The sequence below is a fragment of the Arvicola amphibius genome, chromosome 3 (assembly GCF_903992535.2).
Source record: "Arvicola amphibius chromosome 3, mArvAmp1.2, whole genome shotgun sequence".
Taxonomy (NCBI): Eukaryota; Metazoa; Chordata; class Mammalia; order Rodentia; family Cricetidae; genus Arvicola; species Arvicola amphibius.
Genome location: NC_052049.1, coordinates 188,133,908 through 188,261,437, shown reverse-complemented (window position 1 = coordinate 188,261,437; position 127,530 = coordinate 188,133,908). Strand labels below are relative to the sequence as shown.

At 42.8% G+C, this 127,530-nt stretch overlaps 3 protein-coding genes across 7 annotated transcripts; 1 reads left to right on the top strand and 2 right to left on the bottom strand.

Moving 5' to 3' along the window:
• Positions 1-10,431: 10,431 nt before the first annotated feature.
• On the top strand, positions 10,432-10,890 carry C3H3orf86 (chromosome 3 C3orf86 homolog). The gene has a single exon (XM_038321450.1). It carries the CDS (start codon positions 10,432-10,434, stop codon positions 10,888-10,890), a length of 459 nt encoding a protein of 152 aa, XP_038177378.1.
• Positions 10,891-13,845: 2,955 nt separating this feature from the next.
• Tcaim (T cell activation inhibitor, mitochondrial) lies at positions 13,846-44,628 on the bottom strand. 4 transcript variants are annotated; one of them, XM_038322674.2, is made up of 12 exons: positions 44,506-44,628; positions 43,509-43,601; positions 41,266-41,335; positions 39,618-39,753; positions 35,457-35,613; positions 26,776-27,028; positions 24,664-24,786; positions 23,606-23,703; positions 22,976-23,067; positions 17,803-18,035; positions 16,409-16,540; positions 13,846-15,338 (listed from the first exon to the last, which is right to left on the bottom strand). In XM_038322674.2, exons 3-12 carry the CDS (start codon positions 41,322-41,324, stop codon positions 15,098-15,100), a joined length of 1,524 nt encoding a protein of 507 aa, XP_038178602.1. In that variant the 5' UTR covers positions 41,325-41,335; positions 43,509-43,601; positions 44,506-44,628; the 3' UTR covers positions 13,846-15,097. The 4 variants fall into 4 exon arrangements, with proteins under 4 accessions (XP_038178602.1, XP_038178603.1, XP_038178604.1 ...); XM_038322675.2 differs by lacking the exon at positions 44,506-44,628 and adding an exon at positions 44,227-44,488; XM_038322676.2 differs by lacking the exon at positions 39,618-39,753.
• Positions 44,629-47,466: 2,838 nt separating this feature from the next.
• Positions 47,467-123,074, bottom strand: Topaz1 (testis and ovary specific TOPAZ 1). Of its 2 annotated transcripts, none has more exons than XM_042054804.1 (20): positions 122,858-123,074; positions 119,783-122,195; positions 106,934-106,998; positions 105,822-105,946; positions 99,215-99,276; positions 94,342-94,481; positions 92,069-92,151; positions 91,150-91,275; positions 90,439-90,502; positions 88,538-88,689; positions 88,262-88,354; positions 84,222-84,337; positions 80,824-80,890; positions 79,462-79,636; positions 78,539-78,639; positions 72,813-72,978; positions 72,150-72,314; positions 51,120-51,323; positions 49,738-49,921; positions 47,467-47,686 (listed from the first exon to the last, which is right to left on the bottom strand). In XM_042054804.1, the coding sequence occupies exons 1-20, from the start codon at positions 123,072-123,074 to the stop codon at positions 47,467-47,469; spliced, it is 4,938 nt and encodes a 1,645-aa protein (XP_041910738.1). The 2 variants fall into 2 exon arrangements, with proteins under 2 accessions (XP_041910738.1, XP_038180185.1); XM_038324257.1 differs by having other exon boundaries at positions 94,342-94,498; positions 99,223-99,276.
• Between the last annotated feature and the right edge of the window lie 4,456 nt (positions 123,075-127,530).

The following is a 127,530-nucleotide window of genomic DNA, read 5'->3' as shown; positions in this document are numbered from 1 at the left end:
TATAAGGATTTCCCCAAAATTAAATAAACGGCATTCGGCTGATCTCCTTTTGAATGACCCAGGTCTCTTTGTGTGTTCTTTCAATCTCCAGGCCCTTGCCCGACTCGCATACGGTACAGTGGCACGTGAACTGTACCGAGGGGGTAACACAGAATCGGGTGTTACAATTGGAGGTCCCGCTGGGATCATCAGCAACTTCATTCAGAAGCCCATCTGTGAGATCAGGAAGTAGGGATCCCTGAGAGGTCGCCCTCGGAAGGCTGGCCAGCAGGTAAGAAATTGAGTGGTGAGGTTGTATTGGTTATGGGTGCAAGTAATTCTGTTCCAGTGTTAAGGGGCCGGTTAACAGGCCAGTTGTTAAGTCTTTTGGAGAAACCAGGCACCAGTATTAAAGTTGAGACAGCACAAGAGATCGTTAAGACGGTTTTAGAGTTTAGTCCCTGGTTTCTACATGCAAGGGGTTTTAATATTACTGATTGGGAGCAGGTAAAGGCTGACCTTCAAAATGCACTGAAAGAGCGAGGGCCAGAAGAATTCCCCATAGCAATATTTTCGCTATGGCGCTTAGTCAGAGATGCTCTTCTCAGTGATGATGTAAAAGTAAAAGAGCAATTAGAGAATTTGAACAAAACCCTTGAGGAGATTCAGGAAGTAGAATCTGTGACTTCTATTAAGAGTTTTGAGGAACAGGAAGTTAAGGGTATTAGAAGGGATATTGAAGAGGAAAAAGAAATTTTAGAAAAGGAGATCGCACTGATAAAAAAGAAATTAGAAAAAGAGGAAAGGAAGGAGGCAAACAGAGATGTTCTCCATGAGACCTCCACCACAAAAAACATTCCTTGACACTTCAAATCCTTGTTCTAGTGCTTCAGCCCCTATAGACTTGGAGGCGGAAATCCAAGAGATCCAAAATAGATTAAATAATCTAAGTAGAGAGAGACAGATTTATTCTGCTGTGGAAATTATTGATCCGCAAGAACAGAGGGTCAGGCAGCATAACCCCCTGGCCTTTAAGGATATTAAGCAGTTAAAAGAAGCAGTTATGGACTATTGAGCTCATGCTCCTTTCACTATAGCTTTATTGGAATCCTTTGCAGAACTCAACCTTACACCCAGTGACTGGATGCAGCTTTGCAGGGCTTGTCTTTCGGGGGGGAGATTATTTGTTATGGAGAGGTGAAATGCAGGAAAATTGCAAAAAGACTGCAGGGAATAATGCCGATGCGGGTTTCCCCCAGCATAACCTTGACATGTTAACTGGTGAAGGACAGTATGCTGGTTTAGCAGCACAGATTGCATATGATCCTGCGATTTATGCTCAGAGCTGCCGCAGCTGTTAAAGCTTGGAAAACTTTACCTAACAAAGGAGCAGGAGATCATCTTTCTAAGACCCTTCAAGGATCTTCAGAACCTTATTCTGAGTTTATTGACCGCCTGCTACAGGTGGGAAGTAGCATTTTTGGGGATGTGGACTCAGCTCTGCGGGTCATAAAGCAATTGGCCTATGAAAATGCTAATAGATTTTTGTCAAGAGGTTTTACGCCCCCATAGAAATGGAGATTTAAATGATTTTTTATGACTCACGTGATGGGTAGGGTAATTGTTTCTGCCCTTAAGGAAGGTCAAGGCGGAGCTAGGTCAAGGAATTGTTTTCAATGCGGAAGGTCAGGACACACCAAAAGGAACTGCCCTGTGGGTAAGGGGGCAGTTAATCAGCCCAGGAAATAAGCCAGGTGTAGTGGCACATGCTTTCAATCCCAACACTTTGGAGGCAGAGACCTACAGACCTCTGTGAGTTCAAGGCCAGCCTGGTCTACAGAGTGAGTTCCTGGAACAGCTAAAGGCAGGATGCATAGTAACATCCACTTCTCCCTGGAATACTCTTATCTTTGTTATTAAGAAAAAGTCTAGTAAATGGAGGTTGCTGTAAGATCTTAGAGCAAGAAATGAGCCGGGCGGTGGTGGCGCACGCCTTAAATCCCAGCACTCGGGAGGCAGAGGCAGGCGGATCTCTGTGAGTTGGAGACCAGCCTGGTCTACAAGAGCTAGATCCAGGACAGGTTCCAAAGCCGCAGAGAAACCCTGTCTCGAAAAAAAAAAAAAAAAAGAAATGATTATGGACATTCTGCAGGGAAATCCAGACCCAACCTCCTTTCATGAGTTGACACCTCAGGCAAGACAATGTATTACTTTAATTGAGGAAAAGGTTGCCTCTGCTCATACTCATTATATTGACTATAGTCAGCTGCTGCTATTGATAATTTTTCCCTCTCAGCATAGTCCTACTGGAGTTTTTTGGCAGCAAGGACCCATCCTGTGGGTACATGAACATGTGTCACCTGTAAAAATTGTTATCTCGTACCCATTAGCGGTGCTACGTGTTATTCAGAAAGGGTATGAACTTAGTTTACAAACCTTTGGAATGTTACCTGATAAGGTTATTACACCATATACCCAGCCAGAAATAACTTGGTTGCAAAATTTTGCTGAAGATTAGACCTTGTTTGTATGCACTAATCCCTGCAAGTTTGATAATCATTATCCTTCTGATAAGTTGGCCACCTTTTTCAAAAATCATCCGGTATGTTTCCCTAAAGTTATTTCTTTGCAGCCTCTGGCAGGGGCTCAGAATGTGTTTACTGATGGGTCTTCCACCGGGAGAGCTGTGGTAGCCTCCCCTCCTGATTTTGATATTCAGCCTGTTGATACTAAATCTGCTCAGGTAGCTGAATTGATTGCTGTACAAATGGCCTTAGAGAAATATGCTGATATTCCATTTAACCTTTTTACTGACAGTCAGTATATAAGCAAAATTCTTGCACCTTTGGAAACTGCAACTTATATTGCCTCTGTATCTCGAGTCAAGATGCAGTTATTGGCTATTCAAACTTTGCTTTGGGCCCTATCTGTTCCCATTTACATAGGGCATTTGCGGGCTCATACTGACCTCCCTGGTCCCTTGAGCGAGGGGAATGCATTGGCTGATCAGCTTACCCGCCAAATATGTGTGGTTAGTCTAGAATCTTATGAAGCCGCGGAAAAAGCTCATAATCGTTTTCATCTCAATTCTGGGTCGTTAAGATTTCATTTTAAGATATCTTGAGAGCAAGCCACTGATATTGTTAAAAAATGTTCTCTGTATACAGAACTTTTAACTGTTTCCCATTTGGGAGTTAATCCTCGTGGGCTTGCTCCTAATAATTTATGGCAAATGGATGTCACCCATGTTCCTTCTTTTGGGCGTTTGCAATATGTTTACGTAACCGTGGATACATATTCTCATCTTATTTTTGCCTCAGCTCATACAGGAGAAAAATTACGAGATGTTAGAAGTAACTGTCTCCAGGCTTTTGCCTACATGGGAGTTCCTACACCAGCACTGGCTTTGCTAAATGTTGCTAAATTTTGCTCTGAGTTCTCCATTTCTCATAAAACGGGAATGCCTTATAATCCTCAAGGACAAGCTATAGTGGAACAAGCGCATCGTACACTCAAAGCCTATTTGCGTAAAACAAAAAAGGGGAATATGGTTCCACCCCCAGAAGCCATTTGTCTTTTATTTTATGTATTTTAAATTTTTTGACTGTTGATGCTCAATCTCATACCGCTGCTGACTGGCATTGGCGGCCAGATTCTTCCAGAATGCCTCATGTTAAATGGAAGAATCTAGCAGATGGCACCTGGTATGGTCCAGATCCTGTATTGGTGTGGGGAAGAGGGGCAGTTTGTGTTTTCTCACAAGATGCTGATAATCCAGTATGGGTACCTGAGCGTTTGGTGCGTGCTGTGGATTTTCCCGTCCAGAAGCTTGAAGACAGGACAGAGCCAAGAGATCAAGTAGACACTGGCTTGTCAACTGAAGAGTTGCTGGGATCCTGAGGAGCTGGCTGTGGTGGTCCGAGTGCTAAGGACTTATCTACCCATTCCATGATAATGCAGCCGTTGCTGTGGCTGCCAGAGTGGCTAGAGCTGCTGGATTTTCCATTAGTCAGTCAGTTGCTTCTACTTGCACAATGGATACCCTTTCAGGACAGGTTTCAAATGCCTTGGCCATTCAAATTGAGCTAAATTTACAAATGAATATTGCAGTTAATTTTGCTATTGGTTGTGGTTAAAGTCCACTGCTAGATTACAGTAAAGACTTATTGCTGTTATTCATGGACCCTGGAGTATACAATTTACAAATTGGCTCTTGAGATTATTCTAGTTTACTATACCAGGGTTCCTTTCACCAGCGCTGAGACCTTACTTAAAGGACTCCAATTTGGGCAGACTCATGAAGGATTGAGCAGGCACAGTCTCTTAAGGAATGCTTATATGTGCTGGAGCATCATCTTCATGGTTTCATGGTGCCAGAGCCAAAGGCATGCTCAGGTCAATGTTGCCACATGGCAAGTCCTCTTAGCTATTGCCCCAGAGAATCTTTCAGCACAAATCTGGCTGAACTCGGTGATGGGTGACTAGTGAGCCAATGACGGGAAAGGTTTTTGGGGGGCTGCCCCAACCTAAGACAGGAAATGTGTTTTGACCTGGATATTTTCCCATGACAGGTAAGGGGTATTGCCTGATGTCCAATGCCACCCAAGACAGACCTAGTCATATAATTTATATAAAAGGGGGACCTGTAGGAACCCCGGGTCTACCCTTGTTCCTGGGGCTCATCTTGAGGACAGGTTCTGGTCAGCTAACTAAGCATCCTGTTTGTTCCTGTACTCCCTCTACCCCGCCTGGTGATTAGCTGTAGGGCATTGTTGACTCCATTGTTGGTATGGTAATTTCCCACCTGCCTGGGCAGAAATCCTTGTGCAGCACCTAGGTGTGGTAATTTCCCACCTGCCTGGGGGGAAATCCTAAGGATTTCCCCAAAATTAAATAAAGGGCATTCGGCTGATCTCCTTCCGAATGACCCAGGTCTCTCTGTGTGTTCTTTCAGTCTCCAGGCCCTTGCCCGACTGGCGTACAGTGGCGCGTGAACTGTACCTGAACCGAGGGGGTAACACAGAATCGGGTGTTATACTCTTTCATGAAGCAGGAACTCCAAAGGACCATCTCCCCTTTGGGCAAGTTCATCAGTCATTTCTCTGAGGGTCCTGCATATCCAGCAGTCCAGGCAAGAGCAGTTTCTCATCCAAATGACTAGCAAACTCCATGAGGAGCCTCTTTGATGCCCATCTTCCTCTTAAAGTAGATTGCCAGGAACAGATGTGTCTCACTGTCATGAAAAGTCTTAAGTTCTTAAAACATTTTAAATACCATATTCTGAAGGTCTTTGAAAGATTCAAAGAATACCTATCTAACTGAAATATATCTCTATCAAGAGCATAAATATACATATAACAAAACTGGCCTTAAATTTGTATCAATAAACCAAAATCCATACCAATACAAATCTCTATAGCATATCCCCCTTTAAATGTAAACCAACATTTATAAACAATATTTGGAAATATGGGTGTAGTTCTCTAGACTACTTTCTGCTGATTGGGGGTGCTGTTAATCATGTCTTCCAGAGTGTATCGTGTGTGGTAGGTTAATCTCAGTCAGCAGTTGGGTGAAGTAATTTTTTGGAGGGTGTTCATAGCGACCTTTCAAGGGATTTTAGTGCATTAAACCATGTTAGTCTGGAAACAATGCACAGGTTCTCATCCTCTGTGGAAACAAAGAAGAACCCTTTTTAAAAAGCTACATATCCATACACACAAATTTGGAAGTCATGATACCTTTAGAACATATATGCTGGTTTAGCTTAGCAGCCCATACAATGAACTGTCTCTCTGTACTTAGCTCCTTCCCAGTCAAAAAATTCAAAGAAGACACAATAATATACATAATCCAGACTCTCTGTGTATAGTCCACTTTTACGTGGCTTATTTATCTTTACTCTGTTACTTTTTAATATTTATAATCTATGATTGTCTGTACCGTCTCTTTAAAGACTTTGTTTTATTTTTTATAAACAATTTACTTTTTTTAAAACTCTCTATACTCTTTTTCTTCTCTCTCCCAAGCCTTCATACATTTTTAAAACACACTGTGTCTCATTTAGAGGTCTTTATCATCTGAATGTGTCTTCATTGTGTATCTGTAATTATTTTCTCACCAGAAGTGCTTCTTAAAATGCTAAGCCCTTCTTATGAACTTAAGCGGCACCATTGCTAGGGGAAATATGGCACTGCTTGCTTGCTCTGCCCAGTCCAACATGGCAGGGCGAAGGTCTGTTTAGCACGAGCCATGCTCACAGCCCCGTTCTCAGGCACACAGCAGGTCTATACTGCCATTAAACAAGTTGCAGCACTCTTGTTCACAAACCCTATTTTATGCTCAGCCTCCTGAAATAGCCCGAGGTCACACCGACAGCACAGCCCAGAAAGCATTCAAAAGGGCGCACCTTTTTTCCCTACTACCACTGAGTCAGGAAAACCTCTCTCTCTCTCTCTCTCTCTCTCTCTCTCTCTCTCTCTCTCTCTCTCTCTCTCTCTCAGAAAACCTCTCTTAAAGAAGCCACAGTGTGCTGCCTGCAAGCAAAGCCCATTTGGGAAAATAATGTGGCCAAACTTTGTATTTTGGTGTCTAGAATTCCTTTGCAAGCCCTAGTGGTGTGAGACAATTGTCTATATTCTGTCAATTATGTTTTAAATAAATGCTGATTGACCAGTAGCCAGGCAGGAAGTATAGGAGGGACAACCAGACAGGAAGTAGAGGCAGGTCAATGAGAACAGGAGAATTCTGGGAAGAGGGAAGCTCCCTCTGAAGTCCTAACCCAATCATAGAAAAAGCAGGATGTGACTGCCCTGCTGAAAAAGGTATTGAGTCATGTGGCTAACACAGATAAGAATAATGGGCCAATATAAGTTATAAGAGTTAATAAGAAGTCTGAGCTAATGGGCCAATCAGTTTATAACTAATGTAGGCCTCTGTGTGATTTCTTTGGGACTTAATGACTATGGGAACCGGTCAGGACAGAAAACCCAACAACAAGCTCTCTCAGGTTTTGAGTGGATTTCAGTTGGCCACATTGGGTGCCAATTTGTTGCAGGAGGCCGCTTGTTGGTTCCCAGATGCTCAGCTCTGAAATAATCACACAGAAACTATATTATTTAAGTCACTGCACGGCCCATTAGCTCTAGCTTCTTATTGGCTAGCTCTTAAATCTTAGTTTAACCCATTTCCATTAATCTGTGTATTACCATGTGACAGTGGCTTACCGGCAAAGTTTTCAGCATCTGTCTCTAGTGGTGCTACATGGCTTCTCTCTGACTCAGCCTTCTTCCTCCCAACATTGTTTACTTTTCCCCGCCTACCTCTATTTCCTGTGTAGGCCCAAGAGAGTTTCTTTATTAACCAATGGTATTCACATCATACAGGGGAAATCCCACATCCGATTTGGCCCACCCCAGGTTAGAGGCAGTTTGCTGAAGATATGAGGTGCAGCTCAGCTGAGGAAGAGTAGGTGGATGAGAACAAGTGAGCTGGGTCTTGTTCCAATGAAGACAAGACAGGAGGCAAGTAGGGCGTGGGTCTGTGCTGAATGTACGCTAATCTGCCATATTCTTGCTTGGCTACATGTTTATTTTCTGGAAGAGAAGCCATGTGTTGGACTACCAGAAAGCAAGGGTTATAGAAAGCAAAGACAATGTCAGGATCACCTCCGGGGATGGGGAACACCTGGTACAGTAATAGAGACTCTGAGAGCAGCGGCCTGTGTTCCCCACGAGGAATCAGGCCTGGCCAGGATGGAATGCATTACGTAACAAAGACCAGGTTGCTAGGAACACCCAGCTTCTAATATTATCCCTACTCTGTGAACCTACCTGCGCAGACTCGGCCACCCCATAACCTTCCAGCAGGTGAGCTTCACAAACAGGACTTCTTTTGGGTCAGTCCTGTGGGCCTGGGAGGTTGGGGTGGAGCAGACGGCAGGGTTCCTTGGCCTGTGCAAGCAGAGCCTCACAAAGAACCCAGGAGTCAGAATGCTGCTGGTTGGCCTGGGTAACACACGGAGCAGAACATGGTAAAGTTCCTAAAGACCATTCTAAAGAAAGCAAAACACCGCAGGCTCTCCTCAAAGAGTCTCCTCGCCTTGCACCTGCTCTGGGGCAGCATTCATGTCCTTCCTGAGCTTCCTGTTGCTACTCTAACAGTTGCTGATTTATTTATTGTCACTGTGGGTCTTGAACTCCTGATCCTCCTGCCTCCACCTGGTCCTCCTTCACTTTATCGATAGCTGTCTCCTTCTCATGGTTTCTATTTAGCCCCTTCCAGGTTCAAGTTAGCAACAGCCAGTCAAATCCTCTTGTTTATATACTATTATGTGGAGCCCAGCAGAGAAGACCATTCAGTTAATAGCCAACTGAAGGTCTAGATTTCAGCTGGCTGGGACTATACTCAGGTATCTGGGACCCAAGTGTAGCTCTAGTGTTCAGAGTAAGGGGTTTTTAAAATCACATCCTGTTATTTTGCTTGGCAGCTGCAGGGGCAAGTTTTGCACAGGCAAGCAGTTTAACGAAAAGCTAAGATAAGCAGTTAGCTGGGGGCATTTCTGCACAAACAGGCAGTTTAACAGAAGACAAGATCAATTAGATGGGGTATCTTGACCTCAGGTTCCTAAAACAGAGTTGGGTAATTTTCCACAGGACTTTCCATCAAGGAGATAAAATTCTACTTAAAACCTAAACTGGCCTCAGCGGATGGAGGGACCACTGCCTTGCCCTGTCCCCAGGCTTCCGCACACCTGCTTCTGCATCTCTGAATTGGAGCAAAACCGCTCTTTTAGGACTCAGATGTTGAGACTGAGTCACCTAGATAATGCATGGAGATCAACACTTTGTAAGGTCCAAAATAAAATTATGCTTGGAAGGCCTTCTGCCATGTAAGGAACATAGGCACAGGTTCCAAGTGCATGGCCGATTTTGATGTACCACTCTGCTGATCATACAGGATCATGTCTTAGAAAACCTAGCAAAAGCAATTTGACTGGTGGTGGTAGCTGGTGGTGGTGTCTTACTGGGGTAACCCTGAACTCACTATATTGTTCAGGCTGGCCTCAACTCCAACCTCAGCTCCTAGAATTCTTGGATTATAGGTGTCGAGTTATCCCATGCTACTCTGTTTTCTCTCCTTATTTTTCATGCCAAACTGTTTCAAGTTTTATAGCCATTTAGTCATTGTTGCTTTTCTTACAAAATGAACTTAAGGAATGGTGACCAGCCTGCTCAAAGAATACAACAGTATTACCTTCCACCGAGATTGTTAGCATACTACATAGATATCTGAACTGGGTCAGGAAAACAGATAAAATATGCTTAGTTAGTGAAATTACCTGGCGCAAGTGAGAAGGAAACACGGAACATGCAACAAACCCACTTAGGAGTTTATTAGAAAGGGCGTGCACAGGCCTGGGGAAGTCAGTGTGCAGAGAGGGGAAGATGGCACGCCCATCTTTTAAAAGCTGCCTAGCGCATGGACCCGGGGTTGACGAGGCTACGCCATACACAGATGACAGGGCTCACACAGGCGCGCAAGGGCTCAGCTGAGTCATACCTGGATGATGTAATCCACACCACACGTGGGTGATACGGGGGCCCTTTAACATCCCCAGGGGCCATTAGGCACTTCTGCCTGAGGGTTTGTCTGCACCTGCATGGCCCCTAGAACACGGATGTATCAGCCTTATTGCGACTGAAATCATCAGTTAGTATCCAGTTGCCCTTCCTTATTCTTGAGATTGACAGACACCAGGATGCCCAGTGGAACGCAGTCAGCAGGTACTCAAATCGCTAATATAAAACAGGATAGTAGTTATACACGCAATGTATTCCCATCTTCTCCCATACTTAAAACCTTTCCTAAATCGTCATGTAATGTATGCCTTGGAACGGTTGCTCTACTGAATTGCTCAGGGAGTAACAACAAGAAAACGTCCGTGTTCAGTACATCCATACGTCTTAGTTAGGTTTCTGTTGCTGTGTGATAAACACCATGACCGAAAGCAGTATGGGGAGGGAAGGATTGATTTCAGTTTGTAAAGCTCGGGTCACCCTCTATCGCTGTGGGAAGTCAGTGCGGAAACTCAAGGCAGAGAGAGACCTTGAAGTGGTGAGCTTAAGCAGAGGCCACGCAGGATCATTGCTCCCTGGCTTGCTCAGTTTGTTTTCTCTTACACCCCAGACTCCTTTCCCATCAATCATTAATCAAGAAAATGAATCTGGGCATGGTGGTACACACTCTTAATCCCAGCACTTGGAAGAGACAGACAGATCTGAGAGTTGGAAGCCACAGTCTGGCATACACAGTGAGTTCCAGGACAGCCAAGGATACATAGTGAGGCCTGTCTTCAGGACAAAAAACAAAACAAAAAACTGGAAAAGACTATTTAAAAATTAAGAGCAGCTTTCACCTGTGCCTCCTGATCCCGCTTTCTCCGTTTTAGATATGTCTAGGAGTCAGCTTGAACAGGAGAAGAAACCACTAGATTCTTTTGTCTGGGTAAATGAAATTACTGGAGAAGTCACGCTCCCTCCAGGGGAGGAGACCACACTTGCAGCCTCTGGAGAGAAGCATCCGGTGATGTCAGGGTCTTCGCCTGGGGGCACGCAGTGCGTGCCGGTTGCTGCACACAGACCAGCCTCCCCAGGGACCCCCGAGGCTGACCCCAGGGCAGGAAACGTCTTTCTACCAGACTCTGCCGTGCCCCGCATGTTGTGCCCGCCAGGAGGCGCTCTGCCTGTGCAGCAGCAGCAGCAGCACCACCACCACCACCACCACCACCACCGCCACCTGGGAGCATCCCCTTCACTGACCGTGATGCCTCCAGCCAGCCCTTCTCCGCCCTGGGCTCTGCCCGGTAAGCTGAGGAACGCCCTGACTGGAAACAACCGGTTTTCCTTTTGAGCTAGCAGCGTCCCTCGAGAGCAGCTGGCAGCAATCTGTGAAGATCCCATCAGACCCACCCCAGAAGCACAGGTTTAACTGGAACCCGCAAAAAAAAAAAAAAAAACGCTTTCAGACCCAATACAAACTTTTCTGAGACTTTTACAGACTGCCTCCTATGACTCCCATTACTTCCTCTGCTGTCTTGACATTTTGAGGGTGAATACCGCAGTTCTGGTGATGGAGTTGTCTGTGGGGCAGAAGTAGCTTCAAGTGGGATCTACTGACCCGTCACAACCAGGCCACACTCGCTTTTATGGGCAGCACTTGGAATGGAAAAGCCTGTTTTCGGGTTAGCACCTAACAAACTTCACGCCTGTGCCTATGGTGTCCCGACTGTCTTGCCGGCTCCAGCCTAGGGCAGGTCCCTATGTCAGAGTTCCTTGAAAAGCGGCCCCGAGTTTGTTCCAGGCTCCATGAGGGCCCAAGTGGGGCCAAAGGGTGTTGTGTGGGTCCTGAACACTCAGGGGGAACAGCCTCAGTCAAGTGTGGTGTGACATGGTGAGTGGAGGACCCATGCAGAGCCGGACAGAGGTTAAGGCTTAACGCCCTTCTGCTTCTGGAGAGCCACAGAGGGGCTGGATGGCAGCCATCCTGAGCAGGGAAGGTAGCACGGTGGTGGGGATGGGGTGCTGTAGATGGACTCAAGTTGTTATGGTTTGACTCTGGAACGCCCCCCACATGGCACCGAATCTTTAGTGGGTGGGATCTAACTAGAAGCAGTAGCTCACTAGGGGCAGAACTCTGAAGGCAAAAGATCCAAAACCCTGCTTCTGGTTCTCTCTTTGCTTCCTGGTTTGTCCTGATGTCCCAGCCACCGTGGACAGAAGCCCTGTGAAATCACAGGCCAAACATAAATCTGTCCCTCTTTATATTGTTTCTGTCAGCTGTCACGGTCACAGGCTGCAAAAGTAACAATAGGTCCGAGGCTGCGATGTTGCGGGAATCTGAAGGGACAAGCAGTCTGAGTAGGCAGAGGGACCAGGGAAGGAAATGTGGAGATCCGGGGTCAGCAGCTAGAGTAGGGTAGCCAGCTGTCACCTCAGTCTCTTTTATCATACTCCCTGTGTAGACCAGACTGACTACCTGCCTCTGCTGCCCAAGTGCTGAGACTTCCAGCTTTTACAAATGTTCTAATTTAATGTGCATGGGTGTACACACACACACACACACACACACACACACACCCCACACTTGTGCTTCATCTCACAAGGGCAAGAAGAGGGTGGTAGATCCTCTGGAACCGGATTTAGAGCTAAACAGCCATGTAGGTGCTGTTTAAACACTGTCTCTGCAGCCTCGGCATGCTTCTCTTGAACAAGCCTTCCTGCACCTCTTGCCATGAAGATCCTGGACAAGGAGAAGTGTTGTGAGGACTGGGATCTGGCCTGGTTCTTCTGCTGCTTCCAGATAGATGCCTGTTGTCACTGCTTGCTGCTAGCGGTTGAGGGTTACAAAGCCTGTCAAGGAGCAGCCCTAGGAAAGCAAAAGGATCCCAGCCAAATGACCGGCAGCAAGCCCAGCGACTTGACGCAGGACCACTCATCCCCACTGGCCCAGGATGGCTTCAGCTGACTGCAGATATAACCTTTATAAAGCCAGGAAAGCATCTTCTGGGGAGGGTCAGCTCTTCCTATTCTCTCTCCTGACAAGGACACCGAGGGCACGCTCCAGTCTGTATAGTGGCCTGTGAAGACATTAGGGCCTTGGAGAGATGAGGGACCTTTTTTCTTGAGTCCTGACTGGACGCAGCTGTGTTTCTCAAGGCGCCAACACAGAACGGCAACACTTCTCCAAAGGAAACAAGTAGTTTACGTAGAGGCAAAAGGCCGAAAATATAAGCTGAATCCCCACCCTTTAATAACTGAACTACAACCATTTGGAGCCCCTCGTGCCCATAATGGTTTACATAAAAGGCCAGACTCAAGAGAAACAACACTGTTACACTGATTACTTGAGAGATTCGTTTGTCCCCACAACAGAAACACCTAACTCCCTCTTGACAGCTACAGGAGATTCCTAGGGCTAGGGAGAGAGCTCTGTGGGAAGGCACCTCGCCACCACGTCTGCACTTGACGTGGATCCCTAGGGTACACATGGTAGGAGAGCATCAGCTCTTAAAAGGTGTCCTCTCACTTGGACATACATGCGGTAGTGTGCGTGTGCATGTGCACTTTCACACACACAAAGTAAAAGGGTGTTTCGGCTGGAGGTGTAGCTCAGTAGAACACTTGCTCTAACAGGTACAAGGTCCCAAGCTCAATCTCCAGCACAACACCAAAAAGGGGTGGTATTTGTACCAACCGATAAAGCTGGGTGTCAGAGAAACTTCAGTCAGCCCAGTTACTAGGTAGGCAAGGAGCAACCATCAGGGTGCAGGTGGCATACATGAAATCAAACCCTGCCAGGCTGTGGGCAAGCAGGGTCCCTGCAGAGATAGGTGTTGATTGTCAGTGTGGAGGGAGCCTAAGGAAGCTGACTGCCAGGCAGGCCAGGGTTGCGTCTTCCACATTGACCCAAACAGCATGGTGCTGGGAAGCACAGGCTGTCCTCCCTCCTGCAATGTGCTTCCAGGTCCCCTACAGACCACGCCCACCACCGCTAGGCCTCTACTGCAAGAACCTCTGGCTCCAGTGGTGACCTGGCCTTCATTTCATGTGCCCGCTTCTCAAAGCCTCCTCTCTCTCACTAACTCAGAGGCTCCTTAGGGGTTCCTTTCTGGAACAAAGGGAGAAAGAGGGGCTTTGGCAGCCCTGAAGTTGAGGGGCTTGCCATGGCTCTCCTTGTGTGGGCAAGCTCGGTTGTGATCAGAGCTCAGATTTTGTGGGGGACCTGCTTTCTCTGTGGTGGGGGAGATGAAGTCCACAGGGTCCCTTTTCCAACAACTCCTCGTCATGGAAACAAGGGGAACAGCTATGTGGCCAACAAGGTATTGTTTATTATGTAACAATTAGTTCAAAAACAAATCCAACACACATTACAGAAGATTCTGTGTTAGTTGATGTTAGAAGTGGCACAATCCAAACAATTTTCCAATAAACTAGCATATCTTTGAGGACTCCCCAACCCAGACAGGGCTTCTCTGTGTAACAGCTCTGGTTGTCCTGGAACTCACTTTGTAGACCAGACTGGCCTTGAAGTCACAGAGATCCGCCTGCCTCTGCCTCCCGAATGCTGGGATTAAAGGCACGTGCCACCAAACCCAACTTGAGGACTCTTTCTTAGGGAGAGTATTTACAGCAACATTTGTCAAAAGCAATAGTAGCACAGCCGATCCTTTAAAAGCCAGTTCTTATCTTGAACATACATCTGAACTGTTTATAAAAATCCCAAACACGAAAAACTGACTTTAGTGTCTCCTTTGTTGTAATGCCTGGGGGAAGTTCCCTAGGATGTCCCAGGGAAAAGTGTGGTGTGGAATGCAGGGTGGCCTTCTCTGGGTAGAGAATGGGCCTCCACAGCGTGGGGGACACCGGAGACCAGAACAGGCAGCTGCTTTACCTGGGCCAGAGCTGAAGAGATGAAGACAGCTTTTTCCTGGTACTTGGGATGGAACCCAGGGCCTATGCCTACCAAGAACAAGCTCTACCAATACTTTAATTGGTAGAAGGTGTCATGTATTTAAATTCTCTGTCACTGATGTTTTAATAAGCTACTATCAGACAATGTTAATGGCATATATTCAATAGTTTTTAAAAAATCTTTCTCAAACAAAATGTGGTTATTTGATTTTTGCTCCTCACCAACCATCTGTCTGAACACAGTGTCCATTACCGGCTGCCAAGTGTGTTTGTGTCTGTGCGATGTAACCATGAAGACACGTGTTGAGCTGTCTGCATGTAAACATGTGTTCCAGTACCAAAGAGCCACACCGAACGAGACCAATTTGTGCACATGCACACTCACTCCTATAAAAATATATGACTCTTACAGAACTCTCTTTAACATAAGTTTTTCTTCTAAGCATCTCTTTGCCTAACCATCAGCATTGCAAGACTAGGGGACAAACCATTTGGAAACAAGCTTCTTAGCATAAAGTCACTACAGAGAAAACTCCGCTTTAATGCAGCACTTGGAACTCTGTCCTGATGTGAATACTAACATCAAACTGAATCTACATAAACCCAACAGTTTCTCGTTCCTCCAGAAAATAAGACAGGTGTCTCTGTTACTTCATGGCTTCTCCTTTCTTCCAGTTCCATGGGATGCACAGGTCTCCATCCTGCATGACGGAGTAAAAATGCGACACGCAGAGGTGCATCCCGTGCAGATAAGGCAGCGACAGCTGCAGGAGTCTCCGACAGCAGTCCACCATCTGTCTGCTGGAAATGCTGGGCTCTTTGTAAAACTTCTCCAGAGAAAATTTCTTTGTGGAAGCTTGTATCAATTCATTTTCAATAACTTTTAACCTATTAAATAAAAAATTGTCATGAGATATTACTAAAGATAAAATATAAATATAAATAACATATAAAGATGTTCTTAAATGTTGGGGTGACAAAATAGTGCCATGCAAGGCAGTCATTTGAAAAGACATGCCAAGAGTACCCTGTGCCCATTACTGGCTGATTTATTTCTACATAAATCTCTAAAAGCATATTTAATCAATCTTTTTAGCATCAGTGAGGTAAAGACAATACACAATTTATTCCTAATTTTCAAAGATTTATTGTTTTTACTGTGTATGGTGTTTTGTCTGCACAGGTGTCTGTGCACCACCGGTATGCTTGGTGCCCTTGGAAACCAGAACAGGGTGTTGAACTCCTGGAACTGGGGTTACAAATGGTTGTAAGGCACCATGTGGGTGGGTGCTGGGAATTGAACCTGGGTCCTCTGCAAGAGCAGCCAGTGCTCTCAACAGCCGAGTCATCTCTCCAGCCCAATGGAGCGTGGTTTAAAAAGCTTTCATACACCTTCCCTAGCCACTGCTGGTGTCGAAATGAAGAGAAAACTGGGAGAATAAACCCTGACTTGGATGCTGCCATCAGGCCGTGCCCTGCCCTGAGCTGCTTCTCCCTCCCTGCTCACTATCTGGATCTGGTGTCCATTTGTCTGTCCATTCCTTTGTATGGACCCACTCCTACAACGGACTCAACTCTACAGCTTCAAACCTGTAAGAGGAAACCACAGGTTGTCAAGTGACTCCGAGTTATAACAATACAGACACAGGACTACTTGTGAACGAGATACACTTTAAAATTTAAATATAGTAGGGCTGGAGAGATGACTCAGCAGTTATGGGCGCTTGTGATTCTCACAGAGACGCAAGCTCAGACGTCAGTACCACATGGTGGTTCACAGCTGCCCACAACTCCATCTTCAGGGGGCCCAAGATCATCGTTGTTCCCTGCTGATCTGGTCTGTGCCGACAGATACGGCAGCTACACGTGAATAAAATAACTAAAATGCAGACGACGCTTCCTGCCGTCTGTTTAGACGTCAGGCCTCACACCTCCTGAAGCAGACGTACAGTACTTACTCCTCCCTTCTTGTTATGTTTTCTCTTGCCTGCTGGGCTCGGCTTCTCATAAACGACTGGAGGCTTGCCGGATCGGAGAGGGCAGGGATGTTAAAATGCCCGAGTTCGTGCAAGCTTGGCTCGTACCTGTCGCTGAAACGAAGTGTGTATTAAGGGACACATCACCACTTCCACACCAATGCCTTTTATCAAGTGACTGAGGACAGTCATGAGGACGACCACATTCAATCACAGCAACGCTGATGATGACGTGCTGGTCCTGACATGGCACGACCCTCCTCAAGGATTGCATTTAAGCACAAAGAAAAGTGCAGGTAATGCGCTTGCGCGCGCACACACACACACACACACACACACACACACACACACACACACACACACACTTTAGCTACTGACTTTACATCACGACTGAGTGATTTACTTTGCTGATCAGTGGCGATGTTTTCAGAATCCACTCTCAGTCTCTCGGTTTGGTTTTGGACGCATGCAGAACAGGGCTATGAATACAATTCTTTTCACAAGTAGTGACTTTTTTGTTTTGTTTTTGAGACAGGGTTGCATTGTTTATCTAAGGCTGGCCTTGAATTTACAGTGATCCTCCTGCTTCTGCTTTAAGTGTACCAAATGCCTGGCCTCCATTTTGGAAATTATGTGTGTGAATGTGTATATATGTACAGACACACACATATATATGTGTCTGTGTCTGTCTGTCTCTGCATGTGAATGCAGTGCCTGAAGAGGTCAAAGGCATGGATCCACTGGCTGTAAGCTACCTGACATGGGCCCTGGGAACTGAACTTGAATCTTCTACCAAAAGAGTATCTGCTTTTAACTCCTAAACCATTTCTCCAGCCACTCATTTCCACTATTATTATTATTTTATTAAATTTATAAGAACCATACAATGAAACAAAACCAGCTCAATGTACTGTTGGGAAATATTATTTTCAGGTGTGTGACTTTTGTTTATGCTGTATTTGTTTAACTCACTGAAGCTGTGATTCTTTGCCTGTCTAAAACACCTGAGGGTCTAATAAAGAGCAGAATGGCCAATAGAGAGGCAGGAGAAAGGTTAGGTGGGGCTGGCAGGCAAAGAGAATAAATAGTAGGAGAAATGAGGAAGAGAAGGAGCAACAAAAGGAGTCAAGGGGTCAGCCAGTCACAGAGTAAGAAGGAAAATAAGATATATAGAAGTAAGAAAAGAAAAAAGCACAGAGGAAGAAGGTAGATGGGATAATTTAAGAAAAGTTGGCTAGAAACAAGCCAAGCTAAGGCCAGGCATTAATAAGTAAAATAAGCATCTGTGTGTGAGCCCCAAAAGCCAAAAGAATAAAACATCGCACGCATGACCATGTTCTGATATGCACACACCCCACCCAGTTCCGGATGTTTACCTGCTGAGGATCATCTCTAAGCCGCTCAGACTTTGTGGGTGGGCAGGTGCCCTGCTTTTCAGTAGCTGACTGTGGAACACATCAAGGAGGCAGTAGTACTCATCAAGGGTCAGTGCTGGCTGTAACTCTTCGATATAAACCACTTGTATGCCCCCTAGAAGATTGCTTATCTGGTCTTCAAGGGCTGACATTCTCCTCTGAAGGTCAAAATAACTTGGCAAGCTTTCAAAAAGCTATAGTATTTGGAAAAAAAGACATTTAATTTTATGTTGCTATAATTTTAGGAGTCCAATAAATGAGGAAGTTATAAAAATTATTTTTGTAGATGGAATAGTCAAGTAAAATACAATATAAAAAGGATACTATAATCCTGGAAATACTAATATTCAAAACAAACTATCAGTCTAGTGGTTTTAGACTGAACTGAGAAGAGATTTCAGAAAAAGAAAAAACCCAAGTAACATTCAACGCTAGGTACTAACATTTAAAGACTCACATAGGACTCTTAAGCTAGGTTACAATGATTCAATGTACATTTGCTCATCCCAACTCTTAAGTATTCCCTAAAAACTTTTTAAAATTTATTTCACACACCAACCACAGTTTCTTCTCCCTCTTCTCCTCCCATCCCCTACCCCCTACCTCTGTTCTACCCTGCCCCCAATCTATCTCCATTCAGAAGGGGTAAAGGTCTCCCTTGGAAGTCAACAAAGTATGGCATACCAAGCTGAGGCAGGACCAAGCTCCCCGTGCCCCTTGCATCAAGCCTGGGCAAGGTATTACACCATAGGGAATAGCTTCCAAAGAGCTGCTACATCTACGGCTGTCCCGCCTGTGTGACAAAATGCCTCTCAGGTGGAGGCCATTTCAAAATGAGGGGCTCCTGCTTCCCGGAGCTTGGCCCCCCCCCCCCCGGCGGCTCCCTGGCAGTTTGCTTGAGTTGTGGTGTCTGATCAGCCTCAATGACCTCGTTCACTTTGTTTCTGGTGATGGTTCTTTGCATTGGCTCTGCTATTTTCTTTCTCTGTCCTATTTTTCTCTTGCAAAACACTTAATCTGTTCAAGGAACCAGGAAACATTCCCAACGGCTCCTTGAATACGAAGGAACTGATGCGTCAGTCCCCTCCCTTAATCCAGGCCATTAATGTTATGATTAAGACTCCAGCTCGCTCTCTGGGGGAATTTATGGATCCCCTAGAACAGAAAGAGCTCATGATAATAGAAGATGGGTAAATTATGAAGGAAAACATATGGAGTGACATGAGTTACCATCTATGGAGAGGCTAGCCAGAATGAGAAACCCCTGGTGCATTTTAGATAGGAAAGGCAGGCAGGCTATTCTTGACAATATGAAGCCAGCCATTCAATATTGGAGCAAGCCCTGGGGGTGGAATCCCGAAGAATAGGTTTGGGTTACCTTGAGGGCATATATGAATTAGGGCCATGAGAAAGTTAGCAGTTGGTTAATGTTGTGAGACGAATGTCAAAGAAAAGCTCTGCCCACCTGGCCCTAACCACAAGACATGCTGAAAACAATCAACTGCCTGTAATCATTTTTTTCATGTAAGCTTTTGTGTCTGCCAACTTCCTTCTGTAATCTCATAAAAGTAATGCTTGAATTTTAGTAAATTTGCAGCAGATTCAAACCTCATTAGGGTTGTGTCTGTCTGTCATTCGCCGAATCCCGGGTTCTCCTTAGCCTTCACCCCTGTTCTCCCTCGGTCTTCGATCTCCAAGAGAGTCGGTCTGTGGCAAAGAGCCAGCTCATGTGTCAGGGACAGGGCCTGGTCCTACTGCTAGGGGTCCCATAAGAAACCAAGCTACACAACTGTCACCCAGATGCAGAGGGCCTAGGTCAGTCTAGAGTCCATGAGCTCCCACTAGCTTGAGTCACCTGTCTCTGTGGGTTTCCCCTTCATAATCTTGACTCCCACCCCTTGCTCAAAAAAAAAAAATCCCTCCTCCCTTTCCTCAGTTGGACTCTGGGAGCTTGGCCCAGTGCTTGGCTGTGGATCTCCACATCTGCTTCTATCGGTCACTGGGTGAAGGCTCTCTATGATGACAGCTAGGCCGTCACCAATCTGATTGCAGGTATTCCCTAAAAATTTACTTTTAGTCAACAAATTTCAAATTCATTTGACAGACACAGAACGCATCACGGAACACTTACTGTCTGTGCAAGCAATGAGTACACATGCAGGTGTAAGGGTTTGTCTGTTTGCTAGAGCTCAGTCGAGGGGCAAGAAAATAAAGCAAGAGTGTGTCACTTCAAGTGTCAGATGCAGCTGGCAGGTCAGAGCGAGGTCTAGACAATGGCCGCCAAGACTTCTGATCTGACAGAAAGTATAAAAGGATTTGGAAACAGCAGATGAATGGAATGCTTTGGGGGAAAAAGGCCATGTCCAAAACCAACAGGAAGCTGTGTGTGGCTGGCGCATGGTGTGTCCTGGTGAGTGGGAGGGGCTGGCACATGGTACATGTACTGGTGAGTGGGAGGGGCTGGCGCATGGCATGTGTGCTGGTGAGTGGGAGGGGCTGGGATCAGGGAGGATTTTAAGGACTTTGGTTTTTTGTAGAAATCTGGGATTTGCAGTGTTAACATGACTAGAAGACTTTAGCCAAGCTATAATGGTGCACATCTTTAACCCTAGAACTTAGGAGTCAGAGGCAGGGGGTTCTCTGTGAGTTCAAGGCCAGCCTGGGGCTACAGAGCGAGTTCCAGGACGGCCAGGGCTACACAGAAAAAGACCAAAGAGAAAGAAGGAAGGAAGGAAGGAAGGAAGGAAGGGAAGGAAGGAAGGAAGGAAAGAAGAAAGGAGGGAGGGAAGGAAGGAAGGAAAGAAGGAAGGAAGGGGACTGGAAGGCATCAGGTAGCCTATAATGAAGATAATAACTAGTTTTTATAGACCATCCATCATCTACTTACTACATTTTGTAAAAATTCTACTCCCTGACTCTCCTCTTCTTGGGTTGTATATGAAGTGTAAGCACATTCAGGAGCTTTGAGAACTGTGGGTTCATATGGCGTGTGCTGGGTTCTGTAAGCGTGAGTCTATGACAGTGCAGACACGGTGCAGTTACACAGCAGCTGTTAATTCCATCTGGACTCTGGCAATCCTTGCGCGTTTTGTTGTATGTTGCCTTTTCACATGTGCAGACCATGTGAAATCACTACTCTGCACAGAACAGAGCTCCCCCCAGGATCTGCCGCATGCCCTTTTAGTGGTCAGATTGCTGATCCCCATGTCTAGGCAGCCACAGACCTGCTCTGACTGCTTCCTGTTATCTTGTGACTTCAAGAATGGTACAGACATGGGAGCTATACAGACTAAAACCTTCAGATACCGACCTTCCTACCTAGGCCGCTGCACACATCAGAGGTTCCTGCCCATTTCTGAACAGGACTTATACTGACGTACATTAGACTTCCTCCACTCCTGGCTATTATGAGTATCTGTGTATAGATTTCTACGTGATGATAACTTCACTTTCCACTATAAATGCCCAGGAATGACTTGCTGGGTCACCTGCCAGAACGTTCAGCTCTTTAAGATGCTGGGCTCCTAGTGTGGAGCTCTGCACATCTGGGTCCTTGTCAGGAGCGAGCCAGGTCTCCACGTCCTCATCCTCACGTGGTCATGCACTCTGTCCACTCAGCAGCTCTGCCCAGCGTGGGGCTGGAACCCAGCATCTAACAGGCGGCAAGCTCTCCAGCTCTCCGCCCCGCCCCAGCTCTGAGCTCTGTCATCTGGAGACTCTCTTCATGTCTGTGGCACGTATTCTACTTGGTTTGGCATTTCTTTTTTAACTGCTGAGTGTTAAGAGTTCTTATATACTTTAGATACAAAATACCTATTAAATATGTGGCTTGAAATAATAATAACAATAATTAGGGTTTTTTTAAGCCAGGGTTTCATTCACTGTGTAACCCTGGTTGTCCTGGAACTTACTCTATAGACCAGGCTAGCTTAGTGCTAGGATCAAAGGTGTGTGCCACTAAGCCTGGCTAACTACATGTGTTTGCGTGTTTTGTCTACATGTGTATCTCTATACCATGTTAGTGTCTGGTACCACTGGATCCCCTGGGACGGCAGCTACAGATGGCTGTGAGCGGCCATGTGGGGGCTGGGACTCAAACTTGGATCCTCTAGTATTCTATTTGAATAAATCCTTCAGTAAAGATGACATGAAGATGAAGATGGCAAATAAAAACATGAAAAGGTGATCACCATCATTTATTATTTAATGCAAACTAAACTTAAGACACCACCACATACCTACTAGAGTAACAATCATAATTGAAAATATGATTATCTCTTTTGGTATGATCAAAGGATATGATCCAGCAATTCTATCTAGGAATTTATCCATGAGGTGAAAAATGCATTTCCCATGTTTGTATCAACCAGGCACAGTGGTGTACACCTGTAATCCTAAGACAAGTTTCAGTCTGGTTTGATTTATATTGTAAGTTCTAGTTCAGCCAGGGCTACATAATGAGACTCTTTCAAACAAACAAATACCCCAAAGCCCCCAAAACAAAAAAAAAAAACCAAACCAAACTAAATAAAAATGTTCACATTAGGGGCTGGAGAGACAGCTTAGTGGTTAAGGGCGCTTACTCTTGCACAGGAGCTGGGTTTGACTCCCAGCGCTCACACGGTGTTCACAACTATCTGGAACCCCAGCTTCAGGGGATCCTGTGCCCTATTCTGACCTCCTTGGGAACTGGGCACACACATGGTTCACAGACATACACATATGCAGACAAAACACTTACATATAAAATAAATAAATCTAAGAATAAAATTTAGCAATGAAACACGCTCACCTCAGCTTTGTTTGAGTTTAAAACTAACACGAGGGCCTGTGAGCCGGAGGCTGAGCCCAGGCCTGCTCGAGTGTGACGGTCTGAACGCAATCCCTGGGCCCAGGCGGGAAAAACAACTACCGTTCAACCTCTGGCCTCTGTGCAGACATGCAGACATACACACAAGATAAATAAGTGCAAAAGAAAGCTATCTGCACACTGAAGTACTCGTTATGTGGTATTACTGGACTGAACTCTAGAGCTACGCTGTCCAGTGCTGCAGTTTGCTGACGTCATACTCTCGTCTGAAATGAAAGCGTGGGGCAAGTCAGAGAGGCCTGCTTGCTCCGGGCTCCTCCTTACTCTCGTCCAGTGATGGTGGACATCCATGGTTCCCAGCATCACGTGGCCCAGCGCACTCATGCCGGAGCGGTCTGTGAACACGATGGTGCATCCTGACGAGAAAACAGACTGTGGTCATGGCCCAGCGGACTCGTCCTGTAACACGGTGCAAACCATCCTGGAACCCAGCGTATGCACTCGGGATTAAATCTAGTACATCCTAGAAGCCTATTTTATGTTTCTCCTTTATTCAAAGGAACAGATTTAAACATTTGTTTTATTCTACTTTTTTCTTTGATAGGGTTTCTCTGTGTAACCCTGGCTGTCCTCAAACTTACAAAGATCTGCCTGCTTCTGCCTCCTGAGTACTGGAATTAAAGGCATGTGCTACCACCATCCACGGATTTAAACATCTAACTCTGATAAAGTCTCTTAGTTTTGTGCTACAATTTACAGATGTGTACCACAGATTTTCTAAAAGAGAGTGGACAGTCGGGCAGTGATAGCACACACCTTTATTCCCAGCACTCGGGAGATAGAGGCAGGGAGATCTGAGTTCTTCAGAGTGAGTTCCAGAACAGCCAGGACTATGCAGAGAAACCCTGTTTTGATAAAAACAAACAAACAAACAAGAGAGTAGACAATAGTTACCTTTTGCATTCTGAAGTGGTTCCAAATTCTGCTGCGCAAGGCGGCTGAGACTGTGCAGCTGGCTGCAGCGATGGGCAACACCCCAGCCCCTTTGCCACCTAGGCCAACAGACACAGCCACGTTAACAGCAGCACAGAGGGGATGGGCAGGCTCTCACCCCAACCGACTCTTGACAAGGTCAACAGCCTCTTCCTGGAGCACAGAGAATCATGTTTCAAATGATCTTATGTTTCTACGATGTTCTCCTCTCTCTCTCTCTCTCTCTCTCTCTCTCTCTCTCTCTCTCTCTCTCTCTCTCTCTCTCTCTCTCTCTCTCTTCACTGTAGCTTTGAGCCTGTCCTGGAACTCGCTCTATATACCAGGCTGGTCTCCAACTCTTAGAGATCCACCTGCCTCTGCCTCCCGAGTGCTGAGACTAAAGACGTGCACCACCACCGCCTGGCGTGTATGTGTGTGTGTGTGTGTGTGTGTGTGTGTGTGTGTGTGTATTGAGACAAGGTCTCATTAGTTTCAGGCTAGTCTGAAACTTGCTTTACAGCCAAAGATGACCGTCATTGTCTGGTCATTCTGCCTCTACCTCCATAACTGTGTGATCGCAGGTGCGCACCACCAAATCCAGCTTTTGTGGTGTTGGGGATGAAACCCAGGGCCCAGTGTGTCCTAAGCAAGCACTTCATTAACTGAGCCAATTCATTCCTGCACATCTGACTGTGTGTGGCCTCCGTGGGCTCACGTCTGAACTGGTGCTCACCACTTGGCGCAATTACTTCAGGAAGATTAAGAGGCGTGGCCTTGTTGGAGGAGGTGCCACTGGGGACAGGCTTCGAGGTTCCTAGTGAGCCCCTCTCTCTGCCTCATGGCTGTCTCACCATCTAAGCTCTCGGCTACTGCTCCAGCACCATGCCTGTCTGTCTGCCATGCTCCCCACCATGACGGTCAGGGACTCGCCCTCTGAAACTGTAAGCAAGTCCCAATTAGATGTTTCCTTTTGTGAACTGCTTGGTCATGATATCTTTTTGCAGGACCAGGACAGTAAGACAGCCAGGATACTTTATTACCTGATATCTGAAAGTTGCAGAAGGTCAGACAGCTCCCTCTTCAGACGATCCAGCTCCTTCCGAAGAGGCAAGCTGTTCTTCAGCTTTTTCACGGCACTCTGCCCATTGCTCCCTAGCCAGGACCTAGACCGAAACCAGAGACAACACACGGGGTGGGGATGGAGGCCAGCGGCACAGCACACGCCAGAGCAAGTGAGGCCCTAGTTCCATCCCTAGGACCGCAAACAAAAATAAAACAAACTAACTAGAAGTCCTAAACACACACGTTAAAGCACTCCACTGTTAACCTGAATTTTCAGTCTGACCTTTACTTCTGTTTTTTTTTTAATATTTATTTATTTATTATGTATACAATATTCTGTCTGTGTGTATGCCTGCAGGCCAGAAGAGGGCACCAGACCCCATTACAGATGGTTGTGAGCCACCATGTGGCTGCTGGGAATTGAACTCAGGACCTTTGGAAGAGCAGGCAATGCTCTTAACCTCTGAGTCATCTCTCCAGCCCACTTCTGTTTTTTTTTTTAATGATTTAACTTTATTTTATGTGCACTGGTGTGAGGGTGTCAGGTCCCCTGGAACTGGAGTTACAGACAGTTGTGAGCTGCCATGTGGGTGCTGGGAATTGAACCTGGGTCCTCTGGAAGAGCAGCCATGCTCTTCCCTGCTGAGCCTTCTCTCCAGCCCCCAGATCTTTACTTCTAAGGAGCCCACTTCAAGAGGCTGCCACCCTTGCTGAGCCATGTTCAATTATGGCAGCTTCTTTTCAGTATTACAAAAATTAAATCAGATCATGCCTATTCCTATGTTTAGAGATGAAACAATCAGGAAGAATGTGAAGAGTCTTCTAAGCCTTTAACTGTTTACTGGAGAACATTAATTAATTAACAATAACATTACTGCTGGCTGCAGGAGCTCATTACTTTGCACACAACACCTGAGGGCAGAACTGAGAACCATGAAGCTCACGGTGAGCATACGTGGGTCACGCACGGCTGAGACACACACTGTGTGGATGTGTCCTGGGAGATGAAAACCTGCCTTGTGGATTCCAAAATGGCAGAACCTTTCATTTTAATCAGTCTTTGATTTTAATACAAGGTTGCAGTACCCTGTGCTCTCAAAGCCAACTCCTCATCTCTCTGCCTAATCCATCTGCGGGCTAGACCTACACACATATATAGAGAGAGAGAGAGAGAGAGAGAGAGAGAGAGAGAGAGAGAGAGAGAGAGAGAGTCTCATTACACAGCCCTGGCTGGCCTCAGAACTCAAGTATGTAGACCCAGTTGGTCTTGACCTCACACAGATCCTCCGGCCCCTGCTTCCCAAATGCTGAGATGAAAGGAAAGGCACTGCACATCCTACTCATATCGAGTTTTTATAATTTAAAAACATTCTTTTACAATTGTCCATTTAAGATATTTTATAAAGCTATCTCCCCCCCTCCTCTCTCTCTCTCTCTCTCTCTCTCTCTCTCTCTCTCTCTCTAATCTATCCATCTGTGTGTCTGTCTGTCTGTTTACTCTGAGACAGAGATTCATTATATATCCCAGAGTGGTCTGCCTTCATCTCTTCGCGGTCCTGACTGCCCTCCAAAGGCAGGGACGAGCCACGTGTCACTACAGCTGGTGTGCCTTTCTGTAAGTAATTTTTATTAAAGTCAGTTACCTTTGAACCCTCCATATAGACTGGCAATGCCTAACATGCAAATAATTGATTTAAAAAACTTAAATCTTGGGGCTGGTGACTCAGAAGTTAGGAGCTCTCAATGCTCTTCCAGGGGATCCGATTTAATTCCCAGCACTCACAGGGCAGCTCACAACTGTCTGTAACTCCAGTTCCAGAGGATCTAACACCTTCACACGAATGCACATAAAATAGTTAAATAACTTATTAAAAAAATAAAACAAAACAAAAAACTTAAATCTTTTGCATGTAGCTGGTATTAAACAATAACAAAATGGAAGTATTTTTGCAACTTTAAGCAAGACACATGAAATATCTTTTCTCATGGTTTCTGTATTAAATATATTACTAAAATTTCTTTTCCTATTAAACCAGAACACATTTAAACATAAACTACATGAGGCTGTTTAAATAAAACCTTTGACTTACATTAGGGTTGTTTCCACTCTTGAGACGTGTTCGAGGTCTTCGTCAGGGTCCTTGAACCCAGTGAAGGAATAGTAGGACTTATGCCATTTGATGGGTCTGTCAGGCATCCCTGTAACTTCCTGGAGAGGCTGGGAATGCACGTTAGTGTTCAAGCTTTGGACGTGTTCAACAGACAAACTGCAGGAGTTGAGAATATACAATACTGTGCTTAGCAGATCGCTGGTGTGCAAAGTAAATCTGACTGCTCGAAATCCTAGAGAATATAATTCCCCAAACAATTAATACAGATGATTACTTGTTTTACCTTAGAATAATTTTTCATGAAACAATTATAGAGTTAAAATCTTTAAAAACATTTTATTAGCCATTAAAAATCACCACCCCGGCAAATGGAAACCACTCCCTCTTCCAAGCTCCACAGCAGTATTCCCATCTTGGTGATTCCTTTCTGGTTTGTCACCAGTGAGGACCCTCACCCTAGCTGGGAAGGGATGGAGACGGTTTTCAGCGCTGCCATGAACCTTGCTACTGAAGAGAGGGAAGTGCTTCCATGTCCATCACAGGGGACACGGGGACGCCTGCATTGGCAGTGCCTGCTAAGGGAAGGCCCAAGCTACATCTACCTAGTGGTGGTCACAGAAGCTCATCTTTTTAAATTGATTTTGTGTGTGTGTGTGTGTGTGTGTGTGTGTGCCTGTGTGTAAGTACTCCTGGTGCACAGGGAGGCCCGAAGAAGGTGTACGATCCCCTTGGAACTGGAGTTACAGACTGCTGTAATTGCCATGGGGATTCTTGGAATTGAACAGAGGTCCTCTGGAAGAGCAGCCAGTGCTCTTAATCACTGAACCATCTCTCCAGGTCCAACCCCCAATTTTTAAAAGTAGTTTGAAAATTACACAAGGGTGTTGGAAATACAGTTAAGTTAGTTCAGTGGCAGAGTTCTTGCCTAGAACACACAAGTCCTTAGGTTTGGTTCATAGCCCTGACAAAAAAAATAAAATTCTATTAAGTATCATTATTATTTTAGGCAAGGTCTCACTTTGTAGCCCTGGCTGGCCTCAAACTCACAGATATATGCTTGCCTCTGCCTCCTGAGTACTGGCTTATCACTTTGGCTACAAATACCTTATAAGCACATGCTCATTGTAAAGTTTCATACACACACACACGACTAAAAGTCTATTAGGAGGCATTTAGTCTTACGCCTTTACTAGATAGAACCACTGTCCACACACACACACACACACACACACACACACACACACGACTAAACATCTATTAGGAGGCATTTAGTCTTACGCCTTTACTAGATAGAACCACTGTCAACACACACACACACACACACACACGACTAAACGTCTATTAGGAGGCATTTAGTCTCACGCCTTTAGTAGATATAACCACTGTCAACAGCTGGCACATAGTCTCTGAACAACACGTATTAACAATGTAGCTAATCATGCACATGTGGATATTCACAATTGAAATAATTAAAGCTAAGCTGGGCGTGGGGTACAGGAGAGGTAGAGGCAGATGGATTGGGGTTTTAAGGTTATCCTTGGCTATATATAGTGAGTTTGAGGCCTGCCTGGGCTAAGAAACTTCTCCTCAAAAGAATAAAACCTACCCCATCCCTTCCCTCAAACAAATCCATCATCCCCACCACCAACACCACCACTACAAAAACATTTAAATAAAACTTAAGGGGCAGGAGAGATGGCTCAGTGGTTAAGAGCACTGACTACTCTTCCAGAGAACTCAGGTTCAATTTCCAGATCCATATAGCAACTAACAATTATCTTTAACTCCAAGATCTGACACCCTCACACAGACATATATGCAGGAAAAAACCAATAAAAATAAAATAAAAATAAATAATTAAAAAATAAAAAAAACCAAAACTTAAAATTCAGTTCCTTGATTACATGAGCAACCTTTCAAATACTCAGCAGCCACATGGCTGGCGTTTGCTACACTTGGGAGTACATCTGTGGTATAAATACATCCTTTTCTTATACAAATTCTCTTGGACAGAGCTGTTCTAAATCTTTTCCATATGCTTCTCTGAACTATATATGACATAAATGCTTATGTTATAAGGTGTATGTTTCTAAAAACACGCACATACCCATTTTAAATTGTTCCTTTTAGTGCAGATGGTATCGTTATGGATCTATTATCCATATGTGAACCTTTTTTCTCTTAACTTGGTGACCTTTTGATGGACCAGGCTGACTCCATTTTAAGATTAGAAGTTATCTTGTTACAAGGTTAAAATAAGTTCATTTCTGTTTTCTGTAAAACTTGGATTTGACTGTGTCTTGACCCATTTTCTGGAATTTGGCATGCTCCACATCCTATCCTCTGAAATTTTCACCCTAATAAGATGTTCTACCAAATAATTTTGAAATAGTCAACAACCTCCCACATAACCTAAAATCTCCCAGTCCTTAGAAAGCCCCAAGCCTTACAGTTCTGAGACTATAGTCTGTGGGGACTGCAGACCCTCAGACCCTGAACTTTCTATGACTCCTTGCCTGAAGGAGTAAACTTGTTTTCCTGTGCTGCAGGGGCAGTCTGAGCCTGATGCAGATTCTGTGAATCGACTCTTACAATTAGCAGGTAGGACTTTCCCTGATGTTGATGCCACCATGCCAGTTACCAAACAACTAGCTTACAAGTATTGTCAGGAGGCTATCCGTCCCCACCCGCATCGAGGAGGTTATCAGACTGGGTAAGGACACTGACCACGCCCATCGGGGCTGTGATGGCCGCTGCTCTGGAGTGTCACTGTCTTGGGGCGCGGCCCAGGTCCTGCTTTAACTGTGGACAAGCTGGGTATTTAAAAAAGAAAAACAATGTCCCAACTGCCCCAAGGCCTGATGGGGGCAGGGGAAGGAAAAGAGGGGGAGGGAAAAAGGAAAAAGCCCCATTTGGATTCCTGAACGGCTTGGATGTCCTATGAATGGTTCTCCTGACCATCAGCCATGGCCAAGAGGTAGGTTGGGCCCTGGTCAGGAATCTGCCAGTGCTGATGCCAGTGGGCCTGATAGTCCCGTATGGCTGTACTTCCTTTCCACTGAGTGGACTATGGGACAGCCAGCCATTCCCGTTAACTGGGATACAACAATGTTACTGGTATGTGGAAACTATCTGGCAATCTGTGTTTTCAGAAAACAAGTAATTTATTTCTGCTGGATTTCCCTTCTCCTTGTATTATTATTAGCAATGCCTCTATAGCTAATTTTGCCCTTAATTCCACCAATTCTGCTATTGGTATGTAATACTCACAAGGCCACCTCTTGTGTGGCTCCAGCCACTAAATGTTGGCCCGGTCCTACGGTTTATAAATTTGTAGTACCCCATTATGGCCAGAGCACATTACCAATACTCCATATACTTTGAATAATCCATTATGGTCGTGGGGACTGTGGCCACCTTACAAGAACACTAGCAAGGATTCTCAGGAGTTTCATTTCCGGAATCCAGCCCAATATGGTGTAGTGCCTACCTTCATGGGATGGTGTCTGTGTGGGTCCCACGCCTGGTTAAATTTTGGACCCTTGGCTGTGTAGGATTCTACCTTGTTTAATGGCACAGCAAAATGGAATGCCACAAATATCTTTGAAGATACCTTGCAGTTAAACCAGAGCCAAAATAAGACTTTTCATGCAACTGTCTGTATGTCAGGGCCATTTTTCTTTCTTTTAACTAACGATACCTCGAATGATTCTGCCTTAACTGTTCTCAAGTTTCCTGCCATTTAAGCAGCTGTTGGGCGAGCAAGACGACTGTGGCTGTGTCCGGGTCCCAGGCGTGGTTCCTGTCCCAGTGAGTCAGCTGGTGCTGAGCCATCCCTGCTACTGTGACCACTGAGGCCTCCACCGCGGCGGCTATTGCTAGCACTGTTGATTCCTTAACTGTAACCCAAAATTTCCTTAATGAGCATCCTCGCCAGGGCATTGTACAACTTAACCTACAGACCGCCCTTTTACAAGAGCAGTTAGATTTCTTGTGGGATTTGCATATGGTTAGTTGCTCCTCTTCCTTCCAGCATATTTGTGCCACGCCCGGGCCAGTCAAGAACCTTAGTGCTACTGTTGGCCAGTTGAGTTCCTTCCACTTCCATAGATTCTCTAACTAAGGGCATTCTTTACAGATGAGGCTTGCTGAAAAGCCGTTGTGGGACTGTAGCCCTAGGAACTCTTGTAGCTGTAGGGTTTTCACTGCTCTGCCTCTATAACAGGCATCATCATCATCATCATCATCATCATCAGCAGCAGCAGCAGCAGCAGCAGCCATGTAATATCACTACTAAGCAACTGATGCTTGCCCAAGTAAGCGGGCTTCCTCTAAGCTTGGTATGGGTCAACAGGCTACGGGAAGGCCAGTGATCTAGAGACGGGCAAGATGGGAGCCTGTTACAATTGACCTTACATGCTGAAGCAAGTGTTCTTGATGATGGGTAAGATGTGAATTTGTGCTTCTGCAACTCAAGACAGACCTGGTCTAATTATATAAAAAAGGGGGAGCTGCTGGGAACTGCAGACCCTTAGACCCTTGCCTGAAGGAATAAACAACTTGTTTTCCTATGTTTGCAGCTGCTCTGAGCATGAGACTCTCATGAGTTCCTAAATAACAAGGGTGGGCTTGTTTTTGGTGGGCTTGCAGCTGAAAAATCCCAAGAGCTAGGGCATGGCCATTAGTCAAGGAGAGCCATATAAGCCGCCCTGGAACACAATAAAATTGGCGTTCTTGTGTCTCTCTGTGTTTTTTAGTCCCCAGACCCTTGCCCGACTGTGGTTCCAGGTGGTGCAGGCACCACAAAACCCTACTTTTTCCTATGTTCAAAGCCATTTTATCAAACCCTGCTTTAGGGAAATAGCCTTGCCTGACAGAAAATAAATAATTTAGTCAAATTAAGCTTGCTTAATTTGGGTTTCACATTTGGGTTGGTGGTCTTTACTCTCATTCAGTGGGATTAATATCTTCCACACTGGCATGTATAAATGAGCCTATTCTTTTCAGCAGCTACATGCCAAAGTCAACTTAATAACCACAGCATGACATATTTATCACTTCCAATACTGATGGAATTGAAGTAATTTTCAGAATTCCGTGTGAGACTGAAATGTGCTTGCTCCGTTTGCTTGCCTGCCTTCCTTCTTCTCTGTTGTGCGTGTCCATGTGTGCACCTTCACGTGTGTACATGGGCATGCTTGTGGAGGTGGATGTCCCCTCAGGGTTCTACTGGAACTGTCCACCTTATTTTGAAGGATCTGGGTGGTCTCTCAGGTGAAGCTGGTTGGCCAGTGGGCTTCAGGAATCCTCCTGTTCCCCAGTGCTGGGATTATAAGGCGTGCTATCACAGTCAGCTTGTTAGTTTGTTTTATGAGGTGCTGGAGATTCAGCTCAGGTCCGTACTCTCGTATGGTAAGCACTCTGTTGATACCACCCAACCCTCCTGAGATGTGATTGCTCCTCAGAGTCAGAGCTTAACTCATTCTTGCAGATATACTCTGCTTGGCTAGGCTTCCCCTTCACACACATTCACAATAAACAATATTATAAAGCTAGAAAGCTTTTCTTAATAGGATCATTTGATGGTAAGGTGAGGATTACTGGCAGAAGAAAAGAAAAATTCAAACATTTTCCTTGAAGGCAGGAAGTAGTCCAACTAAAATAGCTGAGTTGGTAGCTTCATAGGCACACACCCAACACTTAGGATGCAGAAGCTGGGGGACTCTCTATGAGAGAGTCAACTTTTGTCTATATAGCAAGTTCCAGGCCAGCCAGGGCAATACAGTGAGACTCTGGCTTTATAAAGCAGAGCTGGGGAGAGAGCTGGAGAGAGAGATGGTTCTGCATCTGCTCTTGCAGAGGACATGGGTTCGATTCCCAGCACCCATACGGTGTCTTACAAGAACCTGCAATTCCAGGTCCAGGGGATCTGATGCCCTCTTCTAATCTTGGGCAGCAAGCATGAGTGTGATACATAGACATGCATGCATGCAAAATAATCACCTACAAAAATGACTAAATCAAGCTGGGTGTGGCAACAGCACACAGCTTTAATTTCAGCACTTGGGAGACAGAGGCAGGTGGAGCTCTGTGAGCTTGAGCCTGGTCTACAAAGTGAGTTCATAGCCAGGGCTTTTACAGATTCCATTTTAGCTTCTCTATTCACTGGTTCCTGATTCATCACACAGGCAGCTCTCCAGAACATATCCTTAGATCGTAGGATTCCTTCTGAGAGCAGCAGCTTTGCTGCGTCTGATGAGATTATCACGAGGTACATTCTGGGAGTGTATGTGGGGCTGGGATAACCGCACTCATGAGTGAAGCACTTGGCTAAGTTTGTGAGGCCCTAGGTTCAATCCCAGCACCGAGATGGAATAGTCTGAATTTACACAGCTCATAATAGAGCATGAAGAAGCTCTTCTTCCCGTTTCTTTTTGAGACAGGGTCTCATTTTGTAGGCTTGATTTGAACTCACTATGTAGACCAGGCTCGCCTCAAACTCAGCAGATCCTCTTGCCTCTGCCTCCTGCTGTGGGATGGGAGGTGTGAGCCACCATGCCTGGCTTGCAGCACTCCACTGTGTACAGACATTATCAGTGTAAACAGGTCAACATAAGGCAGAACAGCACCTGGTCGCTTCAATTTGCTTTTTTATTGCTGTCTGAGTTATAGACCATTTTGTAAGGGAGATACTCTGATTTCTTTGGTGTATAAAGTGCTTTATAAATTACTACAAGCTGTAATCCAGGCTGGTTTGGAACCCATAATTCTCCTCTCTCAGGTTCCCCATGCTGGGTTCCTGGCACTACTGTCCCTGGCTATTTTGAATAAAACCCTGAGTCAGATAGAGAAACTGCCGAGAAAAAGAATCTGTGACTTTTGACCTCCACAGTCAATCACGGGAGAATGAAATGCTATCAAATGCTAGTCCTTAGGCTGGCTCGGACGTCATCTTTAACACGAAGAGAGGTTTTCGTTCATATCTTTCTTTTTTTTTTTTTTTATTCATTAAGGGGAGAGCTAGAATGCAGTCCCCACCACAAACCACACAGTTGATTTCCCTGACTTTGAGCTCACTCAGAATGCAATGGATGAGCCTCACCCTGAGAAAACCACTTTCCTGATCACGGGACCTCCCTTCTTTCCATCTGCGGTTCTGAGGGGCTATGAGGGGTTTTCTATGCAATACTGCAACTGTCATTTTAATAGTAATAGAGTCAGGAATCACAGGCAGAAGTTTAAGTATTTTCTATGTCTCAGAGACCTTTTAAATCAATGAATCCTAAACTATTTAAAAATCTTTTAAAAAGAAAGCTATTTCTTCAAGGATAACCAAAAGGACAGATATTTCAAGAAGGGACAGGGCAGGCCTTTAAATTTTTTTAAAAGGCAGAATCTTGTCATGTAGCCCAGGCAAACCTCCATCTGGCAGTAACTCTCCTGCCTGAGCTTCTTGAGGGCTAGGAATGCGGGCATGCCAACATGCCCAGCTCTTCACAATTTTTTTTTTTTTTTGTCTATTTTTGAGACAGGATCTTCCTCTGACCATCCAGGATGGCTTCAAACTCAGTCTTCCTGCACTGGCATCCCAAGGACTGGGGTGTGACACGATTTAAAATTGGTCTTGGTAATAAAAACCTGGAATCAGATATTAGGAGGTGAAAGCTGAAAGATCTGAGAAGCAGAGCAGCCAGCCACCAGGTCTAACCTCTGCGAAATCTTCAGACCAAATAGCGTGTCCTGTCTCTACAAGTCCTCAGACTGGATGCCTGGAGCTCCTGTCTCCTCCTGTCTTATACTCCTCTCTCCTCTCAGCCATATCCCTTCCGGTCTCCACCTCCCTAGGATTAAAGGCGTGTGACTCCCAAGTACTGGGATCAAAGGTGTGAGCCACCACCTCCTGGCTCTGTTTCTCTTGAGACCGGGTCAATCTAGTGTAGCCCAGGGTGGCCTTGAACTCACAGAGACGTCTGTCTGGATTAAAGGTGTGCACGCCCTCTGCCTGGTTTAGTGCCACGCTCCGATCCTCAGGTCACCACGCTGGGGGAACAGGTATGCAGCCGTCCGCAGCTAGAGGTCCTACTAGTCAACCTTACTTCATTCTGATGGGAAGTGGGTGCTTAGAGAGAAGGCTGTGTAGAAACAGCATCAGTTCTGAAGTCACTAGGTCACAAATAGTTAAACATTCTACTACCTTCACAGGGACAGTAAGAAAAGGAACACTGCAGGTTTCAAAGTGTGAATGTAACAGCATGCCTCACACTTAGACCAACACGAGATTTGGGAGACCATAAACAGGAATACTTTGGAGCTTTTGTTATTTGGTACAGGACCTCACTATAGAGTCTGGCTATACACCATCATGGTTGGTCTAGAGCTATGTGGTCCAGGCTGGCCTCAAACTCACAGAGATCCACCTGCCTCTGCCTCCCAAGTACTGGAATTAAAGGCATGAACCCTAACACTTGGATGGAATACTTCAGGAAAATAAAATGTTTAAACATATGTGGTTAGGAACAGAATCTAATTCTAGGGAACCAATTATATGGTATTTTTCAACAATCAAGGTTTTCATCCAAAGGTATTCTGGCAATGTCAGACATAACGAACACGTTTCACTTGAAGCTGGAAAGGGACACACTAGAAATAAAACAACTTACCGGAAGTACTGATAGGCTCCTGGCCTTCTGAGGAGTTCTGAGCTGTTTTTTCTCTTATATAAAATGTAAGCTGAGTTGGTTTCAGAGACTTGAAGCCCGGTTTCTGGAGATTTTCTAAGTAGACACTTAATCTCTTAAGAGAATTTTCATTGATTTCCTAGGGGGGGGGGAACACAAACACAAACCATAAGGACATTTACATGTGAATAAAGAAAGAAGAAATTATTTGTGGTCCTTAAATGTATTGAAGATAGTAAGTACGTAATCAACTGTTAAAAATGTGGAGGGAACCTGGCATTGTGGCACATGGCTTTAAGTCCAGCACTTGGAGGCAGAAGCAGCCCGAGCCCTGTGAGTTCAAAGCTAGCCTACATAGTGGTCTACACAGTGAGTTCCAACTTCCAGGCCAGGCTGAGCTACACAGTGAGACCTTGTCTTAAAACAAACAAACAAAAACCCGAGACCTGGAGGCTAACTGGTTTAGAGCTGGGCTGCTCTCGCAGAGGACCTGTGTTCAGTTCCCAGCACCCAGTTACAGCACACAACTGCCTGTAACTCCAGCTCCAGGGGATCCAGTGCCCTTCTCTGGCCTCCATGGGCACCTGCACCCACTCATCCCAACACTGACACAGACGTAGACACACCACACACACACGCACACAGACACCTTAAGGAAATGTTGGGATTTCTTAGATGTTTGGTAAAAAAAGCTAGCTCCACATTCCACGGTGTGTGATGGATGACAGCTGAAGGTGAGACACCACACAGAACCATGTAAGCATCAGGGTAAAAGGTGACTGGATTCCCTCTTCACTTAGGAGTAAGAGCAGCTTAGTTATGCCTACTCTCCCAAAGCAATAAATTAATGATCATATAACTGGATCTATTATCTCTAATAGTATCTCCATAACAGACCATTGAGATACATTTTTTTAATTAAAAAAAAGTTAGAAAAACTAAGAAAAAATCCATATACACGTAGTAAGCAATGTCATAGAGGCAAATAACCAAATAGGGGACAATATAGCTTATTTTATAGTAAAGGGCTTTAACGGGCTCTTCAACGTTTATGACCATGGCAACCTCTCGATTACAGGAGGACTACCCAGTCTGCAGAAGGGAAGCAGGAACGAGAGGACAGAGACGACCAGACACAGAGGGATTTCAAGGATAATTACAATATAAGAAAGAACTACTGTTGGTAACAGAATGATGTGAACAATAACTGCCCCTTTTGTTATATTTACTTTGTGTGTGTGTGTGTGTGTGTATGTGCAAAGTGTGTGTGTTACACATGTGTGGAAGTCAGAGAACAATTTCCAGGAATCCATTCTTTTTCCCACCATATGGACATAGGGATTGAGCTCAGGTTGACCACTTTGGCAGTAAACGCCTTTCCTGGCTGAGCCATCTTGCTAGCCTTATTACTGTTATTTTTTTTTTAGTCTCTCAATTAAGCCTAGGATGACCTTGCAGTTGAATTTGACTTCTCTCTGTCCGAGTCTCATCCGAGTCTCCAGAAGGCTATGAAGTTGCACATTTCCAGGCCTGGATTAATAACAATTGGTGGGTTTTTGTTTGTTTGTTTTCTGTTGTTTTTGAGACAAGGTCTCGCTATGAAGCCCTGGCTCGCTTGTAAATCTCTTTGTTGACCAGGCTGGCCCTGTCTGCCTGACCCTGCTGGAATTAAAGGTGTTCATGCCTGTCAATAACAACTATTTAAGTCTCTTTTCCCGAACACAATACTTGAGAGTAGAAATCACTTTGCATACTTGTTTCTAGAACTTACTATATGACATGCTTGTTCAGGACAATCCCTAAACAAGTTTGGGTACCTTCTTATGACTGAGCTAAATCTTGCTGCATGCGGGGGTGCAATCCTAAAATGCCAGCAGCTGGGTGAGTTTGGAGGTTCAGGTGGCGGAGCAGCTACTGGGACACACTTGACCTGGATCAGAGAAAGCCATCCTTTTAAACCAAGCACCAAGGTTTTGGAGGGAGGGCACCTGCCTAACCAGCCAGGTCATCTACAGAGTGACAGAGGTCACATCGAGATTACCCTCACCTCTAAGGCAAGGTAGTTGTTGGCTTCAGTCCAGTCTGGGATTCATAGCAAGTCTGAGGTCAACTTGAGTTATGTCGTGAGGCACTCTCAGAAAACAAAAACAAAACAAACCAAAGCAAGTGGACTAGAGCTTGGTGGTACAAACCAGAATCCCCTTATTTGGGAAGTTAAGGCAGGTGAATGAATGTCTTGAGTTTGAGGGTAGCCTGAGCCACATAGCGACACTCTGTCTCAAAACCAAACCCAAACTCTATCCAAAATAAAACCACAATCTTCAAAGTTACTTTTGATGTTTTCATTTTTGTCAAAAGAAACAATGAAAGGGTAACCCAGAAGTCAACAAAACGCAAAGATCAATAGGAAGGGAACAGGAATGGGATAAACGAAACAGGGACCAGACTGAGATTTTTAAGTGAACTTTGTATTTAGCTGTTTTTTTATTTTTAAAACATTTATTTATTATGTATACAATATTCTGTCTTGTGTATATGCCTGCAGGCTAGAAGAGGGCACCAGACCCCATTACAGATGGTTGTGAGCCACCATGTGGTTGCTGGGAATTGAACTCAGGACCTTTGGAAGAGCAGGAAATGCTCTTAACCTCTGAGCCATCTCTCTAGCCCCTAGCTGTGATTTTTTAAATATTTATTTATTTATTATGCATACAATATTCTGTCTGTGTGTATGCCTGCAGGCCAGAAGAGGGCACCAGACCTCATTACAGATGGTTGTGAGCCACCATGTGGTTGCTGGGAATTGAACTCAGGAACTTTGGAAGAGGAGGCAAAGCTCTTAATCTCTGAGCCATCTCTCTAGCCCCCTAGCTGTGATTTTTTTAATCTATTAGTATCACATATTTTAAAATTGGAGTATTAAAAGGAAAAGAACCACACCAGTGGGTGCCAGTATGAAATCCTGCATTTGGAGAAGGAAGAGACAAGTATCCTCTGCAGAGGGCAAGCTTTCGGTGAGCCAGGGAAGAGTCTACGCTGAGTGAGTAACGGTCAGTTGGGTTAGAAGCCTTCATGGACCCTGCATTTCACTGATGACAGGAGACAAACAATAAACCTAATAAGTAAGATAGGGCACACGGGAAGGAACACAGAAATAGAGAAAATACTAATAGGTAAGAAGAGGGAACACTGGAAAGGAAGGCAGCCTGGGAGAGCTCACTGAGAGGAGAGGTGAGGCATCTCTGGGTTATCTGCAAGGGCCGTCCAAGCTGAGAGAGCAGTGAGCACAAAGCCTTGGCAAAGAGTAGGTGCTCAGAGCACTGGAGGAGTGAGCGTCCCCAATGGACTGCTGCGATTCACAGAGCTCAGAAGGGCCGGCATACGCAAGGCTTACTGGAGCAGGTTTGCTGGTAGTGGACAGGTCACAAAACTGAGGGCAAGCGTTTGGCTGCTCTACAGTGCAGACTCAGCCAGGCCTTCATCCCCAGTAGTGATGTGCAGCCATGTTCAAGGTGTGCCACCGAGCAGGGACGTTTGCTTGAGCCTGGTGCCCAGGGTTTATTATTTCAGGTTCAATCAGGGATCAGTGTTAATGAAAACAAAGGGACCAATGAGAACGCTCTTAGCTCTGTGATATCATCTAATGTTAAAAAATCTTGACGGTTCTGAGCTTTCCCCAGGGCTTTTGTCAGTTTGTACCCCCTGAGCACAAAGCAGGCAGCAGGAGCTCAGCAGCACACAGCATGCTGGGAAATTCCCAGGCACTGACAATCTGCCTAGTGCATCCTCAGAGAAAGGCTCCATCAGGTAAGAAAGGCTTTATCCTCAAGTCTTCCGTTTTACTCCAAAAACTAGTACAGGAAACATGATTAGTAGACTCTTGAATTTATGTGGCAACTTTATTGTTTATAGAAATAATGACAGCTTTGAATAAACAATGGCTTCAGTTTATAACACTATAAATATTTGCTAAATTTATTAATGTGAAACTTTATTATTTTTCAAGTAAGTATTGCTTCGGTGTCAAACATTACTGTGACAGGATAATTCAAAACTTACAGAACTTTATTTATTATACTGGCTCAACAGTAAATCAACTGGACATATAGACAACAAGTTAAAAAAAAGTATTTAAGTGTTTACCCTTTCCCTGGGGTGCTGTCCAAAGAAATCGGGATGAACTGCAAAGTAGAAAGGCCTTAAGGCATTGACGGCTTCTGCTCCAGTCAGAGCCCGAGTGGAGGGAAACGAATGAGGGAGGATCTTCTTCAGGCAGAACCTGTCAGACACAGGTTATTACTCTCTGGGACAAGCACACATCTACCACGCTCGTGACAGCCAACCTGAAAGCACCGAGCGGAGAAAAACCACAGCAACAACACAGGAACGGATTTGCTGCAGTATGTCTGGTTTCTAACTGGAGGCTCTAGAGCGGAAACACATTCCAGTCAGACAATGTGACATTCTCTTTCTTAAATTGTGTCCCAAACTGTCTGGACTGTTCTTAAAGTACCTTTTGTTTTCCTCAATGAATACTACAATAATACTACATTTCTGAGCTCAAAGGAAATGACTTTTGATTCTTGGGAAGCAATTCCACAGTGCCTACTTGTTAATACTGCAATTTATATTTTCCATTCTAATTATTCTAAAAAGAAGTCTCTAAATATTGGGCACGCTTTGCAACCTATCAGGTATGCTAAGTCCTTGGAAATCGTTTTGTACTGTTACAATGATAGAGATTCCAGAATGAATTGATTCTAGAGTCAATACTTTCTCTGCTACTAGAATAAGGCTGACTTTTCTCAAACCATGATGCATGCTACTGTATTCCTTACACAAACACCTTTTGATGGCTTCCACAGTTCCTACAGGGTAAGATCCATTTCTGAGTCTTATATTTAAAAGCTTCAGTAATTATATCTTAATCAATCTTTCCAACTTACTCCCAAATATTCCTTACAGAAACTACGCTGAGTGTGGTGGCAGAAGTCTAATTCCAGTGTGGCAGAAAGAGAGGACCAGGAATTCAAGACCAAGCCACGACGACTACATAATGAGTTTGAGTCAGCCTGAGCTACACGAGACTTTGTCTCACCACCCCTTCCACAGAGCCCTCAGCTAAGCCCCAATCTTCCTCCTTATTCTCCTTTTACCTGATTTCTAAGCCCCATCCTTCCACCATGCACAAATGTACTTATTTATATAACTGCTGTGTACCTACTGTGCACCAGGAGGAGGAATTTGTGTTCTTATCATAGTCATTGTCTTTTTTTTTTGTTTTTTTTTTTTTTTTGTTTTTTCGAGACAGGGTTTCCCTGTAGTTTCTAGAGCCTGTCCTGGAACTAGCTCTTGTAGACCAGGCTGGCCTCGAACTCACAGAGATCCACCTGCCTCTGCCTCCTGAGTGCTGGGATTAAAGGCGTGCGCCACCACCGCCCGGCCAGTCATTGTCTTTTAAACTCTAAAACACCAAGCTATGTGCTCAGCAGTTGGGGAACACAATGCTGTGCTGGGAGGTTTAATCTTTAGTCTTTCAGACAGAACGATCCCGTGAGGATCTGCTATCTCCTGCTCTGAATGGAGCCTTAGACAATTTGGCTGCGCAGATGAATTTTATCTCTTTGTTGTTGTTGTTCCTGTCTAAAACCATAAAATGAGACAGTTTCGGGATCTGAAAAACAAGTTGAAATGAGCTCAATACATAACAGACCTTCCCCTAAAGAAACAGAGTGGACCACAGGGCTTACAGACCTTCCCCTAAAGAAACAGAGTGGACCACAGGGCTTACCTCCTCAAAGGCTTCAGGTGGCAAAACATTTCTGAATACGCACACCAACTTCCAAGCATCCATTAATTGCCTGACAGATGAACAAGCAAACAGAAGAGCTGAACAGGTGAAATTCGAGATAGTACCATGATGTTACTATCCTCAAAGTGAAATGCCTAAGTATTAACTTAATAAAACATAATAAAACTCTACGTGAGGTGTCTAGTTATTTTTCTGTTGCTGTGATACAAAAATATCCTGACAAGAGCAACATAAGGAAAAAGAGGTTTTTTGTTTGTTTGTTTGTTTTGGCTCACTTCCGGAAGGGGATGCGGTCCATCAGCAGGTAAGACACAGCACTCAGCAGGGAAGGCATGGTGGCAGGAGGGATCAGAAAGAACAGAAAGTGGGGTGCAGTGGCTGGTGATGTACTTCTTCCAACAAGGCTCCGCCCCCTACCTAGAGACTCTGCGGCCTTCACAGACAGAGCCACCAGGTACTGATGGCTCTTTCATCCTGTCACTGAAAGCTCACACAACTGCTTCTACACTGGAATATGTTATCCAGGGAAACCTGGACCCATCTTCCCAGGCCAGGGTCATGCATGTTTGACATATAATATGAACTTCCTTATCATTATTACTTTTGTGAGGAGAAATAAGTTTCTTATATATACCCTTAAATCTATATGAAAATCTTTTCTTAATAAACTCTAACCTGAGCCAGGCGGTGGTGGCACATGCCTTTAATCCCAGCACTCGGGAGGCAGAGGCAGGAGGATCTTTGTGAGTTCGAGGCCAGCCTGGTCTACAAGAGCTAGTTCCAGGACATGCTCCAAAGCTACAGAGAAACCCTGTCTTGGAAAACAAAAACAAAAAATAAATAAAAATAAAAAATAAACTCTAGTCTATCTTCCTATCGTCTTACCCTGAAATTCTTTTTCTGCAGTGTAAATCAAGATCTCAGCTTCAGCTGAGTAAAATCTCTGGATGAACTCGGTCTGCACAGCCAGCAGCAAGGGACTGTCTCTTCCACTGCTGCAGACGGCCCACAGAGGGCTGCGGGATGTGTTATGCTGGTGACACTAGCTTCAAAAGCCTAGCCCAGCTGCGGCAGCCACAGGAGTTCTGTCTTCAGGCAGATTCTCACATTCCTGTCAATATCCCCCTTCCACTCGGAAAACCTCGGGCTTGCGACCCGGAGACCAAAAACACTCTGTCTACCAGCATGCTACCTGGCGACTAAAGACACGCGGTCTACCAGCATTCTGATTCCTAACTCACCAGTTCACCGATAAGTATTCACTGAGTGCTGTGTTAGGTCCCAGGTAAAACACTAAACAAGCATTAAGACAATTGCTGTCTTCTCTAAACTTATAGTGCAGGAAGAGGGGGTGGAGAAGAGGGACACAGACACAAGCAGACAACCAGAGAACAAAGCAGCAAACGCAATGATTTAGACTTCACAGAGTGATGGGAGGACACCCTGGAATGCCTTGTCCCAAGGAAATGGTCTACTATGTGGATAGAAGGTAGCCAATTACACACCAGTACAAATGAGCTCTTGAATCTACTTGTTAGTGATAATGCCTTCTGTTCCATTCCTTCCCGAGGTCTGCAACACTCTCTGTAGCTCAGGCTGGCCTGGAACTGCTGTGCAGACCCAACTGCCTCTGGCCAGTATGTTTGACAAGTACTGAAGTTGTCAAATAAGAGACCTTCAAGATTGCGCTTCGGCCTCTAGGCACTATTTGTATTTGAAAGTAATTTATTTTACTAAGTCTCACAGTACTCTCACTTTAGAAACGTGTAACTGTTCTTTGTAACTATAGTGAGGTTTTAGAAGACATTTGTTCTCTCAAGTAATAGTAAAACCATGCATTTCTTTCTTATCTTTTTTGTTTCTGGAGACAGGAGCTCACTATGTAGACCAGGCTACCATCCAGTTTATAGAGATCCATTTGCCTCTGCCTCTGGAGCGCTGGGATTAAAAGCATGCACCCTCTCACCCAGAGGCCAGACATTATTTTTTCCGTTGCTTTTAGGCTCCCTACTTAAGAGTAGGGTAAAAAGTAAACAAGGTTCAGCAAAATCGGGGAACAGTATTAGATAAATCGATGGATAACAAGTTCTTAGCTTCCTTTTTTTATCTCTTGCTGGAGATCTACACCACAATTGCATTTCGAAGGTCAAAGGCACAGGAGAAAACAGGACTGTTGCAAACACTTCATTTCAAGGATACAGGCACTGCTGGCCCGGCCTCACCTATATACCGGCCTTGGTGCTGTGTATCCAGGGTCCAATTAAACCCACTGAATGTAAGTCATCCAGCTGAGCGTCAGTCGCCAACCCTAAGAACTGGCAGGAGAAAAGGAGTTACCGCAAGGCTCTTCCGACCTGCTGTTGCCCCTCACCCATCTGCATCCTACAGGATTAGTGTAGGGCAAGTCTTTTGGGCCTTCCCATGATGGAGGACTAGATTTTTCACAGCGTACCCGCGCTAGCGTTCCAATTTCCCTGAGCTTAAAACCCCTTCATCAACACTAAGCAAAGGGATATCAGGCATCTCCAGTTCCTTTTCAAAAGGCCATCTGGGGATAAATGCTTCAGTCAACCAAGCAACCAAGCTTTTGATACCTTAAAAACAGCAACTATATGAGCTCTATATTAAGTCTCCAGGGTCCTGATCAATTCCACCTGATCCCGTTTCCTTTGGCCGTTTCCCTACACCCTTAAAGTCCATTCCCACACATACTCTCGAATTAATTAGCAAAGTCCCTAAATTCTTTAGTGGTGTAGTGCACCCCTCAAGGACTACACTTCCCACCTCCCCTCTAGGAGTCTACTCAGTCTGATCGCAGGTCTAGAGGTGAACTGGAGGGCCCGCAACTTGGTCTCCCACTGCCCCGCCAGCCGCCAGGCTCTCCCAGCAGCCGAAACCCAGCTCCCACCCGGAGGCCTCGCCCGTGCCTCAGGCACTCGCAGGTCGAGCTCCGGGCAAGGGTAGAGTCCCTGGTCAATTTGTGCTAAGCATGGAGGTCCTGACAGGCCTTGCCCACTGCCTCGGGCCCGCACAGGCCCGGGTCACCCTGACCGGCGAGCAGGCCGCTGGACCCGTGCTCATTGGCTACGGCGGAGCGGCCTTCCTCCCAGAACGCCTGCGCACGGCCGGCCGGAGAGCCGCTCTCCGGCCGGGCTGCGGCCGTCGGTCGGTGGCCTTCCTCCCTCCCCGCTGCAAAGCCGTAGGAGTTTGGGTCCTTACCCCGCTACCTGCGGGCTTCGGGAGACACAGCCTGCGCTCTGGCGCCGACAGGGTCTGAGGGAGAAAGATGATTGGCGGGTAGGTGGGGACGAAGAGCAAAGGTGAAGGAGGAGCCGGAGTCAGGGGGCGGGGCGAATGTGCGCATGCGCAGCGCACTTACTGGGGGGGTTGTGGGGCGGCGTGGGGAGCTCTGCTGATGCTGATCCTCACTGCGCAGCCGTGGGAAGTATTGCTCTGCTTCCCAGATGCAGCTGAGTTTGAAGTCTCCTGTTCCTCTCTAGCCTACATTTCCTACTTGGCTTTGCCTCTAGCATTATCTGGATTTACTCAGTATCATTTGAGGCACTGTCTCCCACTGTATCCCATGCTGGCCTTGAACTTGCAGCTGAAAGACCTGGATAAATCCAGGTCTCCCCAAAGAAAGCCCTGGATAAATCCAGGTTCCCCCACCCCCACCCTCAGCAGGAAGAAAATAGCCAAAAATCTAAGCAGGAAGAGAAGAACCAGAAATCTAGGATTAGCCCGTTCAGTGACTGTTTCAGGAACTAGCTGAAGATAAAGTTAGATTGTAATCTTGAGAAACAGGGAGTTTCCCCTGTGATTATCATTGGGATTTTTGAATACTGTGTTTCAGGTACTAGCTGATTATGACCTTGAGAGTGGTCTTGAGAGGCCGGGAGTTGCCCCTTGTGATCATCCCTGGTATTTTTGGAATTTTCTACACCTTCCCTGCCCCTTTCGGATCACTGGGCTGTAGTTTCTTCCCTTAAAAGCCCCTTCTCCTGGTCACTCTGGGTCGAACTCTTCTTCTGCGTGGGTTATGAGTCTCATCTCATCATTAAAACCTCGTGTGATTGCAGCAAGGACGGTCTCTCGTGAGTTACTGGGGGGGGGGTCGTGTTATCCCCTTGAGCGAGAGTCTCCCCACACTGGGGTCTTTCACAGCTATCGCTCCACGCTACTAGGCTATTTTAAATGTACTGTTCTCAGTTAGCATGGGCTTTCTACTTTATGTCACGTCCTAACTTTGATATCCAGAACTGCAAAAGATGGAACAGTAACTGCTCCTTTCACTAATGCTACCTCTTGGCTTGGTTGACAGGCAAGAAGCCTGCGTTTTTCCAGTGCCAAGGCCAGTCCTGTCCCGTCTCTTGGATGAATCTTCGCTCTCTAGGCGGCAAGCTTGCCATCTGCAGTGCTGCAGCCCCAGAGCGTGGTTTGTAATTGCCCATGAGAATTCCTTTGCCGCATTCACCTCATGACTCGGGCAGTGTGTGCCACACTTCAATCAGGCTTAAGAGTGCTGGGACCATAGACTTAAGGATACTGACGTTATCTATTTTGAGAACTCCTTTAAATACCTTGTTTCCCCTGCTTACTACTTGTCCATTTATTACCCTTGTTAGAGCTTTTTTTTCCTTAAAGACTTGAATTTGTAGTTTACAGTATTAAGAATGAGGATTCCATGAAAGAGAACAGGCTACAGATACTGAAGACGACTTCCTAGTGCTTTGGAACAATCCTTGTTAGTTAACTTTTGGCATATTTAATATTTTCTTTAGCAATATCTAACTTAACACACGAATCACACACTGTCAAAAATCCTACAGTTCTGGGCTGGTCAGGTTGCTCAGCAGATAAAGGTATTTGCTGTCAGACCCACAAGCCTGACCACCTCAGTTTGATCACCAGGTAACGGTGGAACTTCCACATGAATGTAGCAGGTGTGTGCCTCCCACTTTATACATGTAATAATAAAGAATCATGGACACTAAAATTGTTGAGGGTCATTTAAACGTTTGGTATAATGCTCTCTGAATTTTAGTGTTTTAAGTCTGTGCTGGCTAATTTTATGTCAACTTGACACATACTAGAATCATAAGAGAGGAAGGAGCCTCAGCTGAGGAAATACCTCTATGATATCCAGCTGTAAGGCATTTTTTCAATTAGTGATCAGTGGGGGAGGGCCCAGCCCATTGTGGGCTGCTGGTCCTCGGTCCTCTAAGAAAGCAGGCTGAGCAAGCCATGGGGAACAAACCAGTAGCATCAGCCCCTGCCTTCAGGTTCCTGCCATGTTTGGGTTCTGGCCCTGACTCCCATCAGGTATGAACTATGATGTGGAAGTGTAAGTCAAATAAACCTTTTATCTCCAAGTTGCTTTGGTCATGGGTTGCTATGGGACAATGGTCTGTACCTGTCACTTGTATTTTAAATAAACAGATTGGCCAGTAGCCAGGCAGGAAGTAGAGGCGGGGCAACAAGAATTCTGGAAAGAGGAAAGTTTAAGTCCACAGTCTGTGACCCAGCCTCAGAGGAAGCAAGATGTGATTGCTTCACCGAAAAAGGTACCGAGCCACATGGTTAACTCAGACAAGAATTATGGGCTAATCTAAGTTATAAGAATTAGTTAATAAGAAGAGCCTGAGATACTAGGCCAATCAGTTTATAATAGATGTAGACCTCTGTGTGATTCTTTGGGACTGAATGACTGCAGGACCAGGCAGGACAGACACCTCAGACAACAGTGGGTGCTTTACTGCGGCAGTGGTAACCCTGACTATGGCAAAGTCATTTGTAGTATCTGGTGGCTCTTATGTCATTGTGTTGTGTCCAGTTCCGTGTCGCCCCCCCCCCCCCACACACTGGGTACCCTACAGGAGGTCTTGTTAAGGGTTGCACAGCATTCAGTGAAGGCTTCTCAACTCGTTGGACTACATTATTATTAAGGAATTTAATACTTAGGTCCTTCTAAATTTAAGTAAAAAAGCAATTTTAAAAATCACTTTTTATTGTTAATAAAACTATAGCAAGCAAATGAAATTTATTACTTGAAAACTATTTGATAACTTCTAGTGTCGATAAGATACAAATGCTGAACACAATGAGAGCTATTTTTATTGTCTTTTATTTTCAACAATGATTACTTGAACTTAAAAAACCCAACAACAACACGTTTATTAACTAATGGTTAGTGAACAGCCAAATGTTTCCGGCCCACTTCAAATTCTCTTTCAACCACTTGAGGGCAGAGCGCTGCTCCAGACTGTACACCTGCTCCTTATAAATATTGACCGTCATGTGCTTGATGAAAAGCTTGGGGTCCGATATGCGAGCAGCCATGATCAGTCTCTCTACTGCAGCTTGGTAGTCGTCCTTGTTTCGAGGTTTGCTTTCTTCAGTTCTGTAAAGTGAACACAAAAGCAGGAATTCTCAGCAGAAGCAGTGTGGTTTCTGAGGGAGAGTCATTTGTATTTATTGGTTCCAAACTGTCATCCTATCTTTCAGCAGTGATGCTAAGCTTTTCAGACCATGGTTTGCAGTATGAGGGGCATTTTATATTAGGACCCAGTACAGTAGCAATGGGTAGTTTGAGCAGCACTGATCTAGAACACAGCCAGTTACCAATCTATCTGTATTTACAAAGAACTGTAAATATTAAGCTGAATAAGTTAGTATTAAGTGCAATACATCTTAAATTATTAATAATCACATTAGTTTTCTCTTGGCATTAGTTATTTCTAGTTTCAAGCAAGTACTTAGCATGCAGCTAACATTCAGTAACAATGTAGCACTGTGTGGTTTTCTTTGGCCCTGACTTGGGTACTTAATTAGGTGTTAAAATTTTTTTCAAGCTCCATCTGCCATCAATTATGATTATGTTTACAGGCATGAAATTCTTAATTTATGGTAGCTTTTCTTCTGGATAAAGGAAATAGTTAAAAGTATTTAAAATATGTGATATTATGGTTTTCTTGCTTTTTTTTTTCCCGAGACAGGGTTTCTCTGTAGCTTTGGAGCTTGTCCTGGAACTAGCTCTTGTAGACCAGGTTGGCCTCGAACTCACAAAGATCTGCCTGCCTCTGCTTCCTGAGTGCTGGGATTAAATAAAGGTGTGCACCACCACCACCCAGCCATTTTTTTGGGGGGGGGGGCTCTTGCTTTTTGCTCTTGGTACCTTGGGGGTCAGTGAGCATCGAGTTCTAAAAATGGTTCTACCTAAATTAACACTGGCAAGAACAACTGGGTGATGTAAATAAGGCTTGCCCTTCAGAAGTGCTTTCTGGGGACTCCTAAACTAAATGAAGCACGTTAGAGTTTGATAGATTGAAAAACTGATTAGGTGGCATATTTTCAATGTTTAAAAATGAATAAGATTCAATAGCGGTTAGCACCCCAAGGCAGGGATCAGCACACCAGCAAGACAAAGTATATTGACCTTCATAAAAATCAAAGCTTTAGGGATGTCATTGGTCATGAACTAGGACTGCAACTACCTTCACATTCAACAATGAATATAGAGGCTGCATGTGTGGGAAATGAATGCAAGAAGAAATCAAATTCTTTTAAGAATAAAACTCAGACACCTTATGCCATATAGTGTGCAGTGTCAAGTAAAGGAAGTCCACCCCCTGCTAAAAACAGAGCAATAAGAACAAAGGCTAGTTTCAATGGGGTTTTTTAAAAAGTGCAAGTAAAATGATTTTCTCTTGTTAAACAGGGGTTATACAGCTGGGTGGTGGTGGCTCACACCTTCAATCCCAATGCTTGGGAGGCAGAGACAGGCGGATCTCTGAGAAGCCTGGTCTATAGAGTGAGGTCCAGAACATCCAGGGGTGTTATATAGAGAAATCCTGTCTACAGACAAACAAACAAACAAACAAACAAACAAACAAACAGGGCCAAATGACTCCTATAACAAATGGAGAAAGCAGATTCATCGGTTGAGTATGAGATGTCAGGGAGCATCTGCCATGAGCCAACTGGATCTGAGGGGTTTTGTTAGAGATGCTGACTATTTCCTGCTCTGAATTTCAAGCATTTTTAGATAGTGAAGAACCTTGGAAGACAAAGACAGTTTCTCCTTCTTGAATAAAGAAGAGATTCATAGCTAAAGTTTTTAGATAAAGACCCTTTTTAACACTAGGAAGGTTGGTATTTAAAGAAGATCCATATCTTATGACATGTATTAATGTCTGTTGCCTTTATTTTGGTTCTTATGCATCTACACTCTACCACTGAAGTTCATCAACAACTCTTTAACGTGTGTGGTTTTTAGTTTCAAGTAGGTCTTGTTCTTTCTCAGTTTAAATGTTATCCACATTCATAATACATGTGTATATACATGTAAACACATAGAGTATAAACAAACACAAGGCACAGACACTGCATTCTAGAGCGGTGTGGAGCCAAATCTATGTTCAGAATGCAGCCGCTGGAGACCTATTAACCCACCTTTTCAAAACGATCTGCAGCACCTGTGTACAAGTTCCTGGGCTCTGAATACTGCTAGCATTAGACACCAGAAATATTTCAATAGCTAAAAGCATTTCAATCTCAGATAAATAAGAAGGAATCAGTAGAATTTTCCGGTTTAAGTTCCCTTCTAATGGTGGGTAGCAGCCTAGTGAAAGAGCACCTAAAAATTAAACAACAGGTCACACGTCACCAAACCTCAATGGGTAAGACTTAAAACTGTTTTAGCGTTCAGCTGGGAGCAACTTATAGGGCCGGGTAACTTTTGCATTTGCATATTTATTACACCTTTTATGATAGTGAGCATCTTGGTACATTAGATACTACTCTTTATGAGAACTCTGAAATATGACCTTTGCATTTTATTGTGGCAAATGCCCATTTTTCAAGTCATAATAATGTATATGACATAATTTCAGAATAATCAATAAGTAGTCAGGTGTAGTGGTACATGCCTCTAATCTCAGCACTTAGGACGCTGAGGCTGTTACTGTTCCCACTCTGCCTGGCAAGTGCTGAGCACAGACACAAAGTGCAGCTCCACCCGTAAAGGCCATCACAGCCACAACTCCACAGGTCAGGAGAACAGATGTGACTTAACTTTAAACTGTTTGGCTGCTTATTAGAAATGATAATTAATACTCTGAGGACACTCAATTGGACACAGATAACATCATATACAGTTTATCAAAATCAAATTAAATCTGTATGTTGATTTTGCTTAAAATGTTTTTTTCATTCAAGATAATGCCAATCTCTGAGAACTATATCTAAACACAATCTAAAGATGTTCCAGTAACATTTAAGTATTTAAATTTTATTTAATTACTGTTATGTTTATATGTGCGTGCACACATGCACAAAACATGAGACCCCGTTAAAAATCAAAACCTAACCCCCCCCAAACAAAACGTGCATTAAACACTTAAACTTATTACTTATAATTCAACCTAATTATTTTCCCATTTTGTTGGGAAGAAAAGTTACCACTTGTTAAGGTGATCATAGCTGGGAGTTTAAAAACACTTCTAGCTCAGGTTGGATGGCTGGGATGTCTGACACCCAAACATTTCCATTTCAATTCTCTTAAAATTTTTACTCCTGTGCTGTAAGATCTGTCAAACTGGGTCAAATTTTCTTTGTTTGCCCTTTAGTAGAATGGATGGCAAGCTAGGAGAAAAGCATGGCACTTGTAAACAAAGGACAAAATAGTTTTCAAAACTCAGTACAGATCTATCAGACCACTACCTGTGAATATGTACCAACTATTATTTCTGCATACTGAAAATATTATAGATGAGTTCTGGATTAGAAAATAGTCAAAACCAATATATTAATTCAAACATTTCAATGGAACTTACTTTTGTAGTGGGTTCTGGCTTTGAGCCACAAACAACTCCTTCCCAAGGAAGTGATTAGTCTCCTGAGAAAGGAAAAGTCAATAGGGATGCTTTTGGAAACCATGAACTCTGCTACACAAGATGATATGCCAAGACTGTTACTTTCTATGCAGGCATCTAGAAGTTTATTAAAGAGAAGGCTATACTGGGAAACCTCCACGGTATCTGAAATGGAAAAAAAATGATACAATAAAATGAAAAAGGATCAATGATAGAAAGACTGATATTAATATTCAACTTTCTTCCCCCCAGTGCAAGCTTTCTTCCCATTACAGAAATCAGACCCACTGCAATAAATCATCTTTCATACTCTCCAAGTAAGAAACAAAACCTTTTGAAAAAGTGAAACTGTTACTTCCTTTCTAATGGAGAAGGCAAAAAGAAGCTTGACTAAGACTTTAGAAGTTGCCCCCGTTTCCCTGCATTTGGTCCCCATATGAGGTTGAATCTGCAGTCTTGAAAAATTTCATGGTTCCGTTTGCACAGCTCAGACCTCAGGCTTTCATGACTCAAATACATTTTTTCCTAATGTTCACTCAAAAACCCTAAAACAAACACACACCCACACACCCACACCCGCCAAAACCCTTTCATGGTGTCCCACTAGTGACTGCAGGGCACAAAAGTCACCTTGGAGACGTCCAGCTCCATCACATTCTACTCTCTTGGGGCCCAGGCCTTATCAGGAAATGAATCCCTTTCCCTTTAGTATCTTCATAAACATCAAACTTATTACATCACCCCTCATCCTGATCTATACAAAAGAAGGAAACTCCTTTAGTTTGTCTCGTATGAATTTCAGGAATCTAGCTCACTGCTCACCCCACTCTGCTCATCATCAACACAACTGTATATTAAGAGAATACGGGGTGGCAAAGAACATGTCACTATCAGGAAGGCACATTCTAGCAATGCTAGCTACAAACAGCATCTCTGAGTCAATGGAGAATGAGGTTGAGGGATATGGGGAGACCCGGCGAAGGTCCTAAATAATCCTCTGTTATAGTGGTATATTATTTGTGTTTTAATAAATAAAGCTTGCCTGAAGATCAGTGCAAAGCAGCCACACTAGCCAGCCATACAGGCCAGGCAGTGGGGGCACACACTTTAACCCCAGCAGCCACACTAGTTGCCATAGAGGCCAGGTAGTGGTGGTGCACGCCTTTAATCCCAGCACTAGAGGGGAATATAACACTGGAGGAGAGAGGTCTTGGTCTCTATCTAAGGATTCACAGAACCGGGATCTCCCCTTTGTCTGAACCTTGGTAGAGGTAAGACCTCTCTAGTGGCTGGCTGTTTTGCTTTTCTGATCTTCATCCTGAGCCCCAATATCTGTTTCTGGGTTTTTATTATTTGTGCAACACTTCACATCCTCTGTATCGTCCTCTGAACTTGTCAGTTTTCCTGACTAAAGCTTCAGCTCATAGACTCCCTCTTATCTTAAAGCTTGAACTTTAACCTCATTTATTCCAAGATTAGTAAGATGTGCCCTTATCAGTCCTCTTCACTGTAAACAGAATCAGTCGCTCAGGGTATGTGGACCAGAGCTGCTGACAACAACCCAGAGAAGCATTTTAAAACCTATACTTAACTTACACAGAACATACTTTATAGAAAATGACTTCATTAAGAAATACTAGACTAGGTTCCCTGCGAGCTCCATGGAGACCAATACTTGGTGGGCATAAGAGGTGAGTCAACCATGGCGCTGTGGCCCCGGATCCCCGACTCCCTAAAACCTCCACGTGGGAGAAAAGTCAGGGCCCCCCTTCCCTAGACTCTTTGGCATTCCTAGCCATCAGCAGGGAGCTGGCCACCCCGCCCCCAACCCACTGTTCCCTGTGAGCTCCCTGGAGCCCTGCGAGACCAATACTTGGTGGTCATAAGAGAGACAGCCACAGCAAGGATTGGACCAAGAGGCCAAGACACTACTGGCCTCATTTGAGGGAAGAGATGGGAAGGCTCCAACATCCTAACACCAGAACCCAGTGGACACAAAAAAAGACTTGATCATTCTAACCCATAAGATATAGAAGAAAATGACTTTAAATGTAACTTTATGAAAATGATGGAGACCTTTAAAGATGAAGTGAAAAGCTCCCTCAAAGAAATGGAGGAGAAGACAAACAGAAAGCTGGAAGAAATTAACAAATCCCTCAAAGAAACCCAAGAAAACCAAGAAAAAGCAATCAAACAGGTAAAGGAAACAGTTCAAAACTTGAAGATTAAAATAGAGGTAATAAAGAAAACACAAACCGAGGGAACTCTAGAAATGGAAAATCTGGATATGTGAACAGTTGCTACAGAGACAAGTACAACCAACAGAACGTAAGAGACAGAAGGAAGAATCTCAGGGGCTAAAGATACTATTGAGGAAATAGACTCATTGGTCAAAGAAAACACTAAATCCAACAAATTCTTAATATGAAACATTCAGGAAATCTGGGACACAATGAAAAGACCAAACCTGAGACTAATAGGGGTAGAAGAAGGAGAAGAATTCCAGCTCAAAGGCAGAGAAAATATATTCAACAAAATTATAGAAGAAAACTTTCCCAACCTAAAGAAGGATATCCCTATGAAGGTACAAGAAGCTTACAGAACACCAAATAGACTTGATAAAAAAAATCCCTTCGCCATATAATAATCAAAACACAAAACATACAGAATAAAGAAATAATATTAAGAGCTGCAAAGGAAAAAGTTCAAGTAACATATAAAGGTAAACCTATCAGAATTATACCTGACTTCTCAATGAAAACCAAGAAAGCCAGAAGGTCTTGGATAGATGTGCTGCAGATACTAAGAGACCATGGATGCAAGCCCAGACTACTATACCCAGCAAAGCTTTCATTCACCATTGAAGGAGAAAACAAGATATTCAATGACAAAAACAGATTTAAACAACATACATCCACAAACCCAGCCTTACAGAAAATACTAGAAGGAAAATCTCAACCCAAGGAAGCTAACTACACCCACAGTAACACAGACTTCTGATACCCACCCCCCAGCATAACCCAAAGAAAGGAAACAAACAAACACTACTACCAAAAGATAACAAGAGCTAACAAATACTGGTTATTAATATCAATGGTCTCAATTCACCTATAAAAAGGCACAGGTTAAGGGAATAGATATGAAAACAGGATCCAGGATTCTGCTGTTTACAAGAATCACCTCAAAGACAGACACTACCTCAGAGGAAAGGGTTGGGAAAAGGTTTTCTAACCAAATGGACCTAAGAAATAAGCAGGTGTGGCTATCCTAATATCTAACAGAACTGATTTCAAACTAAAATCATTCATAAGAGATGGTGAAGGACATTTTATACTCATAACAGGAACAATTCATCAAGATGAAGTCTCAATCCTGAATATCTATGCCCCTAATACAAGAGTACCCACATATGTAAAAGAAATATTACTAAAACTTAAATCGCACATCAAACCCCACACACTAATAGTAGGATATTTCAACACTCCTCTCTTGACAATGGACAGGTCAAACAGACAGAAACTTAACAGAGAAATAAGAGAACTAACAGATGTAATGAATCAAATGGACTTAACAGACATATATAGAACATTCCACCCAAACAAAAAAGAATATACCTACTTCTCAGCACCTCATGAAACCTTCTCTAAAATTGATCACATTCTTGGCAACAAAGCAAACACCCACAGATACAAAAAAATGGAGTAATCCACTGTGTCTTATCAGATCACCATAAAGTAAAGTTAGAATTCAACAACAATACTACTCCTAGAAAGTCTACAAACTCATGGAAACTGAACAGTCAACTACTGCACCACCCCTGGGTCAAGGAAGAAATAAAGGAATTAAAACCTTCCTTGAATTCAATGAAAATGAAGGTACAACATATCCAAATCTATGGGACACTTGAAAGCAATGCTAAGAGGAAAGTTCATAGCACTAAGGACCCACATAAAGAAAACAGAGAAAGCTCACATCAGTGACCTAATAGCATGCCAGAAAGCTCTAGAAAAAAAGTGGCAGACTCACCCAGAAGGAGAAGACAGGAAATAATCATGTTGAGGTTTGAAATCAACAAAACAGAAACTCAGAAAACCATATAAAGTATCAATGAAACAAAGAGCTGGTTCTTTGAGAAAAATCAACAAGATTGACAAACCCTTATCCAAACTAATCAAAAGGCAGAGAGAGAACATCCAAATTAACAAAATCAGAAATGAATAGGGGGACATAACAACAGACACTGAGGAAATTCAGAGAATCATTAGGTCCTACTACAAAAACCTGTACTTCACAAAATTGGAAAATGTAAAAGAAATGGACAATTTTTTTAGATAGATACCATCTACCAAAATGAAATCAAGACCACATGAACAATTTAAATAGACCTATAAGTAATGAGGAAATAGAAGCTGTCACCAAAAACTTCCCAACCAAAAAGGCCCAGGGCCAGATGGTTTTAGTGCAGATTTCTACCATAACTTCCAACAAGGGCTAATACCTATACTCCTCCAAGTGTTCCACACAATAGAAACAGAAGGCTCACTGCCAAACTCTTTTTTATGAAGCTATAATTACCCTGATACCAAAACTGCACAAAGTCTCAACCAAGAAAGAGACTTACAGACCAATCTCACTCATGAACACAGATGCAAAAATTCTCAATAAAATACTGGCAAACAGAATCCAAGAACAGATAAAAAAAATCCATCATGACCAAGTAGGCTTCATCCTAGAGATGCAGGGATGATTCAACCTACGAAAATCTATCAATGTAATCCATCATATAAATAAGAAGAAAGAAAAATCCATATAATCATTTCATTAGATGTAGAAAAAGCATTTGACAAAATTCAACACCCCTTCATGATAAAGGTCTTGGAGAGATTAGGGATACAAGGATCATATCTAAATATAGTAAAAGCAATATACAGCAAGCCGACAGCTAACGTCAAATTAAATGGAAACTCAAAGTGATTCCACTGAAATCAGGAACACGACGAGGCTGTCCTCTCTCTCCACAGCTCTTTGACACAGTTCTTGTAGTTTTAGCAATAGCAATAAGACAACATAAGGAGATCAAGGGGATTCAAATTGGAAAGGAAAAAGTCAAACTTTCGTTATTTGCAGATGATATGATAGTGTACATAAGTGACCCCAAAAACTCTACCAGAGGACTCCTATAGCTGATAAATTCCTTCAGTGAAGTGGCAGGATACAAGACCAACTCAAAAAAAAAAATCAGTAGCCTTCCTATACACAAAGGATAAAGAAGCTGAGAGGGAAATCAGAGAAACATCACCTTTTACAATAGCCACAAGTCACATAAAATATCTTGGGGTAACACTAACAAAGGATGTGAGAAACCTATTTGACAAGAACTTTAAGTCTTTGAAGAAAGATACTGAAGAAGATACCAGAAAATGAAAAGATATCCCATGCTCTTGGATAGGAAGGATCAACATAGTAAAAATGGCAATCTTACTGAAGGGAATCTATAGATTCAATGCAATCCCCATCAAAATCCCAAGACAATTCTTTACAGATCTTGAAAGAACAATACTCAATGTAATATGGAAAAACAAAAAACCCAGGATAGCCAAAACAATCCTGTATAATAAAGGAACTGCCGGAGGCATTACCATCCCTGACATCAAGCTCTATGACAGAGCTACAGTAATGAAAACAGCTTGGTATTGGCATGTTGATTGAGATGTTGATCAATGGAATAGAATTGAAGACCCTGGATATTAAATTCACATACTTATGAACAACTGACTTTTGACAAAGAAGCAAAAAAGATACAATGGAAAAAAGAAAGCATCTTCAACAAATAGTGCTGGCATAACTGGATGTCATCCTATAGAAAAATGAAAATAGATCCATGTCTGTCGCCATGCACAAAACCCAAGTCCAAATGGATTAAAGACCTCAATATAAATCTGACCACACTGAACCTGATGGAAGAGAAAGTGGGAAGTAGCTTGCAATGCATGGGCACAGGAGACCACTTCCTAAATATAACCCCAGTAGCACGGACAATAAGAGCAACAATAAATCAATGGGACCTCCTGAAACTGAGAAGCGTCTGTAGAGCAAAGGACACAGTCAATAAGACAGAAAGGCAACCTAATGAATGGGAAAAAACTTCACCAACCCCACTTCAGACAAAGGACTGATCTCTAAAATATATAAAGAACTCAAGAAATTAAACATTAAAATTCTAAATAACCCAATTAAAAAGTGGTGCACTAAACTAAAAAGAGAATTCTCAACAGAAGAATTTCAAATGGCTAAAAGATACTAAAGGACATGTTCAACTTCCTTTATCTATTAGGGAAATGCAAATCAAAACAACTCTGAGATACTATCTTACTCCTGTCAGAATGGCTAAAATAAAAAACACTAATGATAGCTTATGCTGGAGAGGTTGTGGAGTAAGGGGAACACTCATCTATTGCTGGTGGGAATGCAAACTTGTGCAACCACTTTGGAAATCAGTGTGGCGGTTTCTCAGAAAACTGGGAATCAACCTACCTCAGGATCCAGCAATACCACTCTTAGGCATATACCCAAAAGATTCTCAATCATACTACAAAAGCATTTGTTCAACTATGTTCATAGCAGCATTATTTGTAATAGCCAGAACCTGAAAACAACCTAGATGCCCCTCAACTGAAGAATGTATAAAAAAAAGAGTGGCACACATTACACATCTACACATTAGAGTACTACTCAGTGGTAGAAAATAGTGACATCTTGAATTTTGCATGCAAATGGATATAATTCGAAAACACTATCCTGAGTGAGGTAACCCAGACCCCCGCCCCCCCCCAAAACCAAATATGGTATGTACTCACTCATTAGTGGATTCTAGTCATAAACAAAGGGCATATAGTTCATGATCCTAGAGAAACTAAGTAATAAGGTTAACCCAAAGAAAACATATATAGACTCACCTGGAAATTGCAATCAGACAAAAATTTGGGAGCAGGAGGGCAGGGGGTAGAAAGGAGGGGAGGAGGGTTGGGGAGAGCTTCAGGGAATGGGATAGTAGAGATGGAGGAAGGACAGATATGGCAAGGAAAGAGATATCTTGATTGAGGGAGCCATTATGGAGCTAACAAGAAACCTGGCCTTGAAAAATGCCCAAGAACCCACAGGGATGATCCCAGCTAAGACCCCAAGCAATAGAGGAGAGGGTGTCTGAACTGGTCTTACCCTGTAGTCAGACTGATGATTATCTTAAATATCACCATAGACCCTTCGTCCAACAACAGAGGCAGTGACCCACATAGGAGCACTGGTTTGAGCTCCCAAGATCCAGTTGAAGAGTCAAAGGAGTGAGAGTATGAGCAAGGAATTCCAGACCACGAGGGGCATACACTGAGACAGTTTGCTTGAGGTAATGGTAGCTCACCAACTCCAACTGGACTGGGAGTGAACGAGCATGGGAACAACCAAGCCCCTTTGAATGTGGTTGACAGTTGGGGCAGACTGAGGGGCCACTGATAGTGACACTGGGATTTGTTTCTACTGCATGTACTGGCTTCTTGGGATCCTATTCCCTTTGTTATATAAACCTTGCTCAACCTAGACATAGTAGGGAGGGCCTTGGACTTTCCACAGGGCGGGGTGCATGGCCCTCTCTTAGGATTGGAGGGGGTGGGGTAGGAGGGTCTGTGGAGGGAGAAGGAGGGATGTGGGAGGGGAGGGAGTAGGAATTTGGATTGGTATTTTTTTAAGTAAAAAAAGAAATACTGGACTAGAGAAGCTAAACACAGCAGGTGGGGAATTGTTGCTTATTAGCTATTAGAACAGGCAGAGAATTGTTCCTTACTAGCCGTTAGAACAGGTGGGGAATTGTTCCTTGCTAGCTGTTAGAACAGGTGGGGAATTGTTCCCTGCTAGCTGTTAGAACAGCGGGGGAGGGGGGGAAGAGGGGAGAGGGAGGAGACTGTTCCTTATAAGTGGAGACTGCTCATTTGTTTCCTGACTGCCCAGACCCAAATAATCACAAAGAAACTATAAATTACAATACTTTGGCAATAGCTTAGGTGTGTTCCTCCCTAACTCTTATATCTTGAATTAACCCATTTCTATTCATCTGTGTATCTCCACGAGGCTATGGCTTACTTGAAAGTTTCCGGTGTTGTCTTTCTCCTTTGGCAGCTATGTGGCATCTCTTCCGGTGTTGTCTTTCTCCTTTGGCAGCTATGTGGCATCTCCTTTACTCTGCCTACTCTATCTTTGGTTTTCCCACCTAGTTCTATTCTGCCCTGCAATAAGCCAAAGCAGCTTCTTCATTAACCAACGGTAATAAAACATACAGCATATAGAGGGGCATCCCACATCACCTCCCCTTTTCTGTCTAAATAAGAAGGAAGTGGGGACTCCTTCAGCCAATAGCCTTTAAGAAACCGCCCATTTTGGATGTGGTCTCATGTACTATAAATGCAGATGAAAAGCCTGCATGGCCTCTTGGCTGCTGGATTCAATTTCAGCTCCCAGGACATGCACAGGACTGCAGATCACTACTCTGTGAGTTTCCCCAAATAAACCTTTGCTTTACTCCATTCCAGGCTACTGTGGAACTCTTTTGTATGTCAACAAATTGGTGCCCAGTGTGTCCACATGGCCTGAGTCCACATCATTGCCGGGCCCTGCTCCCACCCCACCCAGCTGAACTACCCTTCTGGCTCAGCTGTGCAAGGTTTGGCTTGGCTGGCCTGCTGCAGTGACTTAGCAAGTTCCCACTGGCCTGCGATGGCTTGGTCCTGCCTACTAAGCGGCTGAGTTCGCAAAGCCACTGCAGCTTCTCTGGCTTTGGCCAAACCTGCTCTGATCAGGCTGAGCTCTGATTCTGGAACACAAGCTTCCATTCCCAGCTTGGATCCACAAATGCCTGGCCCAAAATCCAGCCAGTAACCTCACAGCTTGCAACTGCCTGCCAAGTTCTGGGTTCCTTGACATTTTGCTCAACTCAAACCTTCTCTACATGTGGGTGTGATGCTCTTAAGTAATTAACTAAATCTGTTAGTAAGTCTAAATCTCAGGTTAATTCAGGTACTGATCTAGAACCTACCTTACTGCCACAACTGTGACACCTACTGACCAATCAAGATCATTACACCTACAGTGATGTGGGAGTCTTCTGTTTGTGTTGATTTCATTCGTTAATAAAGAAACTGCCGTGGCCCATTTAATAGGCCAGCGCTTAGGTGGGTGGAGTAGACAGAACAGGAAGAAGGAAGTGAGGTAGATGGCTCAGACAGATGCCACACCTCTCCTCTCTGAGCCAGACGCCATGAAGCTCCAGCCCAAGATGGACATATGCTAGAATCTTTCCGGTAAGGCACCACTTTGTGGTGCAACACAGATTATTAGATATGGGTTAATCAAGATGTGAGTAAGAGGCTGAAACTAATGGGCCAGGCAGTGTTTAAATGAATAGTTTGTGTGTTGTTATTTTGGGGCATAAGCTAAACAGGCGGCCGGGAGCTGGGCGGCAGGAACACGGCCTGCAGCTCCCCACTACACTATAGCAATTCTCTGAAAATTATAATGGACATAAGTTAATTTGATAAATAAATAAATAAATAAATAAAAAATTGTAAACCAACCCAAAGATGACTGTATACAATATCACCATCCAGGAATTTAACAACCTCTTTATTTCTACTATAGATGAAATTCTGCAAGAGCTATATTACTTACCTGGTACATATATTTTTGTGTCATGGTGGCTATTAGTTTTGTTCTTCTATTATAGCTTTAAAGAAATAGTTTGATAAAGAGTTAAGAATGAGAAACTTTTAGGAAGGATACAGTCTTTAGCTGAAAGGATTCATACTATTGAAAATGATAACCTTAATTTGACAGGCAAAATTCAGTCCATGTCAATGGGTTATGAAACCACACAAAAGGTTATTGAGAGATTATCTGAAAGGATTCATACTGTTGAAACTGATCATTAAAATCTGTTAAAGAGTTATGATAAGCTAGCACATAGAAGCTCCCTCCAGGGAGGCAATATACACGCCATCCAAATAATATCTAAGGATGAGAAGAGATCATTAATGGAAAAAATTTAAAACTTGGGATCACATGTGCAGAATGAGAACCATTAGTTAATTGATTTGATGAAATCATTAGAAATATTCACAGGTCAAGAGATTCAGGCTTTACAAAAGGCAGTCATAAAAGATTTGAATCGACTGAGGAACTGGTCGGAACTGAAAAGCAAGGACAGGAGGCGCAGGCAAAAGACAATAGTAAAGATTTAGCATCACCAGCTCCTCTCAGAGTCAGAGATGACTTACAGGAGTTTTAGTTATGTATCCTGTTACTACCTCTGAAAAGCCGGCAAATACTCAATACCCAAATGGATATACAGACTGTAAATGGGATAGGTGTAACACGTCTGAGAGACTCAACAAGCAGTAGTGTCTCATGGCATGCAGTCACCATTTGTTAGGGAGATGGTAACAACATGGGCTTCAAGCAATAAGCATACTCCACATGACTGCCTTCAATTAGTCTGTGTGGTGCTAGAAGATGGGCCACAGCTACAGTGGAAGTGCTATTGGAGAGAGGAGCCTAAAGCCCTGGAACATTAAGGTAGAGCCAGAGGATTTGAGGCTTCCTAAGATCAAGTTCTTGGCAAGGGCCGTTATGCTGATGCAGAGTTAAACTACTTACAATGAACACATCTTGTCCCTATGCCAGACAGCAGCCTTTAATGCTTGGGACCGGATTCAAGAACCTGGAAGAAGAATTGAATCATATCCCAAGGTCATAAAGAAAGGCTCAAGAGAACACTTTAGTGACTTTTTACTAAAGCTGTACAGATAGGGGCAACAGATCCAGAAGCTAGATGAGTACTTATTGAATCTCTGGCTTTTGAAAATGCCAACTTAGAATGCAAAAAGATATTCCCCTACAAGAATTTTACTGCAGAAGGAAGATATTATCTGAGAATGGATCTTTCTTACATAAACCAAGTAAAAAATTAAAATCTTATGTGGAAAAGATCTCTGAATTAATTATAAAAGGAAAATTGAGACTTTGGTCACCCAACAGAAATTATAGTACCTTTTACTAATGATGAAATTAAAATATTATGGGAAGACACTGAGCAAAGAGCTTGTAAAAAATTTTTGGTGAGATTAATAACACCTATTCCAACCTGGGCCACAGCAGGCCTCGGACAGTAAACTCCATGAGAACAGGAGCAGATCCAGGCCAGGATTATTTGCAAAAGCAGGACTGGGCCACTGACCTAGGCCAGAGCAGTACTGAGGCGGTGAGCTCCATGGGAGTGAGACTGAATCAGCTACCTAGGCCAGAGAGGGCCTGAGAAAGTGAGTTCCATGGGAGTGGGAGTGGATCCAGACCAGGGACATTTGCGGACACAGGACTGAGCCAGTAACCTGGGCCAGAGCAGATATGAGACACTGAATTCCACAGAAGCAGGTACAGGGGAGCAACCAATGAACCAGTGGGCCAGAGACAGAGACCGCTGCAGGTCCAGACGTGAATCTAGGACCTCTGTGGGCCCAGGCATCCGTCTGGTACATCAAAGGGAATAGGCAGAAACCAGAAACCTCTGCTGGACTGAGCATTAGTCTGGGACCTTGGAGGGAGTAGGCCTGGGCCAGGCCCTTTGTGGGTCTGGTCCCACCTGAGCCTGTGAGAGAGCAGATCAGAGCCAGTGTCCTATACAGGACCAACCCCAAGCTAGGGACCCCTGAAGGAACGGATCCAGACCAGGGACATTTAGAGAAACAGGTCTGAACTGAAAACCTAGGCTAGAGCAGGCCTGAGACAGCAAACTCCAAGGGAGTGGAGGAAAGGCTGGGAATATTGATTGACCTCCAGGAACACGGAGTGACAAACAGGGTAACTAGAGCTGTGGCACTGACTGTACCACGAGGAACAATCTTCTGTGCTTTGGATTCACTGGCACCTAGAAGATTAACCAACAGAATCACAGACAGCCCCAACCACACCTATTAGAAGAAAAGATGAATAGAAAAGGCAAGAATACACACAACACCACAAAGAACAACACGGCACCAGTAAAACCTAAAGACCCTACAACAGCAAGACTTGAACAACCAAATACAGATGAAGTAAAAGAAAATGACCTAAAAAATAACTACAGGAGAATGTTTGAAACTCTTAAAGAGGAAATGAGAAATTCCCTCAAAGAAATGGAGGAAAAGACAAACAAAAATTGGAAGATATTAGCAAATCCCTTAAAGAAACCAAAAAAAGTCAAACATATGAAAGAAACTAATCAAGACTTGAAAACTGAAATAGAGACAATAAAGCAAACACAAGATGAGGGAATTATGGAAACAGAAATCATGAGAAAATGATCAGGAACCACAAACGTAAGCATTAACAGCAGAACACAAGAGATGAAAGAGAGAATTTCAAGCTCTGAAGATACAAAAGAGGAAATAGACTCATCAGTTAAAGAAACATTAAATCTAGCAAAAGCTTAACACAAAATATACAGGAAATATAAGACACCATGAAAAGACCAAACCTAAGAATAACAGGTATAGAAGAAGAAGTTTAACTAAAAAGCACAGAAAATATATTTAACAAAATCATAGAAGAAAACTTTCCCTACCTAAAGAAAGATATGCCTATGAAGATACAAGAAGCTTACAGAAAACCAAACAGACTGGATCAAAAAAAATGTCTCCTTGCCACATAATAATCAAAACACTAAACATACAGAGTAAAGAAAGAATATTAAGAGCTGCAAAGGAAAAAGGCCAAATGACATATAAAGGTAGACCTATGAGAATTACACCTGACTTTTCATTGGAGACAATGAAAGCCAGAAGGTCCTGGTCAGGTAACATTAAGACTTGTGATGCCAGGCCAGACTACTATACTCAGCAAAGCTTTCAATCACCACAGAAGGACAAAACAAGATATTCCATGACAAAACCAGATTGAACTAATACCTAGCCACAAACGCAGCCCTACAAAAAACACTAGAAGGACAACTCCAACCCAAGGAAGTTGGCTACATCAACAAAAACACAGACAATTGATGGTCTCATAGCAGCAAATCCCAAAGAAGGGGAAAACACACAAATTAACATCACCAACTGGTCATTAATATCCCTTAATATAAATGGCCTCAACTCACCTATAAAAAGGCAAAGGCTAACAGTTTGCATACGAAAACAGAATCCATCCTTCTTCTGCATACAACAAACACATCTCAACCTCAAAGACAAACATAGTCTCAGAGTACAGGGATGGGAAAAATATACCAATCAAATGGACCTAAGAAACAAGCTGGTATAGCTATCCTAATATCTCACAAAATAGACTTCAAACTAAAATCAATCAAAAGAGACAAAGGAGGACATTTTATATTAGTCAAAGGAAAAATCCATCAAGAGGAATTCTCAATACTGAACATCTATGGCCCAAATACAAGGGCACCCTCATATGTAAAAGAAACATTACTAAAGCCTAAATCATACATTTAACCCCACACACTAATAGTAGGAGACTTCAACACCCCACTCTCACCACTGGACAGGTCAGTCAGACAAAAAATGAACAGAGAAATAAAGGAACTAACAGATGTTATGACTCAAATGGACCTAACAGACATCTACAGAATATTCCATCCAAACAGAAAAGAATATACCTTCTTTTCAGCACCTCATAAAACCTTCCCAAAAATTGACCACATACTCGGTAACAAAACAAACCTCAACAATAAAAAACCCTGGAATAACTCCATGTACCTTATCAGATCACCATGGCTTAAAACTAGAATTCAACAGCAATACTAATTCTAGAAAGCCGACAAACACATGGAAATTAAACAGTGCTCACCTGAATCATCAATGGGTCAAAGAAGAAATAAAGGGAGAAAGTAAAGAATTCCTAAAATTCAATGAAAATGACTATACAACGTACCCAAATTTATGGGACACAATGAAAGCAGAGTTAAGAGGAAAGTTCATAGTACTAAATGCCTACATAAAGAAGCTGGAAAAACCACACTAGTGAATTAACAGAACATTTGAAAACTTTAGAACAAAAAGAAGCAAACTCACCAAAGAGAACTAGAAGGCAGGAAACAATGAAATTGAGAGCTGAAATTAACAAAATAGAAACAAAACAATACAAAGAATCAATGAGACAAAGAGTTGGTTCTTCCAGAAAAAATGAACAAAACATACAAACCTTTATCAAAACTAACCAAAAGGCAGAGAGAGAATAGCAAAATTAACAAAATCAGAAATGAAAAGGGGAATATAACAACAGACACGGAGGAATACAGAGAGTCATCAGGTCATATTTCAAAAACCTGTACTCCACAAAATTGGAAAATTTAGAGGAAATGAACAACTTTCAGGATAAATAACACTTACCAAAATTAAATCAAGGCCAGATAAGCAAATTAAACAGACCTATAACTGCTGAAGAAATAGAAACAGGCATCAAAAGTTTCCCAAACAAAAAAAGCCCAGAACCAGATAGTTTCATCTCAGAATTCTACAAGACTTTCAAAGAAGAACTAATACCAATACTCCTCAAATTATTCTACACAATAGAAACAGAAGGAACAATGCAAAACCCTTTTTATGAGGTTACAATTACCCTGATACCCAAACCACAGAAAGACATTACTAAGAAAGAGAATTACAGACCAATCTCACTCATGAACATTGATGCAAAAATAATAAATAAAATACTGAAAAATCGAATCCAAGAACACATCAGTACCATCATCCACCATGGTCAAGTCAGTTTCATCCCAGGGATGCAGGGATGGTTCAACATACGAAAATCTGTCAACGTAATTCACTATATAAGCAGGCTGAAAAATAAAAACCACATGATCATCTCATTAGATGCTGATAAAGCTTTCGACAAAATACAACATCCCTTCATGATAAAGGTCTTGGAGAGAACAGGGATACAAGGAACATACCTAAACATAACAAAGGCAATATACGCAAGCCTACAGCCAACATCAAACCAGATGGAGAGAAACTCAAAGTGATCCCACTGAAATCAGGAGCAAGACAAGGTTATCCATTCTTTCCATATCTATTCAATATAGTTCTTGAGGTCCTAGCTAGAAAATAAGACACCAAAAGCAGATCAAGGGAATACAAACCAGAAAAAAGAAGTCAAACTCTTACTATTTGTTGATGATATGATACTTTACATAAGCAATCCCAAAAATTCTATCAAGGAACTTTTACAACACAAACACTTTCAGTAATGTATCAGGATACAAGATTAACTAAAAAAAATCAGTAGCCCTCCTGTACACAGATGATAAATGGGCTGAGAAAGAAATCAGAGAAACACCACCCTTCACAATAGCTACAACTAGCATAAAGTATCTTGGAATAACTCTAACTCAACAAGTGGAAGACTTGTATGACAAGAACTTTAAATTTTTGAAGAAAGAAACTGTAGAAGAAACCAGAGAGTGGAAAGATCTCCCATGCTCTTCGGTAGACAGAATTAACATAGTAAAAATGGCAATCTTACCAAAAGCAATGTACAGATTCAATTCAATGCCCATCAAAATCCCAGCAAAATTCTTCACAGACCTCGAGAGAACAGTACTTAACTTTATATGGAAAAAGCAAAACACCCAAGATAGCCAAAACAATCCTGTGCAATAAAAGAACTTCTAGAGGTATCACAATCCCTGACTTCAGACTCTACTGCAGAGCTACAGTACTGAAAACAGCTTGGTATTGGCATAAAAACCGATAGGAAGCCCAATGGAACCGAATCAAATACCCAGATATATTAATCCACACACCTTTGAACACCTCATTTTTGACAATGAAGCTAAAAATACAAAATGTTAAAATGAAAGCATATTTAACAAGTGGTGCTGGCATAACTGGATATCAACATGTAGAAGAATGAAAATAGACCCATATCTATCACCATGCACAAAACTGAAATCCAAATAGATCAAAGACCTCAACATAAGGCCAGCCACACTGAACCTTATAAAAGAAAAAGTGGGAAGTACACTTGAACCAGTGGCACAGGAGACCACTTCATAAATATAACCCCAGCAGCACAGACACTGAGAGAAACAATTAATATATGGGACCTCTTAAAACTGAAAAGCTTCTGTAAAGCAAAGGACATGCTCAACAAGACAAAAACCTACAGAGTGGGAAAAGATCTTCACTAACCCCACATCAGACAGAGGGCTTATCTCCAAAATATACAAAGAACTCAAGAAATCGGTCATCCAAAGAACAAATAATCCAATAAAAAAATGGAGTACAGACCTAAACAGAGAACTCTCAACAGAGGAATCTAAAATGGCTGAAAGACACTTAAGGAAATGTTCAACATTCTTATTCATCAGAGAAATGCAAATCAAAACAACTCTGAGATTCCATCGTACACCTGTAAGAATGGCCAAGACCAAAAACACTGATGACAAACTTTCATTGGCTAGGTTGTGGGGTAAAGGGAACACTCCTGCATTGCTGGGGGGAATGCAAGCTGGTACAGCCCCTTTGGATGTCAGTGTGGTGTTTTCTCAGAAAATTAGGAAACAACCTTCCTTAAGACCCAGTAATACTACTTTTGGGTATATATCCAAAGGATGCTCAATTGTGCCACAAGGACATGTGCTCAACCATGTTTATAGCAGCTTTGTCTGTCATAGCCAGAACCTGGAAACAACCTAAATGACCCTTGACCAAATAATGGATAAGGAAAATGTGGTACATTTACACAGTAGAGTACTACACAGCAGAAAGATACAGTGACATCTTGAATTTTGCAGGCAAATTGATGGAGCTAGAAAAGATTATTTTGAGTGAGGTAACCCAGACTCAGAAAGACAACTATCACATGTACTCACTCATAGGTGGTTTTTAAACATAAAGGAAAGAAAACCAGTCCACAAATTACAATCCCAGAGAACCTAGACAACAAATGAGGACCCTAAGAGAAACATACATACATAGATTTAATCTACATGGGAAGTAGAAAAATACAAGATCTCATGAGTAAATTGGGAACTTGGTTACCTTGAGAGAGGGTTTAAGGTGATGGGAGACACAGGGAAGGAAGCAGAAAAAATGTAGAGCTCAATAAAAATCAATTTAAAAAATTAACAACTATCCCCAAAACGACAGAACTAACCTTATAAAGAGAGCTAATTATATCTTTCTTCACATTGTACAGGGACACACCAATAACTGGAGCCCATACATTCTGTACTGATGCAAATAAATCAGGAAAGGCAGGTTACAAAACAGGAAATTTAAGTAAGGTGGAAGAAAGCCCTTATAATTCTGTCCAGAAGGCAGTATTATATGCTATTCTTATCATACTAAGTTTAAAGAACCTCTCAATATAGTTACTGATTCACAACATGCAGAAAGAGTTGTTTTGCACATTGAAGCAGCTGTATTTATGTCAGATGATACAGATTTGACTTCATTATTTATTCAAGTTCAAGATATAATCAGGAATAGGCCCTGTTCCATATACACAACACAATCTGATCTCATATTTGCCTGCCAGGTCCTCTAGCACAAGGTAATGCAGAAATTGATATTGATTGGAAATCTGCTGAAGGCCTCAGAATTTCACAAAAAACACCATGTCAATTAAAGGTTTAAAAAGAACTTTTCTATTACATGGCAACAAGCTAAGGAGATTATAAGGAGATGGTCTACTCGTTCTTTATATAACCAAACAACACTACCTGCAAGAAGTAACCCAAAGGGTACTCAAAGGAATGAAACATGGTACATGAAAGTGTTCCACTTTGAAGAAATTGGAAAATTAAAATATGTACACCCCCCACACCACTGATACCTATTTAAGTTTCCAATATGCAACCGCTCTGAGTTCAGAAAAGGCTAATTCAGTAATCACACATGTTATAGAATTTATGGCCAGTTGTGTAGAGTATTCCTGCACAAGTAAACACAGACGATGGTCCAGCATATGTCTATAATAAAGTGAAACTTTTCTGCTTATTATAATATAAAGCACATCACAGGTACACCACACAATCCTACAGGGCAGGCAGTTATAGAAAGATCAAATTCAACTATAAAGCATATGTTAAACAAACAGAAGAATAAAAAGGCCCCAGAAATAGACTGCATAATGCTTTGTTAACTTTTACTTTTCTTAATACTAATGATAAAGGAACAACAGAAGCAGAGAGCCATCAGATAATAGAAAAAAAAACTTCTGAATTAAATCAGATAGTGTATTTCAAGGATGTGTTTACCTCAGAATGGAAACCAGGAGATGTGCTACTTTGGGAAATGGGTTTTACTCTTGTTTCCACAGGAGAAGAAAAGCTATGGATACCATCAAAATGAATAAAGATTTGGTTTGAAAAGGAGAGACCTTTGGATAAAGAGAAATGTCGGCTCATCCACAGAGGTGACAACTGTACAGGTTGTGAGGAAACCTCGTAAGGGTTGGGGCAGGGTTCTTTTCTTGTCTTTGCAGGAAAATACCCATCCAAAAAGTCAAGAGACCTTGGACGTCTAGATGCCTAAAGAAGAAAACTATCCAGAAAGAATCACCAAGCAAAGAGAAATCTGACTTATGATACCAATATCCTCTGCAGGGTAAGATCTTTTTGTTTCTATGGTACCTTTCATTGAGTAATGTTTAAGTTTTCCACAAAGAACAGTAAATTTTCCTGCAGTAATCTTTGAAGTTTTCAGGAAGAAGATGGGGCCCCACAACAGCGATTCCACCTGGTTGATATGAAGTCATGGTGCTGATAGCACTGCTTTAAGGTTGGTTTTGGGTTACAAGCTGCTCAAGGTGATTCCAACCTGGCTAGCTGAGACGGTGCACCTTCTTACAACATTCTGGCCAGAACTTCAAATAGGAACTTCAGAAAAACCTGACTGACTACTCAGAGACTGTCTGAAATTGTACCAGATGGTGAAAAAACCCGACTGACTACTCCGAGACTATCTGTAATTACACCAGACGGTGTCTTACAAGTCAACCGTCATTTCATCTTGTCAATTTTTACAGGATCCCACAGAAACAACATCGCCCCCATGACAGCTGGAATTCTAGAAAACGACATCCCCTCTCTCAACAAAGTTTGTCTGTCCTTAGAGCTAGGGACATTATTAGGGGTGGATTACAAGTGATATAGTGTTGGGGGTGGAAACAAAGTAGGCTCAGGGATCTCTCTTGAAAAAAAAGGAGGGTGGGGATGGATGTGATGGGATAATAGGTACATTAGTGTGAGCTTACTCACACTAATAATAGTGAGTAATTACTTATGTGCTATTAGTATAGATAATTTATACTGGCATAGATTCTTGTGTATTAATACAAATTCAAATTATATTTGTTATATTGACTATGTTCCTATTTCTGTTTACAATATTTGTGCACCTATGCAAAGTTATTTTGTCATATTGTATGCATGTCTGCTTTTACCTCTGCTTAAGATATTTTTATATTAATGCAATTTTAGGATATCTTTTTCATAACACACTATAAATTTCAAGATACTTACACATTGTTTACATTTTGAGGTCCCTGTCCTCATTTGCTGCACAGTTGTTTAAAGATTGTTTAATTTTTTAATATGAAGCCTTGGCCTTTAAGCTATATAGGTATTAAGAATTATAGGTCAATAGTCATCCATGTTTGTCATACTTAGACTAATCAGGTTTTTTAGTTGTATAGAGATTGTATTCCACATAGATAGGTAATCTTCAAACACTTCAAAGAACTGGAGAATATGGCACTTATATAACTTAGGGTTCTGTTGATGTGAGACACAACTGTTTCTGCCAACACTGATCTATTTCAGAGAGAATGTTGAGAACCGAAGACACTCCACTTGAAGATTGTTTTCTTCTTGGCAAAACTGACCTTTAGGCAAGGAACTGCCCATGCCTTGACAACTGACAAAATACCCAGTATCCAGACTGGACAAGCAGGATACAAGAAAAAAGACTGCCAAACCTTGCCAAGACAGGGTAAGATGGTTTTGCAAATTTTCCTGACTCTGAAAATGGTCTGTCAGATATTCTAGACCTTCGCCAAAGTTGATTGCCTCAAGGTTGCCAATAAGACTTTGGGTGATTGCCCAGCTAGTCAGCTGTCTCTGTCATTTCTTCACCTTTTGGAAGTTGCTGTTCACTCAAGTATTATTTCCCTTCTCAGGTCTTTGATGGGGTTGAAGACTAGATAGTCATAGTTACTTTCCTCTCATGACTACGCCAAGCCATTTTTAATATAAGACTTAAACTTCTTAGGATAGTATAACTATTGAAACATTTAACATATGTTTCTTGTTTGATGCTGTTTATGCTGGTTTTAATTCTAAATTTTATAAATGTTTTTGCCTCTTCTTTTCCCTGGATAATACTTGATATTTGTTCTTCTTATATATAGTTTTGTATTAGGCTTAGAACTCTCTTATTTAGACAAACGGGGAGGTGCTGTGGGAACTCCTTTAGCCAATAGCCTTTAAGATACCAGCCCATTTTGGGCATGGTCTTATGTACTTTAGATGCAGACAAAGTGTGTGCAGCCCTCTTGGCTGCTGGATTCTGTTCCAGTTTCCAGTGCACACAGAGGACTGCAGATTGTTACTCTTTCTGTGAGTTTATCCCCAAATAAATAAACCTTTGTTATACTCCATTCCAGGCTATTGTGGAGCTCTTTTGTAAATCAACAGCTTCTTACCAGCTGCTAAGCACCAGACTGGCAAACAATGAAGGTTGTGCTGGAGAGATGGCTCAGCAGTTAAGAGGACCTGGTTTCAGTTCCCAGCACCACATCATGCTGCGTACAAACTGACTGTGACCTAAGTTCTGGCAGATCCAATGCACTCTTCCAGACATGTATGTGACACACACACACACACACAGGCACTCACATATAAAATAAACATAAATCTTTTTTTGAGATAATAAAAGTAGACTTTAAAAAACATACCTTGAGAATTCTGAAAGCCTGGTAGATTTCGCAAAACCTCAAACGTTTGTCTGTAAAGATTCTTGCCCAGGATTTCATGTGCAATGGTACAGAGCAAATTATGACGATTAAGCACATCCATTCTATCACAAGGCCAAACTGGTGTATTGATTATCCATTCCGATTCTCCCGAAGAAAAACAAACACACCATGAAAATAACCCTTCTCAGGATAATCACAATTGGGAAGGAAGTGTCTTGGTTTGAAGGAACTTTTTGCCTAGACCTGTGACCACAGGGACTGTCAAGCCACGGTCATGATTTCCTACAGTGGCTGGACCTGCCTTCTAAAGCTGCACTAGCTGGGTTTAATTTGGTATGTTCTAGTTCAAATGATTAACATATCTGATTATATTGTTTAATCTATAGGATGGAATTGTAATAATTTCAGGACTCAGGGCTTCCAACACAACTAGGTTACATCAAGAACAAACTTATGTCAACCAAGGCTGAGTTAAAGCCACTTTCTTCTATCACTTTATACCATAGTGACTCTTCCTAGCCACATTCACTGAAGTTCAGACCAAGCTATCACCTCTAGTTTGGTATCAACTTAAGGTAATTACAAAGAAAATGTTTACAAAGAGAGTAACTGCTCATTATGCATTCATATTTCAGAACTTACCCCTCAGTACCCAAATGGCACCATCTAGGCTCCCACTTTTGATAAAAATTTCCACTGCAACATTCACAATTTGACATCGTGGTGCTACTTTCTCAGGTCCTGTGAGTCCTTTTAAACTTGTAAAATGTATTTTTAGCTCATACAGTGTATCTAAGACCTTCCTTCCCTGGAATGAAAATTAACAACACTCAGCATCATTGACTTACAGTATCGGAGGGACAGGCGGGCAGTGCTGACACACAGAAGACAGTTACCAACTGAAGTGTTATGCTAGACTGACAGCTGTCAAATTGTAATGAACATTTGCCTAAACTTTTCCTGCTTGGTCACAAAGGCAGAAAGAAGCATCTCCCCCCTACAAGCGCGCACCCGCTCCTTCTCCTGATTATACGCACTAAGTGTCTTCCTTAGGGTTGTGGACCTGAGCATGTCTCATGCATGTAAGCCCAGCACTTAGGAAGCTGAGGCAAGAAATATTTTAAGGCTAGTTTGGGTTTTATAGCAAGATGCCATTTCAGCAAAAACAAAACAAAACAAAATTTTCATTGTTTGGCCAAGGGTTCCATTTGTTACTATGAAAAATTATTACATTTTACTTCTTTTACAGTTTACCAACCTGAAATCTAAGAGAGTGGGTGAAAATGGAGATAATTTGTCACCAGATTTAGATGGGATGCTAGTGACGAGAAGCCAAAATTGTTAGCTGGAAATAGTTATTTTTTTATTTCAGTAAATGAATTATATGACAGATTCTACATGAAGACTGTCTCTGACTTAGACATAAGAATTTGCGTGTGCGTTATTATCTTAAACAAGGAGCCAGTCTACTTTCCTTGTCAGCAGCTCAACAAGAAAAACTTTCACCCCCAAGACAGGGTTTCTTTGTGTAAAGTTCTAGCTGTCCTGAAACTCACTTTGTAGACCAGGCTGGCTTTGAACTCACAGAGATCCGCCTGCCTGCTGGGGTTAAAGGTGTGCACCACCATTACCAGCCAATAAATACTTTTTAAAAAAAGGCTCACTTCATTTTAAGTTATCTTTGTGTACAGGGATGCAGATGTCTGAGGAAGCCAGGAGAGGGTGTCAGGACCAGTGTAGCTGGAGTCACAGGAAGTTGTGACCTACCCAATTTGGATGCTAGGCACTGAACGTGGGTCTTCTGCAAGAGCCACTGTTCTCAACCACTGAACTCTCTCTTCAGTGACCTAACAGTAAATACTTTGTCTTTGAAGGCTGCATTTTGGGGGCTGAAATTCTTTTGGCTATTGTTTTCATTCATAGCTCTTTAAAATATAAAAACAAACAAACAAATAAAAAAAAAACCAAACAGCTGGAGAGATGGCTTAGAGGCTGAGAGCACTGGCTGCTCTTACAGAAGACCTGTTCAGTTTCCAGCACCTACATGGTGACTCATAACCACCTATAATTCCAGTTCTAAGGGCCTGGTGTCCTCTTTTAGACTCCAGAGCACCAGGTGTGCACACGGTACACATATATACACTCAAGAAAAATACTTATACATATTTTAAAAACTGCACAAGATAAGGTGTTAGAGGTATAACTCAATGGCAAAGTGCTTGCTTTCCACGTGTGAAGCCCCAGTTATCCCCAGCTCTCTATATAAAAGGAAAGGCTGGGAAGATGGCTTAATTGGTAAATGCTTGCCATGCAGCACAGGCCTTGAGCTTTGATTCCCAGCACCAATGTAAAAGTTGGGTGGGTAGCACAAGTTTAGAACCCTAGTGCAATAATAAAGCAAACACAAGGTGAGGGAATTATAGAAAAAGAAATCATGAGAAAACGATCAGGAACCACAAACACAACCATGAACAGCAGAATACAAGAGATGGAAGACAGAATTTCAAGCACTGAAGATACAACAGAGGAAATAGACTCATCAGTTAAAGGAAACATTAAATCTAACAAAAGCTTAACACAAAATATGCAGGAAATAAGGAACACCATAAAAATGTCAAATCTTAGTATAATAGGTATAGAAGGAGAAGAAGTTCAACTCAAAGGCACAGAAAATTTAACAAAATCATAGAAGAAAACTTTCCCTACCTAAAAAAATATGTGCCTATGAAGATACAAGAAGCTTACAGAACACCAAATAGACTGGATCAAAAAAAAAAAAGTCCCCTTGTCACATAATAACCAAAACACTAAACATACAGAGTAAAGAAAGAATATTAAAAAATATTAAAAATATTAAAAAAAATAGGAAAAAGGCCAAGTAACATATAAAGGTAGACAGAATTGCACCTGACTTTTCATTGGAGACAATGAAAGCCAGAAGGTCCTGGTCAAGCACTATGCAGACACTAAGAGACCACAATGAAAGCCCAGACTACTATACCCAGCAAAGCTTGCAATCACCATAGAAGACAAAACAAGATATTCCATGACAAAACCGGATTTAATAAATACCTAGCCACAAACCCAGCCCTACAAAAAAATACTAGAAGGACACCCAAGATAGCCAAAACAATCCTGTGCAATAAAAGAACTTCTAGAGGTATCACAATCCCTGACTTCAGACTCTACTGCAGAGCTACAGTACTGAAAACAGCCTGGTATTGGCATAAAAACCGATAGGGAGACCAAAGGAACCAAATTAAAGACTGAATATTAATCCACATATCATTGAACACCTAATTTTTGATGAAGAAGCAAAAACTATCAAATGGAAAAAAAGAAAGCATATTCTGGCATAACTGGATATCAACATATGGAAGAATGAAAACAGACCCGTATCTATCACCATACACAAAACTCAAGTCCAAATGGATCAAGGACCTCAACATAAAGCCAGCCACCCTGTACCATATAGAAGAGAAAGTTGGAAGTACACTTGAACACATTGGCGCAGGAGACCACTTTGAAAATATATCCCCAGCAGCACAGACACTGAGAAAAACAATTAATAAATGGGGCCTCCTGAAACTGAGAAGCTTCTGTAAAGCAAAGGACACGGTCAACTAGACAAAATGACAGCCTACAGAATGGGAAAAGATCTTCACTAACCCCACATCAGACAGAGGGCTGATCTTCAAAATATACAAAGAACTCAAGAAATCAGTCATCCAAAGAACAAATAATCCAATAAAAAATAGAGTACAGACCTAAACAGAGAACTCTCAACAGAGGAATCTAAAATGGCTGAATGGCACTTAAGGCAATGTTGAACATCCTTAGTCATCAGAGAAATGCAAATCAAAACAACTCTGAGATTCCATCGTACACCTGTAAGAATGGCCAAGACCAAAAACACTGATGACAAACTTTCACTGGCTAGGTTGTAGGGTAAAGGGAACACTCCTGCATTGCTGGGGGGGGGGGGAATGCAAGCTGGTACAGCCCCTTTGGATGTCAGTGTGGTGTTTTCTCAGAAAATTAGGAAACAACCTTCCTTAAGACCCAGTAATACGCCTTTTTCCATCTTCCTCTCGGAGAGGCAGCTTCGCTTCTGCCTCTCTCCCCACTTCTCCGCTTCCCCCCTTCTCCCTTCTCCTTCATAACCCCCTAAATAAATATTCAACCTCAAAAAAAAAGACCCAGTAATACTACTTTTGGGTATATATCCAAAGGATGCTCAATTGTGCCACAAGGACATGTGCTCAACCATGTTCATAGCAGCATTTTCTGACATAGCCAGAACCTGGAAACAACCTAAATGACTCTTGACCAAATAATGGATAAGGAAAATGTGGTACATTTACACAGTAGAGTACTACACAGCAGAAAGAAATAGTGACATCTTGAATTTTGCAGGCAAATTGATGGAGCTAGAAAAGATTATTTTGAATGAGGTAAACCAGACACAGAAAGACCATTATCACATGTACTCACTCATAGGTGGTTTTTAATAATAAAGTTAAGAAAACCAGTCCACAGACCACAATTCCAGAGAACCTTGACAACAATGAGGACCCTAAGCAGACATACATAAATCTAATCTACATGGGAAGTGGAAACAGACAAGATCTCCTGAGTAAATTGGGAGCATTGGGCTCTTAGGAGAGGGTTGAATGTAGGAGGGGAGAGGCAGGGACTGAAGCAGAGAAAAATGTAGAGCTCAATAAAAATCAATAAAAAACATAGAAAAATTCACCAAGGTCCTAAGGACCTAAGAAATAATAACCAAATAAATCAGAGTAGTCTAAAGTTTTAGCTAAATCTACACATTGTCAAAGAGAGACAAGGTCTTAAGGACCTAATATATAATAACCAAATAAATCAGAATAGTCTAAAGTTTTAGCTAAATCTGCACTTATCAAAGAGAGACTTTTGCTCCAGTGTGCAGGCACTTATTCATGTCCAAGCCTTCCACCAGACTCTGCAGCAGAGAGGGACCCATACTGCCACATAGTGAGCTTTAATCTGGAAATCTACAGACTTTCTGTTCAACCAGTCTGGGTGCAAAATTTCATTTTAGTCCATGAATGTCGTATACATACAAGTGAACCTTATTTAAACGTTATTGCACAGACATCCAATTCTGAAATGACCAGAGTAACAAAAGCTAAAGCTTTAACAGTTAAGCTGACAGTGATCATACTTAATTGTTGCTTTTTGTTAATTCCATCCTCAGTTCTTCCCTTAACATTGGATTTTCATGGTCTCCATTTGTACTTCAGTGAGTCTACAATTCAATTTATCACTTCAGGCAATTCTAAAGTGTGTAAATACAGTGTAGTTCTGAGGGCTGGTGAGATGCTCCGTGGGTAAAGGTTCTGCCCACAAGCCCGAGGACCTGAGTTCAATCCCTGGGATTTCACGATGGAAGGCGGAGAACCTCCTATAAGTTGTCCTCTGATTGCAAATGCATGCCATAGTATACATATATGTACACATCTATGCATACACACACAGAGACATAAATAAGTGAAATAATACAGAACAGCATGATCTTGAGTCATCAGACCAACTGCTTAATGGACTTAGTCAAGAAAGTTAGACATGGGTGGCACAGGACGTCTGAGTATTCAAGGGAGCGATTTGTAAGTTTTGATGATGATGAGCATCTTGGGTTCATCTTCAGAAAGGTGTTTTTTGTTTTTTGTTTTTTTTTGGTTTTTCGAGACGGGGTTTCTCTTCAGCTTTAGAGCCTGTCCTGGAGCTAGCTCTTGTAGACCAGGCTGGTCTTGAACTTACAGAGATCCGCCTGCCTCTGCCTCCCGAGTGCTGGGATTAAAGGCATGCGCCACCACTGCCCGGCCAGAAAGGTGTTTTAAGGTTGAGCATGTGAGCACATGCCTTTTCCCCAGCCCTCAGAAGGCAGAGGCAGAAAAATCTTTGAGTTCAAGACTAGCCTGGTCTACATACCAAATTCCAGGCCAGTCAGGACTACAGAGGTAGACTATGTCTCAGTAAATGAATAAATGAATGAATAAATAAACAGAAAAGAATTCTTTGAGCTCCCTTAAGATTATGAAAACAACTATGGAGTCATCAAAGTAAATTATGAATTGAAAACTTTTAAATAAATATATTCTAGCACAGCCTCTGAAGTATTGTCTATAATTACATTTTAAAAAAGCAGTTGGTGTTCCATCACCCCCTGTCAGCATTTGGAAACAAATGTGGAAACTAGAAATTCAGTAAGTAGTCTAGGTTCCATTCTGTTGTGCCTGAAGTGATTCTTAGAAAATTTCTGATTTGAAGAATTCTGTTCCTAATCTTCAAACTAAGATTCTCTGCACCAAATAAAACCAACAAAATACCTTGGACCACAGCAGCAGTCTGTGATAGAAGTACACAGCACTTATTCCGATCCTTCCCAGCAAAGTCTTATCCACTTCACTGAACTGTGGATCTTTGCTAACTGAAACATAAAGCAGACATCAAAAGAAAAGAGACAGTCACTTAAAATGACTCAGAATTACTGAAATCACTTCAAAGACCTGGTGTTGGCAAACTGTCTCACAAACTAAATCTAGCCCCCAAAATAATAGAGGGATTTTGTTATTATTGTTTCATCTTTTGAGACAGAGTCTCTCTACAGAGCCCTAACTGCCCTGAAACTCAATACGTAGACTAGGCTGGCACTGAAGTCAACAGAGATCCTCTTGTGTCTGCCTCCTGAGTGCAGAAATTAAAGGTGTGTATTTTTTGAAAGAATTTTTAAAAACTGAAACCGTGTGGGTTGCATGCACAGCCTAGGACAGTTATCTTGTCGTCCTGTTAGAGGCCACGGTAGCAGCACCAACAACATCTCAAATCACGTGTGGCTGCTTCCTTCTGTAACCCACCACTTGGGAGACAGGGCAGAGCGCGCAACTGTAAGGCAGGTCAGGCTGCACAGTGAGGCGTCACCTCAAGAGAATGCATTTTTAAATGCCATACAGCATTTTTTTGATTTGTAGATACTAGAAACATCAGTGGTATAAAAAATTTGGGTGCTCCCATATCACTTGCAATAATTTTATTAACCTAAATGAAAATACATTAATGTTTTATGAAATCTTTGATACTAAAAACCAGCTCTTGCCCTTGTGATTATGATGTACATTAACAGGTAGATGGGAAAATCTACAGATTTCAGCCTGTCTGGGACGTGCAGCACTGGCTAAGCCTCTGCCTGAGGAAAGCATTGCCCTCCAGTTAAGAATCACGCTGTCCTCAAATAAAAGCAGTGACATTTTACCTGTTTCAGCAAATTCACAAAAAGGAACACCTGGCCTTTCTTCTTCATAATCTCTTGTGAGCGTTTCCGCAATACAAGCACAGAATCGCTGGAAATCTGCAAATTCTTCACAGCCCATTTTTATGCTAATGTACAGGTTTCCCAATTTGGTCCAGTCACCTTTTTCTTTACAAGTCTATTGAAATTTTAAAAATGGTAGGAAGGGAGAGAGGAAGGGAGGGAGAAAGGGAGGGAAGGAGGGAGGGTAAGAGGAGGAGGGGAAAAAGTAAAAACTGTATCATCTCTCAAGCACATGCTCTCAGATAGGCATACAGAAATCTGTGTGACTCCGTCTGGAAACTGAAAACTGACACTCAAGTTCTCTGCTCTCCCTGCAGCAGAGTCTGAACTGCAGGAAGCACTAAACATGCTGTAACTATTCAGTGGCTCAAATGCTCCAGGACTCAACAGGACAGAACTGCATCAGAACCAGTCACCAAGGTGTACCAGCATCTCTGTAGCAACCCATTGCTTCCTTTACTGCTTCTAGAGGGAGCACATTTTTACCATTATTTGGCCATTTAAGATTTGGGGCCCACAAAGGAAATTTCAGTAAACTCACTCTCCTATGTTCTGTTGAAACTAAGAAAAACTTTCTGTGGCAGTGCAAAGGTTGTTCCACGGTTACATCATGCTGACCAAGACTATGTCAACTATGAGAGGGCCATCTTTAATTAAGGCCTCCTTTGTTACTCTACTTCATTTTTAATTATATGTATATGTACACAACTCTGTGTGGGTATGCACACATGCATGCTGGTGCCCCTGGAGGTCAGGAGAAGGGGTTGCATTCCTTGGAGCTTAGGTTACAGGTAGCAGGGAGCCGCCCAACAGGGGTGATAGGTATTCAGCTGGGCCGTTTCTCTAGCCCCCCCTTTCTTATTTTAAAGGCCAGGAGAGAGCACTGTGGTCCTAGCTCTCATCAGTTCAGACCACAGTCACCCACACTGCACTGCAGCTGCGCATCTGCCCAGCACTGAATTACAAACTACGCTTTAGACTGACACAAGTCAACTTTGCAATGGAAGTTACCATCAGAATTAATTTAAATTAGTTCACAACCCTATTTACTGTGTGTATGGGGAGGGACTCAGGGCCCTGTACACACAGGCAAATGATCTCCTGCCCAGCTGCATCTTCAACCCACAGTCCTAGAAATTCAGATGTTTGCTTTTCAAACTAGTAATCTTTAAAAATATAACTACTAGACTTCTCTCATAGCATTTTCTCTAACAGTGATGTTTCTAAAGCGCTTCCTAATCATTCAAACATTCTGTTCCTGGTTTGAGAGCCCAGCAATGTCTTTGAAGATAAATGTCATACCTCCACTTCACTCAAGGCTGAGTCTAAGTCACACTTCCAGTTCTTTGTCAGCTGCCTCACTTGTAACCTTCAATGACAGAAGAGAGTTGATTATGCTTATTTCATCCTTAAGTGACCAGTGCTTCTCTCTGTTCTATGGCTTAAATATACATAAGACCTGAGAAACCCAATGCACAGAAGATACCTTAAAAATTATTGACAGGTGAATTCTTCAAAAAAACAAACCAACCAAAAAACAGCCATTTGCTGGGTAGTGGTGGAGTATGTCTTTAATCCCAGTGCTTGGGAAGCAGAGGCAGGAAGATTTCAAGGCCAGCCTGGCCTAGAAAGCAAATTCCAGGACAGCCATGACTATAGAGAGAAACCCTGTCTTGGAAAACCAAAACCCAAAAACCCCAAAAAACCACCAAGAAAACCCCACAAACACAAACAACAACAAAATCCATTTATTGATTTATTTTGTACGCTTATGCCTGTGGGTATATTTTATATGTGGGCATGCCCAAGCCACAGCACACACATGGTGGTCAGAAGACAACTTGCCAACAGTCAGTTTTCCCTTCTGCTGTGTGTTCTGGATATTGAACTTGGCGGCAAGTGCCTTTAGCTGCTGGGCCAACCTGCTGGTCCCAGCTCCTGAGGTGGCTTCAGCCCTCTAAGTGATACAGTATCTAAGTAATATCAGCCTACTGGTAGTACAGATATGTGTCACCATGTCTAGCTAGAAAGAATTTTTTTCTATCTACAAATATCACAGCTTAGAACTGAATTAAACCAATAAATGGATTTAAGGAGAATTGTCTTGGAGTCTCTCATTCATAAATTTTTTTTTTTTACTTAATTTCTTTCGACATTCCATGGCTTCCAGTATACAAGTCGAGTATGTTCTGTAGTTTTTTGAGCTACTGTCAACAGTGGTGTTTTAGATTTGGTCCCTAAGCTCGCTGCTGTTATGCAGGAGCATGGCTGATCTGTGGGCTGGTCTTTAGTCACTGGAGCTGCTTTTGGTAGGTTCTTTGTCACACAGGCTTGTAGTCCATGGCACTTACTAGTACAGGTTATTATTTTACCTCCAATCTGCACACCTTTTATTTGTACTTCGTATCGCCCTGGGTAGAGGGTGAGGGCAGAGTCCTGCCTTGTTTTCAGTCTTCAAGTATCAAGTACGTCTGTTGGTTTGTTACACTCTCTCTACCAAGTTAAAGGATTTGTCCTTTACTCCTAATCTGTCGAGGGTTTTTACATTTAATCTCATGAAAGACACTGGTTTAAATTTTTTATGTGTGTTTTTATGTTTTGCCTACATGTAAGTGTACATGTGAGTGTCTGACGCTACTGGAAGCCAGAGAGGGAATCAGATCCCTTAGAACTTGGGTACAGATGGCTGTGAGGTGCCGTGTGGGTGCTAGGAATCCCCTTGGGTCCTTTGGAAGAACTGCTTCAGATCAACAGTCTGTTTCTCTGTCTTTTGAAGACAGGGTCTCATGTAACCCAGGCTGACCTCAAACTTGCTATATAAACAACACTATATTGGTTTGAATTTCTGATCCTCCTGCCTCTGATTCCCAAGTGCCAGGGTATAGGTATTGGGACACCACACCTGGCATCTCTTGATTTCTTGTAGCCACTGTGGTTTTTAATTTTTATTTTTTGAGACAGGGTCTCACTATGTAGCTTTGGCTGTCCTGAAACTCATTATATAAGTCAGACTGGCCTCAAACTCATAGAGATCCACCAGCCTCTGCTTCCCGAGTGATGTCATTAAAAGTATGTTTCACCATGATGGCCCACTTTGTTTTTTGTATATGGATAATACCTGCCTCAAAAAAATCTTGATAAACTGAGCATGGTGGCACATCCACCAACTGGGAGATAGAGGTAGGAGGATTATGAATTCAAGTCTAACGCTGGCTATATAGTGAGGCCATCTGGGTGCAAACAAAAACATAAAAACCACAAAAAGAAAAAAATACAGGCCAATAAATATTATTCTCTCCTTTTCTATTTTCTGGAATTATGTGTAAATTCCCTCAGCCTCCTCTTTTAAAAATGATTATAATGAATATACTTCTTAAGAAAAGCTATCTGGCCTTGGGATGCCTTTTTTAGAAGTTTTAAAATTGTGGACTTTTTTTTGTAATTTATACAACTATTTAGATCTAGAAATCAATCCATTTCATCTTCATTGCTGAGTGCACACACTACAGATATTCACAGCAACCTTTTCAGTGGTGGGAGGATCTGCACTTATCTCCTCATTTCGGATATCTACAATTTGTGTCTATGCCTTTTTCTTTTAAAGAAACAACTGTGGGGGGGGGGGTTGGGAGTAACCTCAGGTGTCACTCCTCAGGCTCTGTCCTCAGGGAGCAGAGGACGCCCAGAACCTCAGACCCATTGAGGAATGGCAAGGCCTTTTCCTCAGGTCAAGGCTCAGAGAGACATGGCAAAGCCTTCTTTCTGGTCCATGTGTGGATGCTGGTAGTATGTGCAGAAAACGTCCACTGTAGCTTTCTCCCCTTGGAAGTTTACACCTGAAGACTGCTCCTTACAGCAACCACTCCTCCTTGACCCAGCAGTACACCACAAACTGTGCATCCGTGTCAATCTGTATGCAATAACCCACCTCTTGTTCCACTGTATACAAGAATGCTATATAGTAAATATGCTGAGCTTCTGGTATGCTGTGGTTTTCCTAGCAAAGAGCACCATCCACCTTATTTTTTGAGCTAATGTCTCAGTAAACCTAGAACTCACTAAGTAAGCAAGGCTGGCTGTCCAGCTGACTCCAGACGACCCCAGCACTAGGATTACAAGTATCTATGACCAGCTTTTATGTGGATGTTAGAGATTGAACACAAGACTTCACACTCACATATGCCAAATATTTTACTATCTCTCCAACCCCAACAAAATTCGCTTTCCCTTTCAATGTAGGTATATTGCAGTACTTCCTGTTGGCTAGAGATGGAACCTAGGACCTATACATGCCAGGCAAGTGCTCTCCCAAGTTGGGACCCCAGTCCTGTGGCAGGATACTCAGTCAGAGACTACATAAACAGTTGGTGTTTCATAAGCTGAGCAGGCATAGTGAATGAGGAAGGAAGGAGAGCACCAGGCTAATATGGAGTGAGCCAGCGAGAAAAGGAAGGAAATCTGCATGCAATCAAGCAGGCAGTAAAGTGTGAGCTAAGGGAGGCTCCTTTGCCTTTAGTGAGCACTAAGATTAAACCGAGGAGCCAGCAGAGGCAGGCTAAGGTCATCTGTGGACAGAGACAGGAAGGGGCCTATGACAGGTGACAAACTCACCCGAGATAGCAGTGTTAAAAAGTGCTCTGCTTTCACCTCTCTGGGTCCCCACCAAGACACAGACAAACCTGAGAAGTCTCCCATCTTACCTGGATTTGGCTTCCAGAATTGCAGCTATTTCTTGTGGGGATGCCTGTGTTTGGTATAACAGCTTGACAATATAGTTCAAGTGTTTTGAGTCAGGTACCATCCCAGCTTCAATGAACTGCAGAAGAAAAAAACAGCAACTGTTCTCATAAAAAACGTGAAATAACTGAGAAGTCATGTGCAAAAAATAACCCAGACAGAGACAGAAGGAGCAAAACATGGGGCAGGGGAGTCAAAACTTATTAGCAAAGTTTGAGGCATAATTTCTTCAAGAGTTTTGAGAACCACAGAAAGGTGCCTTAATAATTGAAAGCAAACACGGGAATGACATTCTTCTTCCCGCTCCCCCAGACTACTGTGCTGTGTGACTCTTCTCTGGCACTGTCTGTCCACTGTCCATCTGGTATGGACGCCTCATCTCTGATGGTAAATTCTGAGACGTTTGTCCTGAGCTTCAACTTGGCCCTTGCCATGGATGAACTGGTCTTTATCTGATACAGTAACAACCGAGGTAACCTTGACTGTGCACACATGGACATATATTTAATTCTAACATGCCTCATTTCCTGTCCCTTTCATGTTCCCCAATGTTTCTAGTGTGAGAATGGACGGATGGGGTAAGCACCCGCAGTTATTATCCGCAGACGGTGGTGACTTCTGTTAACGGCCCTGGGACGAGATCATGAGTCCCCCAGGACCGGGAGACTGATTCAGCGAAGATTATGAATAGTACTTCCTAAAAGCCTACTGTGGTTATAGTCTTCTACTGAGACTTGAACATTGAGATGTTTATATTTTTTACTTTTTTTGTGTGTGGTATGTGTGGTGCATGTGTATGAAGTGTGTGTGGTTGTATGACCATGGCTGCGTGTGGCTAGCATACAACTTTTTTTTTGTTTTTGTTTTTCAAGACAGGGTTTCTCTGTGTAGCTTTGGAGCCTGACCTGGAACTCTGTCTTTAGACCAGGCCGGCCTTGAACTCAGAGATCTTCTGCCTCTGCCTCCCGAATGCTGGGATTAAAGGCATGCGCCACCACCACCGGGTCTAGCAGACAACTTTTGACTGTAAAATCCGTGCCCTACCTTGTTTGAGACGGTATCTTCTCTTATCTGTGTACACTCCAGCCTGTCTGCTCCCGTTTCAACAGTGACAGGATTACAGGTTCAGCACTGTACCCAGCTCTTAAAGGTTCACTCTGGGGATCTGATTTGGCCTCGTGCTCGCTACCTACCGAGCCAGCCCTGTCCTCAGTCTCCTCAAACGTCTTCAACACCTGAGACGATGTAGGCCTATGTCCCTCACCTAGATTTGACAGGAGTAATAGGAATTAAAAATTGGGGTGGTGTCCTGGTTATATTTATTTGTTTGTTGTTTTGCCAACTTGACTCAAGCTAGACTTCCGAGAAGAGGGACCTACAACTGAGAAGACACCTCCAGAACACTGGTCTCCCAGGCAAGCTTGAGGGGCATTTTCTTTCTTTTTTTTGTTTTTCATTTTTTAAAAAAAGTTTCTATATGCATTGGTGTTTTGCCGACAGGTATGTCTACAGCGAGGCTGTCAGAAGCCCTGGAGCTGGAGTTACAGACAGGTGTGAGCTGTCATGTTGGGGCTGGGAACTGAACCCCGGTCCTCTAGAAGAACAGTCAGTGCTCTTAACCACTGAGCCATCCCTCCAGCCCCATGGCATTTTCTTATTTAGTGATTAATGTGGGCAGGCCCCGCCTATTGTGGGTGGTGCCACTCCTGGGCAGGTGGCCCTGGACTGCAGAAGAAAGCAGACTGAGTAAGTCATGAGGAGCAAGTCAGCCAGCAATTCTCCCATGGCTTCTGCTCCAGTTCCTGCCCTGTGTCCCCTCATGAAGGCCTGTGGTTGGGATATGTAAGCTGAAATACTTCCCTCCTAGGTGTCTTCTCACAGCAGTGGAAACCCTAACAAGAAAGCAGGCAGAGTGGAGAAGCTATATTTTGATGCCAGGTGCCATCTGGTCATTAGGAACTTAAAGCTGAAGTGAGACGGCATCTCCTTTAGTAAAGGGAATGGTAAGAAAATCAAAGGGGATCTCCTATCTTTGACTTGTAGGAAAACTGGCTTAAATTTGATGATGGACTCTGAGTTAGGTCCTAGAAACTCCTTTCTAAGCCTTTTGATTAAACAAACTGGAAACCGTTCTGATGAAAAACTATGAATAAATACTTCTTGCCTGTTACAAACTCAAGTCCTTGAACTATTTCTGTCATTTTTATTCTCACAAGGAAAACAGCTCCTCCCTCAACCACTCAACTTTATGACAGAAAGCACCCATGAGGATTTCCTGTTCTCTGTAACAATACCTGTTGGTCTCTGCATTTCCTTCCATGCTGGGATGTTTGATCAAATGACAGAGCCAACAATAAATCAAACTTGTGAAAGAACAAATTTGCTACCTGGTAACTGGTTTCCTTAAAACCTACCCTTAAACTGGATGTGGTGGCTCACATCTTTAGTTCCAGGACTTGGAAAGGAGGCAGTTCTCTGAGTTTGAGACCACCCTGGTCTACGCAGTGAGTTCAAGGCAGTCAGAGCTATATGATGAGACTCTATCTTAAAAAAGAAAAAAAAAAATCTATCCTTAAAAAGTGCCCAAATACCAGTGTAAATATAAATTATTTTTAGAAAAACTATGCTAACAATCTATTTATGAACATAAAATAAACTCTGAATTTTCTGTTTTCTCTGTGGTCTGTGGGTTAATTGGATGGGGTACTGCTAGAATCAGGAGCAGACATCTAAGGAAATAGGATACTGTCATCGCTGGACCCTGAAGATGTAGCTGAAAGTCTTCCCAGGGATGCTGATACTGCACTGAGCAACTTTTAGGAATAATGACTCCAAACTAACTGTTGAACCGACAACCTCTGCAGAACACCCCATGGTAACCCAAATTATTGCCTTGTTAGTCTCTGGTTCCCTGCAGTGCTGCAGTTGAGACTCATGCTGCCCAGGCTCGCCTCACACTCACTACTTCTGATTCCCCTGCCTCCACCACTGGAGGCTGGGTTCTGATGTGGGCCGCCACACCTGTTTTCATCCAGTGCTGGTTGGGGGAGGGGCATCAGGTATTTTGAAGCATTCACAAAAGTTAAACTTTGGGGCTGAAAAAAAAATCTCAACTGGCAAAGTGCTTGCTACACAAACACGAAGACCTCAGTTTGGACTCCGGTGCCAAGAGTTGGGCATAGCAGCCTACGCCTGCAGTCCCAGCGAGGGAGGTCTGTTCGAGACAGCGCTCCTGCAGTCTCAATGTGTAGGCAGCCTGGCCTAAACCAGAGAGCCCTGGTCCTGGTGTGTGTGAGACCTTGTCTCACAAAATAAAGTGGAAAGTGATGCTGATCTCCAGCCCCCACGTGAGCGCGCGCGCGCGCGCGCGCGCACACACACACACACACACACACACACACATTAAGTTTCTAATGTGTGTTTTTGGATAGCATTAAAAAAAACTTTTGTTCTGGGCTGGAGAGATGGCTCAGAGGCTAAGAGCACTGACTGCTCTTCCAGAGGTCCTCAGTTCAAGTCCCAGCAATCCCACGGTGGCTCACAACCATCTATTAGATCTGGTGCCCTCTTCTGGCCTGCAGGTGTACATGCAGGCAGACCACTGTATATATAATAAATAAAATCCTTTAAAAATTTTGCTCCTCATTTTAATGCCAAATTTAAAATCAATTTCTAACTATCTTATTTTTGTTACAATTTTCTATTTATATGCTAACTTGTTTTTGTTGTGACCTTAAATAGTTCTGAGAAAGAATTCTTTTAGCTATAATTAAGTAGTAGGGAAGAACATAATTTACAGTAAGAAAGCATCTGAATACTTAGAGAATTTGTTTAAGGGGAAGTCACTGACTGTATGATGCTTCTGAACTATTTCAGGAGAAAAAGACAACATTTATGAATTCTTTACAAAGTAGAACATGAATAAAAGACAGATAAATCATTATGTGCAAACAGTCTCTTTTTGTTATTCCCCATCAGAGACTAAAAGAGATTAAAATCATACCTTGCAAAAAATCTCAATTATAGTAGGCACAGCATTCCTTAACTTCATAGTTGCCACAAACTCAAATATTTTTAGTAATATTTTCAGAGCAGGCTGAATAAAAGAAACAAACAAACAAGAATAGCACTTACTTTCATGTCTTTCAATGCACCTTAAACTTCTCAAATTCATTTATACTGAAAAATGTGCTCTCTGGGGAGTACATGGCAGGCAGAAGTCTAAGTGCTAACTTGACACCCACAGGGCGGTGCGCGTGCAGGCGTCTGGGGCACTCACCAGCATCTTAGCCATGATGCTCAGCCTCACCACCTCACAGACCTCTTTCAGCAGGTGATGCTCGAGCAGAGAAATCAGAAGGTCGTTCAGCACCTGTAAACTGAAGTGGATCCCTGGGGAAAACTTTCTGTAGTACTCCAGAAATATGTGCGCTGAAAGCGAAAAAAATAGTCATTGTGGCTCTTAAGACAGCCGTGTGCTGAGTGTAGATGGACTTCCTGTAAAGATGATATTATATAAACTCATCCCTGGACTTCCTGTAAAGATGATATTATATAAACTCATCCCTGGACTTCCTGTAAAGATGATATTATATAAACTCATCCCTGGACTTCCTGTAAAGATGATATTATATAAACTCATCCCTTGGAAGGGACCAGAAATGTCAGAAATGATTGATGAAAACGAAAGCAAAACGTCAAGATGGCGGCGACATCAGAAGCCAAGCAGCTCAGTCTGCAGTGCGAAGGCCACAGCGGCTCTGACCCCTTGTCCTCAGGGGGTGATGGTGAGGACTCTGAGACATATTGCTTGTTCTTACGGCCTTAACTTCACCAGCATATTGACCTGGAATGTTTTTTTATTTCAGTTTATCATTGTAGACTAAGAAATTATCAATTTCCTTTAATAAAGTACCATCCAGTTCCTTAATCTATTTTCTGTAAAACACTTACCCATTTTCACTTTTTCCACATTATTTTACTAAAATTAACCAAGATCATCCTATCCATTCCAAAATTTCCTAGTCCAAATATGCACATTTTAGCTAAAATTGCCTTAGCAAAAATCACTTTTAGTTTTGTATTATTTCAACCACAAATATTCACGTACTGTCTGAACTACCCGACATTGCTTGGGAAAGACTCGATAATGAAGAGTTCAGTGAAACTGAAAAGTTAATGGTAAGCAGGTTTATTTATCTCTGCAGACCAGGCTGGCCTCAAACGTGCAGAGACCTGCCTCTGCCTCCCGAGTGCTGGGACTAAAGGTGCGTGTCCCCAAGGCCCGGTCCATTTTATTTTTAATTATGTGTGCAGCATGTGTCTGTGTGGGTTTGAGGAGGAGAGGAGGGCACTGGACCCCTAGGAGCTGGAGTCACAGGCAGTTATCACCGCCCAGCATGAGTGCTGGGAACCCAACCCTGGTCCTCTGCAAGGGCAGTGTGTGCTCACATCGCAACACACACTGACACAGAGAGAGACGGACAAACAGCCACACCCCAAACTAAATAAGATGCTTTTCTCGTGGCCACTGATGCTTACACGGTCTCACGTATGGGGAGTTTTCACAGGCCCAAGAATGGGCTCTAAAACTTGGAAACTCCCTACATTTAATCCCATCTAATTTCTCCTTGGCTGTCACAGCCCCTGCATCACGAGTGCATTCCCATAGAGGGTCCTATTGCCTCTGACTGACCCTGGACGTCTCCAGATGAATGAGACTGAAGCTGATGAATGCAGAGTGTGATGCTGTCACTACCACACTGTGTGGCTTTGGTGGCTGTGTCAGGGAACACTATATAAACCTGGCTCTTATTCTCTTAGGGTTCATAATCCAGCCTGGTGCCGCAGCCGTGAGGCACTGCACGGGCTGGCATGTGGACGGAGCAGCACAGACTTGACAGGATGCTGCCCAGGCAACGAGGGGAAATGTGGAAAAGGAAAAATGTGTGTCTGTGCATGATGCATATGTGGGGGGTGAGTGTGGGGGGCAGAGGACAACTTTGAGGACTTGGCTTTCTCCTTCCATATTGAGGCAGGATACAGGGATCAAACTCAGGCTGACAGGATTTACAGCAAGCACATTTACCTTTCTGAACTAATTTTAACACTTGGAGATACAACAGCACATGTGTGAAGCCACTCACAGGTATTTGTAATTATCATTCAGTTATTCCATACCTGCTCGCTGTAGCAAACACTTCTCATTGAGATTTATGTATTTCTTAAACACATCCATGCAGATCTAAAAAAGTCATAAAATATTAAATCACCTTTATATGTTTTACAAGAAAACAAAAAGTTATGAGCTTAGAGTTTAGAATAAAAATTGATGTTTATATTAATTCACAGGCCTGAAATGTATACTAGACTGGTCCTTCTGCCTCCACCTCCCAAGTTCTGGAATTTTAGGCGTGTACCATCCTAGCTGGCCAGGCCACCATGGCTGTGGTGGACCAAGAACTGGCAAGAGTGGGATGCAACCAGAACTCCTGACACTGCTGAGTGTGACCTGGGACAGCCACTCCAGAACGTGCTCCACATGCAGGAGGCATGGACAGAGTGCCAAGAGTATCAGTGCTGTGTTATCCAAACAGGTAAACAAGGCAAATGTCCACTAACCTAAATGTTCACTGATGAAGTTAATTTTGATAAACTTATACAACAGAATACTAACTATTACACAGTAAGGAGAAAGAAACGCTAACAACTAGATGTCAAAAATACTAAGCCAGAGTGGACATGCCAGGTGCTATGGTATGCACTTTTAGTCAGGGTTACTTGGGAGATTGAGGCAGCAGGAATTTGAGATCAGCCTGAGAAACACAGCAAGACTCTGTATAGACTTACACACACAATTTACATAAAGCATGAACCCAGACAGGGCTTCACCTTCTCGTCTCCCTGCTCAGGCACATGGACAAACTTGCACTGTGCTCGCTCACAGCCACGTAAGGTATTGAAGTGGAATCTGCAGTATCTGTGGGGTATCACCAACCCTAAGGGCTTCTGGAACACCTACAAGATTAGAAAAAGACTTCCAAGTTAATCATAAACACAGTCATGGGGACACATCTGAGTACCCCAATGCTTGTATATAAAACTAGTTCAGAGTTATTTACCTGTGACTTTTACTAATTTCTCATGCAAAAGATTCTGACTGTTTTCTTTCTTTCTTTTTTTTTCCCCCTTGGGACAGGGTTTCGCTATGTAGCCTTGGCTGGCTTGGAACTCACAGAGATCCTCCTGCCTCTGCCTCCAGAGTGCCAAGATTAAAGTTATGCACCACTATGCTTGGCTTGCTTCACATTTTTAAGACTTGTTTTTAGGACAATTTTAGGCTCACAGAAAACTGACTAGGAATCATAGAAATATTCTGTGCATTCCCTGTCCACACATTCATCTTTAAAAGCTTACACAAGGCTCATCTCTTTCCTGTTCTTGTCTCCTCTTTCACAGAAAGCTAGCTATACCAAGAACACACACTGCATTTCAGATACATTTATTAGAAATGGAACTCTCCTCAGTTCCGATGATTAACAAGAGAAGAGAAATGAAAAGCTGAATTCCATACAGCAGACATCTCCCACAGCTGATGGTCCCTCCTCCTCCCAGCTTTAGTTTCAAAGGCTCCTTTCTTCCACCTCAAACCTCTTCCTGGTGAACATCTTCTAAGTCAGTACTCATTCCTAATCCCCACCCAAAATCTGTGTTTCCAAGTATTTAAAAAGGCACTGGATCCTTCCACTTATATTTCCCTAAGTATGGGTTATAATTTGCAAGATTTTTTTTTTCAGGAGGGGGAACTTACCCCCATATTTTTTTCTCTTTTAAATATTTCACAAGTTTCAGGATTCTGCAGCTGTAAGACAGGTCTTCCTGGAAATCTGAAATCTAGACGTAAAAGAGCATTACAAACAGGCACAGAGCGTGGACTTCCGAACAGGGGCGCCACACCTGACTGCTCTAGTTTCACTCTGGTATACTCTTTATTTTTTAAAAATTAAAAAAGAATAATTTTATCTATTTTTATGTGTCTGTGCAACATCTGCAATGTCTGCTGCCCTAGGAGGTCAAAAGAGAGTACTTGTGGTGGTCTGAATACATACTAGGAAATTGTTTGGGTCTTTGAAAGATTCATAGCCTGAACTCCTAATCCTCAATGAAGCCAGGGGCCCTATTAGCATATTCTCTTTATATACTCAGAGAAAGAGATACGTGAACTTGGTAAGAGGGTGGCCTTTTGAGACATAAACAGGATCCTCAGAATCCCAACCTGCTAGCATTCCACAATCATCAGAAAGAAATCTCTATTTAGCCCCCCTAGTCTGCGGTTCTTTGTTAAATTACTCTCCGCTGATCAGCACAGCAGACACTGTACTCTTGAATGGTGTTTTCTAAAACCTTAGTTTCAATATTTTTAATTGTGTGCAATGTATGGGTCTGCATGTGGGTATCTATATGAGTGTGTTGCCTTGGATACTCTGGAGCTGGAGCTACAGACGGTTGTGCGCTGCTCGTCATGGGTGCTGGGAACTGAACTCAGGTCCTCTGAAAGAACAGTAAGTGATCTTAAATATGGAGCCATCTCTCTAGGCCTAATGGTGTCTTTTAAAACGAGAACTAGGACATTTAAAAACATTCTTTTCTAAGGACAACTATCTATCTATCTATCTATCTATCTATCTATCTATCTATCTATCTATCTATCTATCGTGTGTGTGTGTGTGTGTGTGTGTGTGTGTGCACAAATGTGTTTACCTCTGCATGTTCAAGGTGGCCGGAGTTAACATCAGGTATCTTCTTTTATCAGTCTCTACCACATTTTCCTTTGTTGCTGATTTTTGAGCCACCATTTTACTATGTATCCCTTGCTGGCCTAGAACTCAGTCTGTAGACCAGGCTGACCTTAGACTCACAGAGCTCAGCCTGCCTCTCGTCTGGAGTGCTGGAACTACCATGCCCAGCTTCTACTTCGTTTTTGGTTTTTCTTTTAATTTTATGTATATGAATGTTTTGGCTGAAAGTCTGTGTGTGTGTGCCATTTGTGTGCCTAATGTCCAAGAAAGTCAGAAGAAGGATTCAGGTCCTCAAGGACTGGGGATACAGATGGTTGTGAACAACCATGTGGGTGCTGAGAATTGAACCCAGGTCTTCTGCAAGAGCAACAAGTATCTTAACTGCTGAGTCATCTCTCCAGTCCTCCACTCGTGACAGGGTCTCACTGAACCTGAAGCTCACTGCTGCAGCAAGACTGAACAGCCAAGTGAACCCTGGGATCCACCCTGCTCCTCTCCCCCAGTACTGGGTTTATAGATGTGTACCTTCATACCCAAGTTCTACATGGGTGCTAGGAATTTGAATTCAGATTCTCATATTTTTTTGTTTGTTTTGTTTTTTGAGCCAGGGCCTCTCTATTATCTAGTTCTGGTTATTCTGGAACTTGCTATATAGACCAAGATGTATCAGGCTAGACCAGGATCACAGAGATCATCTGCCTCTGCCTCCCAAGTGCTGGAATTAAAAGCACGTGCCACCATATCTGGTCAAAAGGTCCTTACATTTGTGAGGCAAGCATATACCCAATGAACCATCTCCTTAACACAAATATTTTTTTCAATTGTTTATATTTTACCTCTGTAGCATCTGTATACAATCTGGAGCAGGCTGAAGATATGCTGCCTATAACTTTACAGCAATTTATATTATGAAAGTTAGAAGGCTTTGAAACAAAACGCACAGCTGCTGTGGGCTGGCTGCAATGGCCTACAACACCAGGTGGGATGAAGGGAATACTGGGAAGGTTCAGAAGGAGGAGACGTGTGCTGTACAAAGTAACTTAAGTTTCCAAACTCATTCTTCAAAAGAGCTTATTTTGTTTAGAGAATTAAGAGAATTGTGAATCATCAAAAATAATACAAATCCTAAACATATACAAGTATAATTAAGTATGAATATTTTAGGTTTTTCACACAGTACCACTGTCACATAAATACAGATGTTTTTATTTCAGTAACAATGACTTCTGTGAAATTCCTATATTATTTCGCGCTGACAAGATCTTAATGTGAGAACAGGTATTACCATTCATCCAGGGTGCAGGCACTGCATCTTCCTGATGACCACTTAGATTCAAAGGAAGCACTGATAAGCAGAGAGGTTTGGGACCCAGGATTGCTAACTGACCTTCATTAACCACAACTTCTGCACCTTTAGAATCTTTGCTGTATGAACAGAAAAACTGGATCAGAATGTCAGCTTATTTATAAAATATTAGAGCAATGAGAATCAAGAAAGCAGAACTATAACCTAATGCTACATATGTGCCATGTACTAATCTGTATACTATATTTTGTGATTTTACAATATTAGCAATGGGGTGCTCCTGTCCTCTCCGAATTTTATTTTACTTAATTTATGATGATGACGTTTTTCAGAAGGGGAAACATATGCACAGCGAGTGTGTGGCAGGCAGAGGATAACTCTGTGAGGATGGGTCTTCCCTTCTACCTTCACGTGGATTCTGGACACTAAACTCAGGTTGTCAGGCTTGTACAGCAAACACTTTTGCCTGCTGAGTCATCTTGTTAGCCCAAGGTCCTGTCTTCTTCATAGAAGACCAATGCGTGTTAAATGGTTGAGGTCGGGACAGGAATAATGGATTATGGATTGAATATGAAATGATCTCCATGGGTCCATGTGTTTGAATGGATCTACAAAACCTTTAGGAGGCAGGGGCCGGGAGGAGAAATGAGTGGCTATGGTGCAGGCCTTGAGGGCCACTGGCCTGAGCTTTCAGCTTCCTGGCCCACTGGGATGTGGTGAGTTCCTGCTGTCATCTAATCGCCATGAACTGTAACATGTTTTCTCTGCCACGTAACACCTCTCAGACCAGGAGCCAAAGCAAATCCTTTTCCCTTAGTTGCTTCTGACAGACATTTTTGTCAGAGTAACAAATACAATGAGTACAGGGTGCTGTGGTTAAGACCACGGCAATCCCAGTGCAGGAGGGAGGAGGCGGGAAGATCATGAGTTTGAGAACAGTGTGGGCTACAAACAAGATCTTGTCTCAAAAGCAAAAACAAAAATTCGATCCCCCCAAAATACACACAAAAACCACTCTAGCAAACCCCAAAGCTGCAACCACCACCACCACCACCACCACCACAACAACAACAAAAAAGCTTTTTGACATGGAACATCACTACCCTGTCCTTGAACTCCCCCATCTCAGCTTCCAGAGAGTGGGAATGACAGGAATGCACACTGAGGACAGAGTGCAGCCAGAGCTTCATGGCACAAAACCCTTACCAGCTCTGCAGTTCAGTAACCCAGGAAAGGCCATAATGCTAACACACTAATGGAAAACTCCAAGAACAGTTTCTAACTTTCAACTTCATCCTGTTCTGTAGATTAGGAAGGCATCTGGCTATCCTGCTTCGTACTGCATGGGATGTGAACTACCCTCCTGTTCGTATACCCAAGCACCGGTCAGTCATCTATTCATGCTGGTACAGTCAACTGTCTTTGTACTACACTGCTGGTATTCAAGGAACAGGAGCCTCACAGTAACAGCCTAACCCGTATACTCTGGGCACTGTGGTTCTACTTCATCTCCTGGAGGCCGTCTGTCTTCTCGCATCATCAGGAGATGTGACAGAACGAGTCAGCGTCAGCACTCACACAGCACAGTGCTAAAATAATTCTATTCCTGTTGATCTCTTACTGTACTTAAGTTATAGGATGTATGTGTAGGAGAAAGCACACCATGCCATAGGGTTTGGTCTTATATGAAGTTCCAGACATCTACAGGGTCTTGGAACTATCTTCTGTGGATAAAGAGGAGCTACTACTATATAAGGTCTTCTGGATAAGTATACAACAAACTTATACATGTCTGAAAGTTTCCCTGGACAGATCTATAAAACTATTACCAGATTGATGATATAAACAACTTTAACTGCACTTCAGTATGTAATATTATGAATTAACAAATTTCATTAAAATTTTAGTCTGGAAGTTGCTTACATAGAAAAATAACACAGGGCAGTGGTGGTGCATACCTTTAATCCCAGCACTTGGGAGGTAGAGGCAGAAGGATCTCTGTGAGTTTGAGGCCAGCCTGGTCTACTGCTGTGGGACAATTTTCTTTTATCCTGTTACTTGTATTATTTTTAATAAAACGCTGATTGGCCAGTAGTCAGGCAGGAAGTATAGGCAGGGTGACCAGGCAGGAAGTAGAGGTGGGGCAACAAGAATTCTGGGAAGAAGGAAGTTTGAGTCCACAGTTGTGACCGAGCCCAGTCGTGACCCAGGCGCAGAGGAAGGAAGATGTGACTGCCTTGCCGAAAAAGGTACCAAGCCATGTGACTAACACAGACAAGAATTATGGGCTAATATAAGTAATAAGAGTTAATAAGAAGCCTGAGATACTGGGCCAATCAGTTTATAATTAATGCAGACCTCTGTGTGCTTTCTTTGGGACTTAATGGCTGCAAGATCAGGTGGGACAGAAAACCTCGGTCAATAGTCTACAAGAGCTAGTTCCAGGACAGGCTCTAAAACTACAGAGAAACCCTGTCTCAAAAAACTCAATATCTATATATAACTTGAGGATGCCTAAAAGGTACAAATTAATTGACTTTTTCAGAGAAAGGAGCCAATATTCAGATGCTATCATCTTTTAACTTTAAAAACAATTTTAGTAAGCTTTTTCACTGGATTTAAGGGGGAATCGTGGCAGAACAGAAAAACCAGTAAAAAGCAGTAAAAAGTAAAAAGTATATAATTATAATTACAATAGCTGAAATTTAGTAGCATTAAGAGAATTTAAAAATTTAAAACACAATCACTTTCTCCTTGATTTGGGATATCACTGATACACGTAATCACCATTCTTCCCTAATAAAGCAGACAAAAGCAGCAGCAGAAAGACAGCATGGATGACTGTTGGAGCCTCAGTGTTGAAGATCTGCAAGGCCACTGTGGTGGTTTGGGTGGAAATGGCCCCACAGGCTCACAGGGAAGGCACTTTTGGGAGGTGTGGCCATATTGGAGCAAGTGTGTCACTGGAGGTGGGCTTTGCGGTTTCAGAAGCACCACATCTGTCTGTGCACTGCCATGCTTCCCACCATGATGATAATGGACTAAACCTCTCAACTGTAAATCAGCACAGTTAAATGTTTTCCTTTATAAAAAGTACAATGGTCTGCTGGGTGGTGGTGGCACACGCCTTTAATCTCAACACTTGGGAGGCAGGTGGATTTCTGTGAGTTCAAGGCCAGCCTGGCTTACAGAGTGAGTTTCAGGACAGACGTGGCTGCACAGTGAAACCCTGTCTTGAGCCCTCCCCCCACCAAAATGGTCATAGTATCTCTTCACAGCAATTGCAACTTTAACCAAGACAGCCATAAAGCACGCTGGGCATCCATGGAGTCTGACACTCCTGCTCTGTCCTCTGTTATAGGAGCTGTCAACCTTGGGCTTCCATCAGGGTGAATTCTTATTGAACACAGACTGATGTTGGGTCCCAGCCTGAGTTCCTGGTTCAGCAGGTCTGGGTAGGACCCTACAACTGCATTTCTGACAAGTTCTCATATGCTACTGCTGGTTTGAAGATCCACATATGCACATTTTAGCCTGAACATAAATGGATGTTTATGACTTGAGTGTGCCTTGTCACAGTGGCTAAATGAGGGAGGAATATAGTGGTATGTTATTTGTATTTTAATAAATAAATCTTGCCTGAAGACCAGAGGCAAAGCTAAAACCATTAGAGAAGTCTTACCTTTACCACGGCTGGGCGACTGCAAACTAAACAGCCTAAACCTCTCTCTCCTCCCATTTTATATTCCCTCTAGTGCTGGGATTAAAGTCATATGACTCCCTAGTACTGAGATTAAAGGTGTGAGCCACCACCACCTGGATTTATTTCTGCACTAATTTTGTGTATCTCAAGGTGGTCTTGAATTCACAGAGATCCATCTGCCTCTGTCTCCCAAATCCTAGGATTAAAGGTGTGTGCCACCATTACCTGACCTCTAGTGTTGTGAAGAGACACCATGACCATGGCAACTCTTATAAAGGAAACTTTTAATTGGGGTGGATCACTTACAGTTTCAGAAATTCGGCCCATCATCATCATCGTAATATCATTATCATCATGACAGGGAGCATGATGTCATGCAGGCAGATGTGCTGAAGCTGAGAGTGTTACATGTTGCCAACAACAGGAAGTCAACAGACAGTGACACTGAGGGATGTGTAAGCAGAAGAGACCTCAAAGCCCGCCCCCACAGTGACACACTTCCTCCAACAAGGCCGCACCTCCTAATAGTGCCACTCCCTTTGGGGCCCATTTTCTTTCAAACCACTATAGTGGCTTATAACAATCTGTAACTTCAGCTTTAAGGGAGCTGATGCCCTTTCCTGACTTTTGAGGACACCTGTACACACGTGTACACACACACACACACACACACACACACACACAATTAAAAATAAAACATTTTTTAAATAGTGGTAAATTCAATAGAAAAGGCTATATGACTCCATGAAAGTCATAATGGCTAAATCAACAAGTGTCTCATGTGAATTCAGTGTTTAGTGCTAAGAGAATGCCCTGCCATCACGTACAAACCGCCCCATCTATGCATCCTAAACCACTTTCCTATAGTGATATATTATTTGTGTTTTAATAAATAAATCTTGCCTGAAGACCAGAGGCAAAACACAGACATACATGCAAACTCACACATGTGCAACTACACAGTACAAACATACACACCCATGCAAAGAATAAGAGTAAGGTAACCCCACTTTACTACCAGTTTGAAAGTAACTGAAATTACCTTTACAGCTGGCAACAACTGGCACACTAGTTAGACCATATCCATGTGCATAGCTTGTGGAATACTAACCAATGATACACAACAGATTTAAAACCGTTATTACAGACCTGCAAACGTCCTGCGTGCTCTCCTGCTCCTCTCTCCCAGCTGCCTTGTCTGCAGTGCTGCACTGTGAAGAGATTACAGGTGAGGGAGCAGACGTGAGTATTTCTGCCAGGCTTATGAGAGCTGTGGGATAGAATTTAACTGGTAGATGGCCTGAAGACAGTTTTATTTTAAATAATTTAAAATGCTCAATGCTCAACAATGACTTAAGACTGTCTCCTGCTGCTGGGCGTGCTGGCACACACCCATATTCCCCCGGTAGAGGCAGAAGGGTGAGAAATGGTGCAAGCCATGAGTTTGAGGTCAGCTTAGGCTAGATGAGACCCTGTCTCAAACAAACAACACCACAAAAATTGAATACATTATCGAGTAGAAAACTTGAGTGTGGCTCAGTGTCAGACCACCCGTGCAGCAAACATGAGGCCCTCTGTTGAGAACCACAAAACAAAACAAAAAACCCACAACACCAAGTGGAAAGACGTGCCATGCCCCCAGACGAAAATGTGGAAGATAAAATGCTAATTCTCCAGGTGCGTCACTGAAAATCATTTTCAGCATGAGTCTGATGTATCTTAGAACACATGAAAGGGGATCAAAAGTGCTTTAAATCTGTAACATGGCTTAGACCCAGTTTTCCTTACTGCTTCTGTTTTCCAAATGACTGACAGTATGCTAAGGAAGCATGCACTAAGTACCAGTGGAAAAAAAGAGGTTAATTCTGAAGGCTGCAGTTAAATGCATTGGCTCTTCTTCCAAAGGACCTGGATTTGATTCCCAGCATCCACATGGCAGCTCACAACCATCTGTATGTAACTCCAGTTCCAGCAAATCCAACACCCATTTCTGCTCTCCACAGGCACTAAAAACCCTAACCACAGATTTCAACTGCAGGGAAGTAAAGTGGCAGCTACTACACAGCCCAGCAAAGGGCAGCCCACTTATCCTGGAGACATCAAAACTTAGGTGCACATAAACCCTACAAAGGGAGGTCTGTAGCCAATAATTATATTTGTAATATCCCAAACTGAAGCCACCCAGATGTCCATCAGCAAATGAACAGTTCTCTAGCTGTGGTACCCATACTGTGGAGTACTGCTGAGGGGTAAATATCAATTTACTGGTGTATGGAACAATCTGAATGAATAATCCTCAACCTGAGGTGATGACAAGCTACATGATTCCATTTATGTAACATTCTTTTATTTATATTTTTTTGAGACATGGTTTCACTGTGTAGCCCTGTCTGTTCTAGTACTAGCTCTACAGACCAGGCTGGCTTTGAACTCAAAGAAAATGGCCTCAAACTCACAGAGATAGTAACATTCTTGAAACGGCAAAATTGTAGAAATGGAAAGTGTTAAAATACGGAAGGGCTAGGTGCAGGAAAGGAGTAGGTATGACTATGAGGGCGTAATGTGCAGGGCAGTTTGATAAGACGGATACTCGGTAGCTCACCTGCATTCTTGTCAGCAGACACACAAAGGCCAGGTCTTCCTAATGCCCCAGAGCTGCCACGCTGTGCTACAGCTCTGCAGCCACCGGAGAAGCTGGGTAAAGTACATTCTATGTAGTTTTTTTTTTTTTTAGCACTGCTTGTGAATCCACAATTACTATTTTAAGTGGAATGCTGCTAAAGCAGATTATGGTGAATTAACAATACTAAATATCTTAATCATTAGGCGATGTCTCAAGTCAATGGCCTCACCAATGGTGGCACACACCTTAAATTACAGCACTCAGGAGGCTGATGTAGGCAAATCTCTGAGTCTGAGGCTAACCTGGTCTACAGTATGAGACCCAGAACAGCTAGGACTACACAGAGAAACCCTGTCTTGAAAAAAACCCAAAATAAATAAAATAAAAGTAACTATTAAAGGACTGGAGAGATGGTTCAGTAGTTAGGAGCATTTGTTGCTCTTGCAGAGGACCTGGGTTCAGTTCCCAGCACCACGTGGCAGCTCCTAACGAGCTGTAACTCCAGGGCAGTAGCTCTTCCCTGAGCATCTCACCCCTTCTCACAGTCATCTGGGGAACTAATGCCTTTTTCTATCCTTCACAAGTGCCAAACATGGACATATTACACATTACATACAAGCAGGATAAAATTAAATAAAAAGAAGTCTTTAAAAAACTGTAAAACAGCACGTTAAATTCAAAAGTAAGCAGAAGAAAGGGAAAGACATAAATCAGAGTTAAGCAGGTAACAAAAAAGCAAAAGAGAATCAGTAAAATCAAAAACAGGTTCTTTGAAAATTATGACAGTTAACAGTTCCCTAGCCTAGAGTTCAGCGATACAGAGGAGCTGGAGTCGACAGCCTGCAGCTACCTCCTTTTATAAATGAAACTGTATGTGAACACAGCAATGCCTACATTGTCTATGGCTTCCTCCATGCTATGGTGGAGTTAAGTAGATGCTACAGTGATCCAATGGCCCACAAAGTCATATAGTACCATCTGGGTCCATAAAAGGAAAAAGTTCTCTGTTGGCAGAGTTGTGGAACTGTCGAGTATGACCTCAGAAAAGATCACTGACACTTGACTTGGTCCCCTCATTTGTAAAAGGAAATTACAGTACAAATCTCAAGTACAGTGAAGGGAAACTCAACAAGGTAGGTTATCCACATACTACATTTTAAAGGACTCCCCCCTGCCCTGATTCTGGTAGATAACCTCTAAGCTCTTCGAATGTCTTCCCATGGAAGTGTCTATTTATTTAGGATTCTGGGACCACGCCAGACAGTGTATGCCAATAATATATGATTTATTTTAGTGACCTTGGGTCATGTGATTGATATTAACTTGACCTTTGTTAGGGTTAAAGCCTGAAGGACTAAGCACAGTCCAGCCTTTGTGACTGGTTCTAATAGAAACTCCAACACTAAGCTCAGGTGGGCATCTCTGGCTGGCAATATTCTTGTGCTATGCCACACACACACACACACACACACACACACACACACACACACACACACACACACGTATTGAAGAGAATGCTGGGGACTCTGCCTGGGAGCCTCTTCCCTTTCTGATTTATTGTTTCCCTGCCATCAACGTAACCATGGTGTAACAGCTTTGCTGACCTCTGTGAGTTCTTACTGGCTTATTACTGACCCTAAGGGCCTCCTAACATCTATGACAATCCCACGAGGTGTTGAAACACTGTTAACAGTGACCAGCTAGCATCTGATAATGGCACTATTGTTGTCTGTCCAACTGTTAAGCTGTTTCTACAGCACGTCCAGTCCTCACTCACCCCTATCCACTCAGCAGTTATCACCCACCGCTCTCCCAGCACTACACAAAATGGACAAAAATTCTTGTCTTTCTGGGGTTTTATCCTAGCAGGAGGGGAAAGAAAAACTGCACAGGTGTATTTAGGTGGGCGTACATGGTCTGTAAACATAAAACACTCTGAGACCTGAAATTCTTTGGGTGCCAAAACAATGCTCCAATATTCTGGAAAGATTTCAGAGTTTGGATTTCTTATTACACAAACATTCTAAGGCTGTAAAGGTGGTATCATCTCAGAGACAAAGAAGACTGCCCAGTCTGAGAAGAGCTGGACTACAAAGTAAGACACTTTTTCAAAACAAAACCTAGCCCAAATTAAAATACAGAAATTCTGAAACCTGATACTTCTGGATTTACGCACTTCAAACAGAGATACTCCACCTGTAGTATATGCTAGGTCAAGAGAACCACAGAAGGTGGGGTACGGAACTGGGGAACACGGCAGTTTGGGTTTTACCCAGCAAAGGTTCCTCCTGAGAACAGCAGTAAGACACAGCCTGGAGGAAACAGGAGCATTAGCTGTATCATCTTCAAGGGGAAGAATACTCCAGGAAGAAAAGATTGCATGGATGGGTGATGGAGAAGTGTCTATGTGTTACTTTTATTAATAAGAAACTGCCTCGGCCCTTTAATAGAACAGAAAATTAGGTAGGCGGAGTAAACAGAACAGAATTCTGGGAAAAAGAAGGCAGATGCTTCAGGCAGTCGCCATATGCGGTCGCCATGCTTCTCTTCTCCGAGATGGACGCAGGTTAAGACCTCTCCTGGTAAGCCACCCCTCGTGGTGCTATATAAATTACTAAATATGGGTTAAAGCAAGATATGAGAATCAACCAATAAGAAGCTACAGATAATGGGCCAGGGGCCAGGCAGTATTTAAATGAATACAGTTTCCGTGTAATTATTTTGGGTAAAGCTAGCCGGGTGGCGGGACACAGCCCCGCCGCTCCTTCTACAGATGGGGTCTTGGAGCATGCCTCAAAAACAAGTCTGAAGAGTGGTCAGAGATAAATGCAGAAGGAACAGCAGGGAGATCTGAGGTGACGAAGGGAGGAGGGCTCTGGGGCAGACAGAGCAAGCCACATGGGTCATCACAACAGGGCAGACATAGAGCGAGCCATGTGGTCATCACAACAGGGCAGACATAGAGCGAGCCATGTGGTCATCACAACAGGACAGACATTGAGCGAGCCATGTGGTCATCACAACAGGACAGACATTGAGCGAGCCATCACAAAGAATAACATTAGAAGCTTCTGGAGAGTCTAAGGCAGAAGAAAAAATGACACAAGGAAACCTATGCTGTTCTGAGAATCCCTTATAAAAGGGCAAGGTTAAAAACAGGCTAGGAGGAGACTGTAATCATTTGTACAGTACAGTCATGGACCTGCGCAGTGCTGACAGGGTGGTAAAGCAGACAGTCTCCAGACATCATGTGAAGATAGGACCAGCAGCATCTCCATGTAGTCTGTATATGGAGTGAGGATACAAGTCAAGAAAGATAAAATTTTGAGACTGGGTAACTGAGAAAGATGGTGTTGTCATTAACACAGATGGAGGATAGGATGGGAGCTGGTTTGTGGTGTGGGGAAAGGAGAGGTATAACTGAGGAATTTTTGTTTTTAGCTGTGTTAAGTTTTAAATGCCTAAGTGGGCATCCCAGTGATGAGAGAGTTTGTGTTAATATAGACCTGTGAGGGAGTTAGCATGTGCATGTAGTGACATTTTGTTTGTGCTCTAACAAATAAAGCTTCCCTGAAGATCAGAGGGCAGAGCTAGCCACTAGGTAACCAGAGAGGCGATGGTGGCTCATACTTTTGATCTCAGCACTTGAGATCTCATGCCTTTGATCCCAGTACTCAGGAGGAACATGCTTAAAGGCACTAGGTAGAAATAGGAATATAAGGCTGGTGGAGACAGGATCTTGGCCATTCAGACTGAGGATCTGGTAGAGGTAAGAAGTCTCTCTAGTGGATGGCTCCTTTACTTCTCTGATATTTCAGCATTTACTCCAATATCTGACTCTGAATTTTTATTATTAAGACCAATTAGAATTTGTGCTACACATACATTTATGGAATAAACTTGGATGGCACTATGCAAGAGAGCAAATCTAGGCAGAAAAATCACTCTAATGTGCAGAGGTCAGGGAGACCGAGAAAAAAACACCCAATAGAAAGGTGGCAGACAAAGACAGAACAAATCAGACAAATACATTCATTCTGGAAACCAAGTGGAGAAGGTTGCAAAGGAAGTGGGAGATGAGGATGAAGACACAGACCCATCAGACTGGGAGGTCTAGTGGGGGCTCAAGACCTTTGCAAGCTGGAGATTATGAGTACAGGATAAACAACCTGAGAAGCTGAACCACACATCAGAGGGGTGGTAACTAGTAAAGGCTTTGTTCTATTTAAAGATGAGAAAAAGTATGCTTATATATTAGTGAAAAAGACTCAACAGTGGAGGAAGAGGTGCACCTGGAGAGTGCACCACCCCCTGGGAGAGAAACTGGGGCTCCAGGAGGGTGCGGGCGGGTGGAGCCGAGTACTGGAGGGAGCTGACAGTGTTCTTTCCCATCTACTTTGCTTCTTGGTGAAGAAGAAGGAAGCAAAGTGGTTAGCTTTGATGAGTGAAGAGCATTTCAAGGGTTAAGGAGAAAGAGTATAAAATAGTTGTTCAGGAATAAATTACATTGTGCAAAAGGGTTAGAGAATCACCAACATTATCGGGCAGAACTTTTTTTTTCTTTCAGTGCTGGGGAAAAACTTGGAGCCTTGCAAATCCTAGACTAACACTTTGTCATTGAGCTTCATCCCCAGTCTTAGACATAAAATTTAATTAAAGAGTCTAATATCAAAGATTTTTCCTAGCATATAAAAGCAGTAAATTTCAAGACCAGTTTAGGCTTACCTACAATTCCTACGCCTTCTACATCTGTGGATATGTAACTGATGCTGACTTTCATGGCCCATAGGTATTATCATATTAAAAAGTTTCAGGGAGCATCAGATAATATTCAATACTGAGGCAGGAGAATATGTATTATTTTATTTAAAGGTCTTATGTAAGTTTATGGCAACTTTAGGATATGAAGAGCTCATATAATTATGCATCACATGCTACTTCTCTCAAGAATTTGTTTATGTTGTGCTTACACAGAGCACTAAGAGACCGGTCACCTGGCCAGAATGAAGAGCACTCCTACTGAGTCAAAGTATTTGGTCTGTCTCTTCACAGCACTGCTGAGATGGCTTTCTGTGTTAGTCATCTATGTACCTATGGACACGACACAGGCAAATACAAAAGCTTCTCTGGTACCTTTGCATCTGAGTCTGAAGCTCTCGCCTGTTCACTGGGGTCTCCCAGGTTTTCACTCACAACAGCTTCCTCAGTGGCTTCCAAGGAGACGGCTGCACCTTCAGGGTCGTGCTGCAGCTCCTTTGCTAGAGAGAAACAACACCCAACCACATAATTTAAACAACCAAAGGCTGTGCCACGAACCCTAGCATTCAGAGCATTCAAGGTCTAACGTGACAGCACCAAGTCAGAACTTCAGCAAATTATGTAGCTCCCTACTCATTACCAAAATAACTGCATTGTATGGGAGAAAATGAATTGACAACGTGATATTTAAGAACCTTTCTTATATCCCAGACATTTAAAAATATTTTTACTGGCACGTGCCTTTAATCTTAGCACTCGGAGGCAGGAACAGGCAGAGTTCCAGGCCAGCCAGGACCACATAGTGAGACCCTGTCACACATAAACAAACTCTACCCTGACTGACCTTTATTTATTTATTATTGAGACAGGCTCTCTGTATGTAACCGCGGCTGTCCTGGAACTTACGATAAAAACCAGGCTGGCCTCAAACTCACAAAAATCCACTTGCCTCTGCCTCCTGAGTGCTGAGACTAAAGTGTGCGCCACCACACCCAGCCATATTTACATCTCACTTTGTGAGCACACTCACAGTCACTGCAGAAACCAGAGGACAACTTACAAGGCCAGGTTTGGCAGCCATATTACTGGCCCTAAAAATATTTTTAAAACTCAAAAGTCAAATAGAAGTTAACATCTACATTGTTGACTCAGGCATCTACAATTATGATTAGCTATTAGTTTTTAACGACCAATTTAGGATCTGGTAAAGTTAAAACATATATTTCAATTTCAAAGAAGTCTGGAAGACTCCAGAGGTCAACTACCTATCTTTTGTAGAGAATGCATAACACTGAATAATTAAATGGAAACTATCTCAAAATATGATCTGCCAACTCATCAGTTAAAATGGAAGAAAACTGACAGACTCTGTGTCATTTGTTTGCGGATGTTAAGAAGTTTCCATTTTAATAAAGCCACTGAGTAGGCCTGAATAGAAACATACAGATATTATAATACCAAATACTCTTCAAGCATCAAATTTTTACCTGATGATAAGGAGGGACAGATCTCGAGTTTCTGCAATCCAGGATCCAGCAAGGCAATTTCTTTACTACAAAGCAAACAAAACTCAAACGTTGTACCAGGTTTCAGCAGAACTACTCAATCATGAAAGCACAGTTGTAACATTTGCTCCTGTGGGCTGAGGGGATCTGGAGAGGTGAGTAAGTGGCCACACGGCTGGACAGCCTCTAGTGCCACTCTTTGGGACAGTCCTGGGGGACTGAATCCAGGCCTCCTCCAATTCCCTAAGCTTTTCTGGCCAACCAGCTGGGTATGTTCCCTGCTACTGGCTTTCTTTACCCCATTCCACCCTGCCTCCAAGCCCGCCTTTTCATCTGCAAGATCCCTGGATGCCCCAACACAGCCTGCTTTGGGGCAGAGGGGCTCTGAGAGCCTGCTCCAGTGCTGAGGGGACCTAAGAGAGGGCAGAACAAGAAAAACTCCCAAGCACACAGTCAACCACAGCAAAGATTGGACCAAGACGCCAAGACTCTGCTGGCTTCATTTGAAGGAAGAGATGGGCAGGCGCCAATGCAAGAATTCCTCCAACATCCTGAAAAGCAACATGGTAACACCAGAACCCAGAGAACACACAACAGGAAAACTTGAACATACTAACCCAGAAGAAGTAGAAGAAATAGACTTTTTTTTTCATTTTCATTTTTTTAATTAAAAATTTTTATCCCCTCCCCTCCTCCAACTTCCCTCCCCTCCCCTCCACCCATACCTTTGGTCAAGGGTGTATGAGTAGCTGTGCTCCCTTGCTAGAACCTCCAAACAAGTTCTCAAGAAATAGACATTAAACATAACCTTATGAAAATGATGGAGAACCTTAAACAGGAAATGAAAAACTTCCTTAAAGAAATGGAAAAGAAGACAAATAAAAGTTAGAAGAAATTAATAAATCCCTCAAAGATACCCAAGAAAACCAAGAAAACGCAATCAAACAGGTAAAGGAAACAGTTCAAGGCTTGAATACCAAAGTGGAGGTAATAAAGAAAACACAAACCAAGAGATGGCTGGATATGGAAGATCTGGGTAAATGAACAGGAACTACAGAGACAAGTATAACCAACAGAATATTAAGAGATAGAAGAAAGAATCTCTGGGGCTGAAGATACTATACAGGAAATAGACTCACTGATCAAAGAAAACATTAAATCCAAAAAATTCTTAACACAAAACATCCAGGCAATCTGGGACACCATGAAAAGACCAAACCTAAGAATAAAAGGGGTAGAAGAAAGAGAAGAACTCCAGCTCAAAGGCACAGAAAATATATTCAACAAAATTATAGAAGAAAACTTTCCCAACCTAAAGAAGGATATTCCTATGAAGGTACAAGAAGCTTACAGAACACCAAATAGACTGGATAAAAAAAATCCCCTCGCCATATAATAATCAAAACACAAAACATACAGAATAAAGAAATAATATTAAGAGCTGCAAAGGAAAAAGTCAAGTAACATTTAAAGGTAAACCTATCAGAATTACATCTGACTTCTCAATGGAAACCATGAAAGCTACAAGGTCTTGAATAGATGTGCTGCAGACACTAAGAGACCATGGATGCAAGCCCAGACTACTATACCCAGCAAAGCTTTCTTTCACCAACAATGGAGAAAACAAGATATTCCATGACAAAAACAGATTTAAACAATACGTATCCTAAATCCAGCCTTACAGAAAGTACTAGAAGGAAAACTTCAAACCAAGGAAACCAACAACACCCACAATAGCACAGACATCTGATAACCCTCCACCAACACAACTCAAAGAAGGGAAACACACAAACACTACCACCAAAAAATAACCGGAGTTAACAACCACTGGTCATTAATATCACTTAATATCAATGGACTCAATTCACCTATAAAAAGATATAGGTTAAGAGAATGGATACGAAAACAGGATCCAGCATTCTGCTGTTTACAAGAAATATACCTCAACCTCAAAGACAGACACTATTTCAGAGTAAAGGATTGGGAAAAGGTTTTCTAATCAAATGGACCTAAGAAACAAGTGGGCGTGGCTATCCTAATATCTAACAAAATTGATTTCAAACAAAAATCAATCTGAAGAGATGGAGAAGAACACTTTATACTCATAACAGGAACAATTCAACAAGATTAAGTCTCAATTCTGAATATCTATACCCCTGATATAAAAGCACCCACATATGTAAAAGAAACATTACTAGAACTCAAATCACACATCAAACCCCACACACGAATAGTAGGAGATTTTAACACTCCTCTCTCACCAATGGAGAGGTCAACCAGACAGAAACTTATCAGAGAAATAAGAGAACTAATAGATGTAATGAATCAAATGGACTTAACAGACATATATAGAAAATTCCACCCAAACAGGAAAGAATATACCTTCTTCTCAGCACCTCATGGAACCTTCTCGAAAATTGATCACATTCTAGGTAACAAAGCAAACATCCACAGATACAAAAGAATTGGAGTAATCCACTGTGTCTTACTGGCTCACCATGGAGTAAAGTTATAATTCAACAACAATACTACCCCCAGAAAGCCTACAAACTCATGGAAACTGAACAGTCAACTACTGAGCCACCCCTGGATCGAGGAAGAAGTAAAATCTTCCTTGAATTCAGTGAAAATGAAGACACAACGTAACCAAGCCTATGGGACACTATGAAAGCAGTGCTAAGAGGAGAGTTCACAGCACTGAGTGCCCACATAAAGAAAACAGAGAAAGCTCACAGTAGAGACTTGACAACACAGCTGAGAGCTCTGGAAAAGAAAAAGAATCAGACTCACCTAGGAGGAGGAGAAGACTGGAAATAATCAAACTGAGGGCTGAAATCAACAAAATAAAACACAGAAAACAATCCAAAGAATCAATGAAACAAAGAGCTGATTCTTTGAGAAAATCAACAAGATTGGCAAACCCCTATACAAACTAATCAAAGGGCGGAGAGAGAACACTCAAATTAACCAGATCAGAAATGAAAAGGGGGACATAACAGACACTGAGGAAACTCAGAGAATCTTTAGGTCTTACTACAAAAGCCTGTACTCCACAAAATTGAAAAATGTAAAAGAAATGGATTTTTTTTAGATAAATACCATATACCAAAATTAAATCAAGACCAGGTAAACAATTTAAATAGACCTATAAGTCATGAGGAAATAGAAGCTGTCATCAAAAACCTCCTAACCAAAAAAAAAAAAAAAAAAAAAAAAAAAAAGCCCAGGGCCGGATGGTTATAGTGCAGAATTCTACCAGAACTTCCAAGAAGAGCTAATACCTATACTCCTTAATGTGTTTCACATAATAGAAACAGAAGAGTCATTGCCAAACTCTTTTTATGAAGCTACAGTTACCCTGATACCAAAACCACACAAAGACTCAACCAAGAAAGAGAATTACAGACCAATCTCACTCATGAACATCGATGCACAAATTCTCAATAAAATACTGGCAAACCAAATCCAAGAACACATCAAAAAATCATCCATTATGATCAAGTAGGCTTTATCCCAGAGATGCAGGGCTGGTTCAACATGCAAAGATCTATCAGTGTAATCATATTATAAATAATCTGAAAGAAAAAAAAACATATGATCATTTCATTAGATGCAGAAAAAGCATTTGACAAAATTCAACACCCCTTTATGATAAAGGTCTTTGAGAGAGTAGGGATACAAGGATCATATCTAAATATAATAAAAGCAATATACAGCAAGCCGACAGCTAACATCAAATTAAATGGAGAGAAACTCAAAGCGATTCCACTAAAATCAGGAACAAGACAAGGCTGTCCACTTTCTCCACATCTCTTCAATATAGTGCTTGAAGTTCTAGTAATAGCAATAAGTCAACATAAGGAGATCAAGGGGATTTGAATTGGAAAGGAAGAAGTCAAACTTTTGTTATTTGAGGATTATATGATAGTGTATATAAGTGACCCCAAAAACTCTACCAGAGGACTCCTACAGCTGATAAATACCTTCAGTGATATGGCAGTATACAAGATCAACTCAAAAAAATCAGCAACCCTCCTATACATAAATGATAAAGAAGCTGAGAGGGAAATCAGAGAAACATCACCTTTCACAATAGCATAAAGTATCTTGTGGTAACACTAACCAAGGAAGTAAAAGATCTATTTGACAAGAACTTTAAGTCTTTGAAGAAAGAAATTGAAGAGGATACCAGAAAATGGAAAGATCTTTCATGCTCTTGGATCGTTAGGATCAACATAGTAAAAATGGCAATTCTACCAAAGCAATCTATAGATTCAAGGCTAATCCCCATCAAAATCCCAAGAAAATTCTTCACAGACCTTAACAGAACAATAATAAACTTTATATGGAAAAACAAAAACCCAGGATAGCAAAAACAACTCTATACAATAAAGGAACTTCCAGAGGCATTACCATCCCTGACATTAAACTCTATTACAGAGTTACAGTAATGAAAACTGCTTGGTATTGGCATAAAAAACAGAGACATTGACCAATGGAGTCGAATTGAAGACCTGGATATTAATCCACATACCTATGAAAACCTGATTTTTGACAAAGAAGCTAAAATTATACAATGGAAGAAAGAAAGAGCATCTTTAACAAAAGGTGCTGGCGTAACTTGATGTCAACCTGTAGAAGAATAAAAATAGATCCATATCTACCGCCATGCACAGAACTCAAGTCCAAATGGATTAAAGACGTCAATATAAATCTGACCACACAGAACGTGACAGAAGATAAAGTGGGAAGTAGTCTGCAACACGAGCACAGGAGACCACTTCCTACATATAACCCCAGTAGCACAGACAATAAGAGCAACAATGAATAAATGAGACCTCCTGAAACGTAGAAGCTTTTGTAAAGCTTACTGAATGGGAGAAGATCACCAACTCCACATATATAAATAACTCAAGAAACCAGACATTAAAATTCTAAATAACCCAATTAAAAAATGGAGTACTGAACTGAACAGAGAACTCTCAACAGAAGAATTTCAAATGGCCAAAAGATACTTAAGGATATGTTCAACTTCCTTAGCTATCAGGGAAATGCAAATCAAAACAACTTTGAGATACCATCTTACACCTGTTAGAATGGTTATAATCAAAAACACTAATGATAGCTTATGCTGGAAAGGATGTGGAGTAAGGGGAACACTCATCCATTGCTGGTGGGAATATAAACTTGTGCAACCACTTTGGAAATCAGTGTGGCAGTTTCTCAGAAAATTGGGAGACAACCTACCTCAGGATCCAGCAATATCACTCTTGTGAATACACTTAAAAGATGCCCAATCATACTACAAAAGCATTTGTTCAACTATGTTCATAGCAGCATTATTTGTAATAGCCAGAACCTGGAAACAACCTAGATGCCCCTCAATGGAAGAATGGATAAAGAAAGTGTGGCACATCTACACATAAGAGTACTACTCAGTGGTAAAAAAGCAATGACATCTTGAATTTTGCATGCAAATGGATGAAAATAGAAAACACTATCCTGAGTGAGATAACCCAGACCCAAAAATATGAATATGATATGTACTCACTCAGTGGATTCTGGCCATAAACAAAGGACATTGAGTCTATAGTTCGTGATACTAGAAAAGCTAAGTAATAAGGTGAACCCAAAGAAAAACATATATAGATCCTCCTGGAACTTAGAAGCAGACAAGATCGCCAGGCAAAAGTTGGGAGCATGGGGGTGGTGGTCGGGTGGGGGGAAGGGGAGAGAGGAACAGAGAGGGTAAAAGGGGAGGGTTGGGGAGAGCTGGGGGGAGTGGGATGGTTGAGATGGAGGAAGGAAGGATAAGGGAGCAGGGAAGGAGATATCTTAATGGAGGGAGCCATTTTGGAGTTGGCAAGAGGCTTGGCTCTGGAGGGGTGTCCAGGAGTCCACAGGGATGACCCCAGCTAGGACCCTGGGCAGTGGAGGAGAGGGTGCCTGAACTGGCCTTGTCCCATAGTCAGACTGATGACTACCTTGAATATCACCATAGAGCCTTTGTCCGGCCACAGATGGAGTTAGAGACAGAGACCCACATTGGAGCACTGGACTGAGCTCCCAAGGTCCAGTTGAAGAGCAAAAGGAGGGAAAATATGAGCAAGGAAGGTCAGGACCACGAGGGGTTGGTTCACCCACTGAGACAGTGTGCCTGATCTAATGGGAGCTCACCAAAGTCAGCTGGACTGGGACTGAATGAGCATGGGATCAAACTGGACCCTCTGAATGTGGCTGACAATTGGGGCAGACTGAGAAGCCAATGATAATGGCACTGAGATTTGTCTCTACTGCATGTACTGGCTTTTTGGGATTATATTCTCTTTGGATGCACACCTTCCTAAGCCTGGATGGAGGGGGTAGGTAGGCCTTGGACTTCCCACATGGTAGGGTATCTTGTCCTCTCTCAGACCTGGAGGGGGAGGGGAGAGGGTGTGAGAGAGAGCAGGAGGGAAGTGGGAGGAGGGGAGGAAGTGGAAATTTTGATTGCTATTATTTATAAAGTAATAAAAAATTAAAAAAATAAAATATGTGGCTTGCCCATTTAAAAAAATTTGCTCCTGTGGTTGGTTAAGCCAACAGGTTCTCCAGGACAGAGCAGTGGCTGCACTGGGGTTCAGAGACCAGCACATATGTCCAGGTTCTTGCTGGGCCACTGACTCACAAGGTGCTGCCATTATTAGAGAGTGCTACCAGCCAGCTGTGCTACTCAGGAAGGACAGGACAAACCAGGCATTTGGAAAACTTTAAAAGGATTGTACCAATGCAAGAGAATATTTAGCGTCTACTCTCAAGCATGTGTATGTATATCTTGTTGCTAGTGTAAGAAACAAGACAGCTTGCCAAGTGCTTTAATCCCAGCACTCAGGAGGCAGAGGCAGGTGAATCTCTGAGTTTGAGGTCAGCCTGGTCTACAAAGTGAATTCCAGGACAGCCAGGGTTACACAGAGAAACCCTGTCTCAAAAAAAACCCAACAACAAAACAAAACAAAACCAAAAACCAACCAACCAACCAAAAAACAAGACAGCTTGAGTAGATTTTGAGGTTCTTGCTTTCTTTGCTTGTTTGCTTCTGTGCCTAAGTAAAGTTTGTAATCCAAGGCTGAGACTCTGGACATCAGAGTTGGAGCACTCTGGGTTGCTCTTTCATTTACTGGATTTCTGGCAAAAGCTTAAACTTCTTTTCATTCCATCACAACAATAAATTAGAATAATACTCATAAGGTTACAGTGAGGCTTAAATGGCATATTCTTATATCCAACAGGCTTCAGAAATCAAAACCACACATGGGAGACACTCAAAAACATATTCCATCTTTAAAATCCAGGCAAACTTAATACATGAGAACACACACACACACAAGAACACACACACACACGAGAACACACACACGCACGAGAACACACACACACGAGAACACACACACACGAGAACACACACACACCCGAGAACACACACACACCCGAGAACACACACACACACGAGAACACACACACACACGAGAACACACACACACGAGAACACACACACACGAGCACACACACACGAGAACACACACACACGAGCACACACACACACGAGAACACACACACACACGAGAACACACACACGAGAACACACACACATGAGAACACACACACACACGAACACACACACACACACACGAGAACACACACACGAGCACACACACACACACACACTTCCCTCCAATACCACCACCTGCCTCAAGGTGATGGCAAACAACTCGGGCTCTGTCTGCGGGTGGCTGGAAGTCACTAAGGCCCTTTCCACTGTCAACAGCAGATTGATTTCTAGTTCAGAATATATTAAGGGGGTTCAGGAGTAGTAATTGGGCTCTTATCACAATAATCCAGAAGATAGTTGAGCTACTAAGAGTGAGAACAGAAATGAAGAGTCACAAGATAGCAAGGAGACAGACAGAGAGATCGTATGATTCAACAGAGAACTACATGGCGTTTCCATAGTTTCTGCTTAGCCATTCATGAATGGTACAGCAAGCACACAGCTTTACTTTCAAAATATTAGGCTGGTATTTATACTATTAGTATAATTTATATAGAGTCAGAAACTTTTCACTATGAAATAACTTGAAAGGAAAAATAAAAATTTACATGGCATTCTTAAAAGCAGTTTGAGCTCAAGACAAACAGAGGTTAAATTCACCTAAATTGAAAAAAAATAATAAGGTTGGGGCTGGGAATACAGCTCAGAGGTAGAGTGCTTCTCTGACATGTGGAGGGCACTAAGTTTTGTCCTCGGCACAGTACAGTCGTGATGTTAATGAGAGAAAAACATGACCATTCGATGTGTGAAGTGAAAATTTTAGTTCTGCTCCGGTGGAGGAGGAAGTAAAACCTGAAGGGCATAAGGAGAAGGGGAGAGAGAGTTGAGGCTACTCTGAAGAACTACAGAAATTCATCCTCTACCATAGTGCTACTCAACTGGAATAATTCCCATATAGATTTTTTTTAAAGACAATGTCTCACAATGTAGCCCTAAGTGGTCTTGGAACTTGGTATGTAGACCAGACTGGTCTAGAACTTAAGAGATCCATCTGCCTCTATACTCCAGTACTGAGATTATAGGTGTGTGCCACCACTGCCCAGCTAAGAATTAAAATAAAATACAAAATATGAAACTGTATCCCTTGTAGTAAGAAAAACACCACAAACTTATATGCACTGGGCTGTAATGTTAAACATTACAGTAGGTAACTGGCAAAAAATGTTTGAAGATGGCTGTTTTAGGATAATTACAAGCAAAACCAAGTTTAAAGCTATTATCCAATGAAAGCGGAGGGTGTGGCTAGGCATGGAGGCACACACCTTTAAAAGTGGTACTCTGTCACAGAGGCAGGTGGCAGAAGTCTTGAGGCCAGACTGGTCGGTAGGTGTTTTGCTTTGAGACAGGTCTCACTATGTATCCCTGGCCGGTCTCAAACTGATGATGGTAAGAATCATTTACCCATGTGTTCACATTTTATCTCTGGATAGGACTGCCACCGATAAACCAGAACAACTGTCCTACAGAGAACAATGAGTACATTTACACAATGGAGTACTATACAGCAGAAAAAAATGACATCTTGAAATTTGCAGGAAAATTGACTGAGCTAGAAAACATCATTTTGAGTGAGGTAACCCAGAGATAGAAAGACAGAGCATTGCCGGCTCTTCCAAAGGTCCTGAGTTCAATTCCCAGCAACCACATGGTGGCTCACAACCATCTGTAATAGGATCTGGTGCCCTCTTCTGGCCAGCGGGCATACGTGCAGACAGAATATTGTATACATAATAAATAAATAAATATTTAAAAAAAAAAAAGAAAAAAGAAAGACAATTATCACATGTACTCACTCATAAGTGGTTTTTAAACATAAAGGAAAAAAACCAGCCTACAAATCACAATCCCAGAGAACCTAGACAACAATGAGGACACTAAAAGAGACATACATGGATCTAATCTACATGGGAAGTAGAAAAAGACAAGATCTCCTGAGTAAATTGGGAGCATGGGGACCATGGGAGAGGGCTGAAGGGGAGGGGAGACACAGGTAAGGGATCAGAGAAAAATGTATAGCTCAATAAAAATCAATTAAAAAACATGCAGGGCTTCCTAGCTGCCTGCTCTGAGTGCCCGAGCAATGCTGCCACACTTCCCACAGCCAGGCTTATATCCACCTTTCCCTTTGTCAACAAACCCTCTTCTCCTAACAAACCTAAAACAATCCAAAATTTAAGGATCAATAGTTTTACTTTTCCAGGATGACGTTCATCCTCTTCTAAATTCTACTTTCCAGTTACTCAGTGTTTTGAGCTTCGTTTCAGCCACTTCCAGTTTCCCTCCATCCCCAGCAACACAGGAATTCCTCCAGATGTCAGTCTTGAATTCCCATCTTAGGGCACCATTCAACTAATAATGTAGCATATAACGGATGTCCTAGGACAGACTAACAATCCTGTACTGTTACAAATATCCTCAAAACATTTCCAATTATTTTTAAGTGAGTTCAAATGCTTTACCAATTTTAACTACTATATATTTGCAAGTTCTTCAATGCAGGCCTTGGAGAATTCTCATAAGCTTCTAATGCTTTGGATTTCAATATGGCTATTCTTCACTGTGGAGACTACCGAACATAAGCACCTTATCACAATATAAATACCTTATCAAACACCCCAACAAGGTCTGAGAATACTAACTACCCCAATAACTAGTAGCTCAGGCTTGTACTTGTTTACCTGTAAGAGGCAGTTCAGAGTCTGACTCTCACAGCAGGAAAAAGAAGTATGTGAATTAGTAACTGAAAGGAAAAAGGGGCAGAGCTGAAAGCGGCAGTCATGGTTTAAGCACTGTTCAGTTCTAGACTCAACCTTCTGTGCAACCCCTGGCAGATCCTCTGGCTATGGTGGCTTCTCTTTCTCTTTTAAGGTTTAGTTTAGCACTCCTATGTTCAGTATAAAACAAATATGAAATGATTAAACTACTGAAGAAAAATGCGCTTATTTAAAACTGAAATTCTAGAAGCAGATATGAAAGGCAAAGAATTGATAAAGTATAACTAGTGCTCTTTATCTGAAGGCAAATCAAGTCCAAAGAAATCAGAAAAGTTACCTGAGAAAATCTTCAGGGCTGGGCTATGATAAAATACACAGGTTCCCCTAGCACCACACCCACAAATCAAATATACAAATAACATGTCCTGCACTTTAGTTCACAATATTTATTTCTATCTCCCAGACATCAAAGATGCTTGCTCTTTTCTGTGTATGCGTATTCTGCCTATATGTACGTCTGTATACTATGTGCATGTCTGCCTACATGTACGTCTGTATACTATGTGCATGTCTGCCTACATGTACGTCTGTACACTATGTGCATGTCTGCCTACATGTACGTCTGTACACTATGTGCATGTCTGCCTACATGTACGTCTGTACACTATGTGCATGTCTGCCTACATGTACGTCTGTACACTATGTGCATGTCTGCCTACATGTACGTCTGTACACTATGTGCATGTCTGCCTACATGTACGTCTGTATACTATGTGCATGTCTGCCTACATGTACGTCTGTATACTATGTGCATGTCAGCCTACGTGTACGTCTGTATACTATGTGCATGTCTGCCTACATGTACGTCTGTCTACTATGTGCATGTCTGGCTACATGTACGTCTGTATACTATGTGCATGTCTGCCTACATGTACGTCTGTACACTATGTGCATGTCTGCCTACATGTACGTCTGTCTACTATGTGCATGTCTGCCTACATGTACGTCTGTATACTATGTGCATGTCTGCCTACATGTACGTCTGTCTACTATGTGCATGTCTGCCTACATGTACGTCTGTATACTATGTGCATGTCTGCCTACATGTACGTCTGTATACTATGTGCATGTCTGCCTACATGTACGTCTGTATACTATGTGCATGTCTGCCTACATGTACGTCTGTATACTATGTGCATGTTTGGCACAGAGGCTCAGAGAGGATGTTGGGTGCCCTGGAACTGGAGCTACAGAGGGCCACAAGCTACCATGTGAGTGCTGCAACTCACACCCGGGCCCTTTAGAGGAGCAGCGAATGCTCTTAACTGCTAAGCCATCTCTGCAACCTCAAGATGTTATTCTAAAATGTAGGATTTAATTTTCCCTTTTATTCTTCAAATGAAATAAAATCATGAACTAGCAGGTTTTCCAAAGGCCCCCAATAACGGCATCTTACTGAGCCCTGTTAGGAGGACTGTGAAGGACCACTGGCCAGCCTCACAGACCAGACAGTGGTGACACACACTTTTAATCCCAGTAGCCATACTAGTCTGCCATAGAAACGGGGCGGTGGTGCACACCATTAACCCCAGCCCTAGGGAGGACTATAAGATGGGAAGGAGACAGCTCTCAGCCACAGTCTCGCTCTGAGATTCCTGGAGGCAGGATCACCATTTCAGACTGAGGTCGAGGTAAAAGTCAGTGACTGGCTGTTTTGCTTTTCTGACCTTCAGGTTGAACCCCAATTTCTGTCTCTGAATTTTTATTAATCGTGCTATAGAGCTCTGTGAATTGGAGGCTGGCCAGGACATCCAGGGCTACACAGAGAAACCCTGTCTCAAAATACAAAAAACAAAATACTTGTGTGTTAAAGGACTGATCCCCAGGTGGACCTAATCACTGAGAAGTAACTGGGTGATGAGGGCTGAACTAACCAATATTGCATACAAATACAAACCAGAGCTTAAATTATAAAAATGTAGTCAAATGTGATATTACATAACTTTTGTGCCAACCAGAACAGGCCATGTTCCAGAGCACAAAGGTTACAGCCACAGTAAAACTACTTCAGGTAAACTAGTCCCACCAGGGCAATGATGGCTTAAAACAAGTATCTTAAAAGTCAGGTGTAAAACACTTTCCTCTGAAAACCAGTTTAGCTTTTAATTAATTCCACTTTCAAGTCTTGTTTCAAATAAATTTCAAGGCTTTTCTGTGCCCTGAAAAATGATTTTTAAAATATCTAACAAGGAATCCACAGAAAATGGACTAATTCATTAGTAAATTGGTTCAAACAAGCTTAGCTACATGTTTAATGAAGAACATGAAAATAAACTCAACTGATGAAGTCACTTAATAATCTTCAATTTAAAAACTAATCTGCTTTGTTTGTTTCAAGAAACATAATCCTTTACTTCAGCATAACGACAGTTTTAGGTATCAGCAGTAATACACCGTGTTTAATAAATACTTAAAAAGGAGCTTTGGACTCCCAACATTTGAACCAAAGGCATTCTCGAATATGCATACCTCAAATCACCTGCTTCTTTTTTCCCTGGAAGTTGCATGTGCTTAAAGTCTGCTGGTGGGTGCTCTTCAGAGACACTGGGCTCCTGGCTTATCTTGGAGACTTCTGAAGCAAATGAGAGTTCCCCTTCACTGGAGATTCCGAAGAGCTCCGGGTCATCTTGAATTACATCAATTAAGAGGACATCATCTTCATATGCTTTAAGAATATCTGGAAACCCCAATTTGAGTTCTGAAATGCTTTTAGTCATTTTTCTACCACTTACTTCAGAAGGAATTGGCACAAATGCTTCTTGTTCCTTAGAGCAGAATGAACTTTGCTCAATATACCCAAGATCACAAGAAAAAGTATTATTTTCAATTTTAAGAGACATAGACTCCTTATTAGAAATAATATTGCCAGGTTCAGAGACATGATTATATGCTTTATTATCATAACATTTCTTTGCAAAGCTTGGAGAAGTGCAGGAATTCTTACTGTAGAATGAATGAGAAATAGCCTGCCCTGGAGTTACGCTCTTAGGGGTATTCAAAGACTGAGGTCCTGAAGTTGTTGCGCAGATATTTTCCTTATTTCTGTTTTGTTTTGCTTCTACTCCAGACAAACTGTCTAGTAGCTCTAGGGGACTGTAAGCATCTCTCTCACATGACCTGGCATTTACTTCTTTTCTTTTTCCTGACTTGTTCTTTAGTAAAGGGATTTTAAAATTAGTCAGCCGTCCTGTGTTTAATATTTTAACTAAATCTGGAGCCACAAGTGTTTGTTTAGTAATGCAAGCTTTTCGATGAATAGTTTTGTTTGCAATGTTATTTGCTTCCTGGCTCTCTTGGGATGCCATTGTCAAATTAAGTTTTGATAAATTCCCTCTCTTTTTCTTATTTCCTGTTAAGCTTTGAGTTGCATTAGTTAACTGGGTGTCTTCAGTAGCATTAGAAACTACCTCTGTCCCATTTCTAGGTTCCTCTATCTTTTTATCACTGGGTGCAGCTTCCTTTATAACCATCAAAGTAGGTTCTACTGAAGAAACTGAAGACAAACAGTTTATATCAGAATTGTACATTTCTTTACTTGAGGACTCAAGGGTTCTTTCTGTTGAGGGTTGCTGTAACAGCCTGGAGTCAGTTAAGTGACTTTGATTTGTTTGGTGTATGATAGACTCATGTTGCCTACCATTTTCCAGAGACCCTGGAAGTGAGAAATTTAAACCTGACAGGGAAGTCTTTTTCCAACACTGGGCTGTTATTCTAGCACAAGAATAAAAAGGCCAAGTTCTTTTACCAGTCATTGGTATAATTCTGCGGCAGCTCACCTTTGGCTCTTCAGTTTCATTTCTCAAATCTCCCCACGGAGATCTTCTCCCCATACGATGACTATCGCTAGCTGATCTTGCCGAAGAACTTATCACTGATTTAAAATATTCTTCTGGATCCATACTTTTGCATCCTAAGAACTCCGAAGTATTTTTTATATCCTCTTTCAAACGTGATTCAAGGGCTTTTTGAAACACAGCATTTACTTGATGTCTGGGACTTGTTTTCTCTACTGCCTCTGGGAGACATAAATGGTCCACTGGAGAGAACGTGTTTTGGCTTATTTTTCTTAAAGCTTTTAGGAAACTCTTTTTAGGCTCTATGGTCTCTGTTTCTTTCCCTTCCACACCCATTTGGTTTTCTTGTAGCACCAACTCTGAATTGTTATACACATTAGAGAAATTAAGATCAATAACTTTTTCTTCTTTTTCAGACAATTTCATCTTTTTTCTGTGTTTTCTCCCAGTGCTGTTCTCCTCTACCGAATATTTGTTTTTTTCACTTTGAAGGCAAGAAATCAAGCCATTGTTTTTATTTTGGTATAAACGACTTTCTTCAAGCAGTAACTTACTGGCTATTACATTTCCTTCCGTTTTTGACAGCTTATCATTCTTCTCTTCAGGATGCCTAAGGTTTTCTTTCTTTAACTTCGAAGAGTTCTCTGCTATGTGCACCCATACACCTTGAGGTTCATGCTCAAAGTTGTTTTCATTATCAAAACCCTCAGAATGGAGGAAACTGTGATCAGGTGATTCGAAACTGCAACTTTTTTCTACTCCAGGTGACAAGCTGTTACAAGAATATTTCCGAGTATTCTTGTACAGTTCATCTTGGAATTCAACCTTAATATTTTGTAATGCCTCGTCCTTAGTTATTTTGAGAGGTGGATTTCCTAAATTTTTACATTTCTTAATTCGAATCCTTCTTTTAATATCGTCTACCAAATCTTCCTTAGCCAAAGACTGTAAGAAAGCCATAGTCTGAAATTCACTGCACTCCACTGTTTGTAAAGACTCCGAACTGGTTAATGACGCCTTTCTTACCAGGTCAGTTCCTGGCTGTGGATCATCACTTGGGGCTTCAGTAACTTTTCCTTTCTCTTTGGCTGATAAAAAAAAAAAAAAAAGAAAAACATACCAGAAGACATTTTATACCGGGCAGAAAAAAAGCAACACCAGTTAACAGAAAATCTGTGAAGCCATCCATTTGTATTTCCCTGAAGAGCTGTTTAGAAACACAAACTGATTTTAATATTAAATATTAAAAAAAAATCAAGCAGGTTTTAGCCCAGGCTGACCCCAAATTTGAGATTCTCCTGCTTCAGCCTCCCATCTTTAGGATTATGGGTGTGCATCACTGTGGCCATCTTTAAGATCTAAGTAAGAACTACAACTAAACCTCTATAAATTCTAAAACGGCAGGAAAACCTTTATAACATCATTTTACCCTAGTTAAGTTAAACCACTGTTATTAATTCCTTCTACAGCCATTATAATGACGGGCTCCTAAAAGAACGTACACTTTTATAGGAAAATCCTTCCCACCCCGCCTCTCATCCATCCCGCGCTCTGGTAGCGCCCACACAAAATCAACTAGAGGCTAGCCGTAAACAAAGACCGAGGGCAGCTGAGGTGTGGCCCCCAGTTCTCTTACTGTGTCTTCTGGGGTGAAAAGGGAGCTCCACCTCCTTCGCTGCTCCTTTGCAAGGAAGGCCCATCGGGTCCCCGGCCCCTCCGCTCGCTGCCTTCCAGGCGGCGGATGTCTCACCCAACTTGTCACCTTCTGTCTCCTCTCTCCCGGGAGCCTGGGCCGCCACTCTCCTCTTCTGCCGGCTCTCCTCCTCGCGCCCCCTGGCCTCAAGGCTGCAGCCTCCCACCTCGCCCGGCTCTGGCGTCAGCGGGAGGCTTCGCTTCCTCAGGCCTCGGGCGTCGCCTTCGCGCCCTGGGGCCGTGGTGGGGCCCGAGGGCGGCGTTGGTGGCCGCATTTGCCCACCGCCGCTCGTCCAGCCTCTCTCGGGAGCCTAGAAGGCCCCCAGGTCTGCGACCGCTGCTTCCACCGCGGGACACAGCCCCCTGCCCGCCCTGGGCCTGGCCTGGCTGCGCACTGCACCGCACCGCACCGCCTACCGACTCGGCAGGAAGCGGAAGTGGAGCGGGCTGGGCTCGGCTGGAGGCAACCGGCTCGGTGCCTCGCGGTCCGCCTGGCCACATGCTCCGTCGAGGGCCCTGGCTGCAGCTGGAGGTGACAGGGCCTCATTGCACGGGCGGGTCTGTGGATGTCACCCCGGTGGTCCTCCCTCTCCTTCCTCCAGACCTGAACGTCCGGAGGTACCTGGACGCCTTCTCCCAGCCACCGCGACTAACCTAACCGTAGTCTACCTAAATGGCTTCTAACTACTCCCTTAGTCTCCCGGGAGCCCACTGTCGCTTTCTTCCTAATACCTTCGCTTCCATACAGGTAGCCCAGGCCTCCCACCCCAGCTTCAGACGTGCAAATTACCATTTATTTCTCTGAAAGATCGCTTCTCTTCTGTTGGTGGTTAGAATCTTCTAAATGCTCTCCTGGATCCCTTGCACATAAATTTGCCAAATCTAATCGGTTCTATTTTCGGTGTTTGTCACTTCTCCTCCCCTTCCTTTGCCGTTACGGTCTCTCTGGCCTGCAGACTTTGACCTACAACATCACACTTCTAAATTTTATTGATGTCTCCAACCCTGCACCAGTTCAGCCAAACCCGACCAGCTTGCCAGGCCTTGCCTCTCCATTGAAGGAGGACGCTGGCACCCCTCATCCTGACCCTTCATGAACTTCCTTCGCTTAAAGATTAGAACAGACTTTAAACTCCTTGTGTGCTTTTTTTGGATCCTGTCTAATGTGCCTGTCTGTGATTGTTTAGTTGGTTATTATCTTACTTCCCTGGTGTCTTTACTGTCCTTCAGTGGACAACTACGCAAAACAGGCACACTTCAATGGTTGCTGATTCATTGAGCTTTCTTGTTTCTAGGCCAGGCTGCCCTGGAACTTACTCTGTAGATCAAGCTGGCCTCAAACTCACAGACATCTGCCTGCCTCTGCCTCCCAAGTGCTAGTTTAAAGGTGTGTGCCACCATTTCCTGGCTTGTTTTCCTTTTTAAACAGCTATATAAGTGATAAGTGTCAGAAACTCAAAATAATAGTCTATTCACATGTACATTCTTTCTAATAGCTTAATCGATTTTCCATTGTATTGCAAAGAAATTAATTTCTACTTATACTTAAATTGTTTCCATAACCATTTCAATAATCCTGATCCATAAATGTGTTTGTTCTTTATTCTTAAGCTGTGAACTAGTAGTTATAAAATGTACTTGATGAGAGAAATAAACTCCTTAACACATTTTCACGTCTATATGTGAGACAGGCCTTTTAAAATAAATTAACACCACACATGGCTTCCACTTATGCCACCTTGAGCCACTCCTGGAATTCCCCAGATCACACGTGCTCTGCTTGTGCCTGTCTATACACTTATTCTTAAAATTACTTCTTTGCTTGTGTGCCTGGAAAACTACAATGCATCTCCCAGAAAAGCTTTCTGTTGCCCTTGTCTTCACATTCGGAGGGTTCAGAAGTTCCCTTCTTGCATATTAACACACCATTTTTCTTTTTATTATTGTATGTGTGTGGATGTTTTGTCTGCATGTATGTCTCTGTACCAGGTGGTGGTCTAAATAAGAGTGGCCCCGATAGGCTTATATATTTGAATGTTTAGTTATCAGAAAGTGGCACTACTTGAGAAGGATCAGGAGGTGTGGTAGTGTTGTTACAGTAGATGTGGCCTTGATGGAAGAAGTGTGTCACTGGGAATGGGCTTTGGGGGTCTCGAAAACCTATGTCTGGAGTCTGTCTCTTTCTTCCAGGTGCCTACAGATCCAGATGTTCCATGTGCCTACAGATCCAGATGTTCCATGTGCCTACAGATCCAGATGTTCCAGGTGCCTACAGATCCAGATGTTCCATGTGCCTGCAGATCCAGATGTTTCAGGTGCCTGCAGATCCAGATGTAGTCTCAGCTACTTCTCCAGCACTGTGTCTCCATGCCACCATGCTCCCTACCATGATGACAATGGACTAAACCTCTACCACTGTAAGTAAGCCCCAGTTAGAGGCTTTCCTTTATAAGAGTTGCTGTGGTCATGGTGTCCTTCACTGACAAAGACATGTGCATTCCTGGTACCCATGGAGGCCAGAAAAATCTGTGACACAACATACAGGTGGAAATCTTTTTTTTTTCAAGACAGGGTTTCACTGTAGCTTTGGAGCCTGTCCTGGAACTCACTCTTGTAGGCCAGGCTGGCCTCGAACTCACAGAGATCCACCTGCCTCTGCCTCCACACCTGGCAACCTTAACAATGGTCTCATACAGGAAGCATTCAGCATCCAAACTGCTAGAATTGGGAGAAGTCTTTTGAATCAATGAATGAGCCTGTCACAGTGTGGTTTGTGAGAGTGTGGGACACAGGAGATAATAGGATCAGTCTGCCTGCTTTGGAGGCAGAAAAGCTGAGTAAGGTATCTGTCCATTCCTCCTTAAGGCAAGGGCTGTATGAGTATAAGACACTGTGAGGGGCATGAGTCCCTGATGGGCTGGTTTATCAGAGGAATTATTAGGAAGAGTTTTTAATCTCCTTCTGAGGTCCCCAGAAATATCAAGGGCTGGGGACAGGGGACAGGTGCTATTGAGGGAATTAGGAATTGGAAGAGCTGTGTTTGAATTCCAAACTGTATGTTCACAGAGGAGTTAAGGAGAAGAGATTCGTCACGGACCTCAAGGTTTGTAGCTTTAGCAGTTTTGCTGGGTTCTTTTTTGTGGGGTGAGATCTTTATAAAGCAGAAGAGGCTTTGGCAGACCCAAGTGACTTAGACCAGCATTTTTAGTGTCTGTAAAGAGAGAGAAAAGAGAAGGTGAAGCAGAGGAAGAGGTCTGTTTGGATTACATGAAGACAAATGTGGCAAAGCTTGGGTCGAGCTGGAGTTCTATGGAAAAAAATGATAGAAAGCCAGACTGTGTGCTTTCTGTCTAAGGAGGTTCTGGACGGCTTCTGTCTGAGGAGTTCACAGAAGACATTCATGGTAGAACTATACAGGTGCAGATGATCAAGCCTGCCTCAGGGGTGGGAAATTATCCCCCCAGACTAAGAAGATTACATTTCACTCTAGGAAAAGATTAGGCTAGGGGCGGAGATGGTTTGTCTGGCCAGGAACTCCCCCAACAACCAGGTGTGGTAAATGGGGAGGCAACAGCCACTGTGCCAACCGGGGGTCTCTCTGACCCAGGAAGCCAGCAAATGCAGCAGGGGTGAGCAGGACCACTTTCTCCCATAGCCCTAGGAGGTGGAGTTGATCAGATTAAGCCAAGTGCACTGAGTTAATCAGGGGTGAAGTGTCCCCATGGAAGAACTCCTTGGTATGGAAATGTAAAGGCTCAGAGAGAATGACTGGGGTCACAGAGAACTAATGAAGTTACAGGCTCCGAGCCTTGCTTTCGTACCGACCTTGATCGGTGGAGGAAGTAACTGATACAGGTGGATGGAACCTTTCCTACTTGTGTTCCACTCCGGCATCTTCTCAGCTGTGAACTGGGATCACCTGACCCTCGCTCACAACAGAATCACCAAGGTTATCTTTGCAGTCTCACTATCTGTTATGATATTGTAGTTCAGGATGTTGTTACGTTGCCCTGCTCATCCTCTGTAAAAGGTCTTGTTAAATAGATAACACAGTGCTCACCTCTGAATGTTTTGAAGATTGGAAAGCCATTCGAGAGGCATGTGAGTGCTGGGGAGGTATTAGTTCACAAATAAACGGGTAGAAACAGATGCTACCAAAAGCCATAGGTTGTTGACTGAGACTCCCACTACCAGGTGTCAGTCACCTCTCTAGGGGGTGTTGATAAAGGAGGCCATGTTAGTGCCTAAAAGATGATGGGTGTTTCCACTGCTGTGGGTCGCGTTATAGAACCGAGTGGTAAGACCCTATTGTTAAAGACATTGTATACATTGGTTGCAGGACTTGGAGAAAAAAAAAAACCCTAGAATTTGGGTCTGAAAGGTCTTTGTGTGAGCTAACTCCTATGGTGCCAGAAGTAGCTACAAAGGAATGTTTGGGGTGGGGGCTCATCCTTCATGGTAGAAGTGCCAGGCTTGGGGTGGGGGCTCATCCTTCATGGTAGAAGTGCCAGGCGAGCTGCATCTAGCGCAATAATGGCAGGAGTGGTTATGGAAAGAAACAACTCTCTGTTTGGATATAAGGCCCAATTTCTCTCCACAGGAGACATTTACATCTGTTAATGGGAACATAGATTAAAAACATGTGTCTGGCAAAGTGGAAAAGCCATTGCTACTATTTATCAAATGGGTGCTGTTTATCAAAGGGCTGCCTGTCAAACACAAATGTTTGTG

Coding starts and splice junctions, on each gene's coding strand:
- C3H3orf86 (XM_038321450.1), top strand. CDS start 10,432: ATGTCTAGGAGTCAGCTTGAACAGGAGAAGAAACCACTAGATTCTTTT.
- Tcaim (XM_038322674.2), bottom strand. CDS start 41,324: ATGCTTGGAAGTTGGTGTGCGTATTCAGAAATGTTTTGCCACCTGAAG. Junction 39,754..41,265: donor CACCTGAAGCCTTTGAGGAG/GTAAGCCCTGTG, acceptor TGTGTCTGACAG/GTTCTGCCTGAAGAAGATCC. Junction 27,029..35,456: donor GGAGCCTATCAGTACTTCCG/GTAAGTTGTTTT, acceptor TATATTCTCTAG/GATTTCGAGCAGTCAGATTT.
- Topaz1 (XM_038324257.1), bottom strand. CDS start 123,074: ATGCGGCCACCAACGCCGCCCTCGGGCCCCACCACGGCCCCAGGGCGC. Junction 91,276..92,068: donor AAAGAGAAAAAAATATGGGG/GTAAGTTCCCCC, acceptor CTAATCTTGTAG/GTGTTCCAGAAGCCCTTAGG. Junction 84,338..88,261: donor TAATTGAGATTTTTTGCAAG/GTATGATTTTAA, acceptor TTTCTTCTGCAG/TTCATTGAAGCTGGGATGGT.